The sequence below is a fragment of the Diuraphis noxia genome, unplaced genomic scaffold (genome assembly GCF_037042655.1).
Source record: "Diuraphis noxia isolate RWA-SAM2 unplaced genomic scaffold, SU_Dnox_SAM2 contig0003, whole genome shotgun sequence".
Classification (NCBI taxonomy): Eukaryota; Metazoa; Arthropoda; class Insecta; order Hemiptera; family Aphididae; genus Diuraphis; species Diuraphis noxia.
The window spans coordinates 64,347,976-64,456,225 of record NW_028301713.1 but is presented as its reverse complement, the minus strand read 5'-3'; the positions used below and the strand labels follow the sequence as shown (position 1 = coordinate 64,456,225).

General features: G+C 28.5%; 6 protein-coding genes across 10 annotated transcripts; 1 reads left to right on the top strand and 5 right to left on the bottom strand.

Annotated features, from left to right (window-relative positions):
• Positions 1 to 17,696: 17,696 nt before the first annotated feature.
• On the top strand, positions 17,697 to 88,948 carry MESK2 (misexpression suppressor of KSR 2). 3 transcript variants are annotated; one of them, XM_089223785.1, is made up of 11 exons: positions 17,697 to 18,173; positions 31,097 to 31,319; positions 35,330 to 35,374; positions 36,110 to 36,309; positions 37,153 to 37,273; positions 64,820 to 64,961; positions 65,125 to 65,271; positions 66,658 to 66,948; positions 78,186 to 78,270; positions 83,209 to 83,256; positions 87,986 to 88,948. In XM_089223785.1, the coding sequence occupies exons 2-11, from the start codon at positions 31,120 to 31,122 to the stop codon at positions 88,078 to 88,080; spliced, it is 1,374 nt and encodes a 457-aa protein (XP_089079911.1). In that variant the 5' UTR covers positions 17,697 to 18,173; positions 31,097 to 31,119; the 3' UTR covers positions 88,081 to 88,948. The 3 variants fall into 3 exon arrangements, with proteins under 3 accessions (XP_089079911.1, XP_089079912.1, XP_089079913.1); XM_089223786.1 differs by lacking the exon at positions 83,209 to 83,256 and having other exon boundaries at positions 17,699 to 18,173; XM_089223787.1 differs by lacking the exon at positions 31,097 to 31,319 and having other exon boundaries at positions 17,712 to 18,173.
• LOC149057667 (uncharacterized) lies at positions 38,778 to 41,906 on the bottom strand. The gene has a single exon (XM_089223783.1). The coding sequence runs from the start codon at positions 41,752 to 41,754 to the stop codon at positions 39,748 to 39,750; it is 2,007 nt and encodes a 668-aa protein (XP_089079909.1). The 5' UTR covers positions 41,755 to 41,906; the 3' UTR covers positions 38,778 to 39,747.
• LOC107163059 (uncharacterized) lies at positions 50,252 to 52,502 on the bottom strand. Its single transcript, XM_089223788.1, has 4 exons — positions 52,346 to 52,502; positions 51,831 to 52,123; positions 51,311 to 51,751; positions 50,252 to 50,841 (listed from the first exon to the last, which is right to left on the bottom strand). Exons 1-4 carry the CDS (start codon positions 52,440 to 52,442, stop codon positions 50,392 to 50,394), a joined length of 1,281 nt encoding a protein of 426 aa, XP_089079914.1. The 5' UTR covers positions 52,443 to 52,502; the 3' UTR covers positions 50,252 to 50,391.
• Positions 59,355 to 62,254, bottom strand: LOC107163076 (uncharacterized). Its single transcript, XM_015510307.2, has 4 exons — positions 62,158 to 62,254; positions 61,688 to 61,989; positions 60,658 to 60,908; positions 59,355 to 60,089 (listed from the first exon to the last, which is right to left on the bottom strand). The coding sequence occupies exons 1-4, from the start codon at positions 62,216 to 62,218 to the stop codon at positions 59,498 to 59,500; spliced, it is 1,206 nt and encodes a 401-aa protein (XP_015365793.1). The 5' UTR covers positions 62,219 to 62,254; the 3' UTR covers positions 59,355 to 59,497.
• Positions 70,297 to 77,470, bottom strand: LOC107163075 (glucose dehydrogenase [FAD, quinone]-like). Of its 3 annotated transcripts, XM_089223784.1 has the most exons (5): positions 77,332 to 77,448; positions 74,695 to 74,733; positions 74,388 to 74,600; positions 73,143 to 73,376; positions 70,297 to 72,422 (listed from the first exon to the last, which is right to left on the bottom strand). In XM_089223784.1, exons 1-5 carry the CDS (start codon positions 77,408 to 77,410, stop codon positions 71,056 to 71,058), a joined length of 1,932 nt encoding a protein of 643 aa, XP_089079910.1. In that variant the 5' UTR covers positions 77,411 to 77,448; the 3' UTR covers positions 70,297 to 71,055. The 3 variants fall into 3 exon arrangements, with proteins under 3 accessions (XP_089079910.1, XP_015365790.1, XP_015365792.1); XM_015510304.2 differs by lacking the exon at positions 74,695 to 74,733 and having other exon boundaries at positions 77,332 to 77,470; XM_015510306.2 differs by lacking the exons at positions 74,695 to 74,733; positions 77,332 to 77,448 and adding an exon at positions 75,518 to 75,670.
• Positions 88,949 to 90,372: 1,424 nt separating the features above from the next.
• LOC107171854 (uncharacterized) lies at positions 90,373 to 92,922 on the bottom strand. The gene is made up of 3 exons (XM_015522113.2): positions 92,777 to 92,922; positions 91,516 to 92,246; positions 90,373 to 91,446 (listed from the first exon to the last, which is right to left on the bottom strand). Exons 1-3 carry the CDS (start codon positions 92,868 to 92,870, stop codon positions 90,529 to 90,531), a joined length of 1,743 nt encoding a protein of 580 aa, XP_015377599.2. The 5' UTR covers positions 92,871 to 92,922; the 3' UTR covers positions 90,373 to 90,528.
• Between the last annotated feature and the right edge of the window lie 15,328 nt (positions 92,923 to 108,250).

The following is a 108,250-nucleotide window of genomic DNA, read 5'->3' as shown; positions in this document are numbered from 1 at the left end:
CTCACTTTTTTCCTCCGATTGCTTTGTGAATTTTTTATAATTGACACTCTAAAATATACAGTCAACTCGCAATATAACGAATTTCAAGATATCGAGAAAAAAATTCGTTATATCGAAAGTTCGTTACATCGAAATTTGTTATATCAAGAGAATATACCAGTTGAATTCGTTATAACGAGATTTAAAACAAAAATTCAAAATTTAAATCAATAAAATACAAATACATATGTATGTAATATTTATTTAATAATTTTATTATTCGTATACATATGTATAAAATATTAAAATATATTATATTTTGCGTAGAGCCACTAATCGACATATTTCTTATCTTAATTGCGATACTGTACTTGAGTGTTATATCGCATGATAATCATCAGAAAAACGTCCTAATCTATTATGTGGTAATAGCAACATACTTATTTTTCTATTTTTTTTTCATATAGTTATACACTAGAGACATGTATCTTATCTTAATTAAAATTAAAAATTCGTAATAGAAAGCTCAAATTTATAAAAATTCGTTACATCGCGAGAGTTTTGATCAAAAACGCTTCGCTACATCGAGGGGACATAAATACATTACATTTGTTCTTGTACCGCGATATTTTCAAGGGACCGGTAGTTTTATTCGTTAACTATATCGAGATTTTCGTTATATCGCGAGTTGACTGTATAACAATTCCAATAATTTTCTATCAGAAATCTTCCTAATATTAAATATTTAAGGAGTTGTTTTAGCATAATATTTATAAATATTTTTTTCTTTTTACAAATTCATCCATCGTCACAATGAAAAAATGTATTTCATCTTTATCGCTCATAATCTAAGGTGTATATAATTATATATATAGTATACAATACAAATAAAGGTCCTCTAATTTACGTTTTACACATAATATCATCACATTCTGTTCGCCGACCTTATCCGAAACACCAATATTAAAACACACACACACCCACACACTCTCAAACAAAATACGTATACAGTATATACAACGTAATATATTATAGTACATAGGCTATACACAGGTGTATGGCGCCACCACAGAGTACACAACAGATACGTGTTAGGTATATTGCGGTCAAAAAGTGATGACCTCGTTAAAAGACTCGCGAGAGAGGGTGAGAAAAAAAGTAGCTCCGGTGTAAATTATAAATAAATCGAGTTTTCGTATGCCAGTCGCGGCCGTTGCTGCGTCGCTCGTATGTGTTCGGGGTCGGAGTTGGAAGGTGGATATATATATATCATGCAAAATTCATCTGAACTTTTTGCGGTATATAATCCAAAGGAATGTGCACGCGTGTGTGTGTGCCTGCCTGCGAATGAGCGCGCAAAAACTACCCAACTGCTAACGGAAGAAATACGAGTATGATGGGAATTTTTTAGCGAGCTTATAGCTAGGCCTGACCGTGTTCGTGTTTTTATTTTATTATTTTTTATTTGGATTTTCGTCTTTCGAAAATTGAACAAGACACGTTCCCTTTATACATGCGTGTACACGTGTAAAATATGTATGCACGCGTTCCGTTCATCCAAAGGTTTGCTACTGCTTCTGCTGCGTTGAGTGAATATTATTATTACGCATATCATGTGGCATGTCGTTATACAAGAACCGCGAGGAATATAAGTACCTACTGTATAATAATAATTATTATTGTTATATAGTAATGATTAAACATGATTTACACTCGTAATGCCAACTGTGGTGATATATATGCATATTGCATACGTAACATAATAATAATAATAAAAATAATTATATTTTATGAATCCGAGCGGACATGTAGGTATTGTGCGTATTCCAAGAAACGAGTGAAATTTTTTTCGTTTAGAAAATTTCGATGACGCGCCGGTACAACTGCAGTTATAATAATAACATAATATATTAACGGACGGATTGCACTTTCTCAAATGTGCTCCTCATCATGGGTGAACGTAGGTACCTGCTGCAATGTTATAAGTATATATGAACATACATTTAACGGCAAACTTCACTATAAAATATACATTATATACCTATTCAATAACGTCGCAGATCCATTAATCAGACGTCTATTGATATATAATTCGATTGTGATTTGTACGGTTTAAAATTATAAACAACGAGTGAAAGTCAATACAACTTTCTTGTAAGTGTAATTCGAATGTGCATGTTCCTATACGATTCGACTCGTACCTACACTGTATTTTATTAGTTTTTACATAACCTATTATTATCGTGTATATACGTTTTTTGTTTGGACAGGAAGTATATACGTTATAATACGTACGTTTACGTTTTTTGAATTCAAACAGTCTATAATCATATAATATTTATATATTTATAATATGATATTATGATGCCTATCTGTTTTGAAACACGTTTCATTCACACATCTGCACTTATATACAAACATATAACTTAAAGCAATTCTTTTTAGTGCTATAACACCGCTATCCTCATTGTATTGTTTTCGTTTCACAAAATATACTATAATATGTACACCACATAGAGGTTGTCAGTAAACTCTTAAGTATTTGCAAAACATTCACAATAATTGTTTAGTATTTAATTATACGACACAAACAGTATTTAACATTTAAATTCAGCTTTTTCCGGCATTCAAATATTTTGTTAAACGAACACGTTTTGATGAATATTTTTTTATCCAAAACTATATTTTTAAAATATCGAATGGGAAAAAAATCATAATTATAGACAACACGTGATATTATTATACACTGTGTTATTTGCAGGTTTAACGTGGACCTAAATACTTATAAAGTTATAAGTACATTTATAGTTTATAAAACACCTGCAGTCTTCATCATGACATTTATAGGTCATTTTTACGACTCGAAATAGAATAAATATGTATGTTTTGATTTAACTTTAACTACCTAGATCAGATCAGTGGCCGGAAACTGGCGGCCCGCTCGTCTATCAGGTACGGCTCGTTTTAAATTCTATAACGACGAAATTCAATGGAATATCATCATATTAAAATAATCATATTGTTGCGTTTATATTTCAACACTTCAACAGGAAATTAATAATCGATTTTAAACGACATTCACAATATTTTTAATTATTCGCCAATCCGTTTAATAATATTGATGTTGAAGATATCCCAGTTAAGCTTCAAATGAAAATAATAGATTTGCGCCCACAAAATATCCTAAAAGACTCGTTAAAAGCTTTTACATTATTTTTTTCGTTGAAATTTCTGCATCATTTTCAAAAATTAAAAATATAGTTGCAAAATGCTTTAATATGTTTGGATCCACTTACGTGTGTGAAAAGGCCTTTTCTCATAAAAAAAATAAAAACATATTATGCTGATCACATTTAACTAATGACCATCTCCATCATAATCCATGGACTTAGAGTGGGCATAGGTAATTTTAATGTGAGATTAAAAAAATAACAAACAATATCTTATGATGAAAATCACATTAAGCATTTTACTAATCAGTTGTAATTTTCAAATTTTTTTATTATAATTATATCTAAAACCGTAATTTATACATTTTAGTATTTTAAATTTATAAACAGTTATTTTTTTCACTATAAATAATTTAGAGTATACATTTTTAATTTTTGTTTGACCCGTGAACTTTTTGAATTTGTGAATATGACCCGGGAGTCCAAAACAATTACGGTCACCAACCTAGATCAATAATATGTTTTTTACGACCATTTTAATTATTTCCAGTTCTGATATTGGAATATTAATGACTAATGAGAACAATTATTTAGCTTTGAAATTAGAACGTAGGTATTTCATGATTCATTTAAAAAATATTGTAAATTATGCAAGAGAATCGCATTGGGGGGGGGGGGGGTTGAAGGTGTCATATTATGCATTTTTTTGTCTATTGATTACACTCGTCAACGCAAAAAAACTGAACATTTTTTGTCAAAATACAAATTCATGTTTTCAATATTTTTTGTACTTGATTTTAATATTTAAATTAAATTAAATTTATTGATAACCAAAATAAATATTATAATTTATACAAAGAAAAACAAAATACTACAAACAAAGTTTCCTTAGAATTTCTATATAATACACAACAAAATATAGTTTAAAGCAATCAATAAGATATAGGTTTCTGTTTTGTTAACAATACGCTTAGTAAAATAATGATCATGCCTAATTTTGTATTATTTATAATATTTAAAAACATATATATTGATATTTTGTTGGTATTTTAAATTATTAGATCAATTATATATATTTAATTGAATAAACTTTACTATTAATTTAAAAAAAAAGCTAAAAATTAAAATATAAGATATAGAAAGAAACTTGTACCAATAAATTGATCGAAATGTTTTATACTTTTATGTGGATACTGACTGTCGGCCGACGGGACTCCAATAAATTGCCAAAGCAACATTTTTGAGTCGATGTTATTATAATAATGGGTTGTTTAAATTACCTATAATCATTAAAATATGTATGCAGTGATGGGTGTGTCGATTTGAAATTTGAATATAATTTTAACGTAATACATTGTATCTAGTAAATCATATTTTTGAGGCACTTCAATTATCGCATACATTTTTTCGACAACATTTAATTATTATTTCTCGCTTCATTATTCCTCGTCGAATGTTAGAAAAAGTTTTAGATTCTATGTGGCATGGAGGGCGTGCTGCAATGATATCAGTTTATAAATTGAGTGAATTTTTTTTAAAGTATAATTTCTAGGTAATGTGTAGGTACTCAAAAGAGCTCTGAAGGTTTCGTATGACAACTTTGTAGATTGGAAATTTGATACATACGGTATTTTCTAAATTAAATTAAAATTATAAAAATATGTGATGTGTAAGTGTCGCGTATGTGAATAGTAGGCATGTATAATAGGTAATAAATTATACAAAATATTGTAACATGTTTATGTCAGAGAAGTTGAAATTAAATATCTTCAGAGCAATGCATATAACAATATTGTAATACACACACTACATACGTCACATGTGCTAAACAATACACCTAACACGTTAATTAGTATAGCACGTAACCTTACAATAAGACAACATAATATATATATTGTGTGTGTGTTACATAATATTGCATGTTTAAAATAATAAAACAGTAAATTAATTTATTATTATATACTAAAATTTATAAACTATACGTACGCCGAAGTTTTTTATCTAAACTGTGAAAAACGGTGAGTAAATACTAAATAACGATTACATGTACTCATGTAAATTAAATATTTATTACTGTATGTAATATTAAATTAAATTTGTCCCTCTGTGGTATTTCCGGTATAGTAGAATATTTTTCTCCTAACATTTTTTTTTTTAAATCAGATACCCAACCCCCACAATATTTAATAAAGTTAATTTTAATATGCAAATTGTTTTATGTCGAACGTCTAATTTTTTTTTAAGACACTTATATAATTTCAAAATATTATCTATTTTTTCTTCAATCAAAAAATCATCAATTATATTTTGCTTTGAAAATCTTTTCGTTTTAACAAAATTAAAAATTAGACAAAAAAAATGTATATACAAATGTATTCTTAACAAATAGAGAGGGATATATGAATTTAATAATATATCACTATAACTATCATAATCTACTGGGAAATTCCAAAAGTTCAACTGAGTTCAACTTATGGACACGACACAACGCAGACAACGGCAACGTAGTTTTGAACCCGCAGGCTTAAAGTTAATTATTTATCGTTTGATCGTATATAGTACCGTCAATTCAAATATAACGCATCTAAAGTTAAATTATACAAAATTATATTCGATATTCAATATACGACCGACATTTACCGATTCACCAACTCTTACCACAACAACGATGGTGTATGTAAAATAATATTTTTAGTACCTTTGGTATGATTAACGTTTGTAATAGTATGGCTGTGTATGAGGCATCTATAAATAAGTGGATTGAAAATTATTTCTTTTGATCAAAGAACAAAGGTTTAACTTGTCTGAGCTATTGGATTCGCAACCCTCCCTGAAAATAACGTATTGGCACGTCGCTGTTTTGTGTGTACACTACATATGGATATTTTGTTGTAATCAAATTTAATTATATGCAGAAATTTTGACTGATACTTATTTAAAGGGATTGACATCCAAGTAAATAATAATTATTTCATTGCGAAAATTGTTTTATACCGTAAATCGTAATACTGGAAATAATTTATTCATTTTAACGAAAAAACCATAAATTATTATTTTTAATAGAAAAAAATACACTTTATTATTATTCAGAATATGTTGAAAATTAGTTGTAGGTTCTTGAGACACAGAGATGAACAAAAATCTATAAATTACAATAAACTATAATTTTTTTTTTTTTTAATATTACTAGAAGCATAGAATAATTAAAAATGTGTAGTATGCATTGAATAAAAAGCGTTGAACCATTACAGTTTTATCGGTTTGGGTTTAAGTTTCGATCATTTATCAATAATACTAGCTTTTTATTAATATTTAAGAATTAATTACCATATGAAAAACTGCCATTGTATTAAAAACCTTTATTCAATTACAGCTAGTGTTTTAATTAACTGCTTTTTAGAATTTTATTTATAATAAAATATCATAAAACTTTAAAAATAAACTTTTATTTTCATGTGAATATTTATAGAAATTTAAATGTACCATTGAATTAAAACATTGTTAGAAATTCAAAAAATAAGACTAGCATATTATATTGTTTATTATTTACTATTTACATTAGTGCAGGATTGTTAAAAACTATATTGTTTTAAAAAAGAGGTGAGCAGCCTGGTGAATGACTCTGTATATAAATATATTGTGGTTTGAACGATGTACGTACCTGTGTATTTTAATGTTTAAAAAGACTAATATCGACGACAATCGACGCATTTCAAAGTACACTTTCTATTTCAATTAAACTATATTATAATATAAAATGTTGTAGTTATCTACCTACCTATTTTTATAACGCGTTTCATATTCCTCCCAATGGCGTGATAAATACTTTAATCCGATAATAAAACAAATTGTTTATTTTACGATCATGTGGCATACCTACATAACGTATACGAAAAAATAAAATATTCGAAAGCAGTTTGATTTGATCATTTTGTGGTTCTATCGAGCGAAAATATAACTGTTATACGTGTAATGCACACTGGGTATAATACTAATTAATAATGTAGTCCTGACGTTACCGCACTGGAATGTTGAGGATTATATATTATTTTTATGGTAAGATTATTTGAATGTTCTGTATATTTTACTTTATACGCTTAAATGTATAATACTTTCTTCCATTGTTTATTGTATAACATATCGTAATAAGTATTGTCGTAAAAGTAAAATATGCACTTGACCTGCAAAAACATAAGGCTAGCTTATGGATCACGACGGTAAAAAAAATTGTTATACATTTTGCCATTATGGTTTGTTGGATTATATATTATTTACTTTTTTTTTTATGAATTTATAAGATACTTACCAGTTAACATCTATATTCATCCTTACGTCATGTCTATTCATCAAATGATTTGAATTCACCGCTGTTAACTTTGTTATTGCTGTCTATATATTGTAAAAGAAAATAATAAAAATACATTAATAAATTCTAAAATTCTAAAATTCGGAAAATAAAATAATTAGCATAATTATAATTTATGTTTAGGATATAAAATGGTTTTATCATTTTATCATTATAGTATACTTCGGTACAAACATTTATGATATGAATACACTGAGAGTTATTAATATTTAATGATTTAGTCTCATTAATATTTAAATATCATAGGGATAGGTAGAATATAATTATAAATCTTGTAACGAGGCCATTACAAAGTAAAACCGAACATTTCATCGCTACAACACTATAATGGCTATGGGTATTCAAAAAACTGAATTTAAAATTTAATGTGATGTATAATATACATAATATTTACTTTGGTAAACACATAGCACCTATTATGCTTTTAATTATAATCATAACCTAATTGGATTATTTGATGTATATTAATAATCTAAATAATAATATTATATGAATTCAATTAACTCCGGTTCCCCTTCGATACAAAAATGTGAATTTAGTTTATATCATGGCATACTCGTATTTTGGTAAACATTCCTGTATCTACTTCTATACAAATACTGTCAATAATGTAACTATTAGGTACTATGTGTACAGATAGGTACGTTGAGATACTTATAGTTCATTACGTATTATAAAATTATAATGTTACAAGTAAATTATGTATAATAATTATACTTTTAAAAATGCATAAGTAATAGTCATCAGTTACATTATACTGTTTTACTACTATACTGTATGTTGCAGATGTTAAATACTAATATAGTAATATACTATAGTATTATAATATTTATGAAATACTATAGTAAGTTGACCTCAGTGGACGATATAGAAACTAGGATTAAAATCTTGGGATTGCTACGATCGTTATAATTATGAATCAAACACATTGACATGAAAAGATTTTCCGCTTTAGTGTCTTACCCAGCAATATTGCATATAATCAATTTTTAGATCATACTATTATTAATATTAACAATATCATTCTTAGAAAAAATCCAACACAAATTTTATTTTTTATTATATTTAAAAATATTTAGTGTTAGATATACTATCAATATTAGCAAATGTGTTCAATTTTTTGTTTGGAATAATGTCATAAATTAAGTTTAGTAATGATCTCCAAATGGAAATTTACTTGAGTTCATTTTTTTTTTTAACTTAAAAAATTTTATTTTTAAATAGTTTGCCTTAAATATCGTTGTCGTAATCGTAGTATGGACATAGGAGCTAATTAAACTGCATGGTGGAATCCTGCTTGGAAAACGTCTAATGATAAGTACGAATTTTTTTCACATCATTTTACTATTTTTAACCGTAATTTGGAAAATACTAATTTCTGTTATTCAAATTCATACCTACTAGCGTTGAGTTGTTTTACATTTAAAATTCAAGTGTTTAATTCTCGTACAACCATTCAGAATAAACATAAAAATAAAAATAAGTAAATTCAATTTTATTTACAGTAGATACAAGATTTCAAATTATAACGTAATATTGTAGATATGAGTACATTTCAAAAAGAAAATATGAATATAATAACTTATTGATAAAACTATTAATTTCCAATGGACGATGACTAGTCCAAAAATCATAAACAAAACAATACAGTGAGATATAATATTATATACTCACATTTAAATTGTATGTTAATATTATCTGACATTATTTCATCTTAATAGCCTTCTATTAACACATTTGACAGGTAGGTGCGTGATTTAGAAATTAAAAAAATGTAAGCGTGGCAATTTACGATTTCACTCAATTTAAGTAATTTAAAATTGACAAAATAATTATTTCTAATAGAGAAAAACAAATAAAATACATTGGAAAGTTGATTTGGGAATCGAAAACGATAATTCTAGGTGTTTTATACATAAAAAATATTATATTTTTTAAAACAAACTATTCCTAAATAAAAAACAAAGATGGTTCTATTATAGGTGTAAAATAAATAAATAAAATTAATTTGCTACAAAATGAATAGTATGTTAAATACGATGTTTATTGTCTTTTGGTTTGTTGTCTATTCGAAAACTATTTTGTTAAAAAAATTTGAGCTTTTTGTCAATAAAACAAATATGTTATACATTTTTTAATATTTACGAATTTTGAATAATATACAAAAATAAATTTAAAAATATCCATAATTACTAAACTAAAAAAGATCCGGTATATATTAAAGTTAATGTCTCCTATTTCTTTTTAAACAAATAATAATTCAAAATTTTAAATTTTAAATAATGGTTTTAATATAATTAAGTATTTTATTCTATAAGTTATAAGTTATAAATATTTTATTTAATCTTCATTATATTTCTATAGTATGCAATTGATTATGTACATTTTACTATATTTTTCATGTAGAAAATAAAATAGGTATCTACTTTCGTTTCATCAGATTATAATTTGTATTCGCAGTACAAAAGTATCATGCCAGTAACGGTTGCCAATTCGATGTCTGTTTGCTATTTTGAATTAAAAACTCAACGGACTACTTTAATATTTTTGAATAATATTATGTATGATTAGTTATACATTTAAACATGTTTATACACAGAGTGAATCGCCAGATTTACTAACCTTATTTATTCTTTAATAATTAATGCATTCAAATAATTATTTCTGGAATTTTAAATTTAAAGTTTAAAATTTTAAAATTGTAATACTTACATATTTTAATTATATTTATAAATATTCAATGATGATTTATTTTTTTTGTTTTATGAGAACCATTTTTTTTTAATCGTAAATTGTTAAATAGAAGATCAAATTCATTAATTATATTATGAAACGAAAATCGAACGAGTAATTTTCAAATTGTTTAACATCATGTGGGGGGCAACGATAATTTGATAATTTTAGTAATTAATATTAATAGTTTATAAACATTTTCGGATACTAAATAATAAAAATATTTTATATTTGATCTTTTAAATAATGAAATAGATTACTCTAAATATTTAGGGTAAATAGCAATTAATATGCACAAAGTTTTCCGTCAGCTCTGCTACCTTATTGTTCTATATACCGACACACCACTGTAATTATGAGTTTAAATCACTACTATATCGTTATTATATTATTAACCTCTTACGAAGAGATATAAATTTTTCGATTTCTATTATGAATATGAAACAAAGTTAAAGTCAATATTCTCATGTAAGTATTAAAATAATATTCTATTAACTCATTACAATTTTTTTTTTGTTATTTTTTTTCTTATATTGTACTATACGTTTTGATGTTATTCTGAAATGAACTACTAAAAACCATTATTTTTTTGTACATAAAGTGAAATAAGCTAGTAAAATAATAACTAATAACAAAGATATTAGTTAGAATTTCGATTTAGATGCATCAATATTTAAAAAAATGATTTGTTTAATTTACAATCAAAAGGTGCAAGTTCTAGTTTAAAAACAAGTTTTAATCACCATGACGTCGTAAGATACTCTTTTAGTGGTATAAAACATCTGACTAATTAAAAAATATGGAAAACATAATTTGAATAAATACTTTATCAAATGATAAAAGAGGGATGGATATTTATCATGCTTAGTGAATCTTTCTGTATATTATGTTTGTTATAATGTGTACTTATTAATTATTATATCTAATTAGATATATTTATATTTATAATTAGATCGTGATATTATGTAGATAGAATATTGGTTTGACTTGGAATTCAAAAGCTTCAAACAATATAGGTACTTATACGTAATTATTTATCTGTCATTATTGGTATTTACAAATTGTGATTACATTATAGTTTTATTTTTTATTTTTTTTTAACAGAATTCTATATTATGCTATCGATATTATAGTTGATATTAAATTTTTATCCCTTGAATATTTTTCAATTTAAGTACTCTAAGTAATATTATTTTTAATTAAAACTTCACAAAATATCGAATACATACAAATATGCACAATGCAGATACATCACTTTATTACATTGATTTATTAATATAAACTATAAAGTGTAAAAAATAATTAAAAAATTCCTAACTATTCATCTAAAATTGTATTAACCCGTTTAAATTACATATTTTGTTCAAATATATACTATTTATTCATTTGTTTCAATAAATCAGTGAAAACTGTAAGTACCTATCATGAAAACAAATTTAAAAAATATTCCATTAAATCAAATTGTTTATGATATTATAATAAATTAAATATTGCAATACTGCAACACATATTTCAGAATTTTAATTGAAATTTTAAACTATGGAGTTAAGAATATTTCAAAAACGAAATATAAAAAACAATATCGTCGAGAGAATATAATTTTACATTATATCAAGATGCTAATCAGATGACAAGAATAATAATTCATCTTGCTCACACATTTATGGATATTTTTATAATTATTCAGCTCTTTATATTCATGGCCATCAAATTTAATATCCATATAGTTATAATATTTATAGAAGTAAAACGCTACTAAGACTTTCTTCTGCATCAAGACTTTACTAAAATCAGTAAAAGTACTTATAAACCATAAATTAGTATTTGCATTTTTTTTAATTTAAAATAAATTTTCTTATTAATTTAAAACAACTAAATGTATACCTACTCGTTTTATTATTTATCATTATGAAGAAATTAAAGAAACATTTATTGTTAACTATTTTTACATATAATAAATTATGTTATAATTATATGTTTTGGAAAAAAGGTTTCTATTTTATACATCCGAGAGTGATCAAAAGCAGATAACAGGGACCAGATGACGGTTAATCGATAATTTACTTCATACTATTACTGTTTAATATACAATCAAAGTTGACTCATACTATATCGTGGTATTTTTGATTATTTTCTCGTATAAAATATGTTGCAAAATTGTATGTTAGCTGCAGGATTCGATATAATAGAAATTCGTTGTAATTTACAATCTTTTTCAGGGTATGTGTAATAGCCATTATAGGTAATCAGTTAATATATTTTATACAATTTTCGATAATAAGCTATGTTTAATCTTTAAAAACTAAGGCTTAATGCAATAAACAGTTCGATTAATAACATAAGTTATATTTATTACAATGTGTTGGTGACAAAAATTATAATTATATTTATTTCTATTAAAAAAAAAACTGTTTCACTTGACTAATAAGTGTAATAAAATTAGATAATATTTGTTATTAGTATTATTTACTTATCACAGTGTCGTTATCTTCGTTCAAAAAATACAATTTACACAACATGCTATCAAAGAACCACTTATAACTATTTTTTAGGTATTATGAATTTATATGGATTATGCCGAATATAATACTTACACAAGCTTATCGGAGAGAATGTACTTCACATGACTGACCGTATGATTCAAACAAATAATACTAACCATTAATATTTTACGTATATCATTTATCAGCATTCGTATAAATTCAATTGTGTTTTTACTTTGCAAGGATTACTTTAAAAATTTTAATTTAATTCAAAATTAGCTTAAAATTTACTTTAAACAACTCTCATTAATCACAGTTTTACTGCTTAGTGCTTACAAGCTATTTTAATATATTATTCATATTATTGTTTTAAATGATCTTTAATGATCTTATGGAACTGTAGGTTGGTTTTACACGTGGGTGAGAGTTTTTGGCAGAATTTCTATTGGGGCACCTGTAGGTTTCTGCCATGCCCCGGAGTGGGGGATGGCGGCACTTGTTCTCCGGACACCGTGACTTGCCCGGAGAAAAATGCCGCCCGGTGGTCGAGGATCGAACCCTGTCCGGCTGAGCCACAGCCGACGCGGCAGACCACTCGGCCACCTCGACCCCCTCTAGATTTTTATAGACCCAATTACTGTTATAGAAACAGCTAAACCATTGATATTATAATGTTATTTGTTTGTAATACATTTTAAAATCTGAAGTTGTACTTATCTAACAAAATATATATATAATGACTAAATGAACAAAATTTAAAAATATATTGGATTTTTATGACTGCAAACTGCATAACTCATATTGTAGAATACACAAAGTAGGTTGTACATAATATACCTACTTATTATACCTTTTGATGTCGTTAATTTTTAGAGCGAACCCAAAAATAGTCTCACAGAAATAAATATTGCACAATATCACTTAAAAATAAAAATTAAATAAAATGTCTTTGAATTTAAACCTTAAAGACGTATTTTATAATATATATGAATATATTATATTAGACAAAAACTAAATGACAACTTTTGTTCAAAATAGCTAGGTAATAATTTTAGTATTTAAATAATGTTAAAAAACATTTAAAAATGATTATATTCATTATGAAATTGATTAATAATCTATTAATTAATAGATATTACTAATCTGTTTGTGAATTGTGTAATAAATAATAATACTAATATCCAATTAAAAATACAAATTAATACAAAATGATGAAAAATTGTAAATTTATTCAGCAATATTAGCAATATAATTCAGCTAAGTGATTTTAAAACTTCAGTTAGTATTCATTATTAGAACAAGTAAAAAATAAAATAAATGTAAAAAATACTACCGTATAACTGGCCCAAACCCCACACATTCAATCGCTAAGTCGAAGTTGTTATTAACAGAATACGTATTGGTCACTCAAATATGTCCCATGGACATCTTATGCACAGAGAAGAACCTGCAATGTGCCAACTTGCGGAGAACCTCTCACAAGTGAGCAAGTACCTCCATGCCCAATATCGTAACCATGTAGATACCAGAAAAAGACTAGAAATGCCGGATAAACTCTTTGAAGCCCTTAGCCCAACCCACAACAATACTAAATAAATAATTTTTTTTTCTTAAACAAATTGATATTTATAACCTAATTAATGAGCTATTGTATATTTTTATGTAACAAAAAATAATTTATATGTAAAATTAATTTAAGAAACTATTTAATCATTTATATGTAATTAAATACCTTCATTTTTGTTGCTAGCTAATAACCTTAGCAGTTGAAGCTGTACCACGAATAAAAATGATTGATATATTTTAGTGTCATTATTACTAGAATATCATAGATCAGCTGTGTACTTATCGTGCAGCGGTGATAATAATATTGTATGGACGTGGTGTAGCAAAATAGCCTATCCAAGACGCCGTGTTACCATAATTTTATATAATATCACTAATGATTAATGAATTATGACTAATGATTTAGGTAACAAGATCTTGAAAAAAATTATCCAATTGTGATACTTTAACACTGGACCGAAAAAAGAGAAATTTAGTTTCTCGAGAGCGTACACAGAGTATGTTAGTTATCTTGGTGGATTTACAGAATATAAAAATAAACATTTCGTGATGATTAAATGTTTGTTAATATTTTCTATAAATATTGAACGCATAAAATATTTTAATTTTACAAAAGTAAAAGAAATCAATAATAATAATAACATCATAACATTTGATTCAAATATAATCAAGATTTTCTAATAGCTTAATATAAATAAAACATGTATTTTATTTGCATCTTAAAAAGTATACATATTTTGTTCTTAATAATATCGAACAAAATATTTTATTATTGATATATTTATTGTTTTTTTAAAATTATTTATTGATATTTATTTGAATCACATACGATACATACATAAAGTATATACATATAATATTATATAATCTACATTCGTAATTACATGTCTCAATTAACAATTAATACACCAAATCAGATTATTATTATGCAGAAACCAAGATCTGAATGTTAATTTTAAAATGCGATTGATAAATAATCACTAACTAGGAACTCAATGTGTGTAGTGTGTACCATGTAAATGCAATTTCGATGATGAACATAATTTTCCAATTTTAGTTTGAAAGTCATTAAAACAAATATATTATTCAGGTACGATTTAGTAAAACTTTGATAATTAATAGCATTCAAAACATCTAGCTTAGCTTATACTAAATCGACCCTCTAAAAGTCTCACGTTTCCTTCCTCATTTGTACCTGAGAAGTTATATTAAATCTAATTAGTTACATTTTTACCATGTTAAACAGTGCCGTAGAAACCGCGGTGCGGGCGGTTTATTGCACTGGGGCCCCAAGTTGCAATTTCTGATATGAGGCCCATACTTCAATAAAATAATATAAGAATTAAGAATCTATGCTGATAAAAATGTTTTTCATAAGATCATAATATAATGATAATGCCGTTAGCACTTTGTTATTTGTTATTTTAGTATAATATAGCACAGCCAGGCTTCAAATTAGCACCCCCAGTTTCCATGTAATAACATGTAATAATATAATTATTTTTAAATGTTTTGAATACATAATATATTATTATGTACAACGTATAGTTGCTTAATAGCTTAAATAAATCAAGAGTAGCGATTACATAACATTTATACAATTTCAACTTTATTATTAGTTATTATTAGTAGAAATTAATTTGTCTATACAAAGTATTGAAGAAAAATTAATTAAAATATTAATTAATTATATTTGTATTTTTATTAAAAATTAAGAATATAAATGAGTAAAAATTTAAAATGTTTGCAATGCAGTTTATTATATTATTAGTAGGGGTTGTGGATTGTGGGGGGGGCTATAAGCCTCCCACGAATCTGTGTACCATCAATTATATCAGCACCCCTACATTCACACTCAATGTGCGCCTTAAAAGGGGCCACAAATTTAATTTGCACTGGGGCCCATCTATTTCTAGCTACGGCACTAATGTTAAAAACAAAAATACTATATAAATATATATTAGTTGAAATATCTTCAACATCATTTTTTATTTTACAATTTGAAATACACAATCTATACAACATAGCACAATAAGTATATATGATATTATAATAGTAACATGAACATCTTTAATTAAGAAATCACCCATTGGTGACACTTGGCTGGGAATCAACGCTTCAACATCATTAAATTCTAAATACATTCTATGGATAAGGAGCTCGATTGAATAAATCATTTTTTAAGATACTATTGATATCACATTTGTTGATTAATCGAATAATCAAAATAGATGTAAACTGTCTGCATCATGTACTAAAACTATATATGTTCGGCATATAGAAAAGATAACCATGCATGTGTTCTCAACCACAAATCATAATATGTTTATTTTATAATTAGATTTTTTGTTCTTATTATAGTATTTTATTATCATTCGTAATTCACAATAATTTAAAATCCAAATAGAACTATTATCTTTATCTTCAGTGATATATCATCGTATGATGTATCAAAAAAAAAAAAAAATATATACATATACTGTGTGAGTAATATTGAAAAAAAACATGAAAAGTAAGAAATGTCACTATAACTATTTACCAGTGTTGATACATCGCACACTTTTATAATGTAATACAATATTTTAATTGAAAAAAATATATAAATATTTACCTGTTGTTTATAATAGTATGTTTATAGTAATCTGTAATAACTCTAATAATTATCAGTTTATTTTCAATAAAAAATGATACAATAAAGTCAAGTGTCGAGTTAGAAGCAAAAACGTGGTGTGGGATGTATGCATTTTTTTTACCGCATCGTCTCTTTACAGCTGTCGTCCCGTATCGATAACACAAGCTATATTAAGTACTAAGCAATACCTAAAAATTAGAGTTTAAGTACATAATATTGGATTATGTCATGAAAATTCGTAATGACATATTATCATAATATGATATTTAACTGGCCATTATCGTCGGTTTGTATTCTTGCTCTGTTACGAAACTGGTGGTGACATCTTTGGACGACACGTCCGTACCGCGCAAACCTCCGCGCTCGATGCCTAGATGTCGTCGCGGCCACCGACTCTTCCGCCGCCGTCATCGGCCAGCCCCCTATCGACGTAATCCGTTCGCTCCCGGTTGGACCTTATTCCAGCAGCAGCTGTTGGATCGATGCGACGGCCTGACCCAACAAAAATAAACACACTCACACACACAAACGCAGACGCACACATAGACATGCGCGCACGCGCATACAGCTCACGAAAACGAACAGTTTTTTGGTTTGGTCCTTTTTTTCTCCTTATTTTTACGTTATTTATACAGACTGCCGACGCCGCCGTCGCCGAGTATACAGCGTGCGCATGTTGCGCGCGCGAACCGTATCGCCCCCGCTCGCTTTTGGCCGTACTGTGTCGGTGCGCGTGCAAATCGTTTCCAGCGCTCCGTATTCTACGTCGTTTTGCCCCGCGTGCGTGCCGGTAGTATAATCGTTTGCGCGCGCGCCCGCTCGTGTTATGTGTGTGTGTGTGTGTGTGTGGGCGCGCGCGAGTGAGTGAGTGAGTGTGTACTGTGTATGTGTGTGTGTGTGTTCGTATGTGTGAGTGTGTGTGCGCGCTGTGTGTGATAACGACCGGCCGACCGACAGACACACTTTGTTCTATTCGTGTTCGACGCGCGCGATGCGTCCGATCTCGTTCGTCGCCACCGCCGTCGTCTGAATTCGATCGCGTTTTTTCCTAATTTTTTTTATACATTTTTTTTTTACATTTTTTTCCACGTGTCTCGCGCACGCACGCCCCCGTACTCGAGCGACGGACGTCTGTCTTTCGAATATTATACATCGGTTTTTTCGAAAAAAAAAAAACCAACAACAACAACAACAACAACAATAATAATAATAATAAAACCGATATAGTCGTTAAGTCCATACAGGTAAGCCGTAGTTGATGTCTCCGGTCATGTTCAAACGTGATATTATTAGGTATATCAATGTTGTTTTAGTATTCTCGTTTTGCCTCAAAATCGCTGCTGCACCGCCGCCGCCGCCGCTGCTGAATGATGTAGGCGCCTCTTTATTGTCTTCATGGCATCGCGATAACGCGCGCCGGTTCATGTGAGGAGGAATGGATGGTGCGAGGGAACTGTGGCCGGAACTTTCGTGGGATGGGGGGAGGGGGGCGAGCACGGCGACGACAATAATGGGTGGCCGCTACCGGCTATCGCCGCATCGGAGATTTTGCAACTTTTCGGTGGATGGATTATTGACGTGTACCTACTTTGTTTTCGCGCGATCCTTCGCCAAGTCGGAACGCCGCCTGTTTACCATATTATTATTCCAAATTCGGGACGACTTAGACATGTATAGGGCTATTTGGGCTAAATGCGCGGACCATATATATATATTATACGGCCTACATTAATATGTATAAACGTATTTTTAAACCTCCCACGCGTAGTGTCTGTGTGTTTATGTAACGACGAGGATATGTTGACGGTGCGGCGAGGACGACGACGGTCTACGATGATAATAATATTCGCAGCTTGGACAATCTTTGAGGGCAGGAGAGTAGATGTAGCGGTGATGAATATATAATATATAACATTATATAACTACGATGTATTCATCGATCGTCGTGGTGTAGTGTACTTTACTGCACGTCACGACGACTGATTTTCGTTCGACTATTTATTGCGCTGTATCGTATAATATATAATATCAATATCCATCTATAACGCGTTACCTATATTAAGTATGTACGTCGTACAATCGTTTTATTCACAGCGTATAATATACCTACTGTTACATTGTTACACGTAGATTTAGATGTAATATTATATTTTGTATTGCATGGACATTGCGTTATTATATTATTTATGTCGTGTGTATTATTAAACGCATATTATACATTATTAGAATGGTTGACCGCGATCTGTAATAGAGACTATTTGATGTGTACATCTATATGACGTTATAATATAATCTTACCTATCGACACGAGTTTATTATTATTACTATTCAGTTGTTTTATGTTTCTTAAGTCCTTAAGTTCTTTGTGTAGTGGCATGCACCTTATATGCATTTTGTACGTTTATTATACCTCCGTCGTAGTATATTGTGTTTGTTTTTCGTATCACATGATGTAGGTACATCTCATTTACTTATTATCGTGTTGCGATATTATTTTACAAGTTTCGTTTCGATCGTCGCTAACCCGTCTGCATATCACGTGACCCCTACGTTGTTAAGGTGCACCTGCAGCGACTAACTCGGGCGAACCACCACCATCATCAACGTCGTAATATTAACACCTGCAACCGGGGGCCTGCACTATTGTATAGGTATGCGGTGATGCTCGTTGTACCTTTTTATACCCTTGTTACCGGGACCGGCCTGGTAACAAAAATTCCGTCTATTCTCACGTATTTATCATATTAGTGTTCTCTGATAGTTCGCTCTCTCTACATGCACACACACACACACACATAAGCACACATACACGCACGCACGCACGCAACCGCTGCACTTGCGTGTTTACGTGACTCTTTAATATTATTTTTTGTACTGCTGCGTGTTTTTGTTCACCCCGTGTCCGGGTTCTTGAGTATACCTATATATACTCGTATATATATATATATATAAGCCCAAGGAGTGAGAGAAGAAATCAAAATCCTTGTAGATATTTCGAACACGAGTCGTCGAAACGTCGAATACCTATGTAAATTCACATGTTTTAACTCGATGTATAGGTGTACCTAATTCAAAAGGTACATACAGCGTGCACCTCATGTTTTCGTCCAAGTTGACTTTTATAATAATAATTACAACACATATCTACGATATTTTCAGACGATATAGTTATCGCAACAAATAAATCATAAAATTAGTCACGTTTGTTATTGATATGTGTTATTGCAAACCAACAGTCCAATGGGGTTAACACGAAATAATAAAATATTTATACATCATCCCTCTTCTACTCTAATAAACGCGTCTCCGGGACTATTTAATAATAGTGGTGGCTATATTAAGCATTGGCTAAATGTCGAGTGGCCGACGTATCCACCCTATAGATATTATATACTATATATTGTCGCCAGTCGGGTAGGTCGTGAGAAGATTCTATAAGTTAGGTTTTGCGTTGTCCGATATATAGATATAAAGGTACAAATAAATAGTACGTCGTTCATTTATTGCTCTACGGGTCGATAAAAAACACATATACCCCGTATATATATAAAATATAGTATGCTATATATAGATATAGAATTATATAAACTTTAATTATATAATAATAATAATTCCTATGCACGCGAGCGAATCGACTCAACGACCATATTTTTTCACCCTTCGAGTTCACTAAAAACAGAAAAAAGGTGTATATATAGCATATAAATGATTTTATTAAAATTCATTTATATACCTTTAGATTGATCGAGAAATTTTCTAATTTTGACAACTTAACGGGTGCCGCGGAATTCGAAAAACTTTTTTTTTTTAAATAAAACCTAACTCTAATAGTCTTATTTATACGTGCCGTCGCCAAGGTTTGGATTGAGTTTATTATATTCATGTATATAATAACTATATAATATGTATCGTGCAGCAGTGTAAACTTTTAGCATCAAACCGACGAGGATAAACTTCGAAGGTCAAACAATCGGTGAACGATTGACGATACGTTTCGCGTATACGATTCAATTATATTGATAAAACGCCCGTTTTTTGTCTGAAAATCGATATAATATGGCGCTTTATTTATTTTTTCATCATTTTTAAAACTAAATCTGAGAATTAGCACACTTTGAATGTTTTTTATGTGTATGTATATATAAAAAATTTAAATATTTATACGGTATACAAATTAACAAATTACATATACACTCACACACACATACACATACACTTTCTACGCTCGTATCTATAAAATCGATATTATATTATATATATTATACATACTGTAGTAGTTCTGTCTGGTATTTCACCGTAGCAGTAATATGAGGTGAACTCGTACGTTATATTATGTATTATTACGTAAAGTGTACTAATTCTATTTACATAAATATAATACATGTTGTTGGTGGTTTAATTCTTTCCGTGTGGTATTATTGGATTTTTTTTGTAAACTTCACAAATTGCAGTCGTTATCACCCTTATATATACGTAAAATAAAATAATAATGATAATAACGACGGACGGGACGATGTAATGACTGTATACAGAGTGTAACAGATAGAACTGACTTTTAGAATAACTTTTGTTCTAATTAATATTTTTAAAATTTTTTTTTGTTTATTATTAAGAGACCCTTGCGCTACACAATAGTGTACATTTTAATAGTACAAATAAAAAAAATTTAAATTTGACTAAATTTTTGTTGGAAAAATTCAAAATAGCTGCCAATTTGTAAATTTAATTAAAAGAAATATTTTGATGGTAAAAATATTTATCTAAATCAATTAGTTTATTTTTTAGAATTTTTTAAAATATCAATATTTTTTTGCATAAATTACTTTGGAGCGTTATAACACTTATAACTTCTTTCAAATAATATTTTCAATATTATTTCTGAAATGAGTACATTCCTTAAATTAGTTATTAATTATATAATTTTTACAATTTTTGTTGTACGTTTAATTAGCATAATTTTTTTTTTTTTTAGTCAGTTCTATCTGATACACCCTATATTATAATACATTATCAAACGTTGATGCTGATTTTTTTTCACACAATTAAAGGATTTTTCGATTACGACGTATATCAACAGACTTGGATAATTCAATTAATAATATGTATAATATCTACTCGTATTTGACATGAACAATATTATTATTGCTTATAAGCATGTATAGGTACTCATAAATTAGCGCGTGTCGTTATCACTTAATATTTCTAGTTAATAATATTAACTAAATCATTCATATTGTATCGGTTATTAAATTTTTGTAATACAACTTCGACCGAAAATGACCAAGTTAAGAAGTGTAGGCACAATATACAAATAATATTACCTATAATGTTTTCAATTTCGTATTACTGTGTGTTCACACGGTCAAACTACTTATAATAGACTTGATTTTTTTCACGCAATAACTGTCTGATATAATACTAATTGTTGTTATTATTTTTTTCTACGCAAAATTAAAGATGTTTAGAGTAGAGATTTTTAATTTCAAAGACTTAAAAAACTAGATTTTTATTAACTGAGTTGTATTTTCCTATGGCTTTTTATTGAATTTCAATTTAAGCATACACTTCAACGTATAATAAATTCATCTATATAATATACGATATACCAACTATAATAACTATAATAATGTAATATAACTGTTATATAGACTCACGATTAATTTAAATCATGAAACAACACAGTTGCAACCCGTGCTATGTTTTGCGCATTTTCATTTCTATCTCTCGCTTAATCTATTCATGTACGATTTATTCGTTATAAACTTACTCGAATAATATACGATACAATGATATTATGTGCAGTTGCAGATACACAATATTGCGATCGAGGGATTTACATGTGTGACGTTTACAAGACTATAATCTAATAATAGCTAATTAAAGTTAATACGCTGTTGACGTTGACTTGAGTACAGCGTGGTTTGCGTATTGCGTGTAATAACATGTACTGCAGCAAACCTACGCCACTGAATATTTCTAAAACCAATTAAGTCGATTACAAGCACCTCGTTCAGGCATTAAGAACAACGGCCGAAATTTGTATCGATTGTCATATTATAACTATACCTACAATTCTAATAAAGCATATAACATTATCTTTTTTATTTATTTTTACCATCAACTACTAAGGTTATAGCATACGCAAATATCACATTTTTACATTATATTATAACACTTGAATTTTTTTAAGATAAGAAATTACGTTGAATAGGTTTCGAAAGGGTTGCTTCATATAAATTATCCGGAATGTTAAATTAATTTCTGGCTCCATCGAAGTCTATGCAGTAGATGATGATATGCTTGATAATAGAGTGTTGCCTGTTGGTCATAAGGGCGAAACTGTCTTTGTCATTAGGTTCCATGTATCAATTTATATTGTGATGTCCAGGGTTCCATATAAATCTTATATTTTCATTTTATTTTGAAAGAAGGTTAGTCGTTACTAATTTTTAGAGCTAACATCCACTAGTAATATCGACTGCAAACTAGATAAGGTACCAAGTGAGTTTCAAAAATCGGAGTATATATTTATTATAGTATCATTGATTTCTATAGAGAGCTAATCGGGTTTCTTTGAATAGTGTTAGATTTTAGTGAGATTATTAAGTTGGATATATTCTATAATTATAGTATTAAATATTATGTATACATGGATGTAGGTATCTTGTATATTATTATTAAACATTAATACATTAGCGCATGCGATTAATCTGTTACGTAGCTTATTATTGATAAATTTTGAATTTGTATATCGGCGTAGAGGACTTCACACCAGAATATTATGTTGTATTTGTCTTACATACGTACAACATGGAACATTTTAAGTTAATACATCGCAATCAACCATATTTTATTTTATTTATTTTTTATTTTTATTGATCTAGAGTCCGGCGTCTATGGCCATTAGCTATTTTAGAGGTTACGTTTGGTACAATCGGAACGGTTGATACGGTTGGTTCAAACACGTATATTTGTGACAAGGATTTGCCACTAAGAACCCGCGTGGTCACCCATCTCGGAATTAGAGTATGTGGCACCACTCAGTACTGGCTGTCAGAACACATTAGTTATCTGAAGCTGACGCCTAGCCACACTAATCTTGCATATGTTATTCATTAAATTTAATAATATAAAATTATATTATATATATTAATTTTGCTCTGTTATATTTAAAACTATAGTGTGAAATCAACTTATTATAAAACATTAAAATGTGAAAGTAAGATTATTGTCTAGGGCGTTAAGGAGGATTTTATTAATGTTTTAATTCCAAAGCATGTTAAAAGTAAAATGTTTGTACATTTTAAAATAATCATGGTTCAAATTAAAATAACAATAAAATCCTCCAAGATGCCATAGATAATATACTTAATATATTTTATAATTGGTTAATTCACTCTAATTTTAAAAGCAGAAGAGTAAAAATAGTTTTTTTGAACGTATAATTTGCTATTATGCTGAACGTTTGTATAACAAAGACAACACATGCGATTGTGGAGTACTCATAATAGTATAAATAGTATAGTAAAAGGTTTGAGAAATCGTCTAATAAAATAAATGTACACTGCAGTAAACTCGACATGGTACAGCGTACCTTTGTATAATGTTTTGAGAATATTATCGAATAAAGTTTTACGGGCTATGATAACGATAATGATGGAACGTATATGAAAAAGAAAAAAGAAAAATATTATGTAGGACACAATATGACGGCGCAGTCGGTAAACAATTTTTTGACGGAAACTTCATTAATAATAAAAACATGAAAATTTTAAACGACGTGTGAGGATCGATAGAGGCAAGGCCGTGCTCTCATTTACCCTCATTCATAATAATGAACTATATAATATTATATAATATAGCCACCTATATATATAGGTAGGTATCGGTAATAATCGATTATGGTCTGCGGGTATAGGTGCACTACACTACACATATACACGCACAATGACGCATCGTAGGACATAATGTTATATTATTCTTGTCGGGTCGAGTGTATACTCATAACAAAATATCTATTCGGAATGGTACGGGTAGGAGGGTGTCTTTTTGAGTCATCTGACTTTAAAATCCACTATAATGGAAATTTCGATGACTCCCTCGAATCCATTATCGTCGCTGAGTGTTTTTGGCGCCGACTGGAAATAAGCAACGTTTTTGGTTTTCCGCTTGACGTGTGTCGGTTATTTTTCGTAGATACCTTTAATATAACAGCACTACATATATTTATGGATACTAAATAACACGCCGTATGAGTGAGTATAGACCGTAAAGAATACATTTTGTCAATAAATTAGACTGTCGACTAGAACTGACAGTTATCGTATTTCGTATATGGTTGAATTCGTTTTAAAAATATATTTTTTAACAATATTCATCATTAAATACAAACTTCGTTGATTAAGGTATAATGGATAAATAATATTGAATTTTTCACTAGCACTACTTTGTATTGCATCTTGCATACGCAGTTTAGGCTAAATAAGAATATTTTTTCATGCAGGGCCGGTCTTAGGGGTGGGCGAGCTGGGCGACCACCCAGGGCACCAATATGTCATTGGCGCCTTCTGAGCTCAGATATTAATTTTTTAATAATATTTTTTTATAAATTCAAATTATTTTTAATAATTCGAGTAAATACAATAATGCATAGCAAAAATTAAAAGATACCTTGAGAAAAACCATAGCTGTCATAGACTAACGAAAATAGATAGTCGAATCAATTATGCGAGTACTCCACCTTCACTGTTACAGTTGCATCTGGAGAACGTAGTTTTTCGAAACTTTAACCAATTAAGATATAATATGTAAGAGCAACTATGGGTGATGAAAGATTGTCATCACTTGCAATATTATCTATTGAAAATGATATTGCTGAAAATCTCGATTGGACAACATTGGTAAATGAATTTGCAGAAACTAAAGCACGAAAAGTTCCACTAAATATATGAAGATTATTTGAATATAAACATACCTACCTACCTATTAAATAATATATACTTATTAATATTATTCTTATAAAAATGACTTTACTTTAAATTTATTTCAGTAATAAAAATTAATTAAAACAGTTTACTTTTTATTCTGACTTCTGAGTAAAAAATACTTAACCTGAACCTGAGGGCGCATTAATTTTCCTTGCCCAGGACGCATAGTTCCCTAAGACCGGCCCTGTTTTCATGATCTTAAAATGATATCACGTGTTTTTTAATAAAACGGGAGGGTTCTATATAAATGTGCTAAATTCGAATAAGGTAATTTAATTTTAACATTCGCTAACAATAGGCTTTTTCCGTTTAACGACATATGCAATTTATATCTAGTTTTGTTATCTAATTACTACATGACAGTGTATACGCTGTTGAACTTCTGCAACAAAACTAATTACATCGTATAATAAATCCCGCTGTATACATTGATGGTCATGCGTTAATGGTGGTTGTGTCATTGTTTAGATACCTATTAGAAAAATAGAACAATCGTTAAATTTATGTGATTATATACAATTTAATTTATCTTATAAGTACCTATATCTATATTTTCAAATGACAACATTATAAAATATAAATCTATAAATCTTTTTTTATTGATTAAATATTAAAATATATTTTAATTGTAGGTATTTCACTCATTTATTTTGGCTGTTGTTTATCTACAAAAATTATTAGATTAAACTTAACTTCTGATCAGAAAATTAGACGAGTTGAAAGTGTGTGATAATAATATTGGGAGGGGGGGGGGTTTGAACTCATATCAACACAATAGATCACACCAATATAGTTCAAAAACAATTAAAACTTTAAATAATAATTTATTTTATACAAATAGTCAACTTTTCATTTTAAAATTTGAGACGTAGCTGCAGTCTTGTATTATAGTAGGTAAGCATAGTTAAAAATGTATGAATTAAAAAGAAATAATGTACTAGAGTCAAGTAATTGTAGCGTTAAAATGTTAAATGATATTTTGTCTTAAATTAAATAGCTTATCAAAAAATAAAACGTTTATCGTTTTAAAAAATTGATTGGATGGGGGGGGGGGACGGTGTGAGATTTTTAAAATCTAAAAGGGGCGTTGAGTAAAAAAAGGTTGGGAAACACTGTACTAGACCTATGTATAATAATATCATGTATTGATGTATTCACTTATTTCACTTATACTTTATACTTAACCCCATGCTATAGTTAATAAATACTATGTATTATAAATTGTAAGTCACAAATTAATTCTTAAAAATGAAAAGCATATTTAAAAAAAAATGGCAATTGGATTTACAACGTACGTTAAAACTCTAGATAATAGTTAATAAGTTCAATTTTATCAAACTTTTATAATTTTTTTCATAGATAATATATTATGATTGTTTGCGAAAAAACAATTCTACTATACACTACGATTAAACACTTTAAATTATAGTAATCTAAATATTTATTTTTTGGTGCTTTTTCGGAGTAATTGAATATACAGATGTAAACACGTCGTCCATTGTAATATGATATTTTGCCAAATATTTATTTACTTGAACAAAAATGTTTGTCATGCGACAACTATTCAAAAATTCGATAAATTAATTAGTAACTCTTCTCGTTCAAACAACTTGTATACGAAAAAACAATTATAACAATGTACTAAATTGTTAATCGATATAGTTAGGTAAATGATTGCTATGCGTGTTTTAAATTTCAGCTATTAATGTTTCACTCAAATTAAGATTGTTGTTGATAACAAATATTGATGTAGTAATAGGAGTCAAAAAACATTTCAGAAAATATGCGTGTGAAAAACAAAAAAACAATTGGATATTTTCCAAGTAAACCCATGATATAGTAAATATATTTTTAAGGCTGTTCTGACTGTAATATGATGGTACAAAACGACGAACATCATAACATTGCATACGAATTAATAAAAAAAAAAAATAATATTATATACAATATGTTTATGTGATCAATAAAAATGTTTACGTTCGCATATACAATGTCGATGTTTATGTGACGTTCATATAGATAATTCAAACAAATGTTTATATATAGATAATGGGTACACTCTTTGTGAATTTTTTATTTTTGCGTGTTTGATGGGGCGTGCGTCCTTGACCGAGTGACTAATTTTTTTCAGATCCTTCTTGGGTTTTTAGATTATTTATTTAATATTTTAACTCTACCGTTGGAAATTTTTCAATGCATGAAGCCATGAATAATATAGCGCGAAGAGAATAAGTTTTTTAAATTAAAACGAGCATTTATTTTAGTGTTTTCTTTATTAACATTATTCTCGATCGTGCATATTGTGTAAACTTCAACTTATTTGACTAGAACTAAATATACGAATTTAACGTATTACTGTGCTCATCATCGCGACGCAACGATTATATAAATACGATAATTATTATGATAATACATAATATTATCAACGGTGCAGGCTGTGCAGTAGATAATATTTATATACATACGCATGTTATGTGACGCGCGTTTTCTAACGTACGATTCTAGCAAGATGGTTTAAAGAGAGTGAACGGATTTCTTCGCGGTCTCAGAGTTTTTGTCTGGGGATTTTGGACTATAGTCACATCGTTTCTAACAGGACGCGTTATGGATGACACTTCATCGTTGAAGTCAAGCTATATAACTAACGTATATAATATATATATATATATATATATATATATATATATATATATATATATATATATATATATGACGGTGTGGTAATCATCCCCTCGGGTTAATATCACAATCGTTATTAAATTTAGAGCTATCGGTTCGAATTATTTCGAATATTATTGTAGAAGATATTATTTACGATTTTATGATGGCAATAGTTCAAAATAATACGTGATCTTTTCCTTGTAAAAATATAGTGCTCTTTTTAAATGCATTGTTTTAAAAATGTTGAGCATTTACCGAAGCAATACTACATAGATTCATACTTTAATTTTTGCAAGAAAAAAATTTAAGTTTTAGGATACTTTTATTAGTTATTCACATTTTAAATAGAAAAATCGCATTATTATCGATTAATAATTTCTAATTGGTAAGCAGAATAGTATTTTTCAAAAAATATAGATTCGTTTGTTATTTTAAATTGTACGCTAATTAGTTGTTTACACAACTTACTTATGACCTCTGCTCATCAGTCACATTTGATTTTGAAATCGTAAAAGCAAGCCATTTATTATTAAATGTTAGTATATATTACTATAAATGATGTGCACCAACAATAATTGTAGAAAAACATTCTGCTATTCTATTAAATATTTATAAAAAAAAGTGCATTTGATAAAAAGTATAGGTTTTACCGAAGGAAATAAATAAGTACGCTATAATAAGCGCAAGTGTTACAACGTGTACATAGAAATAGTCAAAGTAAACCGAATGTCAAAAAAAAAAAATTCGTCAGCCGTAAACGTTATTATTTATACCGTAATCACGAAAATGTCATCTCGTGGTGATCAACGCCAGCGTGGAGAATTTATGCGTCCCGAGAAAAATACACGTAGACTAGGTGCGCACTAGCTATTGTGCAGTGGGCGTGGGACGGAAGCGTTTCCGGTCCCGTCCTATCCCGTCCTGTATCGCGCTACAATCGACTACACACGTGCTTTCCGATAAACGTGCGCATACCTATTTAATAATATATATTCCATGCATCGCATCCGTTTTATGAGGTATCGTACTATGTGACGTATACAAACGAGTATAAAGATATTATCATCGTCGTCGTCGTCGTCATCGTGTACCTACTACCTAATATAGTAAGTTGTAGATGTTATAACATTATCATGTCTAAGTAAAGCACATACGATTTATCGGGCATACACACACATACAAAATAAATGTTTAAATCGTATACGGGCACGGAATTAAAAATAATAAACTCAATTTGACGTTATGAGCGCATGCTCTTCACTATATTGTACACACAAGATACAAGAAACATATTATCATCATTAATAGGATTAAATATAAGCATGAGCATATTGAACATTACATCATGCGCGACGCTGCACACCCGTCCGGATAGCGTTTGATATTATTATTATTATTATTATTATCATCATCATTATTATTATATCCCTCCGGCAGTTAACGCGTCTATTAGTAGGTACTTAGGACTTGGCAGCCATAATGGCGTGGAATATACATTAAATTATTATTGTTTTCCACAATTACACCGTATTGTAAATCTTGGTTTTTTCACATTTTTTTTTTATTACTAATATTATCATATCGCTGTATTAATTTAAATGTATTTAATACGCATGATGTATATGAATAATATATATATATATATATATTTTATAATATAATATATAAAATATATATGAGGTGATTTTTCGTAACTTTAGTCAGTTTGTTATTCATTAGAAAAATGTTTACGGCGTCATTTGAAGAACTTATAGAAACAAAATTTTTATACAAAAATTTAATATTTTACTAATGTTGAAACATTATAATATACTGTTATTCAATTTATAGACACTTATTACTTAGTTTTGTATTATGAAGCAGAATAATATATTTCTGAAAACGTTGCAAACCATTATAGTCTAATCGATTTCTACTACATTATATTGTTTTTTTATTGTATTGGTACATCTTTTCGCTATCCCGGATTAACCCGAAATATGTATATAATGATTAACTACACTGATGTACATTATGCATAGATTTTATTGATACCAATATTTTTAGTCAAATATTCGGATGTTTTCAGAATATAATATAAAAATTTGTACCTAGTTTAAAACAGTGTAAAATTTATAAAATTGTTAAGGCTCTAATTTTTTCGTTAATCGTTTGATTTTTATAGAAAATGTACAAAATATATAATACCGCGTCAAACTAAACAACAATCATCACCTTGATGTATATATATATATATATATATATATATTATTATATTATTTACTATAATATTATACATATACTTATAAATTACAATATTATAATATGCAGTGTATAATGTTATACAGGTATATAATATTATAATATGCGATGTATTATTCTTACTATTATCATAATCATCATACTATTATTTTACCATTCATATTGTGTTATTATTATTATTATAATTAAATATTTGATATTTGATATTTTACATATTATTATTATTATACGTTGACGGCTTTTGCACGTACTCGCACGTACATACATTTTGTTTGCAGCTTTTGGCCCCGCATGCCGCAACATGTCCTACCGCTCGCTGGCTGCCGACCGCGTGTACAAAGCGACCACGGACGACCTGCAGCCGGAGCGGAAGAACTCGGTCGGTACTGTTTTTAAAAAGGCTTTCGGCACGCTAAGCTCCAGTCCCCGGCGCAGGCTGTCCGAGCCGCTTATGTCCGGCGTGCCCGTAATCGGCACCGGAAACATCAACACGCCGCTCAGGTATATTACAACACGCGCGTATAAAAAAAAATTATATTATATTATACGTATAATAGGTACACCTATGTATTATTATCATCATCGTGTGCACGCGCCGAGGTCGAAGATAATCCGACACCACAGTGTGTATAATTTTTAACACCAACAATACCACGATACCCGTATTATAGTTACACGGCTATAATACAGCGCTGATACTTTACATGGATTTTTCCTCCCCATTTTTTATATGTTCTTAATGATACCGTAATATTGTGCTTATTAGAATTATGTAGGTATAACAATATTACGCTTTTATAAATAGGTACCTATACTATAGTAATATTATTATTATATGTGTTTTAAAACATTTAGTGTTTTACGGCATTTAAGGACTGTTTATACGGGGTGATTCGTTTAATGTAAAACACTAATTTTTTTTCATAAAATACAAAAAGTTTTTGAAATAATGAATGTCTACGACGTTAATTGGAACACTGGCACATTATACTGTGGTTGAAATCAATAAAACAGAATTTAAAAATAAAAACTCAATTGATTTTTATTGATCATTGAATACTGTTATAATCACCATAGGATAAATTATAAATGTCTTAAATTACGTAAGAATAGAGTTACTCGAATACGAGAAATAAACTAACCCATACTTAAGAATTTAAAACTAAGTTTTGTGTAGATTCATGACTTCAGTGTAAACATTTAGCGAGTACAATCAATTAAAAATCAAACGTCATTACCGCACAAATGTACAAAAAATAAATAGTATAAAATCGCACAAAGATTTTAAAATACTTGATATATCATTAGTGATTATCGAAAATTAAGTCGTACTATATTTATCATATACTAAAAAAAAAGCCATAACTCGGAATTATTTGAACACCCTAAGAAATTCATGTTGGACAATTTTTATGATAAAGAAATCATTTTTCAGTTTCACATATAACTGTAAAACGTATTCGATAGTAGAAGTTATTAGCGTGAGACATGCGGTTTTAACGTAGCCCAATAATAATTTCTGGTATTCAGTCTAGCCAACTTAAACATTTGATTTTTGATTTTCATTAGTTTTTGGTCTACCCTCTGAAATTAGGACATTTTAGTGTACAACAGAGGACAACTACTGGGAAGAGGTAAGAATAACGGTACGTGTATGATCATCCTATTCTGTATATCTACTATATAGATTATAAATGTTATTAGTAATTATTCTGATGTAGCACAGACATTTTTGATTTTAGATTTTTAAATTTAAATTTTTATTGGTTTCAATAAATCTGCGAAGTATTATACTATTTTTTATGTACCGAATTTATCTACATATTTTTATAAATCTGAGTGGTATCATACTACTTTTATTTTTATACGGTATTGGGTCATGTTTGTGCGGTAATGGAAAGCAACGTAAAAATCACCATGTCAATTTTACATTGTATGCAATATTTATTAAATACATTATGTATGCGTAATATATGATATGTTACTAACCATGATGATACCAACACACATATATATCTAGTAGCATAGTTCGTCAACACTGTAGTAGCAGTACATAATAAATATACCTACTACATGAAATATTAATTTATCATCGATATGTGTCATCGTATTCAAGGATTCAGTACAAACTTTGAAAATGATTTCCAGCTAGTGCAATGATGAGTGCGGACTCACTAGGATGTGCTCATTCTCAGGGACGGTATGGAAAATGATAAGATAGTCTTTTATATTATACCCGTACCTTCCCCTACATTATACATTTATACCGACACACGAATATAGGACGAATAACCTTGATTTCTCGTTGCCAGTGTCAACAGTACACACTATTATACAAACAACTGGAAAACACTTAGGCGTTATACATAATATTATGACAGACGATAGTATGGGTACCTACATTACGATTCTTATAAAATATTGTTTAATATTATGATGGATATACAGGGTGATTCATTTATCATGGACCATTCATTATTTTAAAAAGTATCAATGTTTTTGAAAATATTTTTTTACAAAGTTTCATGTTGTTAAAAAAAAATATATTTATATCCTTATAATTGTTTAAGTGTTTAACTTTTTTGAATGACAACCTAGAGTTTTAATTTCATATTCCCAAGCAGAATATTTTTCTAAGTATTTTGATACATAAAAAAGGTAGGTAAGTCGTGGATGTCGCTCTGCTGTACAGTAGGTTACAAATAGGTTATTGTAATGTATGGAATTAAATTTGAATCCAATGATATTATATCATTGTTTACGAATCACTAAAAGTGAAAATCCAATGTTGGAAAAATTTAAATTTCAAATGCTCATAAAAATTTAATTTGAATTTCCGGTGGACTTTTTATTTGTGATAAGGATTGAAAAACTTTTAAGGAATCTTGTATTACATTTTCAAATCTTAGATTTAAAAATAAATTTTTTTATGAATTTCTAGCTTAAAATAATTTGTGAATTTTCGTGATTTTTACGTATTTTGTCAAAATTCAAACTTTGAATGCTTATAAAAAAAAATTGTGACTATGAATTTCTTTTATTTTTCAACTGCTATTGTAACAATATGTTAATAGCCTTGTATTAAATTTTCAAGCTTTTCTGCCTAACAAATAATTTTTATCGATATTAATTTAAAAAAAACTAATAATGATCGAAAATTTCAAATGCCTATGAATAGTTCAGCTTAAGTCGAATTTTTTTGAAAATTACATGGTGGATAGAATATACTTATATAAATATTCGGTGAAAATTTCATGTATCTATGGTCATCTGTTTTAAAGTTACATCAAAAACCAAAATCGATTTTGTCGAAAAATGAGTGTGCGTAAAATTTCCCGTTTTTCCCTTAATTTTTAGTTTGTTTTTCTCGATTATTTAAAAAAGTATTAAGAATTTTTTACTTTTGAGTTTTGACCCCCCAAAGTACCAACTAGATTCACTTTCTGATCGAACGAGGTACTGAAGTCAAAATTGAATTTTGGACGAGTAGCTTATGAGTTATAAGAATTTAATGTTTAGAGAAGTGGTGTAGTAGACAAACATTTTGCGGGGTAACCCCGTACCACTTCACTCTGCCAATCTAAGCTTTAAATACTCATAACTCATAAACTACTCGCCCTAAATTAGATTTTTATAAATTAAAATACTTAGAAAAATACTCTGCTTTGGAATATGAAATTAAAACTCTAGGTTGTCATTCAAAAAAGTAAAACTCTTAAAAAATTATAAGGATAAAAAATATTAAAAAACATAATTTTTTAACAACATGAAAATTTGTAAAAAAATATTTTAAAAAACATTGATATATTTTGAAATAATGTGTGGTTCATGATAAAAGAATCACCCTGTTTAATGTATGGCACGATCGACTTGATCGACTGTAACTAGCAGAAAGATGATAGAGAAATGAAAAAATTATCTGATAAAGTTTTCTCTGCTATATTTGCAGATTTTTTTGAACAGACCTCCGAAAAATTTGTTATTATTATTATTTTTGTTTTATTGAAATAAATCCACAATCTATATCTTTGTACAATGAGTACTGAGTAGGTTTGATAAGTGACGAGTAACGTGAATCGTGTGATTAGGGAGGATACCCAGTGGTTACACCCTATAAAAATTAGTTATGTAAATCTATTTTGCGCTATATAATATAAAAAGGTAAGATACTAATATATATTGAAATAAATCGATGTATTTTTTAAATAAAAATGTTTCACTAATTATTATATAATTATGTAATAGTTTATTTTTTAAAGATTTTAAATCTCAAAAAAATCGATTTTATTTAAAAATTTATTTTCATCGTGTTGTTATGCGGATGACAAAAAAAAAGTTTACTAGGCTTGTAATAGGTACCTATACAAATATTTGGTATATGCCTATAATATAACATATAGGCATACATAAACACACGTTAGTCATGACAGTGTGGGGTACATAATAATATAATAATATATTGTGTGTTACAGTATGTGTATTTTTTGATTCTGATGATTTTTATTTTACAGAAAAATGCCCACGTCTGCCATATCCGAAGAAGCGTCGTTGCTCAGGTGAGTGTTATGCTCGCGAAAGTAGCTTAATTTATTTTCATATAGTTGTGTATTTGTGCAATCTAGGCTGTCTTTTGATGTGTCACGGCGATGCATATTACCAAGTTTGAGCCTTTTGATTGATAGTTATTTATTTTCTGTGCGAAGTTTAGGTCCTCCTATAACCAAAATATTAACATTTATAATTTTCACGGTATCGTTGACACCGTTTTTACGCACATCGTGCATACCATGTCCATATTATAGCAACTCAAAAGAGGTCACTCGTATCGCCCACTTGGCCCTAACTCGGCGCCACTGTGGCTGCATTGAATATAATAACATGTTACATCCCGTTAATGAAATTACTCAGTCCGCGAAATGGACATTTTTTTTTACTGTTTCATTACTCTTGAGTAGGTGAGCCTTGAACAGTTCGTGTGTACTTTGGGTGATCCTGCGATAATAACGAATGATATTTTATAATTTATAAACTTATAATAATTACAAATTTTTTAATATGATATAATTTTTATTACTTACTATATTTCATGTATCATGTATTTTATAAAATTTTACAATAAATTAGAGTTTTTTTTTCAACTAATATACTTATACATACACACACGCATCAAACAATTTTGAAAATATTTATAGTTTACCGTTTTGTGAATTGGGTGTAACATTGAAATACTGCATGTATTAAAATTTTATATCATAACAATAACCATAGTATGCTTTCTATGTGTGATGTAGTGGCATGCGATCAGAGACCTTGGAGGAAGTGGAACTTACCGGCGTCCGTCCGTCGCTACCTGCTGTTCGGACGTTTACCAGGGGCAACACCGGTGTGGAAGAGGTGTACGTGGACACCGACAATGGGCCGGTGTGCGTGGCCGTACAGGGCGATCGGTCCAGGCCACCCATACTCACTTACCACGACTTAGGACTGAATTGTAAGCAAACCTTATGTTTTGAGTTAAACTTTCTCGGTTAGGTGTAACCTAACTACCTACTTGGGTGGTTCCTTTTGTTACGCTGAAACATTGAAAACGACAATCTTTTCACTTCAATTATTTCTAGTATACCTATGCAATTTATAATTAACGAAAATTTAAACGATTTCATTTATCATAAATATGTGTAACACACTGACATGTAAACTGAGTATTGCAGAGTACTAGCTAGGTAGGTATTGTATACATAATAAGCGTGCGCAGGTATTCTTGGCAGGGGAGGCAATACCTAAGCTAAGGAGGTCCAGACTCCAATCCTCCTACCCGATTTTCCCCAATTGGTAGGTATAATATTATATTTTGGTAGCCACCTCCCCTGCCTCCCCCGTGCGCACGTTTATGATTGATATTATACTTGATTTAAGAGGATATTATATATGGTATAGTTACAATTACCTTTTAATTGCATATAATTATGTGTTGTTTTTCTAAGTCTTTAAAAATTATATCAAACCTTGATTTTTATTTTAACTAACAAAAAATTGTGTATTGTCATCGAAAATCTAATACATATAATAATTCTGCTACTAGCTAAATGTGCCGCTTGGTATGTTGTAGTCATTCAACGAAATTTTAAGACATTCTCACGAATTGTTGTGTGGTCACAATAGTTTATATAACGTTACGCTATGTTTTTCATTCGACGAGTAAAACCCTTTTATCGTCATTTAGTTGGCGGAGTGGACAAGGGAGGGGTTAATTTTGACATTACGCTTAATTTTTCTGACTATAAAGAGCAAAATTTTTCGTTTGGACGTTTTCTAATGCTTATTCGTTTTATAGATGTCACGAGCTTTCAGACATTCTTCAATTACAGTGAAATGCGCACTCTCATGTCAAATTTTTGCGTGTACCACGTGAACGCACCCGGACAGGAAGAAGGAGCAGCACCGTTATCGGATGAGTAAGTTTCATATGTATAGAGCATACGAAATGTTATAAAATGCATGTGTGTGAGGATACAAGAAGTTTCTTATGAGTTTGAAATGCGATATTCGAATTGTTTTATTTCTGAATAAGAAAATAAAACACATCTATTACGATAAGTGATCATAAAAGGCAATTATACGATATAAGTATTATAAGTAATATATATATATATATATATATATGTGTGTGTGTACCGGGAGGATATATTAATCATAGAGAGACTTGACGCCCAGATAAAATCAGTTTTTTGCCGTTTTATTTATAAACTAAATGAAATGTTGAAAAGTCAAAATTGTCAGCAAAATAAACTCTATAAAACAGGTATCTTTATTATTCTAAAAGTTAAAAATTAATTTTTTTAAATTTTATTGTTTACCAAAAAATTTAATAAAATACATGAAGCTCTTGTTTAAGTGAGTTTAATATAAAAAAAAAGATTATATGATATATTTATTATCTCAGGAGATATCGCAATGGGTAAATCCTCGCAGGACACCCTGTTTATATATATATATAGTTTTTACAACTAACTAATAATATGAAGACTGAGATGAATGTTTTTATAGTTACAAATATCTTTATATGAAATTATTCCATATCATTATATTTAATACAGTTTAATTAAATTGTAATGATTTTTTTACGTTATCTACATAGTATATGCTAAAAAAGATCTCGGTAGGAAATAATTTTAAAACGTTATAGAATATTTATAGTTTTCTCCAGAAAATGTTAAATAATTAATGACGATGTATAATGCAAATAGATTATAATGATATGATGCAGTTTAAATTTATTTCATTTAGATTTAATATTTGTTGAAAATTATTCCTCACCTCCACTCACAATAATTTAACGTTAAATCTTGTTTACTTTGTGTGTGAGTACCAAATGCCACTGATATACAATATTATGATTATTAATAATAAATTATACATTATTAATATTTAAATAGTCAAGTGACTTAATCACTCTTCAATTTCACATTCACAAATTTAAAGAGTCATAATATTATAATATATGATTTTAAATTAATTCTAGTATATCTATATGTTTTAACTCTACTTTTTGTAATGAATCAAAAATAAGCTAGCGCGTTGCTATTGATGAGACGTTACCTTATAATAATATATTAACTAAGTTGGTATAGTTAGCTATTTAAAATGACTAATAATTAAAGGGATTTAGAATAGCGACTTCTTTTATCCTATCTTTTATTATCAAATTAAAGCATATAATTATTATGATAGATTGGGATCGTGAGTATACAGATTTATAAAGATTATTTAAATTAATTAGAATGCCTGAGTCTGCATGTCATGAATATATTTATTTATAACAACCTGATATTTTATTATTTATCAGATGTATAATATAAACTCTCACCTTAACAGTATAGAAGTTGGTTGGTTGATGGTAGGTTACAAATGTCTTTTGAAATCAAGAGGTATTGAATAAAATTAATTTATAACACTTAATGTTTTTAATTTGTAAGAAAACAGTAACAATTTCCGTCAGCCAAGCAGCAATGGTCCGTGAATGGAGAGTATGTCGATTGACTTAATAAATCAGTGTAGAAGGTATATGACAGGCTAGAATGATGTTAGCAGACTGGTTGTATCATGTAAAGGGGGCTCTATTTATAGTATTGACCCTTGGTACTTGTTGACAGATTTGTTATGTTATTGTCGTTTATTATCAAGGTACATGGTAAAAGATGCGTGTTTTTATTAACGCATTTTTGTAATATGACTTATGGTATACATATGTATAGGTATAAAATAGATAGTAATTTTATATAATATTGAAGTTCATGAGTACAGATATTTTGTTATAAAAGTCGTAATATTAGTGTATTAGATATAGTAATGACATTTGATTAAAAGTAAGTATAAATGTTACTACTGTTAATAAGTATAATTTTGATTATTATAATGGGGTACAAAGATGTGTTATGGTAAGTTATATATTTTGATATTATGAATATTTTTTGATACCTATTGTATTAAGTACAGCGTTTAGATATTAATAATAGGTGTTTTATGATTAACATAGTTGAAATGATGATATTCGTAATATTATGAATATCATTACATCCACCCTAGTTTTTTTTATATTATGTCCTCATAATATAGTATATATATATATAAAAATTATAAGAATTTGTTATTGTTATAAAGATATTTATATAAATTGAGAGTGGATAAATAGTTTGATTAAAATACTTATATAATTGTAATAAATTAGTTAAATAGTTTGATTAAAATAGTTATATAATAAAATTGGTTAGATAGTTTTGTTTTAGAATAGTTATATAATATAAATAAAATTGGTTAAATAGTTTTGTTTAAAATAGTTATATAATATAAATAAAATTGGTTAAATAGTTTTGTTTAAAATAGTTATATAATATAAATAAAATTGGTTAAATAGTTTTGTTTAAAATAGTTATATAGATATTTTCCTAATATTGGAAGCTGGAGACCATAGAATTTTACATTCAGTTGTTTCCTTGGGTATGTTATCCTTGGTTTTTATCCAGACATCTTGGTTCTGTTGGTGTTGTGGTTGCAAGTCATTTTTTTGTTCTATGGTATTTTTTTTGTTTTCTTTGAAATTGTTCTCATGTTGTTTGTGCATGAAGAACTGAGTGAGGTTGGAGAAGAGGCCAGCCATCATTTTTAGGCTCCAGCCAAAAGTTTGGTAGAGAAGTGAGATGTTAAGTCCTGTATTTAGTATGCTGAGTATTATTTTGATAATAAAAAATATTCCCAGCAATCCGGAGATAATATTACCAAGTGAGGTAAACCATCCCCACATTTTGTATAATTTATTTTCTACCATTAGTCCTATGGAGTTTTCATCGATGAGGCTTTGTAATCTTAGGCCTTGATCAGTATAGTCATATCCCAATGATTGTCTAGCGATATTTTTTTGTGCCGCTATAATCTCTTGGGGAAATAATAAATGTTTTTGTAGGGCATTCATTATTTCATGACTGTATATTCCAGCAACCATTAGATTTTCAGGGCTTTTATATGTCCATGTCCATGTAGTGGCTGGTTTTAGGATAATAGGAGTTTTTATTTCTCTGATTGTAGGAGCAATCCCAAACCATTCTCCTTCAAGAAGGAAAGCTGGTGGTAGTATGGTATTGCAATCTACTTCGGTACCGTATTTTTGTAGAGTATGAGTTTTTGGTGCCATATAATATGTTTGATTGTTATATTTTATTGGCAGTTCATCGAAACAAGTTGTTAATGTGTTAATTTCTACATTGACGGGTTTGCATTTTAGGAGATATATTATTTCACCTGTTTTAATCGCGGTGTATCCTGGACCTTCTCCCATCGCATAGGCAAATTCTGATAGGCTATATGTTGCCAAAGATAACTTTTGTATTAGCATTTTTCTTTCGAGTTCACATTGTTTTATGAGCAGATCAGCGTATAGTGCTGTCATTGTTGTTTTTAAAAAATTTTCAATGTAAACAAACTTTGTATTAACATAAGCCATAAGGTCCGTGTTGTGAGGTAATATTTGTTTGGCTTGGAAATGGTTCATAAATTGTGGATCAATTAGAATGAACAATTGAGGGTGTTCGGTTTGAATGACAGGTATGTCGCAAGCAAATGTTTTTTTTATTTTCTTTAGAGCAAAAACTATATTTTCGGTTTCCACCATATATGTTTGTATTTCATTGAATAAATAATTTGTTTTTTTGTCAGTTGTAATTAAAGAGGCTGGTCCTTCATATAGTACATCAAAGTCGGTTTTGTCACAACTTTGTAGTATTTGGTCGTTTGACCATATGACTTCGCCTTTATATGTATCTAATCCATATAGTTCTGATAGCTTTAGTCTAGTGCCTGTTGGCATTATTAGTATATTATCTTTGGTTTGGGTGTTGGCTATTCCTTCGCCAAGGTATATCTTGTAGTTGCTTTGCACTACCACGTTTGTCCAACTGCCTCTGTCTGATGAAAATGAAGCTCCCTCGCAATTTCCTTGTTTATCTAACATTCCGATTAATGTGTGAGTGGCAGTTATTGTTTGGTTTATTTTTAAGCCTGCTACTATTCCTCCAGTTGGGAATAAGTATATTTGCTTTTGGTGTAGCTCTGCGCATCTTGCACTTCCTAAAATTAGTATTTCCGAGAAGAACCCGCCTTCTACGACTTGTGAGTCGTCGAATGTTGAGCATCTAGTAATAAGATAGTCTACTGATATGAGACAAGATCTGTAAAATATTGTTCTTATCTCAGCCCTTTGTAATAATTTTATTCTTGGTATTTGTTTGGAATGTGGTAGAGGTGGTTGTTCGCAGTAGTCTATTTGTAGACTGTTAAAAGATGTGATATTTAGTTTTGGGCCTGAGCAATCATATGCTATGAATGCTTTTGTATATGATAATGTTGTGATGGTGATCCAGATAATTGATTTGAATATGTTCATGTTGTTGTACTATATTAAAATCTTAGTTTAATACAAGGAGAAGAGAAAGAAAAAAAAAATATTGAATTTGTATATATATATATATATTTTTTTTTTTATAGTTCTTATAACATAGATGTTATATTTAAGAACTTACTTTCTTTGCTCTTTTTTATTTTTTTTTTATTGTATTTTTGTAATTATCTTTTTGTAAGAACAAATATTGTATATATGAAAAATGAATGTAATGTGAATTTTGTTGGTTTTTGCTAGGGTATATTACCATATGAGTGGATTTGTATTTAAACTATATGTTAATAGATTAACGTAGGATTCATCTATTTTTTTTTTGTTTTTTAGAATGAGATTATTTATAAAAAATCTGTTGTCTATAAATTCATCAGTTATTTTATTTTTTATTAGTTTGTTTTGGATAATAGCGGACCTTGTGGTTTTTAATTCATTAATAAATATAGGATCATTTTTTTGGTGAAATTTATTAATGTGTAATGTTTTTGATTGTTTTTTTATTTTCTTTAATCCTTTGCTCATTATTTTTTGATAGTAATTAAATTCCTTTTGTAATTTCTCTTGATGGTTAATATTGAATGAATAATCTCGTAAATAATATAGGCCTTGTAGATCCATGGTTTCTATAAATGATGAAGGGAAAATTATTTTTAATAAATGGTAATTGGTAATAAAAGATTGTTTATATTATATTATCTGTGATAATATGGTTTGATACGTCTAACATGAATAATGTCTTCAGTTGTTTTATTATTCAATGTTAATTCTACTTTGTAATTTAATTCTGTAATTTTTTTTATTATTTTAAAAGGTCCTCTATATTTTTGTGCTAGTTTAGGCGATTTTCCTACTTGTAAAAATGGAAATTTAACTAGGACTTTATCTCCTGGATTAAAATTTATTATCCTGTGACTTTTGTCGTGATATACTTTTTGTTTTTGTTGAGCTTTTTCTACTATTTGTGGTATTTTATTTCTTATATCATTTAATTCTTTTAATGACTTAAATATATCATAGGGCATATTTTCGGGTATTATTTTATTATCAATCGGAAAGTATGGTTCAAAGCCATGCATGAGAAAGAAAGGGCTGTAATTTGTAGATGTTTGAGGAGTTGCATTATATGCTAATGTTATGTATGGTAAGAAATAAGACCATCGATGCTGATTATCGTCATTTATATAATTTTTTAATGAACTGCATAACACTCCATTAACCCTTTCTACGAATCCCTGGGTTTCCGGGGAATAGGCAGTAGATAATATTTGTTTAATACCTAGGTTTTTTGTAACTTCTTCGACTAATTTATTTTTAAAATGTGTACCCCTATCGGATGAGAATTGTTTAAATGATCCCCAGTGTGATACTATTTGTATTAAAAATTTGACTGTAGATTCAGCAGTTGCCGAATGAACAGCTTTAGTGAATATGTATTTAGTATTGCTACAAGCAGCTACTAATACGTATTTCTTTTTATTACTAGAAATTAATGGACCTAGATAGTCAAAGACTAATCTGTCCATAGGTTTATTTGTTACTGGAATTGGTTGAAGTTGACCTATTGGTTTTCCGGGTAATTTTTTATTTATTTGACATTTATGACAGGTTTTTATGAATTGAGTTGTATCTTTTGATAATGTCGTCCAATAATATTTGTTTTGTAGTTTATGAATTGTACGTGAAATTCCGGTATGACCGCCGATAGGTGATTCATGATAAGATTTAAGTACTTCATTAATTAATATTTTTGGTACAACTAGTAAATTAGTTATTTTGTTAGGAGGTGTGAAATGTTTATGAAATAATATATCGTTAATTGTTACAAATTGCCGTGATTTTCTTTTAATGTTTTTATTTATATTGTTGTCTTTATCGTCTTTATCATTAATGGCTTTTATAATGTCAGTGCAAAATTGGTCCTTGGACTGCAATGTTTTTATATCATATTTATCTAGATTATCACTTTTCGTTTCATTGTCGTTTATAATTAAATTAATGGCATTTCTTGATAGGGCATCTGCTACTTTATTCTCTTTGCCCTTTTTATATAATATTTCGAAAGTGAAATCTAATAATTTTAGAGTTAATCTAGCTATTCTAGCTGATGGTATTTTTAAAGTTTTGTAATATTGGAGACTAATATTATCGCAAAATACAATAAATTGTCGTCCCCATAAATATTCTCGAAAATATGTAATTCCAAAGACTAGCCCCAATAATTCTAAGGTAGTTGAAGAATATGTCTTTTCGTTATTTAATAATTTTCTGGATGCGTATCCTATTGGGTGTAAAATATTGTTATTGTTTGGCTGTTCTAGGCAGGCTCCTAGGCCTGTAATTGAGGCGTCTATAGTTAGAAATACCTCTTTGTTATCATCAAAGTGTTTTAATAGTGGTTCAGAAGTTAAAAGTTCCTTTAATAGGCTAAATGATTGTTCTTGTTCTTTTTCCCATTTAATTAGTTTTATATCACCCTTTATTAATTCGGTAAGTGGGTGTGATATTTTTGCAAAATCTTTAATGTGTTTTCTATAATATGAACACATTCCTATAAATGATCGAATGTCTTTTTGTGTTTTTGGTGGTTTAAATTCTGTGATAGCTTTAATGTTTCTGTTTAGCGGGGTTATCCCGTTTATTGAAATATTATGTCCTAGTAGTTCGATTTTATCATTAAAGAAAAAACATTTGTTTGTTTTTAGGGAAAAGTTCATTTTGTCCATAATTATAAATGCATTTTTTAAATTTTCTAAAGATTGCTTAAAATTATTTCCAAATGAGGCTAAGTCATCTATATATATGATTAATGATTTATATAATAAAGGTGAAAATGATTCATTTAATATTCTTTGAAATATAGCACTACTGTTTTTAAATCCCTGTGGAAGCCTAGTAAAAGTCATTAGTCCATGTATGGAGGTAAAAGCTAATTTATATTGGTCATCAAATTTAATCGGTAACTGAAAAAAACCACTGTTAAGGTCTAGAGAAGTGAAGTATTGTGACCCTTCTAATGCCCTGAGTAGATCTGTAGTCCTCGGTATAGGGTACTGATCTGTTTCAACCCTTTCATTTAGTTCTTTATATGAAACTACTAGTCTATATGAGCCTTTTTCTTTCTTTTTAACTAGAAAAGCTGGGGCTGCAAATTTAGAAATTATAGGGCGAATAATTTTGGCTTCTAATAATTTATCTAATTGTGACTTTAGCTCGTCTCTTTGTTGGGGAGATACTCGATGGGGTGCATTAAATTTCGGATCTTTGTAATTAGGTTTCATTTTAATTTGGCATGGCTCTATGTTGGCTGGCCTAACTTTGGAAGTATCTGTTGTAAATAAGTGTAAATATTCTTTTATTAATTCAATGACTTGTTTATATTCCACTAAGTTTAAATTGGCTGATATGTTTATTAATGTCCCTTCTTTATCATAAATAATTTCTTTATTAATAGGTATGTTATTGGTATGAATGTTATTAATTTCTTTATCGCCTGTTTTTATATTGTTATTGAAGGCATTAATTTTATTATGCACTACTTCATACTTAATGGTATTACTAATGGAATTTTTGTGCTTATTAATATTGTCATTTTCATTGATTACTTGGTTTACGTTTTCTTGTTTATTTGGTACTGATTCTAATCGTGGTGATAAATTTATTAATATGCCTTCTTTGACTTGTATTATTTTTTTATCAGTTATATTATTTATATTGCTTGTGTTTTTTGTTTTATCATGTATGGTAGCTTTATTATTTTTGTATTTATTTATTTTTTGTATTAAGTCATATATGGTAATTGTATTCATTGTGTATGAATATTTAATGGGTGTTTTTGTCGATGGTCTTATAGACTTTGTGCCTGGAATCCAGTGCGTGTTTTTGTTAACATTATATAATACTATCGGGGGTCTGTTATCGTTTTCTTTGGCATAAACCATTCCGTTTTTGGTAGTATCATCATAGATGTATGTATCGAACCCATAATGATTAGCAATAGAAGCTAATTCATCATCTGCTAGCCAGTAATTTGGAAGTTTATTTAAAGTTAAAAGTTCCAAAATATCAGAAATTGTAGTTATTTGATTGTTTCCGTCATTTAGTGCGTTGCATATTGCATATATGCCGCAGTTATCGTCTCCGATGACATTTTCGCCTGGTTTATAATTGTTAAATATTTTGAATGCTTTATCATTGTTATGTTTTAACGTATTTGTTGGTTTTATATTATTTTCTTTTCTGACAACCTGTGTTAATTTTTTGTGTTCATTGGTTTTCCAATTATTTGTTATTTCAGAGTCATTTATATGACAAATTATTATTTCAATGTCAGTATCTTGAAATTCTGAATAAATGAGTTGTTTTATTATTGACCAGTTACAATTATCTAAACCCGAGGCTAATTTAGGAATTGATAAGTTAAAATTGTTATTTAATATCATACATGTTTTTAAGTTTGCCAATGCTATTTTTATTGTATTAATTGTTGGCTTTTGATAGAATTTTTCTTTAGTTATTAAATGATAAATAAGTTTATTATTAATTCTTGTTTGTAAAACTTGTCCTACTTGTGGGTTTAGTTTAGAAAGAATATTTGTGGTATCTCCATATGTATTTTTTATATCAAGGGCTATCCCTTTGCTCATTTTTAAGTCTGCTGATATGCAGTGAGCTATGGAGTAGTCATTACTTAGTTCAAATATATTTAATTGTATTTCTTTAATTAAATTAATTTTAGAATCAGTAATGTTAGTATAGGCTTTTATTATGAGATTGTTATTTAGAGTAATTGTTTTACCTTTGAAATCTATAATGGCATGGTTTTTGGATAGGAAATTGTTTCCTATTATAAATGCACAAGATAAGTCTTGTATAATGTGCGTAGATATTTTGAATTTTATAGAGTTTATTTCTATTTTTATTTCCGTGGACCCAATTAAGATTAAAGGTTTGTTGTTGGGTCCCGTTAATTTCATGTTAATTACTTTGTTTATGATTTGATCTTTGGGTACAAGAGTATGTCTGATGCAACATATATTTGCGCCTGTGTCGATTGTTATTGGAATATCATTATTGTTAAACTTTGCTTTTATGTATAATGCATTTGGAATATTATTTATTATGTGTGTAATAGTTGGATTTATTTTTGACATATAAGGGGAACAATTTTTGTCATAATTGTTTAACCTTTTTATTGGTTTTTTGATTGTGGAAAATATATCCAACAGTTTTTGGCTAGGTGTCCTACTTTGTCGCATAATTGACATTTATTAGGATTTTTATTGAAGCGACAGTCTTTTGTTAAATGATTGTTGTAATTGCAATTGTCGCATTTTTGGTTGTTTTTAAAATTTTGTGAAGGATATTGTTCGATTGGTTGAGGCATTTGGTTATTACTGGTATTTTGAGTATTATAAAATGGTTTATTTATTTGAAATTTATTATTGAGTTTTTGTTGAAATGGCTGTTTAGGATAATTGGTATTTTTGAATTGTTTATTTTTATTTTTTTCGATTTCATCGTTTAGTTTTTTGAATGTTTCTTGGGATTGTAAGTTATTGTTATTCATTAATTTTATATTTTCTTCCAATTGTATAGTTATGTTGTTTAACTGATCTTTAAATATAGAAGTTTTTATTTCTGATGGGGCTTTGGTTTGTTCACCAGTAATCATAAATTCTATCATTTCAAATTTTCGAATATTTGCTTTTAAATCTGTGATATTATTGTTTTCTAAAATACCTATATATCTGGCCACAGTTGGTTTAAGACCTTTTATTATGTTTCGAACCATTTCTGGTTGTGGCATAAGTGGATCTACGCGTTTACATAAAGATTCGGCGTCATTTATATATGAAGTAGTTTGTTCATCGTCTAATTGTTTCCGTTTTCCTAATAGGATTCGAAGCATATCTGTTTGGGCTATAGGTTCAAATTCAGTTCTTAGTTTATGTTCTAAGTCCTCCCATTTTGTTTTAACTAATGCATTGTCCTCGGAATTTTCGAAAAAAGTTAAGGCTGATCCTTCTAGACATGCGGCAATATATTGGGATTTATCATCACTGGTCCACCCGTTTATGGAAGCTGCCCTATTGTATTTTTTTAGGAAAGAATCAATATTTTCGGATATGGAACCTGAGAATCTTCCTGGGTCAAAATATGGTTTTTTACTATCCATTCTATTTAATTTGCCGCCGTTAATAATTGGATCAAAATTATGTTCTTCAAATGCGGAAAAATCTGTTGGTAGAGATTCTCCGTTAAGATATTTTAATAATCTATTTTTTAATTCGGGAACAAGACCTGTGTCTATTAGGCCTCTTTTATTTAATTCGGAAATTAACTGTGGTTTGTTTAATTTATTAACTCCGGTTGCTAATAAAATACAAACTGTGTTGTCTGGAGTGTTTAATTCCTCATTTTCTGAACTATTGTTATTCATTTACTAATTTTTTATGAGAATGTAGTGGTTGTATATTTGTAATTGTATTTAATTGTTATTTACTAATTTAATTTATTTTTAAGATGTTTCACTTGTTTTTTAGCAATGTATTATATTTTTTTTTGGATTATGTATTTTATTTGAATATTAACACCTTTGTGTTTTAAATTATATTAATCTTCTTTGGATATTATATTTAGTTTAAAAAATTATATTAATCTTCACTGGATTATATATTTTATTTTAATATTAATACTTTTGTGTTTTAAATTATATTAATCTTCTTTGGATATTATATTTAATTTAAAAAAATTATATTAATCTTCTCTGGATTATATATTTAATTAAAAATTTATATTAATCTTCTCCGGATTATATATTTTATTTGAATATTAACACTTTTGTGTTTTAAATTATATTAATCTTCTTTGGATTATGTATTTAATTAAAAATTTTATATTAATCTTCTCTGGATTATATATTTAATTAAAAATTTATATTAATCTTCTCCGGATTATATATTTTATTTGAATATTAACACTTTTGTGTTTTAAATTATATTAATCTTCTTTGGATTATGTATTTAATTAAAAATTTTATATTAATCTTCTCTGGATTATATATTTAATTAAAAATGTATATTAATCTTCTCCGGATTATATATTTTATTTGAATATTAACACTTTTGTGTTTTAAATTATATTAATCTTCTTTGGATTATGTATTTAATTAAAAAATTTATTTTTTTGTTGAGAATAATTTGATCAGAATTGTTTTTAATGATAGTCCTAAGTTTATTTAAATCTTTTTTATAAATGAGAGTCACTGTTGTTGGGCGCCACTTTGTAATGAATCAAAAATAAGCTAGCGCGTTGCTATTGATGAGACGTTACCTTATAATAATATATTAACTAAGTTGGTATAGTTAGCTATTTAAAATGACTAATAATTAAAGGGATTTAGAATAGCGACTTCTTTTATCCTATCTTTTATTATCAAATTAAAGCATATAATTATTATGATAGATTGGGATCGTGAGTATACAGATTTATAAAGATTATTTAAATTAATTAGAATGCCTGAGTCTGCATGTCATGAATATATTTATTTATAACAACCTGATATTTTATTATTTATCAGATGTATAATATAAACTCTCACCTTAACAGTATAGAAGTTGGTTGGTTGATGGTAGGTTACAAATGTCTTTTGAAATCAAGAGGTATTGAATAAAATTAATTTATAACACTTAATGTTTTTAATTTGTAAGAAAACAGTAACAATTTCCGTCAGCCAAGCAGCAATGGTCCGTGAATGGAGAGTATGTCGATTGACTTAATAAATCAGTGTAGAAGGTATATGACAGGCTAGAATGATGTTAGCAGACTGGTTGTATCATGTAAAGGGGGCTCTATTTATAGTATTGACCCTTGGTACTTGTTGACAGATTTGTTATGTTATTGTCGTTTATTATCAAGGTACATGGTAAAAGATGCGTGTTTTTATTAACGCATTTTTGTAATATGACTTATGGTATACATATGTATAGGTATAAAATAGATAGTAATTTTATATAATATTGAAGTTCATGAGTACAGATATTTTGTTATAAAAGTCGTAATATTAGTGTATTAGATATAGTAATGACATTTGATTAAAAGTAAGTATAAATGTTACTACTGTTAATAAGTATAATTTTGATTATTATAATGGGGTACAAAGATGTGTTATGGTAAGTTATATATTTTGATATTATGAATATTTTTTGATACCTATTGTATTAAGTACAGCGTTTAGATATTAATAATAGGTGTTTTATGATTAACATAGTTGAAATGATGATATTCGTAATATTATGAATATCATTACATTTTAGTTAACAAAGAATGATCATTTTATAGGAAATAATCAAATAAGTATTATATACTATAACATTATTATCTATTGAAAGTTGAATGGTTTAAAATTAATGTAAATATTTTTTATAGTAAATGTTGAAGCTACTTAATATAACTTAATAACACTCTAAAGCAAGTTTTGAAAAAAATACTTTAGGTACACACCTATAATATTATTTAAAAATAATTTCAATTTTGTATAATTTTTAAAATTTGATTTTTATTGTTTGACTTTCATTTATTATTTTGTTTACAATATAATATATTATTATGAATTAAGATAACATTTATTCAATTTTTATATTTCAAGCCAATAAGGGCGAATTGGTTACCCAATACCATCTCGGCTTGCTCTTTGATGAATGTCTGTAAGCTATTTTCCAAGACTTTCGGGATACGCTGATGGGCGAAATCTCTGATCGTTTCGCAGTTGTTATCATTATGCAACAAAACTGTGAGCCCATTGACGGTGGTCTTTGAGAATTTCTTCGTAATCTCTCCTTGTCCGTTAGGTTTAGTGACTACGATCATGGTTTGCATGTTTTCTATGGCGAATGAAGCTTTTCCATTGTACACGTTTCCGGTGTTGTATTCCAGAGCCCATTCATTGTTGCCTCTCAGGTCGAAAGATGTAAAACAGAAGATCATTTCAGTTTGATCATTGTTGACGGTATAGTTGACCATCTTTTGAATATTGTTGGTGCCGCTCAAGTCGTTAAACACTGTGTTGTAAATCTTGGCCTGCAATGATAATATTAGATTTTACTCCAGACTTCCAGAGATAGCGAACATTACTCTTATAACAAACAAAAGAAGTGCAAGGAAGCTGGAGTTACGTGGTAGGAGTGGTGATAATAAGAGACCAGGAGATTTAGGCGTTAATTTGTAGTAATCTATATACTCCTATATGTTCCTCAACCTTAATCAATAATGAGATTCTCAAATAAAATATTATTTTTAAATTAAGTGCAAGGTATATGATAATATTTCAATAGATATAATATTTTATTAACATTAAATTGCTTTGATTTAAATCACGTAACAATAGCTGTTTAACAAATTAATTTGTTGAGTATGTAGAACGACAAAATCTGCCTATGAGTTGCGATTTTATTAACCCCGATGTGCAGATAGTTTTAATGACGGATATCGTATACTTATGTTTTATTAATTTATTACTCTTATATATTAGTGATAAGTGTTTTCTTACTTGTACTCCGGGAGCAATATAAGCGTTGGTTTTCGGGACAGCCATGGATTTGGTCGGGAATAAGACAGTCGATTTCAGCTCTTGTGCGAGACGCATTGCAATTAGGGGTGCGAAACTGACAGCCATTTCTTCGACGAGACGACCTTTGATCATTTTGTTGAGGTAGTTGTAGTAGTATACGTACGGTTTTTTGAATTGGTCGTTTTCGCTCAACTCGTTTAACACTTCCATGTTGGTGAATGTCGACTCGTGGTGACCGAACTTCAATGATTTGGAGTCGATTTCTGGTCGAGTTTCCATGAATTCGTTTAAAAGGAACCTCATATTGAATTCGATATCTCTAAGTGTGATGTTGAACTGTCCAGACTCAGTCTTTTTAGAATTTGCAGCACTGTAATCGCCAACGACATCGGCTTTCTTCAAGACAGCAGTGACCGAAAACTAGAAAATACACATTGCAATGTTTAACTAACTCTTTCACTTACAAATATTTAAGTACCTAATTGTTTATATATTTTACCTTGTTCTCGCTGATCTTTTCCACGTTTATTTCATTTAAAATTGCATTTTCCAAACCTTGAATTTTGGCGTTTCTGTATTCAATTTCGCCGTTGTTCAAGAACTCAGTAGCATCAATCAAGTTCATCGGGTCTGAGAATTTAAGGTTTCTTTTGGCTTGTTCGACGTATAATTGATACTTTTGACTCGCTTTCAGAATAATTCTAATTTGTTTGGCAACATCTTTGTACTCGTCGTTATTTGAATCTCCTTGATGAAAATTTTCCAAAGTTTTCAGATCTTCGTATTTGATTTCTATAATTTAATAATATGTAATGAACTCGTATAATTAAGACTATGTGCACATGATTTTCTTGAATAAAGCAAAAGCAAAAAATAATAATGCAATAATATTTTGTTTTCAAATTAAATTGTCAAGTTAAAAAAAATTTAAATTTAAAAACTAAAATTAATAAATAACAGATTTGTTAAATTTATTATTAAAGTTAAAAACTTTAATAAAACTGTATAAAATACCTTGGTAATTGCCAGTGTGATTACTGCAGTGCAAGCAAATAGCGTTGATTGCTGCTACTGAAACAGCGAACACGAACAGAGAAACGAAGAACTTCATTTTGCTACCGTAATCGCCACTGAACTGCCTGTAAAGTCAACATCCCGATGTATTTAACCGTATTAAAATGTTGATTAAGTGATTTGGAGCAATATTAGATTTTTGTCGATATGACGGTTGGTTGTATATTTTAATATAGAATTGTATTTTATGACCTTTAAACATTGTTTACACCATGAAATACGTACAACTTACATCACTACTTTTCTTAAGATTTAATTAATACAAATGCATTTATGCATATTACAATCATGAAAAAGCGTTTCAGAAAAAAAATATTGCTTGATAAGTTTTCGATTTCTTTTCACTATAGATTATTGTTGTAAAAGGATAAAATAGTGCTGAATTAATTCACTAGAAAATCTATATGTAAAAATAGTTAAACTTGAAATGTGCATTTTATAGATTATGAATTATACAGATTTACAATTTTAATCGATAAAGTTGAAGGTAACTAATAAATTAACAAATGTGAATTAGCTATATTATTAGTTTGAAAATTATGTAATGTTCGAAGAATAATCTAACTATCAACGACAAGTTCAAACTTATAATAAATATTTTATGAACAATAATCAAAAAACTATATCCGATTTCGCTATAAAAACGTGTATACCGTAAACGTAGTGGTTTTTTCTCGATTTGCATAGGACAATTATAAAATTTAATTATACATCTCTTTATAATAGCAATTAGATACAGAGGTAAGCGTCTCTTTAAAGTTTTCATATAAAGCAAAATTAATAGTTTTATTACTTTTTAAAAAATAATAGTAATACATTGTGGTTTTAAATTAAAATATAGTTTAATAATTTCAGTGTAAATCGTATAATTTGTTGCATAAAATATCAATGACATTAATTTTATTTTAATACTATTTATGATCGTTCGGAATATGTTATGAGTATGAAGCTTTGACATTTTGTCATGTAGTGACATTTTAGAAAATTAATTGTTTCTGAAATTTGTATACTATAAATTTGTATATATTTAATATATAATTATTTGTAATTTATATAGCACGAATTTCCCTATTACATCTTAATATAGCTCATAGTCATTGCTTTAATGTTCTACACGCTGCTAAATGTTAATGATATAGTAACGTCAGTTAGTAATTAGTATATTACTCTTTTAATGTAGGTATATAATATAGTTTATCCAATGTATGTAACTACATCTAAAATTGCGTCCACACTATTCTACGTAAACTATGACCACTAAACACTGACAGTTTTATTACATTAATACATTATTGTTATGGCTATCGATTTATTTGTTTATATCCAATAAAAATTAATCTCGTTTGTTGATAATTGTTTAATTATTTCTTGTAGGAAAATATAAGATATGTCACATTCAAGGTACTTCATTCATAATATAATAATTAATTTTTTTTATGAAAATAAAATATTTTATATGAAACATAACATTAACTATCATCGATATTATTTTGTGTCGAGTCGATATAAATATATTTATTGCTAATTACCACACGCCCGTGTGGTATATTATTAATAGACATCATTAGGTCAAAGTTGTTATTAAATTGTATCATATTTTATTTTATGTAAAACACGCGCCACGGTGTAGGTAATTATGTAGGAACGTACTGACGAAATACTTGTTATAATTTTAGAATTATCTAGATTTTCTAGGCTCATTTTAATTGACTTTACGTTTGGGACGTATTTATTATTGGAAAAAAACAAAATCTATTTAAATGATTCAATAGGTACTTACAAACATGCATTTTTCAAATAACGTTAGTTTATGAAATGAAAAAGATAAGAATTGTAAAAAAAGTGTTTTAAAGTATAATAATTGGTAGGTACTAATTACAATAATATTATAAGTATGTTATTATCAGACAATTTTCTCATTGATTGTACCGATATTTAAAACATTTTTTAAAAATCTTAAATCGATTTGCTGTTAATTAATTTTCTTAATTACCATTTATTCTACGATTTAGAATTATTAATTAGTAACAACAAGAAATGAAAATTTATACAGCACAGGTAACCGTTTAATTCCAATTGTAAAGCAGGAAACCGATAGAACTCGTATTGGTACACCATACACCTGTATTTATTTTTTAAACTAACACATTAGCCTTTATGATAAATATCAATGACTATTATACTCAATAAACTGAATAAATATGAATACTGTATACTGTATAGGTAGGTATTATAATTTTGAAATAGATTTAAACAACAAAATTAAAACAATTAACGCAAGGCAATAAAATGTAATACAAAAATAAACGTATCTGTTTTATGGTTTGTTCCTTTGTGAGTCGCTATTACCATTTATTTTTAGGGTAGATATTTTCCTTAGATTTTTCCTTACTGAATTGGTTTTTTTTTATTTTAATACAAACTAGTTTATATAGAAAATATTTAAATTAAATGTATTATATTTTCTAAATTAAAATACGGCCAGTGTATAAGTGAGGGTGGTTTGGAAATTAATCAATGCAATTAAAAACTCGAAATAAATCCAATTATTAATTTAAATTGTGTTTTATGTAGGTACAAACAATATAATTTATGATAAATAAATAATATCTTTCATCGCTCATCAAAAATAATTAACATTTCATATTAATTTAAAAAAAATCAATTATTATAGTCAATACATTGTTATTAAACTTATTTTATACAAACTTGAAATAACTAGTGAGTCTTAAGTTTTATAAAAAGTTAAATTATTAATATTCGTTGTATATCGTTAGTAAAATATAACTATAATATGGTACAGGAGACTATATTTAATTAATAATTGGTTTGTTTATAAACTATAAAACATTTGAAATATCTATACATATTATTCAATAGTTTAATTATTGTTGGTAAATATTTTTATGATCTCATTAATAAGTTTTAAAGTTAAATGTATTGACCAGTGTTAGCTTAAATAATGAATAAATAATTTTGCTGACTTCCAAATTAACAAACGATTAAGTACTTATAGCACTATGCGTGACATAACGTGTTAATTTTTATTTATTTTTATTGGAAAATTGCGCTGAATATTCTTTATAATGTATTTTATGATTTTTGGGATGTAACTGACAAATACTAAATACTTAATATAGTTTCTGATCACTAATAAAATGTATTATTTAAGTACCAATTTTAAATGTTTTGATAATATGTATGTATAAATACATAATAGGTATAACATTTTAATAGTAATACGGTTTAACGATCACCATTAGATGTTTATATGCGAGGAGGGCATCGTAATAAATAGTATCTATATAGTGAATAGCTTTTTAATTTAACATTCGCGGAAGTAATTCGTGGAATGTATACGATTAATGTTTTTTTTTTTGTTTTTTGATTAAATAGTGAATACAATTCTCAATGTAGTAAAATATACGAGAAAAAAATAAGAAGAATGACCTTTTTGTTGATAAAACTGCAAGCTGTGTTAACTCTATTTTAACGGGGGAAAAAAGGGAGCGACGCACGTAGTCAACGCATCCACTTCAGTCCATCACAATGAGTCTTTTGTTAACGATTTAAGGCATTGAAGAGTAATACAAAAGTAGCTTTCGACGATATAATATGAAAGTATGAAGCCTACATTTCGGATTCGAATATTATTACGTTAAAAAGTAAAATTACAATGGGCTTAAATCTGCATTGGTAAAATGTAAAACAAAAAAATTATAACATTATTAAACGTATCTACTTAATTTTACTTTTATGATATGTAGGTAACTTAAATACAACAATGATTGGTAATTTAAAAATATGAAATTTATATATGCATGCAATCACAAATTAATTTATATTTCAATATTTAAGCATATTTTAGTATCTTGCCGGTTTTTGGTTATAAAATGATGATTAAATCTATTTTTATTTTTTCCAAACATGTTTCAATCAAAGAATTCCCGTTTTCACGCTTAAAATCATTTCTCACAATATGATATCATACTATCATAATTTATTTGCAGACCATAGAAACAATTCAATAATATATAATATATAGATCTATTATTTAAATATATTACATTTATACTAGCTGAACACGTGCACTTCATAGCCCATTAAAAGTTCTACCTCTGACAATCCAGACATTTATTTTTATAGATAGCCATATCTATAAAAATGGATGTCTGGGTTTATGCATAAAGGCATTCCAATTTCAATTGGTGAACCGACGAAATTTGGTATAATTATAATTACAGTATTCATCCAAGAAAAATAGATAAATAGAGCATATATTGTAGAGCATTCAAATTCAAGAATGTGGTTTCAGTTATGCTCTGTGATGGCGGAAAAGTAAAATTGCCAGCATTACATACCATTCCAAGTGCTGGACTGATTGCGACAAAATTTGGTACAGATATATATTAGACCTATGTACAGAAGACATAGGCTTAGTTAAAAAGTGATATGTCTAAATATCGTTAAATTGAATAGGTCAGACAATCTTGGTAAATAGAATTACATAATGATAACCTAAATTGAATATCGTAGTAAGATTATTACTTAATATATTTTAATCGTCATGTATCTATATGCCTAAAAATATACTGCAGCCAGCATAAACACAGGTAACAAATTTAACACACAGTTTCAAGTTTGAGACATATGAGAGGTAGGATTTTTAATAGGCTACGAAGTGCACGGGTTCGGCTAGTATTTATATAATATATTATACCATGGTAATATGGAGATACGACGACTTCTAATTATCGATTTCGTGGAAGATAAAATTGTATAATTGTAATCATGACTTTATCATGTCATAAGTTTTTTTTCTTCGTTTTTATCACGAATAATCCCAAAATCGAAAAAAATGGAGTTACGACTTGTACGATTTAATATATTATACCGACGATGATATTGTATACAATTACATCATCATACTTCGTGGCCAATACGTACTTTTGATGTCATGATACAGAGTAAAAATACACAGTACCAGACCTAAGGTCTTTGTTTTTTGATAGTCTATGGTGTTGTGAACGGGGTTAGTAAATTGAGTCCCGAATGACCCTAACTCGGTAAATTGAGTTCCGGGGAAAAATAGGTAGTAGGTAAGTTGAGTCCCAGATACAATAAGGTAGTAGGTAATTTGGGCTGCAATACGATTGCGCGCGGTCCTTATCAACGGTACCTTTTTAGGTGTACGATTGCGCTAAATTATTTTTGCTTCTAAGCAACGTTGCCAAATATACAGATTATAGGTGCATGGTAAATATCCGAACTTTTTAGGTAGACTAAGTATGAATATAAAGTATCTGTTATTTTTTGTAACTATTTGTACTATTTGTAACTTTTTGTGCTATTTTTTACTGATTCATTGACACGTGATGCCACGTTTATAATGTTATTATAAATAAATACAATAACAACAAATACGGCAAATAACAATTTTTTTTATAACTTTTTTTATTAATAATAATTATTTTAAATTTTAATAATAAATTGGCAATGTCGCATCCAATTCCACGCGCATTTGTACGCTTTTGAATAGTCAATGTCATTTTGTCTTTGTTATTCCGGCACCGCGCGCAATCGTATGCCCAAAAAGGTAAAACGCGCGCAATCGTACTCCACCGGAAATTTGAGTCCCAGGGAAAAACGATTTATATGCATTTAAATTTTAAAAATATGCACTATAAAATTTTTATTTGTGATTTGTAGACATTCATTGACTGCATGTATATGATTTTGAAAATAGCAACATGTACTTTTATTGTATAAAAAATAATTATATAATTAATAAAAATGCATGTTGCTATATTCAAAATCATATACATGCAGTCAATGAATGTCCACAAATCACAAATAAAAATTGTATAGTACACATTTTTAAATTTAAAATGCATATAAATCGTTTTTCCCTGGGACTCAAATTGCCTACTGCCTTATTTTTCCCGGGACTCAACTTACCTACTACCTATTTTTCCCCGAGACTCAATTTACCGCTTCCAAAATGTACTAAACTTATCTCGGACTCAATTTACCTAGCCCCGTTATGAATTATGAAAAATAGAATTAAAATTGTACCTATCTATGCTGATAAGTGAACTATTAATGCTCATGAGTTATGTTTTCATACGTCAATTATGTGTTCTGTTTTTAGAAATTTATTACCATTTCATTCTCATATACCTATTCAGATATTTGAGCAATCTGATAAATTATTTGGAACTGCAATGTATTTTAAATTTTTAATGTACCTATCGGCTTGTGATTTTATTTACAATAAATTCAACGTAAGACTTATACATATAACAATTTTTAAATTAAAAATTACATTTTATGTTGTCTAAAATATCTTAATCTATCAATATAATGGATATTCACATACGGTACCTATATGTTTTTAGAACATTCAATCCATTTGATCATTCATATTGTTTGTTTAGATGTAGTGTTCCCTGAAATAGTATTACTCGCCATTACTTGCAGATAACATTGGGGCTTTTAATTTTTACAAAAATTAAATTTTATGATAAATTTGATTTACATAAATATTTAAAATATTATACTAAAATTAATCTCAATACTATTTAAATTGGTTGTAATGTGAATTCATGTAAATTAGATATAATTCGAAATTAATTTTCTTCATATAATTAAATGAATGCAATAGGTAGCGTTAAAAATAAAAGTTAACGTTTAATTTTATAATAATTTTTTTTTTTTTAATTAATGTTTAAAATTTAAAATACGAGTATAAGAAAGAAATATTATAATGATGTGAAACTAATGAATGAAATGAAAAGTGTTATATCTTCCGGTTCGAACGACATTTTCATATTATTGTTTTTACATTTTTGCATGCATAATAATACTGTCATGTCGTTCAAACGAACGTAGTTCTGTACGTCATATACTATTTAAATTCGTTTGGTTTCATGAAATCACATAGCAATAATTTAAGAATGGAAACATTGTTTTATTATCGTATCATATACATTTTTATTTTTAATACATCAACAGTTATAACATATTGTTGGCTTATTTTCTATTGCACAAAATGTATAAGTTGGATCAATGATCTATTCGTAACTAATATTGTTACATCATGGACTGTTGAACGTTGCGGTTGATGGCATTTTCGAGGGTGCTCATGAAGTAAGCGTCGAAGTGGGGGACCAACTGTTTTTGAACGTCGGACCAGTTGACAGCGGAATCGGAGTCGGTCGACGTGAAGTGGATCTGGGGTTTTGTGACGTGAACCATGGTGTGAACACTGTTTCCGACGAAGTCCAAGTTGCAAACCACCTTGACGGCGTCGGTTGTGTACGTAGCCCTACGGTTGTTACTCTTGCCATTGGGTGACATCATGACGATTTCGAATTCTCCAGTCAATCCCAACAGGCGGAGTTCGATTTTGGCGATACATTTCTCGTTGGTCTTGATCACCTGTACGAATGGAATCTTGGCCAAGTTGTTCTTGGAGTTGTCGAAATCGATGTTTTTTAACTCGAAACGGAATCCGTCGGCTAGATTACCGATCATCGGTAACGCGGTTTCGCTGGTGATTTTGTTGCTCCTGTATACCATGTAAGGCTTGACAACCCGTCTGATTTGCAGAGCAACGTCGTTGTACATGTCGTTGACTTTAGCGGTGGCTACGTATTGGGGTATGGTGTGTTTGACAAAATAACTAAACAGAAAAAACGATAAATTATTCAGAATTAAAACATTTTTCGACTGTTGCTTAATAACATTATATGCATAGATCCGGAGATCAGGGCCTACGGGTATGTATTCTTTTCAACAAATTTAACATTTTTACTCTTGATTAGTATTTTATAACAAAATGAAACAATTTTTGATATATCATTTTAAAACAATACATCAATTTTTATTTTGGACAAAATAGTTTTAATCTTTGTCTTTATCTGTTTCATCTCGTAAATAAAATTATAGGTATTTAATTTTATTAAAGGTATCAATTTAATTTAAATAATAATTAATGTAACCACATTTTTGATTTTTTGCCATTTTTGTAAAGACGTTTCAGTCTGATTGTTTGTGACTTTTTATATGCTTAATATATTTATTATTGTTTATTCCATGATATTTAAAATATTGATATGAGAGGAGGATCCCCGGGTATGCGAATTTGATGATTATTTTAATGATAATTTATATTTTAAAAAATAAGGCTTTCTATCAATTACTAAATTTAATCTCCGTGATTTACAATTTACTTTGACCAAGTTACTCACTCAAATTGTGGTTTATCATTTTGAAACACTTCCGGCAACATGGTGTGGTTGACGATGAACTTTTCGAACTTAACGGAACCGACGGTCGACATCAATGGGTAGACGTTCGAGTTTTTTGTGAGTATAGTTTCACCCTCGTATTTAGGTTCGATAATGTCTAAATGGAATATTCCACTATGTCTGGCTACGGTGTTTGTGTAATGGAACACTCCGTTGACCGCGAGTTTTTCCCAGCTATTGGTGACGTGGACCTGTGAAAACGAAATCAAATAATATAATTTCCCCGTAAAAATAACACAAGAAAATTACGGACTCAATTAGTTTTACTGATTGTGCATTGATGTTTAAAAGTATGTCATTCAATATTTAAATTAAAAGTAAGCCCATATATTATAAACTATTCTTATACGTATTGATAAAATTATTAAATAACTTGATGCATTCTTTTACTAAATCAAAATTATTTAAATATTACATATTTTATTGTTGAGTTAATACTTTAATAGTTAGCTTTATTTGTTATAGGTACTAAAACGAAATACCATTTATTATTCATACCATAGTCAAATAAGTACTTAAATACTATTTAATATTTAATATTTATGCATCGAATTGCTTAAAATACTATTATGTTTTAGAATGTTAAATTTAAATTTTAAAAATACAATATCATAAAATATTGAGATTTAAAAAAAAAATATAAGTTAATGTTTATTAAAAGATTGATGTTAAACAAATGTTAATAGGTATCTATTTTTACAGTTTAAAAGTTGTATTATTTTTAAATTTTTTCAAAAACTTTAAATTTGGGTTTTTAAACTAGTGTAAGCAGTAAAATACATTTAAAGTTATTTACGTTATAATTGATGTGATTCGTAGATCTGAGGTGTAAAAAATATAATAATTATTTTATGCAAATAATACAGAATTAAAAATTATTTTACCAATAACTAATATCAATTGACAATCCAATTAATAAGTCGAGTACTTACCACTGCGTCTATTATCGTCAAATATCAAATATGCTTACCAAATCTTCTCCCCATTTAATGGTTATATTTTGGCTGTTCAAATTATTTAATCCCATGACGCGGACGTCGGTCAAGAACGTGTCGGCGTTGAAGCCGATGTTTACGGTGTCTGAGACAGAAATTACGTTAAATCTAGAGTTGTCGGGTTTGGCCACGTCATTTTTGTATTGCCTTATGACGTTTACGATGGCGTTGAAAGAGTTTGCGATAGAATCGCATTCTTCCTTTTCTTGGGTGTATTTGTTGTAATCGTAGTTTTCATTCGATTCGAACAATTCATTTTGGCTGTCCAATTTTTGAGCTGAAAAATTACCGTATTTATTATTACAATCGTTAAACAAAAAAAAAATAAATAAAAATACAGTATATACAATTATACATATAGTTATATTAATTATAACATCTACAACAACAAAAACCACAACAATAATAATAATAATAATAATAATGATTGTGATGATGTACGTACACGGCAGTGTGGCAGCCGTGGCCAAAGCCAAAACAGCAGTTAAAACGATTACAAACTTCATTTTTTTCACTTGAGCGGAACAACTATAATGTTGATTTCAGCTCTAACACCGGCTTTTATACAAAAAATTTTTATCACCTATATTATTTTTAAACTGTAATATTACTAATATTAGCTGCGTGCGCTGTAGATTAAATATCGGACATGTAAATTAATTTTACACAATCATGAAAATGTTTTTTTTTTTCATAATTTCTATAAATTATATTATTAATAGATAGATTATAAACAGATTTGTAAGACTTTAGTTTACAGATTTAAATATATATAATTCGTGGTATAGATCACGATAGAATATTATAGATATGTGCCTATAACATGTGCGTTAAACATATTAATTAGATTCTGATATGATGTTGATTCCAAATACGGTTTTTGGACAGCAACTAAACAACATGCGAAAAAATGTTAAGTTTTATTTCAGACAGTCTTCCCAATTATTTATATAATCAATTTCAAATTAATTACATATTATACTCTATAAATTTCACTCTACTGTAGAGTTCAGACTTTCCATATTTATTTGATTTAGTTGTTGGTAGCAGTTTATTATGTTTAAAAAAAAATTTTAAAACTACCTAAGATTGAACTTTTAGTTGGATATTTTTCTTTGGCATTCAAATTAGAAATCAATTTTTACTAGTAGCGGTCATTGATGCTTGTGACCAAAACATATCCATACCAATAATATATCTGTATGTTAGGGGAAATTAATACGTATATTGTGTGTAATGAAACTTATAATTTAATTTTAAAGCATATAATAATTTTTAAATAGAAATAGCTTGGTCGGATAACACATTACTTTATCGATATTTAAAGCTACTTAAAACTCATAAACACGAATTTAATGAAACATTTTTTATAATTTTTTTCAAGTATACATACAATGTTTAAAGATTATAATACACTAATACACTAATTATTATTGTTTCTATTTTTTAACTAATTAAGGTTTTAATTAATATAATATATCGATTAATATCTATTTAAGTATACGATAATCTTATTATTAATGTATTTCTTATTATTTTTTATTATTGATTATTGTTAGTATTTTAGTTTTATAAGACGTTCTACACAACTATAATTGTATTCATTTACTGTAATTGACTATGTATATTTATATTCAATACAATCACCTATATTTTGAAGGTACCTCATGAACTTTTTCAGATTTTTGCCAGAAAAATAAAGATTAAATGGTGTAGGTTTTACTCCTATCCTTTATTTAGTAATTGTAATTTAGGGTATTGAACTTGTAAAAAATACTGAAAATGTCTAAAAAATCGCATACAACGTAAAGGTTTCACAAAAAGTCTTTATTTCTAATAAATTTTAGAGGAAACCATGAATATTAAGAAATATAGACATAACTGCTTAAATCAACAGTTTCTATGGTAAACTATAGATCAGCTCAAATTTACTTATAATTTCATTTTTTTTCTGATTAAATTTAAATATATTTATACATCTCTGCTATGCAGCTGCCTAATTTTCTAATTTCTGTACATCATTTAACATTTTTTTTACATAGTTTTGTCATTGTTTTTATGAAATTATCAATTGTTTTATATTATAAAACCATGGAAACGATTCGTTTTTGTATAGTTATTAATTTAATATTAATTATTTGTTTTGTCCAACCAGTGAATACGAATATCCACTGCTAATGGTTAATATATTTAATATAGTTACTATTTATCGTGCTATAATATATTATAGAAAAACAAATTGTTACATAATATTAATGGTTAATCAACTAATTTATTACAATAATTTTTAATGAGTATATAATTATTTATATACTGATATAATAATTATTATTAGACATTCCAACCTTTAGTAGTTTTTAAATGGCACACGTAATAAATTAACAACTATGAGTTGTGATCTGTATAAGGTTATAGGTTATCTAATTAAATAAATTAAATGATTAATTCTTTAATTTCAAATACGTTTATGCCGTTCGATTTTATATCTCGAACGTTTAACACTATATTGTGTTTACAGGTAACAATAATACTCAATCAGACATCGTTAATGTTTTTTTTTTTTACGTATTACGTTTGATAAAACTATATTCACTGCATTTTTATTGCTATCTACATTCTAAATTATTGTTATACTATTTTGATGAATGGATGTAAATGTAGGCACAACTCGCCGTTACAATGACTAAATCATTATGCAGAATTCATGTCAAATATAAATAATATAATAAGATATTGGTATTAACAGTTAAATATATCGTCAAAGCTAAAACTATAATAAAAAATAACATAAATGGCAATGTGAAAAATAAATTGCTCGAGGATCTTAAAAAGGTATAGAAATATTCGATTTAAGTTCCAAAAAAAAGAAATGTTTCACGTTATATAGTATGTTTATCGTTAGTTTTAAACTGAAATGATTATGAGCTCATTTTCTCTTACATTTAAAATAATATATAGTTTACAAAGTATGAATGTTTTTTTTAAACTTTCATCAAAATGATTATATTAAGGTTTTAACGATTACCCTGAATGGAAAATAAATTATCAATTTGTAAAAATATTGACACATTAATTTTACGTCGAAATTAATTTGTTTTTTTTTTCAGTTACGTTTTTCCTAGTATAGACGAGTTAGCTAATCAGTTAGATCATGTTTTAAGATACTTCGGTTTGCAATCATTCGTCGGACTTGGAGTGGGAGCTGGTGGGAATATTTTGGCTCGATTCGCTTATAGACAACCAACAAAGGTAATATAAATAGGCACAGTGGTGCCGTCACCATTTTTAAACATTATAATTTTAATGTACGTATATCATACTATAAGATTATGATAAAGTATATATGTAATATGTGTGTAATTTTTAAAATGGTGCTCATTTTCTCAAATATTTTATTGGTGGCGTATTACAGGTCGAAGCGCTGTGTTTGATCAACGTGGTGTCAACGCCAGCCGGTTGGATCGAGTACGGATATCAAAAATTGAACAGTAGATATTTGAAATCCAAAGGCATGACACAAGGTGTGATGGACTATTTGATGTGGCATCATTTTGGAAAAGTTAGTAGAGCAATGCGAGTTCCTGTTGTAGCTGCAGCATTGGATTTATCGCTTTGGCACTTCCTCTTATAATTTGTTTGTAATCGTGCTTTATAACTTATAATAAATATTACATTATGTATACCACCATTTGAACAAATCTTAAACCTTTGCTGCAGCCATATACAACAGTTGTCAACGAGTAAATGCGTATCATTAATAACCTGTTTTGAATATTATTGTGAAGTGCGTGAACAAACTTGGGTTCCAAACAATATACGCACAAATACACAATCCTACAGTACTGCAGCAAACTACTGAAACGTTGCTAACAATATTAACACTATACGACTAAATTTATATTATACCCTTGAATGATTTCAACAATTTCGATTTCAACGACTTCAAACCTTTCCAAAAAATATTTGTTTATTTACTTCTGATTTTTGAATTTAAATCCTAAAATCTTGTTTTACCGTTATATCATATATCTACTATCGAAAAACATTATAAAGTATAATTTTATAATATGTATAATGTATAATAATATATGGGATGCATGGCAATATAAGTGCTTAAATCCGCAAAAGTATGCAATTAATAATACAATATAGTTGCAAAATTATAAAATATTTTAAAAACATATAAGGTCAGACCCACTGAACAAAATATGTCTGCTATACGATATCACATAATTTGCTAAAGTTTGAATAATTAGTTACAATACCCAACACCATATAATCGCATCAGCCGCCTCCATGCTTTCGGTATTATTATTATAATATAACGTACTAAAAAAGTTTTGCCATAAAATAATATAAAATATGAATAATAGGTTTACCCGACGTTCGATGTTACCATAATTATTAAATACCACGTAGGTATAAACATTATAAAACAGAAAGAACTGAGAGAATACATTAACTGGGCATGTGATGCTATAAATTTTAATGCGTATATAATATTATTAATACGTAGTATACAATTGCACAAAGAATAATATCAGAGTCAACTTCAAACTAGCTGACAACCTCTACGAAGCTCTTGGTCCTGACCCCGGAAACACTCAGAAGATATTTACCTTTTTAAAATTATCTAAATTATATAACCTAAACTAAACACACCTTCACACCCCAAGCTTGAATTGTATAAATATCCCGCCTTTTATCACCATATGTTAAATTTAACTTCAGCCAATAATCTTTGTTGTTGCGGCTTAATTTTAAATAAAAAAAAAAAAAGAATAATATCGATTATTTCAAAAGTGATATAATAATTCATTAAAATGTGCAGTACAGTTAGTCAATCAGTTCTGTCTGTTATTCGATGTATTTATCTTTTACAATGTATACAGTAATATCTTATTCCGCGGTCGTTATAAAATGTGTTGCTCGTCCGTTTTCAAAGGGAACCGAAGAGAGGAACCACGATCTGGCCAGAGTATACCGCGAGTACTTCGAGCACAGCGTCCACCCGGGAAATCTGGCCGCATTCATCGACTCGTACGTTAGACGGACAGACTTGGGCATCAGCAGGAGTACGCCCACGTCCGAGTCATGTCCCGCAGGCCGCCGGCTCAGCATGACCACCACGTTGCAGATGCCCATCATCAACGTGTGCGGAGCTCTGTCGCCGCACCAAGAGGACACGGTGACGCTCAACTCGAGACTGGATCCGACCAAGTCGTCGTGGATGAAGGTGAGACCCCCCTCCTTTTTAATCACATAGATACGGTACAAATAATAGCTAGATGTATAATATCAAGTATCAATTTGAGTTAGAGGTTCTCAAACATTTTTTTTTTACACGTACCACTCATCCGTATTGTGCATCAGTCGTTGTGTAGTAATAATTACTATAAAATTTGAATTATACAAAATATTAATACTTCTACAACAATAAGAATGTATAAAATCAATGACTCAACAGTTTTTTCTATTATTTTCAGAAAATATAAAATAACAATAAATCCTCAACAAACATTAGGTATTAAAAATATTTATTTATTCATTTTCTGTACTATCAGTTCAAAGACTTCTGCATACCACTAGTGGTACGCATACTACGGTTTAAGAACCACTGATTTAAACAATAAAGGTCCAGTTGGAATGATCGGTTGTCCATCCACGAAATTTTCGTCAACGATAATAATTTCATAACGTTTATATTGGTGTGATTTTCGTAAAATAAGAATTTCGTTATAAGATTTGTGCGCGCTACAATTTTCTAGTTCATAAGTATTGCTTATATTATATGCATGAAAAATAGACATTCGACAATATAGCCGAGTAAGTGACTTAATACAGAGACAATTTTTTTTGGAATTTCGATCAGCTTATAGAAAGCCGAAAAGAGTTATCGAATGGGGTAACACATAAAAATATAATCGGTTTTCGAGGTAAATCTTCTATAAAAGTTTTTTTAAAATCTTTTATGTTTGATTTGAAAAAGTAATATAAATTACCTATATTTTCAGTCTTGGCTATTGGCAAAAATTGTAATAGTTGACTTTGAAAATCTCTATATAAGCGTTGAAACTATAATACACAATGTTTAATTATATGTATAGGAATAAGGAGGAAATATTCGAGCTGAAAGTCTGACACCTGATCTATATAATCATTTGTAACATCTTGTATGTACTTTATTGGGCTGAATTTACTGTTATTGAGCGTATCTTATGCAGCTGTCGAAAATACAACAATGTCGCATAAATGTACCTATATTGCCTATACAATGAGCCGTGCTATAAATTATGTTAAGATAAAAATCATACTGCTGTCCGACACAAAAATAGACTGAGAACTAATGCTACTCAATGGTGTGACCAGAGGGGGTTGTTGGGGTGGGGGCCGTGGGGGGTTATAACTCCTCTTCAAAATTTTACTTTTCTGTTTTTTTTCGGCTGCCAGCATATTAAATCTTATTTTTATGTGTATAATGTAAATATTTTATATAATTGAACGAACTAGACCTCCACGAAAATATTTTTTAATTGCACCATTAGTGCTACTTGCATCACTTCAAACGCACTTAAAACAATGAAAATTATGATATAAATTTCACCAAATCAATAAAACAATTTTCTTTAAAATCAACTGGAGTGTTGCAGTGTTGTACGTACCTATATTTAAATATTTATACATAAAAACCAAAGTTTATTTTATCGAATTCACGTTGTTCATTCCACATCAATCTTAATAAAACCCACGCAACATTACATGAAGTTAACTAAATGAAGGGAATTTACAAAGAAAATGTCCTTAAGGTGGAATGGTATTTCTGGGTATTCATACAATTCCATATTATAGTTTTAATTAATTGGAAAGTCGGTAACTGCTAATATATATATGCATGTAAATTATATATTACATTTAAATAAAGGTAAAATGGAGGTATTGTTCATTATATATATTTTATTTTTTTTTTGTAGCGGGAACCCGCGGCCGCGGCAACATAGACCATTGGGTGTGGGGTGGTACGGTAGGGGTTATTTTTGTATATTTGTTTGTAGGTTTATAAGTGGGTAGGGTTGTAACACGTGTTTGTGTATGTGTGGCAAGGATATATTGCTGAAAATTACTGGTGATCACCTATCCGGTACGTTCGCTCAGTGCGTTTCCGCAGATTGAGCGTACGATCGCGCCTCACCAAGCCACTCATTATAATTTGTAAATGTTTAAAATTGTATTAAAACATTTGCTATACATCATGAATTATGGTTACAAACTTTCTAAATTAACATCCAGTATAATATGTCCGGATATCATTACTAATTTTTCAGAAACTAATGCGATCAATATTAATTTTGACATAGATCAATAATGTGTTCTCGGTGTCCGAACATTTTTGTATGGGGAATCTTTACTTCTGTTTATTTTTAAGTTATTCATTCTACGCAATACACCTATATATTTTTCATTCACTTTTGAGCCTAGTTTAAAAATATCGTTCCTTAACTGGTGTTAAAATGTATAATTTAATATAATTTAAAACTGTCTATGTTTTTAAACGATGACTCCTCGCGGTCAGATAAAAATTAAGAATTATTTGGAAAACCAAGATTATAAAGAATAATCGATAAATTAGCTAAGACATAACATAATACATTGATTCTAACAACCAAAATCTTTAAAAAAAAAAAAATTAAATAACTTTAATTGGGTACCTAACAATTATTTTTAATAATGCATTCGGTACATTAAATTAGGTGGTTTTGAGAAGCAGTTGAGAATCTAGTATTACTGTGTTTGTTTAGTATAGGTATTTCAATTTCACTTGAATCTTTTTTTTCAAGTGCATAACAAGGTTAGTTATATTGTTAATATTATTATGACACATGGTTACAGCAGTATATTTTTTTTATACATGATTAGCTAAGTTGTCTATAATATTTAACACAAAACAAATATTACAGATGACGATAATAATTGGTATTTTACATCTTCAGCTGTAGTTAATTTTTGTTTTAAATTTTATTCTTAGAGAAAAAAGTACTTCATCGTTCGTATTATAACAACAGATGATGTGACCACTACACGATTTCTAAGCTTGAGATCGACTCTGTATCAGTGGTATCTTGTCGTCATTATTTGACACACATTTAAATCTGTTAATTATTTATAAAAATAACACTCGTTTGCCAATTCATTAATTTGAAATCTAAACTTTCCTCCTGTTGTTTTCGTTGGTTTTCCACTCAGGGTATAGGTACCCGCTATTATTGTTTTGACGTTATTCAATCGTCATGGAAAAAAAATAAACTGTAGGCACATACTATAAGTACTGGTATATCGATGTTGTAATTCGAGTTCTTATAGTGACGAGAAGTTTGTTTTCTTCTCTTTGGGATTACAAAGATACCTATTTTAAAACTATCAAATTTCATTCTCAGTAATGACTGCAGAAATATTTCATTTGAGGCCAAAAATATGTTAAAATACACTCTGCTTTGTAGTTTGCGATAGTATAGGGCACTGTGGTTCGTCATTTGTGAATGGTAAATAAGGCACTAACTATCATAATGTAAAACAAAAACACTTCAACTATTTATTGTTATTTTTATAATTTCGGCACCGTCATCTTAAAAGCATTCTACAGATAAAAATGTAAAAAAAAATAACTCTATGTAATTGAATGCGTACAAATATATTTTTATAAGTTTCTCTGCACAAAAATTTGAATTATATGAGATATGACTGTATGAGAAATAAATATTACACGTAACTTTAAAAATATTGGTAATGACTATTATGAATGATGTATTTCGGTGATTAGTCGAGAAACCAATGACATGGTTCACATAATGAAAACTGTGTTATTAAAGATATCATCCTAGGTATAATAATTATTGAGTAAAATATTATTTTAAATAGTGTAATAAACTTGAATAATATAATAATATAATATAGAGTTTAAAAAGGGCGTTTATTTTATTTCTATTTAATAATACCAATTTAAACTCGTACAAAATCGAAATATTTATACAGTTATAATTGTGATATCATAATAAATAATAATATACATAATGTTACATAAATAAATAAATATAATTTTATATAACTAAAATGGAATACTGAGTTAAAAGGTGGGTACATCAATAACGATCTTTGCAGTAGGTATACAAGTTGTTGGGAGACGAATTGAAATATTATTTTTTTGATGTTCGAATTTACAATATATTTGCCGATGTCGTCATATGGCGGACGTCACCAAGATACCGTCGACTGCATCACGAATCGTACCGGTATGCCGCCGTCGCGCGTCGAGTACGTGAATCGCGGACATGTTCGGTACGGCCTAGCGTCAGCGCCACGTGTTCTTAATGAAATTCGCTGCCTTCTCGGCGACCATGACGGCGGGCGCGATTGGGTTGCAGTTGGGCTGTGTCGGAAACACGGACGAGTCGACTACGCGCAAGCCGCGGACGCGGTGCACTCGCAACTCGGAATCGACGACGGCTGACGGGTCCGAGGCTGGGCCCATCTTGCACGTGCCCGCATGGTGGTTCTCGCCTTGCGTGTGGTAACGGACCAGACACCGCCAGTACGGGTCGGTGGCGAACGTGAACCCTTTGCAGTATTTGACGGGTGACCGGTCAACGGTGGCCCCCAGCTGCTGCAGAGCCTTGGTGTGCACCAGTTCGTATGCCTTCCGCAGGCCCCACACCAGTACTTCGACGTCCGTCTCAGCGGCCAGGTAATTGGGATCGATTCGTGGCCGGACGAACGGGTTGGCGCTCATCAGCCGAATGGTGCCCCGGCTCCGCGGCATTACGTTCGCCGGCCGTATGTTCATGCGCACCGGGGTCGAGGCCGCCGTGCACCCGCCGTACACCGGTTGGGCGTAAGCGCAGTTCGGCGAGTATCCGTCGAAGAAAAACTGTAAATCGGCCGGGTCCGTAGGCCCCGCCTGATCGGACCGCAAGAACGCGGACGTCTGCAGAGCGCCGGTGGTGGACAGCGGACCCGACCTGTTCTTCAGGTACTGGCCGATCGTCTCGTACGTCAACAGCCGATCGTGCATCACGTTCAGCTGGAAGCTGAGCTTGCTGGCCACGTGGTGCTGCAGGTTGTGTCCCACCCGCAAATCCTGCACCACCGGCACGCCAAGCGGTCGCAGGTCTTCTGCCGGTCCGATGCCGGACAGCATGAGTAAGTGCGGAGACCCTATGACGCCTGCGCTCAGGATCACCTCCTTTCTAGCCATCATACGTCTGGTGCGGTTCGCGCTGTCCACGTACTCGACGCCTTGTACCGACCGTCGGTCCGCTGCGAACAACAGTCGTGTCACGTGGCAGTTGGTCTTGACGCGCAGGTTGCTACGGATGTTCAGGTGCGGTCGCAGGTACGCCGTGGGCGTCGTCACTCGGGTCTTGGCTTTGTTGATCATGAGCTGCGCGATCGAGAAACCCATCGGGTCCGGGTCACTCATGTCTATCTCCGAGTACCCCAATTCCCGGCCAGCCTCAATCAGCGTCCGCGATATCGACAAAATTTCCGTGGGCTTTTGCACCGGAATCGGGCCCCGAGTTCCGTGGATTTCCGTTTTGTAGTCCTTGTTGTTCTCAGACATCTTGAAAAACGGCAACACGTCGTCGTATCCCCAACCGACGTTGCCGTCCCTCAACCACCCGTCGTAAATGTTCCGGTGCCCTCTCGAGTACATCGAACCTTAAAAAAGGTCGAATATTATACGATTAGATCGGTATTTGGTATTTGTTTTTGTAGGTACAAGTTTTCAATTTCAAATTCACGTGACCTAATCTTTTTTTAATTTCAGTAAACTTAATATAATGATATGTTTAGTGAAAGTGTCATTTTATTAAAAAAAAAAATACGATTCACTTTAGTTATAACTATATATTCAATAGTTATCAGATTTATATTTTGTTGTAAAAATTTCAAAATGTCCTTGCTAGGTACAAGTATGCAAATTACCCTCTCAAACACACAATGAAGTTTTATTATTTGAATATTTATTAATTACGTATATATGTTTATCATATGTTGCACATTTGAATTTCAAATCATACCGATGATTGTAGGTTGTAGTGATGTCAAATTTTATAAATGAAAATATAATAATAATAATTACCCTAAAATATATCAATAGAATAGCATACACCGCTATATTGTATTATTGTGGTATGACATAAATAGTATTAAAATACATTTATATGTTAGATTAAAAAAATAGTTAATGTTATTTTGAAGATTTCCAGCTTATACACCGATATCACACATCCGTTAGAATTGTGTCTCGTTTATCCACGTAGGTCAATACATTGTACATTAGCCGTAAATCTATATCACACACTCAACCCTTGGTCATGTTTTGTTTTTAAAATGATCATATCAACATCTTTGTAGCAAATTTTGTATTATATTTACCCGACAGAGAAGCAGTTCCGCCCAATAATCTTCCTCGGGGCCAGCCGCATATTCCCCCATATGCCAAACAAGCGTGTTTTTGCGGCGTTGTAGAATACTGCCAATCGTACTTCGTAGCGATTGCCGAACTCAGCAAGGCAGGTATGTCGATGGCTGCTGGTTGCTCTGGACCGGATTCAAAGAGGATCACCGTCCAGGAAGAATTTTCCGATAGTCTCCCAGCCACTACGGGACCTGGAGATTTACAATACATTATAGGCGTTAGTGGTCTTAAATATTATCGCAATAATAGGTCGATCGGTAAGATGGACAAAAATCACATACAAATGAACAAATTGAATTGTTTACTGTTCTTTTGTGAAACGCCGAAGCGGTGACATGTACACACGATGCAATTTGAAATTTACCTAATTCAAACTCCTTAAGGTTTCTGTTTTAAATTCCGAATAATTAATGTTTGAAAATTAATAATTATTTAAGGGAGGGGGATTTAAGCAGGGAAAATTAGACAAACCAATCTCGAGTAGTCGTCATTGCGAATTCAAATCAGTTTTAAAAAGTAATATCACATTACTTTGTCAATCAGAATTTTGATGGACAAAAGATTAGTATGCTTTGGCTAAAATAACTGTCCACTATCGATTTCCATAACAAACGTGCTATTCTGGGTTTTTCATAATTTATTATTCTTTTCGTGCTGCGGTTTTTATTTATTAAAATGGTATCAATTTTCAAATGGTAGCCTTTAACATTAATATTAAATTACCAAGTATAATATTTCACTGAAAAAATTTAAGTGCATTAATCCAAAAACTAATGACACATTAGTTTTACAATAATTTAAAGTTTAGGTTAGATCAGAATGATTGTCTTAAAATGCATGAAATATTTACCCTTCACCAGCTATTATAATTAATAATAATATTTGTTTATAATATATCAAAAGTCAGATTTATTACTCGAAAAATGTCAAAATGTTTACAAAAAATATCTCAACGAGAATTAAAAATAAAAACTTTAAGTTGTTATTTGAAAATCCTAAGTAGATTATTGTGTTATAGTCTTAATGAATAAAAGAAAAGGATTAAATGTTTATTATCATGTAAAAATATAACAACACTTTGTAACTATAAATTATAAACGAAACAGATTGTTCGGGTATTCACCATAATAAAGCTGCTATTGTTTCAATAAAAAAATAACACCTCGTTTAAATATTTACACTGAGCTTAAATGATCTTTTACCTGAGACTCCTCCACCAACCACTATGAAGTCTACTTCGTCGATATCATCGTGAGGTTGCTCGATCACTCTTCTACACGAATCGATCAAAGCACAATCGGATCTTATCAAGATGTCGGCGGCTATCATAAACTCTTCCAAATCTGGATTTGATTTACACAATTCCTTGACGAATGAAGTTTCTACGTGTTCGTCGTTTTGTATGCAATTCCCAGCTAATGATTATAATAATAAATTATAATAATTTCAATCAAAATGCATGCGTGTGAATTTTAAACAGCAATAGGTACATAACAACATAATGGTTACCTCTGTTGTAAGATTTTGTGGACGTCAACACGTTTACCACTTGGCATAACAGATGAAAATAAAATAACACTTTCATTTTTTACGATAAAATATGAAGTGTAAAGGAATAAATAATGATGATTTGGAATAGGGTTTTGAAAAAATGCATGTGGCTGTTCTGTCGTCAAGCAGTGAAAAATATAGCATGAAGTTATATGCTGACCGAAAGTACAATAAATATAAATAACGAATAAAGCGACTAAGCACCCACATATACGAAATGTTGAACATTATATCAATGGTTTTGGTTAATTAATCACCATTAGTCGATTAGAAATCACAAAATCACTGAGTGTGACGAGACGTATGTTAAACGGGGAACGGATTCCAGTTATGTATAATCGGTCGTGTACAATTTCAACGAGGACTTATTATTTTAGTTGGGTGCATGCAAATCGGAAAGATAACAATGCGGGTCACTAAAATAATGTAAGCTATACCCTTTAATTGTTTTGCGTCGTATTTATATTTAATCAAATGTAGGCTAGTGTACAATATGGCTATAACCGTACCGTTTATCGTGCACTTCTGATGTAGTGATTCGACGACTTTATTACATTCATTATAATTCGTATAAAATATAAAAACGACGAAAAATAGTATTATATCACGTCATGGCGTACTTATAACGATTCTTTGACTTGTTGTTATGAAGACGGTTGGTTTTTGTTTCAAAATGATTTTATGTAAAATGGCTTTTAACTAATTTTGATCAACTTATAGTAGGTAACTATATTACATTATTATAATCAAAAGTTATAAACTTCGTCGTTGTTACACTTACCTACTTAAGCAATTTAATTATACTTCCACGATACAGACAGTAAAGTGGGCACTTGAACAACAAACGCATGAATTTATAGATGATTTAATAAAAATACCAAATATAAATTACGTGATCTTCAAGTTAATGGATTGATTTTTGACTGGATCGAATCTGATAAGTACATCAATTAAATACGGTAACAATCATAATGGCCGAACAAACATTATAGTATAAATTATAAATAGGTATTAACTATTCTTAATCCAATTTTTTGAGTCAAGGTAATCAATTTACCTTATCACCACGATACAACGACCCACTAACAATACATTTTTGTGACTGTATAAAAATCAGGCATAGCCCGTTTTTGTAATAAAAAAAGGTTCCCTGATTTACGCATATAGCCTTTTCCGCCCAAAATAAAAAAAAGCATCATTCCCGTTTCCACCAAAATGTATTATTGCAGAAAGATGTTTCAGCCAATTATTATTTAGGAACCCATGTACAAAATATGTAACAATAATGATTAATGTATGTACCTATACTAAAATAAGAAAATATTATTATTATTTTATAGTTGCATAATATCACATATCCATTTAATTTCAATATTTCAAATTATAATTCATGTAATAATTATACTGTTTTAAAAATATAAATTATAATTTTTCAAAATTTTTTAGCAGATATAGGAATCGTACCTTTTTCGTTTTTGGCGGAAAAAGGCTATGATAGAAACGGCCAATATTATTTTGGTGGAAACACGGAATTCCTTAATAGGGGCGTCACCGTTTTCCGCCAAAATCAACCTTTCGGTTTAGCGCCAAGTCCGTTTACCGCCAGCACAAAAATATATATTTCCTTTTATCGCCACCACAAATGTCAGTTTTTATATTTTGGTAACCCCTTGGTAATTATTTTTAAAATAACAGAAAAAATTAGGTTATCAATTTTTAATTAAATATATGATTTTACAAAAAACATTCAAGTGATACTTTAAATAATTATGATTGAAAGTATTAAAATATTATATTATATACCTACGTACACGTAGATAATAATATGTTCAAAATCATGTTTTTCCCTTATTAATAAGATTATGTTCGAAATTCATGCGACGACTGACACTAAAGATAACGCTTGTCTGGTTTGATCTTTTATAGATTTTACGATACCTATAACATTAATCAATTGCGTATAATTATAATAAATAAATAAATGTTTGACTGTGATATTGTATTTTACGTCGTAATATTGACTTTTTATAATATATTATACAATATTTTATATAATTTTAATTTTAAGTATCACTTGAATGTGTTTTCGTAAAATCATATATTTAATCAAAAATTGATTACCTAATTATTTTTGTTATTTTAAAAATCATTACCAAGGGGTTACCAAAATATAGAAACTGTAATTTGTGGTGGCGATAAACGGAAAGTTCGATTTTGGTGGAAAAGTAGATCACCCCCTTAATAGTCTACGTTTTTATATTTTTGCACCCTTACTATGAAACCTATTTAAAAAATGTATTTTCATATATTATAAATATATGTACAAAAATCACGAAGTAAACTTTGAACACTCTTAAGGCTCTAATGGTTGTTAATGATATTACTGCATACTGAATCAAATTTTTCTATAAAACTATTTTAATATCATAAATTATATTCATACAAGTCCAGAAAACTATGTAATACAATACATAGCAACTTTTATATATAATATATAGTATACCAATATATATTTATATATCAATACGATTACTTATTGTTTAACGTCTTAGACTGGGAGTATGTAAAATAATTATGAAATTCAAATGTATTTACCTTTATTTTTTATGAGCTTTGAAGTAACTAGTACGTTTAACACTTGCGAAAATATTTGTAAGTAAAACACCACACGCATATTTATAAAGGTAAAAAAAATGTGTAGTTAAATTAAACAGAAATTGTGTAAAATCGAATTTATAAAAAAAGATACTAACCTAGGTATATGATTACGGTCGAACTGTCACAAAAACATGCAAAACCAACACTACATAGAAATACAATAGTGACAAAAACATTCTCGTTTTATGTATGTATATATATATATTTGTATGTGTGACGTATGAATTTAGGCTTACTTGCAGCGTAATTGTCCAATCTCTAATACGTGCAATATCTACGACTAATGGAAATTTTTTTTTGTTTAATTTCGGATATGATCGAATAAAATAACGCGCGCGGAACTGCGCAGACGTTGTATAACATTATGTATAATCCCGGATAATTATTATGTGGCCAATCGTTATTAAATATCATAAGTACTAAGTAGATATTTGCTGTTTCTGTATGACTGCGTTTGAAAACCCTATTCGTCCGAAGTACCGCGATATTATTAATAAAGTACGAGGCGTCTATTATCGATCTGCGACCGTTTTAAAATTTTTTTTCGTATTTTTTAAGCGTGATTTCGGACCTCAATGTACATGCACCGATCATAAAATGCGCCAAACATGCTTACTGGAAATCGTGATTTAGTCTTGAAATCAAAATCCGTTCGACGAAACGATTAAAAACGGTCTCAAGTCTCGGATTAGAAAATAGACGTCTCGACACGTTGACTATGTTGCCACTACTGTTACCAGCTACTTGTTAAATTTTGTATTAATGTCATCGTTGTTTTTTTTCTCATATAGATATCTGACTGTAGCATGGTGCTGGAAGAGGTACCACAAAAAATGTGTGAAGCGCTGCGGCTTTTCTTGCAAGGACTCGGTTACGGTAAGCCAAACCAGTCTTCGTGCACAGTAAAATAAGCGGAAGTTTTCCTTTTTGTCTAATGCTTCGACGTTTATATACGGAAAAATGCAAAAAAAAATTCAATTAATAATAATAACAAAAACAATACACCTACGTATAATCATAATATCGGAGGTTATTAACTACCTACATATATAACAAATTTGTAGTCATATGATATTAAATTCACACATTTGTACGTATTTATCATTATTTAGTCACAATGTGTCGTTATTGTTTTTTTTTTTTTTTTACCATTATTAATACATACATTAACAATATATATATAAATATATATATAAATAAATAAATATATATATATATATATATATATATATGATGGCAATTTGTTAATGGTGTCTATATATAGGCGTATATAAGTTTTTCGGGCCCCCGCCTCATTCAATTTTGTCAAAAAAACAAAAAAGTTAGTGCGTTCGCGGATTTGTATTGAAATTAATAAAAATCTTGTTAGATTATTTTCTTGTTGTTGTATACTGTGCGTTTTTTATGCTTCCGTTCTACTATATAATATCAAATAGGTCGTCGAGTAAAATGTTTCATTCGTCCGTGTGCGATGCAAATCACAACACAATATTATTATTATATATACAGTAACGAGTCACCCATTTACACCTATATTTGCTAATGGTGTAGTCCGAAAAACGGCGGCGTACATTACAATTTTTTTTTATCGAATGACAATACTCGAAGAACGAACGACAGATGAACGCCATTTGAATAATTCGTTTTGCAGTCCGGCATTCGTCGAAAATGACAAAAAAACATATTTAAATTAAATCCGCTGAAATAATAAGTCATCCCGCGTGTGCGCCGCTGTCTGTAGAACGAAATGTGATAAAAATTACATCATCATCTTTGTCACATAATAATAATATCACCATCATAATATTCGGTACATATTGCAAATGTTTACAACACGCATAGTTGTTTATTAATATATTATATTATATTTTTTGCGTTTAATTTGTGTGCACTATATTATACGTATAATATATACAGTGTGTATAAACGACGATAATTATTACGAGCGGTTCGGAGTTATCAATCGAAACAGTCGCAAAATATAGACGATCGGTAAAATTGTTTAAAAACGTATAGGTTCACCTATAAATTATAATGATTTGAATAAAAAGATTATAATCATCGTAATACTTAGGTATATACAGAGTATTCACGGCTTTTGTGTATCACGTCAAATTAGATACGTAGAGCACTCAACGTTATAAAACAATTCCATTATAGAAATCCGATTTGACTTGAACCACTCGTGATTAATGTCGCCTTTATATATTGTTTAGGTATTTACTAATATGTACGGCGTACTGTTCATTATGAATTATCATACGCATAATGCAAGTAGTAATCATTTTGCTACAGTACCTCATATTTAGTTTTGTTTATTTATTATGATTGTTATAATATTTAATACAGACATGTTTGTTTGACGAGTATGTTACGTTATTATACGCGTGTTTTACGTTTTAAAAATATTATTTTATTAATAATTTAACTATACGAACAAATCAAAAATAATTATTTCTTCTTTCATTTGATTAGATGGTATGAAAAATACCTTTGAAAAAACCTGTTTACTAAAGATAAATTTCAATCTCTGTTACGATCAACGGATCAAATTCTAAAGATATATAATATGTATCTTGGTATAAGGGATAGATCCATGATATTATGTTGTGTTTTAAATAATTGTCATAAAACAATGGACATTACAACATATTATACATACAGTTGATTAAGTATAAATGATATTTAAAAGAAAAATTAAAAATTATACATAATAATATAAATGTACATTAAGTAAATAAACCAAAATATAGTGAAATTATTAAGTTTTATTGTGTTGATATTGTTGTGTGACTGGTCCATATTGATTGATAACACATAATGACTCCCTTGATAGAGAAATTAATAACTATTTAAATTTTACGATTTGTATTGTATCACATTGCTCGGTAGTCGGTTTATGTGATTTTATAAATATTATATGAAATTATATCGACTGGATTTTATTTAATACCAGCAGATGGAAAATGTCAGAGCTCTCAAACTAACTCCATATTATGTTAACATATATTATCTATGATGAATAGTTAAAAATAACCACTTGAAATGTGTCAAATTCCAAAGAAATATGATTGTTTATTTGTTTAGCTTAAGCATTATATAATATTATCAAACAAAAACAAGATTTGTAAATTTTAGAATCTAAATAATAATTGTTGCGACAATTAGAATTGTTAATCGTTACTGCATTAATACATTTTATTCGTACGCCGGCAACCCGTCTGGAAGAAAATTATCATACTTTAAAGCTCGAAATGAATTTATTATTGAGCAACTTTTAAATATAAGGTAGATAAAGCTTTTTAATATTTTTCGTTTTGTATTATAATATTTATTCTTTGTATTAATATCAATAGACAATTGATCATCTGCCAACGCGAATGGCTAATTTTAGAGTGTTGTCCGTTTGAGACGTATTGCACATATTAGTTTGTATGGTGTCACGAGCATGAATACAATATGTTGAACTGCGTATTCTATTTTTATTTTACAATAATTGCATTTAGTCTACACAAATGTATCAGGTTGATTAGACACATTACACACATTATTATATTCATGTGCGTCATGTTTTCGCTTGTCACGGCTCAGGTTGTAGTACATATACATATACACACCCTTTTTTTGCTTAACTCGAAAAATTCAATTTACAGATAGGAACTAATAGAGAAAAACAGACTAAATGTTTTCGTCCTAATAAGCTAAGATGTGAATTAACATTCAATTTTTTTGCTATTCACGTTCCCTTTTTTTTTTTACTAAACAGCAGAAAAATTATCAGTATTAAAAACTATTGCCATTAAACGCAATCTTTTTAATCGCACAATGTAATATATATTATTTCTGATCTAGGCGGAAGAAGAAACGCGGTTTTTTCATAGAAATCAATAACTGCTCACATAGATAAAATATTATTTTCACCTACCTATAACTATAATTTCATGGGAATTACACGTGTGTCCGCATTTGAAATATGGCTTTTAGACGTCGTTTTTTGTTCGCGATTTCAATGATCGACAGCGACGATAATAATACATGACCTTTTAACCCGTTCGTGGTTCACAAGACGAAATTGTGTCGAATCGTACCTAAAATTCTGTCCGCCCCAAGTTCTAAAGTTCAGCTAGATGTGTTTATAAATATCAATGATCGTTTGCTGTTGCAGTGGCGCCGCACGTGCCTTTCGTTTTGCACTTATTTTGCGATGCAATTCTTGGGTACATAATATTATATTTATATACATACGTCGACACGTGTTTTATGCTCGTACACCATAATTTCTTTTAAATAGGTACAAATAGGTATAACGCATTAATCTATCGACCTATCTATTAATTTTATGCACACGTGAACAAGAAAAATCGATTAAACGTAAAGTCATATCTATTTTTCGTGAATAAAAATAATAGCACTTTTTGAAGTGAATATCTTGGACGGGCGCGATTGCGAATATATTAATATTAAAATAATACACATACGTGTGCGTTCACAATGTTCACATTTATACGATATTATAATATTATATACCTATATTGATTTAATGTTGTCGTGTCGAAATGTTTAATTAATCGTTATCGCGTAACCATGTATTATACTGCAGACGTTTGTCCGTCAAACGACGACTACCCAATAATTTTATACCTACCCGTCGAGTATGCAATAATCTAAAACACATGCGTCGTATGCTTGGACAATTATTATTGTTATCATAATTAAACATTTGCAATGTTAACCTGTAAACATAATATATTGTAAGTGTTGTGTGGATGACAATATAGAGTGTACAGCAGTCAGTCGTAATTTATTGCACGATTATAATATTATAATTATATTATATGTTAATAATAACGCTGTTTTTTTTATATATATAAATATTATTAAATAATATGATTGTGTATCTATTTTTTTTTTTTTTGTATGTTTGTGTTTTTTCTAGTTTTAATGACTTATATAATATATTCAGATAATTATTGAACATATCAATACTAATATAGTATACAATTAATATTTACACGGTGCTTCTTATAAACGTTTTTATATTTTAGAATAGAAAATCACATTATACAGTTGCCCCATTTATTTCCACACTTGTATTTGATGGCAAAACCAAAGTAAAATGATCGTATTTTTATTTTTAAACGATGAACTATATTTTTGATTTCATAATTTGAGCAAAATAATTTTCTAAATAGCAAACCCTTAAATGTTAATAATAATAAAAAAAACTAAAAATTAATTCAATTTCCTGATGTCACTTACATAGCATATTTTAAGAACATTTTTCTATTCGGAATCATGAAATTGGCAATTTGCATTTGCATAATATATACTAAGGTACATATTATATAGGTAATATATTTGATTCGACTCCAGTGGATTAGCTGACATGCCCGAAGAACGTTCGAACCGCATATACGCATTTTATATTTTCCAAAAATAAAATGTCAAAAATTTACTTGAAGAAGTGATCAACATTATATGCATAATGCATTGTCTGCATTAAAAGAATCGCCGCGTGTGTGTGTATAATATAAAATGCATATATTTCAGTGTGCAGGAGTATATAATAATATATAATAATAATAATATGGTTATAATGCCATAAATCTATAATATTATAGAAATAAGCGATGTATATTAGCATACGAATATTGCAAAAAATATTAAATAGGACAATAATTATAAGTTATAACTGTACCTACGTAATGTATACATATTATTTATTTTCATGTTTTTTTTTGTTTTTTTGTTTTTTTTTTTGTCCCGTACATGTTGTGTGCAATGGGTGGTGGCGTCAACGGATGGTGGCCACAGCTGTGAGACTCGGCCGGCCACCGTTGACCGTATCCAGATCGGCTGAAGGTAAAAATGTACTACCAGCTAATGAATTTAGCGCACGGATGCACGAATAGTTAGCGCACGCACACACACACACACACACACACACACACACACACACACACACACACACACACACACACACACACACACACACACACACACACACACACACACACACACACACAACCACACACACACAACCACACACACACAACCACACACACATGTAACACACGTTACACGCACACACACACATACACACACATACAAACCAAATACACCCTCCTACCTACTGGGCAAATTGATCGACTAAAAGTATATCAGCTTCGAAAAACAAAATTTGTAACACGTAAGTGTCATCATATAAAATGCTTGTCGGAAGAAAACGGTTTTTCAACGTTTCCATAATATTATTATATTATATTTTATAATGATGTCTTGCTTATAGTAATCTTCGCCTTAAATACTATCTTACAAAATATACATATAATGTACTCTATTATCTTCTCTCTCTCTCTCTTTCTACCTACAAAATTCACTCACTTTCTCACTGTTTTAAAAACATGTATCAGCGTTATAATCGTGAGGCTGGGCGTTATAGAGTTTAAATGTTTAAAATGAGACGGAAGTTTTTCACTTAGAGTTGCCATAATTAATGTTTTGCATTTCAAATAAAAATTACAGTTATATGTATGTGTCTATTATTTACATGTATAATTTTATTGAATATATTGATTTATTGGTTATTGTATATTATAAAGTTTCGAGTATAAAACTTATATATTTATTTTCGATTATATTTTATGGTATAATATAATGGTAGGTATACCTATATTTAAATATTTTTTTGTTTGGAGCGGTTCAACTGTAATATTTTTATGATAAAAAAAAATAAAGAGTAGAAGAATAAAAGAATAGACTTTCAACCGATATCGTTCGTTTTAAAAAATGTTTCTTTTATAAAAAATTAATAAAAATATTAAAAAGTTATTCGAACCTTATAAAAACATTAATGTTGACAACATTAACTATTCAAATACATTTTTAAAAAGTTACTTGATTCGCATATTTTTCTTCCAATCAAACGTCTTATATAGTATCACGAAATTATTATTGGAAAAAAATAAAATTAATTTATCGTCCAGCCTTGCCCATATTATATACTCGTATTCTATTCACACGCCTACCTATGTATAAATACAACGCTGTTTGTTTTTGAACACAAGTAATTATATAACAAATACACTATTATTTTTATAAATATAGAATATCATCACATGCTTATGAAGATTTAATTTATGTATGCGTGAAGAAGTTATAGATCATCAAAATTTTTAAATAATTTGTATTGATGCTGACGTAATTAAATAAACATTTTAAGGTTTTTTGAAGAGGAAGGGGCTTTAGCCGATAGGTTATTATATAATATAAAGTAACTTTTTTTTTTGGTAGGGATTTATTCGTTTCTTGGAATTCGCTATCATTTCACCCCTCTTGCAACGCCTCGATGAATAATAATTATTTACGATAACCAATGCAACTCAAATACTGAAAACTTGTACATAAGTTTATCTATTTAAAAAAAATTGCCATGAGTGCTTTTATAATATATAATACGTTTAAACTTTAAAGTTATTAATAGCGTGGATTCCAAAATCATTTAAGAGCGTTCAACGCATAACTAATACACCAAAGGAATCTATATTGAAATTAACCGTTTTATATTTTTAGCCATGTAAAAATGGCACTGTGTATATTAAAATGTATGATTTGCAATTTATAATTTTTCAATATAGCAATATGATGATTTCGTTTGAGTTTATTTCGCAAATTATAACAGTTTGGTAGGTATACTGACACCTTAGTTGTTAAATCGCTAAAAACGTTCAAAAGTTTATTAACTAGACCTATTTAGTACTTGGCCATTTTAAGCATATGTTCAAGATTATATCTTAAATTAAATTTAAAATATAAATTAATATAATTTTATAAAACAGAAACATAGGTAGGTACTACCATATCTAACGAACATATTGTTTTAAGTTTTAAATGAGGTGTTGAATAATAATTTTAAAAATAAATCAATCAGAAATATATATAATCAGTTTTTCTTATAACATATTGATGAAAAAAAATATATATCTATCTAAGGTACCCATGTATTAATATTTTATTATATAATACACATTTTTTAGTAGTGTAGTTTTGTATTACAATTTAATACAATTTTTTTGAGACTCGGCATTATTTGTAATCATACTTATAAAAATGTGATAAATACTTTGATATAATATTAAAAATATTTATAATTTAAGCTAATTATGTGTTTGAATAATATCTATAAATTTACTATATGAAATATTTATTAAACTGTTAGGTATAAATGTATAATACGTACATAATTACAATATAATTTATTCTGCCGTAAATCGCTTTATGGAAACTTCTTTGATTATAATATGCACCAATAATCATGTTAAAATCATCATTATTACTGTATTATCATCATTCAGCTACAAAAACAACAAATTTAAAAATCTATAGATTTTAAATACGATAAGTCGTCTTCATTCGAGAGTATAATTAATAATTATTAAATTATAATTAAGTGGATTTAGTCCAAATTTAGTTTAACTATCCATTGAACACTGATGCATAATGAACTAAGTACCAAAATTAACTTTTACAAATATTACTTGAATAGATAATTTAGCTTAATTACTTGTTATTTTTTAAACAAAACTATTTACTATCAATAATTTATCAATAAAAATAAATTTTTCCTTTACTTTGAACCGATTATTAAACACACATTTAGTGGAACATATTTTATACGTTCACATTGTTTTATTAATTTTTTTATTCTCATAAACATATTATTAACTATTAGGGCATTAAAATTTATGTAAAAATTGTATTAAATACATTTATAAAATGTTATTATGAACTTAGGTGTTAATGGTAATTTGGATAAGAAATAATGATATCGACATTCTGTATAACCGTGTAGGTTCGCCTAAAATGATTCGAGTTCGTAATAAATTTTGAATTCCATTAAACATTTTCCGAAGATATATCAAAATTAATGAAAACAAATTTATTCAAGCATATACTTCGAAATAATGGGTAAATTATACACAAAAATTAAGTACTTATGGTATATTTGCATCCCGGTTAATAACTATTTACTATTTACTATTTACCATAATAGTTTAGGTATGACATTTTGCATGGATAATGTTTGATGATTTTAAATGTGCTTATATTTATATTATATACAGATATAATACAAGACATAGCCGACATAGGTAGAGTTTTTTAGTATTTAAATGTCGAAAGTTGAACTTTAATCTTTTTCTTTTGTTTTAGTATTTTTTATTAGGTATAATAATATAGTAACTTTTAGAGTATAAATATTTTTACAATTTAAAATATATTAAATGTTATCTTAATTTTATCATTTGAATAAAATAAAGTATTTAGCTGTGTACACTGTGCATATAGGTACTGTGGATTAGTATTCTAAAATATTGAAATAAAAAATCAAATAAATTGCATTTGTTCAATAAATATTGTTGAAATGATATCAATAATTAGGTCTTTAAAACACGTATTTTTCAAATTATTTAATATTACTAAAAATCAATTTTACATAGTATGATATAAAAATATCTAACGTAGGCATATGCATACTTGAGAATCAATTCAATATAATTTATTTAGAATTTTTAAACTGAATATATTTATATTTTAATTTTAAGATTTTCAAATAAAATTTAAAAAATCAAACTGAATGCCAGCCAATTTAGAGCGATGAAAAAATTACACATTACATACTAAACCTACCGTAGATAATATAGATATCTCCTATTGGTAATTTTATTCCTTACAACAATATTATACCCATCAACAAATAAACACCCATCGTTGGCCTTTGCGCACCCCAAGGCATTTGTTGAATAACATTTTTCTCATTAATAGTAGATGCAAGTAGAAGTGTGCTTTATGATTTTGATTTAATTAGTTTTATGTAGACAGTAAAACAATACTATTATCATAATTATTGTTATTACTATTTCGTTATATTATATTATGCTGTGCAATGTGCATGCAGTTCGAAGAGATTGATTTCAAAAGTCTATTTCTCTTCCATTCGCACACGTAGCTTTTTTGTCATCGTATCTATATAATACGTATAATATGTCAGTGGCGTATATAGGGTTTCCGAACCGGAGAGAGAGTGAGAGAGAGTGGGTGGTCATGAAGCGTATATATAAGTCTAGATCAATCCTGCTCAAAGCCATAATTCTATATGAAACACGACGACGAGTTGCTAAAATAATCACCCTGTACATGCTTACGATTTGATGACCGAAATCAATCACCCGTGTAAATACGCCACCGATGTATAATATAATTATTGCGCGTCAATACGATTTTTATTATTACAATAATCGCATGCATTACAATAATGATTATCATTATTATTATATTATTATAATACGAGTGTTTTTAATTAATTAATTATTATTATTATTTTGTCGTCACTGTCGGCTACTCATCGCGGCTGCAGTGTACGCATAAATTTCATAAAATTTGTTTTTCAAAACAATTTAGTTTCGGTCATCGCACCGCCGCCGCCGTGTTGTTCATCGGCGGGGGATGGTCGGCGGGCTGCATATCTGGCCAACCCGCCGACTGCGCGCGTAGGTAGGTAGTCTATAATGACGGCCGTGGCATTTTTTTGCAGTGATATCGAAATCCATCAGACAGTCCATGTCCAAAGACAGCGTGCGCAGCTCGCCGTGGCCATTCAGAATCACCGAGAACCCACTGACGGTATGATGACATAAAACGTGCAATGCGTTTATGTCATTAGCGGGCGCAGGTTGTTTGGCGGCGAGGTGGGAGATTGGTGCTATAGCAACAGTTCTACAATAATAATAATTATAGGTATACACACATAGGTATATAACTTAAATGGACTCGTGTGCAATTCTGAAGTCTGGGAGAGCATCGGTAAACCGTGGAAAAAACGTGAAAAAAAAAATTAAATAATACCGAATCGTTTACAGATTAGTTGAAAAAGGACAAATACATACTATTGTTTCAATATGGTTTATATATAATATTAAATAAATGGTCTGGCTATATCATGTTTTTTTGTAGATAATTATATATATATATATATATTATGTATGTATACCTATACATTATATTGTAATAATAAACAGTTATATATTGTAATGATGTTAGGGATATTGAGACTCATATCATCAAAAAAAGCTTCAGATGTAGTTTTTGCTAAACGGAGAATAAACTCCGGATATGTTGTTATGTTTAGGTACGCCTAAAAATTAAATTAAAATTAAATTAATATATTATTATGATATAATCGTTAATGAATAATAAAAACGATGAGATAAACGAGTTAGTTTAATAGACTGCACAAACATCTGCGCTTTTTTATTGTTTTTTTTTTTTTAATTTATATTTTACGTTGTTGATTATTGATGTTAATAATAGTTTGTTAAGTATGTTGCTGTTATTTAATCAGATAAATTGTATACATCGCGGATGTCATATACCGTTCTGTATGATATAAAGATGGATTGTGATAAGTAACAATATAACAATGAAATTTATAATTATACATATTTGTAATTTTAATTGTTGCATATTATGTCTTTAAATAATTATTACATTGATAAAATGCTCGCTGTTTATTCATTATTACATATTAGTTATTTATACCTGAAATCAAGCGTTGGCGTTAAGTACAGTACGTCTTATACCTCGATATTATATTATGTAATGTGTCTATTATTATTATTATTATTATTATTGTTGTTGTTGTTTTCAAAGTATTTTATACTTATTCCATAAAATAATGATGTTATAAATATTAATAATTTAATATGTCTCGTTCAAACGATATTTCATGATATTCTTGCACTTCAAAATGTTAGTGAAAGAACACGTAAGTAGCAGAGAGCAGACATTGACAGGTACTATTATAGAACTATAGGTACTATAAATAAATTACAATAGAACATCGCCCATTTATTTGCCATAAAAATGTAGTCAAATATAAAAAAACTTCAACGAGGTTAACCAAGCCGCGAGTAAAAATAAGGTTTTGAAAATTACGTAAAAGAAACCATTGAAATGATCAATAATTAATGAACGATGATTAATTTGAAAAAAAAACGAAAAATTATAAACGTGACCAACAAAAAATTGAATGTGGTAAAAAATATTATATATATATTACATATACCACCAACATATTACCAATATATTCAACTATTTAAGGTAAGTGTTGAAAAAATGTATTCAAAATTAAGTTAGAAAAAGTATTTAGTAGATTTTTACTTAAAAATTATAATATGGTAGTTATTATTTTTTAAAGCATAAGATATAAATTTTCTATTCTACTGTTTGAGCAGATCGAAATAATTTATAAATGTATATTTGCTATTTTTACAATATTATTGTAATTTTTTGAAGAAGGGATTTCAGTATTTTGTTTTAAATATAAAATGCTCAGTATATTAGGTATACAATTTACTTAATTTGGTCAACTATTGAAAAATAATTAAAAACAATCCAATCCACTAAAATAGTATAAAGATTTATTTTTGTAGAAAATATACAAAGTGTTAAGATTTTTTATCAAATCATGAAAGATACACGAGAAGAGTATATTATAGGTTAGGTTATTGCCTAGTTGTTATTTACGTTGAAAAATCATCTCATGTGTATATTTAAAGTTTTTGACAGTATAATTTTAATGTTGTATATTGTATATAATCTACTTTCCAGTAATACAACAAATATTTTTTTTTTTTTTTATTATTGAATAAATAGATAATTTTTAGCAATTAATTAATAATTACCTAATAAGTACTTTTTATCGTTATTTTCAACCATAATAATATTTTTACTATATCGTATAATGCATAAAATATTATGTTAAATTAATCAAATCTGTCGACCAAAAACTTATTATATACATATTGTTTAAAGGTTGACGAGATTTATCAAGATTAAATTTGATAATTAATTAAATTAAATACAAATGTATGATAAAATTGGGAACAAAAACCAATTTTTACATTTGAAAATAAAACAATATTGTTTTAAAACAAAAGAAGGTTCATATTTATTGTAATTAATTTATAATATTTTCTATTTCTAAATTTTATTCCTATATGGCGTATTATAAAATCACGTTTTATTATTTATCACATACTTATCATAACAATATTATGTGATTAATAAATTTGTTGTTTACTGTTGATTGAATTGGTTTCGGCCGCAACTATTGCAGTCCATTGGGCGTTGTTTGCAGATTTGTTGTTGTTGGTACAACTGTTGTCGCAGAGCAGCGCTCATACCGTTCTCCATGATTTTCTGTAGATCTTGTCCAATCTCCCTTGCTAATTTTTCGTTAGTGTTTTTTGGTAGATCGAATTTTCCGATATCGTATCTGAGGCCTTCCAATTTGATGTTGGCTTCCTCGACATTGAATTTGTAAGCGCCGTTTTCCAGTTGAACACGTTTCATGACGGCACTAGCAACAATGTTTTGAGCGGTGAATTTTACATTGCTGATGTTGATCTTTTGATTTAATTTTTGAGCAAAAATATCGGACTCCCACGTGGGTTGTTTAGCCAAAACAATCTTGACTTTCAATTTGTAACCGTTTCCAGATTGGTTTTGACGGAAAGCGACATACTGGACTGTCTTTTGTTTGTTGAATTGATTGCTGGATTGCTCATTGTTGAATGAACGTGGTGTTACAAAAGAGACTGAGAGTTGAGTTTTTTTATTTTCAATGTCTAAATCGAGTTTTTTGTTTGATGGAATTTCAAAGGTAGTTTCGATTTCAGATCTTAAACATCCAACCAAACCGTTGTAAGAGGTACGAATCATTTCACTTTCAATTTCTGAGTTTAATAATTGAACGTAATTTGTTTTAATTGTTTCCTTGATTGATTGGCTATCCGTAGAGTCTTCGTTGTTTTTGAACACAAGTTGGGAATTTCCGTTGCGGGAATGGGCGTAGTTGCGGTTTCGGTTTTCTAATTCGGTAGACACGTTCATGTCGGTGTTGAGCATGTTCAAATTGAAAGATTTTTTAATTCCTTCGTTAGAATTGAATTTAGCCTTCACCAACAAGCTTTGAAAGAAGTATTCCAAATCAACCTAACCCAATATATAAAGTATTATTATTAATATAGTTAAAATGCATTTTAAAAATGATTTTATACTTACGCAATTCCTCTCTGTGTTTAAATACATAGACTTGATGACACCGTTGTTGAGACCATAGACATTGCTCTCGTTGATTTCAAGGTACTGTTGATGATCCATTGACATAGCGTGTTGTCTTAAAGCGAAGGGTTCATGAGCTAGGTTAGTTTGTATGGTTCCATTACGGGCAGTATATTTATCCATGATGGAAAAGAATCTAACCATTTTCTGTGCAACTTGAAGTCCAATTTCGTTGGACAAATCATTATTGCGATGGTCCTTGACGTAATCTTCTTGGGAGTTTGATTCGGAAGAGACTGAATATCCGTAATTTTGACTTTCGCGGTTTTTGTTGTTTAATTTTTGTTGGGTAAGGTCCTCTTGACTTTTTTGCTCAAAGTTTCTGGAAGTTTGTGATTTACTCCACTGGTTTTGGCTTTCGAATACCTCCTGGCTGTTGTGTTTAATCGGTTGGTTTTTACTATTCATGTTCATCGAATGACTAGGGGTTTGAATATTCCAGTTAGACTCGCTGAACTCATTTAAGTCTCGGTTGTTTTGTTGGTTGTGATTGTTTAAAAATCTCTCGTTAGAGCTTTCCTGGTTAATGTTGCGCTGTTGATTCAATTCTTCGCTGCGTTGTTGGTATTGATTTGCACCATATTTGTTATTGTACTGATTGTAACGATCATTTGAATATCCTTGAATATGTTCGACCTCAGTTTGTGTATCATAGTGATGATGATTAGAATCTAGAACCGAACAAATAGAAACAGTTTATGAAAAAATATTTTTGAAAATCTATAGCGTCATGAATATTTTAATGTCTCACAATTGGTTAGTGTAAAAAAATATTTATGAACTCAGATTACAAAAAATATATAACAATATAAACTACTACACTGATATAAAAATAATTCAAGGCTGAGCATAAAGAATTAAAAAGCTCATAATTAGAATGTTTATTAACTTAAATTTAAATTTGACTTCTATTGATATTAACTTAAGAAATAACGAGCTACTATCAATAAAATTCTAGTTAAATTTATTTATAATTAATTAAATGAAAAGTATATATATATATATATATAAAAAAAAATTATTGATGATACATTGATATGAAATTAAATTAAATTCTTGAAATTACTTATTGTTGTTGCCCTTAACCAAAATAGTATGATAAAAAATATTTAATTTTGATTACACGTGAAATTTGATCAGTGTAAGTCAACTATTATCAAAAATAATTTAAATAATTAATTAAATATATGCCAATACTTACGGGCTTCTGAGCCAGCTAAGGCTACAAATCCAATCACGGCAACGGCTAACAGCTTCATGGTAAAATAATTATTTGGTAGCTGTTCAATTTGCATCAAACAACTGATGAATGATAATCTTTGAATAGTGTAGCCCCGTTATATACCTACTAGATTTCAAAAAAAATGTGTTGAATAGTTATCAATAGTATTTGCATTCATACAATTTTAGGTGGATGTTTATAAAAATATGCATACTGTTATCTACAGAAAAAAAACGCACAATTCACAAAATAACGATTCTATTTATTTTCATCTACGCTTTAGCTGATTTGCACTTTTTAATAGTAAAAAAATAATACGTTTAGAAAAAATATTAATTTTATGCATGAGTGTAAATGTGTTGTAATTATTACGTTACTTGACTTATCAACATATATATAACCAGTGGCGGCGCTAGGCGTGTGCGGTGTGGGCCATTGCCCACGGCCTCACACCTCAAAGGGCCTCGCGTTCTATAGGGTTTTATAATTAACCATAGAGAAATATGACAGAAGTTAAAAAATTTTTTAAAAGGGCCTCTTTAAGTCTACTTCGCCCACGTGTAACTTTTACCTCGCCACGCCACTGTATATAACCCATATAATATATACATGTTATTCAAGTTTTGAGATATATTAGACATAATTCTTGTCATAAAATATGTTAAGGAAATATAATTCAAGTCTGAAAACTACTTTCAATCATATATTCATATCACAAAGATGGAGTGATTACCCGTCGAGTTGGTAACTGCAATGAGTGCATTAAATTAAAATACAAATAATACAATGATATACATATAAACTTAAACTTGAAAGTCGATACATAATTTTATACTTTTTATATTTTTGAGTATCAGTAAAAACTACTCATGAGAAATCATTATTAAATTTTCAAGTTTTAGATATGAAATTGTAATATTAAATGCATTTATAACTATAAAATAGCTAGTAAATTTTCGTAGTTTTGACAAGATTCGAAACTCAAAAAAATAGGCAAAAAAAATTGTGCCAATATGTACCTATATTTAATATTTTTATATAGCTACAAGAACAAAATAAACACCATTTTTCCGCCATAATTTGTGTACACAGATACACATACAAAAACATACATCATCATGAAATCAATACCTATGCTCATCACTTCTCTCTGCAGAATTTAAAAATAAGCAACCTTATAAGTAAGTGTGAAATCCATAATCTATTAAAAATATCGTTAGTTTTTAATTTATTATACATCAATAACATACAATTTACAAAGCCAATGACAAAACAAATAATGATATTGTAGTTTGATAATACAGGGTGATTTTTTTATCGAAGAACACTCATTATTAAAAAAAGTATGAGTGTATGAGTATGAGTGTTCTTCGATAAAAAAATCACCCTGTATATGTATGAATATTTACTATATAATGTTATTTATAATGAAAGTTTAGAAATATAAAATTTATTGAATTCACAGTTCACTAAAATATAATACATGTAATATGCATGTCAATATAAATTTATTTATATTTGACCGAAAACAATCTGTGTAATTTATTGTTTTAAATATTTATTTTATAATTAAAGGAATGGCTTTATAATTCTATTTGAGATAAAATAAAATATAAAGATTTGTTGAAATCTTAAGCTTTTCTTGAAACTTTTATGCTATTACTTTTATTTAATACTTATTTTCACGTACCTATTCAATAACAATTTTATCCACTTTATTTTTAATATATTATAATTAGTCAGCACGTAGCTCACCATAAGGCAATTATAATAATTGTATTATAATAAAAAAGTTTATCAATACCAAACATGAATACGAACATGTAATCATATAGATAGAACAAATTGTTCTATGGTAATAATTCATTATTTTATCACATAAATAATAAAAGTTAAAAATCATAAAAATTAATTAATTAATAGGTAATTATTAATTTCTCATAAATTACGAATATGATAATATGTAACAAAAGCGTAGATAAACATTAAACTTAAATGCGGACAGTGTATCAATGTATTTATCAATCGTCAATTACATTTTTTTACAGTTAGTATAATTGAAAATTAATTATCCGTATTATAAATTAAATTACTATTAAGTTTTTCTAAGCTCAAATTCATTTACTCAAATACTTTTGTTTACTTTATATAAACATTGAAAATAGCAATTTCTTTATTAAAAAATGTATTAATTTTGATTTAAATATTCAAACTGTAGTTATAAAAGTTGTACGATTTAACATATAGACGATAGTTTGACTATTTTGAATATTTCATATATGTAATAACTAATATTTGCCACAAATGGAATTAAATGAATTAACATAGATGAACAAGACGCATCTACTTGACGATTTGGGTGATCGTAAATTTTATTTTTTATACCTTTTTAGAATTTTAAGTCTACCGATACGATTGTTTAACCTGAAAATGATCACTAATTCGTGCAGATAGAAAATTCGTATTGCTATATGTAATTTACATGTTATAAACCTGAAAAGAAAATTAACTATCAGCTTAAAAATCTGTGGACCTAATTATTTAAACATTATAATGAATATTTCTATTAAGTATAAATACCTTTTTTGTATACATATTAAATGTGTAAACCCAAAACACTATTTTCGAGTAAGAATTTCAGTTTTTCCTAAATTTTGTCCCCCCCCCCCCGAAACTGTATAGAAAAATAAAAATAATTTTCAATTTAGCCTCCCAAATGCATCAATTAAAGTCACTTTCCTACTGGAAAAGTAACTGAAGTTAAAAATCAAAGCATTATTTCGAATGAAAAACGAACGAAAAAAATATTTTAAAAAAACACACACACATTATTAAATCGCCTCGCTCAGAATTTGAAATTTATTGTAATAAACATTATCACAAAAACAATTTTTTCGGTAGTATTAGAAAAAAATCAAAAAAATCAAACTTATTACATTTGTTATTGCACTTAAGCAAAATGCATATATTTTTGCCACCATAACAAATGTCGAGTTTTTTTTCCTTAAATATTTTATGCGAATAATATTTTATTAAACATTTTATGTAATGTATTTACTTTAACAGATAGTGATTGTTTTAACGAAGAATATTAAAACATAAACCTATTTAAAAATCTATTGACGCTTTTGAGAAATATTTTGTTTACATAATTTTAAGTCATTGAGATTAATTTTTTTAAAGCATTTTATATTTTGATAACCAAAGTATTTAAAAAAAATTCATACGGTGTAGTGGGATTATAACTGATGATAATTAGCCCTTGGAAATCATTTACAATTTTTTTTTTTTTTGGATATTTAGTACTATTTGTTTGTTTAAAATTCAATAGATATTTTATCTAGCAGATAGTTTTACGCCGGATGTTTTATTTTGTGTATTTTATATTTTTACTATTTTACCCCAATGGGAAATGTTCGTATAGTGGCCAGTAGTGAAGTGTAATGTATACACTGAATTGTTCAGTACCGTCGTTGTGTAATATAATATGTATCAAGGTACAAATGTACTTGATACTTATAGTATTTGCTATTTGACATAATTTTTAATATGTTTAAGTACCTAATGTATTATAATGGAGTAAGAACAAAATTCTGACTTTGTAATAAATATCACCTGTTAATATTATAAAATATATTGGATTTGGTAAAGTTTATTAGTATCTATAGCTAAGTGGGACCTACTAATTATTTTAAATATTATTTAAATTTCGTGTGGATGGCGAAGAAGTCTTTCAATACTCGTTTAAATTTAAGAAGTCAATTAAAACTGTAAACGTAAACCATAATGCTAAAATGCTTACAAATAGTCTCCACCAATCGCGATATTATTGTATAAATAATTTACATTAGTGTGTGTAGTATACTGTAAGTATATATATATTGTGTATATAGGTATGGATAAATTTAAATCATCAGAATAAATAAGTTGAAAAAATGAATTGTATGACATGTTATCGATTTATATATTTCTACATAATTTATAACACGCTTAATTTAAATATGTAGATTAGCATGAATTTGTTTGCGGCAAAAGGTCAATTACCGTAACGCGTGTGATCCATGATTTAATCAACAGTAGGTACGATATTCAATCATAGGCTTATATTGCAAATTAAAATAAACAGAAAAATTACAGTTTCCTATTTTTTGATAGCCAGTGTACTAGGTCATACATCAAACACCAAAAGATAAAAAAAAAAAAACATTTGTAAGGATTAATTTCCTTTTTAAATTGTCCAGTATAAATAAATCGTAACTCAGAATTATTGTAATTTTTATTGAAAAAATATTATGTATTAACGTTGGTAATAAAATGAAAATAGTTTCTACCGAAAACATATTTACAACATTCAATTCCATAAAAACATAATTACCATCTCAAACTAGTAATTTATAATATAATATAGTTTATCAACATTATATTGCATTATAATATCTAATTAAAAGTTGAATTAATACCATTGTAAGTACCTACTAGGAATATAACAAGAACTAAAATATATTTTGAAATCGAGTTCATTAAATTTTGGTAAGTATAGCAAATTAAATTATAATATCATTTTTTTTTTTTTTTATCAACCTTACAAAATATAAGTTCTAAACACATATTGTTTTTTTTTTTTTTTTGCGCCGAGTCATTGATTTTTTTAACATCGTCTATTCGTCTACAACATACATTGTTTTATTTGTCCTACTAACCTATGGTTCAGACTATAGACTACAATTACTATAGAAATAGTTGCGGAAAACAATTGGAATAAACCAAAGTATAATTTTGTTCATCAAAATGTAATTTTGGTCATAAATCATAATAATTATAAGCATTATTACTAGTCAAAATTATGGTGTGTAACCGTTTGGACTAGAGACAACTCGGTGAATTGTATATTACTATTTGGTTAAAAAACTATAGATAATATTTTTTATTTGAATTTATTTATTCTTATATTTGAAGTAAAAGATATTTTAGCTTAAAAATTGGCTTTAAATTTGAATCTTGACCAAATTAATAATTAATAAATGTTTAAAAAATGTATTTAAATAGATTGTTATGGATGTGTTATGGCTTAGTATCATATGCTATATAATAGCATGACATGTCATATAATATGTAAATTAGTGTAAATCTTAAAGTAACATCGCTATAAAATTAAAAGTTTGCTTTAATATATTAATATCAGCAATATTTGATTGCCTATAATTATATCATGACTATAATTCTAATCTAATTAAATACGATTAAAGGTTAGGGTAAACTTGCAGGAATGTAGTTGTATAAAACGTAAAAACTAAAAATTTAATTAATTTAATTTGTTTATATTGCATATACCTTATGATTAGGATTGGGAATGTAACGGCATTAAACAAAACCCCTAAAATGCCCTAAAATTTAGAATAATGCACCTTTGAATTCACTCATAATTTTATTTTAGGCAAATGTTGAACCAAAAAATATGTTTTAATTTAATTTAAAAAAAAAAATTATACAATTCTGCACAGTTTCTAATATTCAAATTTTCAAATTATTCTTATTTAAAGTTACATCGTAATCTTGTAATCTTGATTTTCAAATCGTATGGATCTATTCGAAAAAAATTACGATTAATAATATTAATAATATTAATACGTTATGTTACTTTTTAAACAAAAATCTTCAAATAAAATAAAAAATAAAAATATATTTCTGTGTACCAAGTATATATGTACTAAAAACCTTAAAATGCAATAAATGCAAGATAAAAACTTTAAAGATTAAAATTTAAAAATACGTATAATTTGCAGTAGGTATACTATTTATGAAATATATCGTGGCACTATAAACTTATTTTCTAGATCAAATATTTTTACTTTTTATTTTTTATAATGTGTTGAACAGATGTTTTTTTTAAATGTTACCGAAACTAAATTTAAATTTAATCGAGTAAGTATTTCGTTTTTGAGTTATTCAACTTTGTTATTTACTATTTACTCATTAAAGCAGATCTATGATTTATATTTAGTTTAAGAAATACGGAGTTTTGGTTGTTTGAAAATAATAATAATTTAATTTCTAATAATTTATAAAAACTATTCAATATAAAAAAATATTACATAATATGTACGTAATAATATAATATTTTTTTAATAACCGTTCACCAGCTCCAAGACACCATCATATTCACTGACTCCCTCAGCGCCATCAACAATATTAACAATACCAATAACCCAACAGACATCGGTCTTCATATTCAAAACAAAATATATACTCTACAGAAAAACAATAACTTCAAAATCAAACTTTGCTGGATCCCCGGTCACTCCAACATCATTGAAAATGAGCGCGCCGACCTTGCCGCTAAAACTGCAATAACCTCTACATTATCGTCTCCCATCAATATCATCGCATACAGGGACATACAAGCACTGATAACTAACAAATGTCATCTAAGATGGCACCAGCAATGGTTATCTTACTCCACCAAACTTAATCAAATAAAACACAACACAGACAATTGGACATTTCCCATCGAAACACCCAGAAAATTCGAAGTCATCATAACGAGACTGAGAATCGGCCACTCTCAAATTTCGCACAGTTTTTTAATGGCTAAAGAAGATCCTCCAACATGCGCATCATGCGGCGTCCAAATTACCATTAAACACTTACTCACCGAATGCCGCACATACCACAACATCCGATCAAGCCTCAACCTTTCCGAATCACTCTCCGAAATACTTCAAAATCATCCCAAGGCCATAACAGACATTATCCAATTCATCACAACAGCAAACCTTCAATCCAAAATCTAGAATTAAGTTCTCTCTTGTACGTTTCTTACTGTAAATATTTAATTAAGTTATTCATATTTTGTAAGCCCAATGGCCTATGCTGCCGAGGGCTCTTTCCTAATAAAAAAAAAAAAAAATATAATATTTTATATTTCTGTAAAACCATTTTTAAGGACTATATCATAGTCTATACTAAATACAATTAAAACTACTTATGTGAATTTCAAATTACATCGACATGAAAAAAAAAAAAAACATTAGATTAATAATTTACATAGAAAAATGTATTGGTTTTTATCTGAAAAAAAGAAGTTTGTATTTTTTCCAGGATACTACTTAAATGGTATAACATTTAGTTCTGAAGTATAGGTAATTACTAATTTTTTTTTCTAATTTGCTTTTTATTATAAAAATTACTAATAAAAAATTACTTATTTTTGAATTTGTATAAACTCATTAATAAATAGGCAATTGCAGGTGAACATACTTTGTGAATCATCCTGTATAATATAAATCATTTATATTTATTATAAAATAGTTGATAATGATATTGTTGTATAAAATTGCATTGTATATTATTATATGTGTGGCACGTGTAATAAGTCAGGTATTAATAACTACGTATTATTAATTTTTTTGCCAATTTACTAAAATGGTATCGTTCAATCTAAATCGGTGTTGTAAGACTCAAATTAATGAATACTATCTAAAGGTGAAATTTTATATTTTTGTATTTGTTGTACCGCTGTAAAAATGTAGTTTTTAAATTTTAAATTAATAACAAAATACTATAATAAGTTTTATATGAAAAATGTGGGCTTATAAAAATCCCAGTCGAATTAAAAAAATATTGTACATTATTTGTAATCATGTAATCAAGTAACATTTTTATTTTTTTTTGTTCATACTTCTAAACGTATACTTAAGTTTCAGCCGTTGGCATACATCATACTGCATGAAATATTAATAAGTTGCTTAAACATTAGCTTATAAAATTAAAACGACCTTTTATCGTTGTCTTAAAAAATTACTGGATAAAATCCGTATATTATTTTTACATTTTACAACATCTGGAATTAAACGTAAAAAAAAAATTATGACGTATTCATCAAATATTAAAATCGAAAGCCGTTGTTTTTCAGTTTTAATTTTCTACATAGGTAGGTACTGTTTACCTATATTATATACAACACAGTGAAAACAAACAATAAACATATTTTGAAATCGAGTTCATCAAACTATATTATACTTAGCTGATGCAATTATAATGTCATATTTTTTTTATACATCACATAAAAATTTGTATATGATGGTTCAAAGTCATTGTTTTTTGCTTAGGTATCGGTTGAGGGTGACATTGATGTCATAGGACATATATTTAAAATACTAAGCATACAGCCTTACCTACAAAATATTAATATTTTTTTTATTACATATCAAATTTTTTTTTTTTATTGATCTTTAGAATACAGGTTGGCAGCACAGGCCGTTAGCAATAGTTACAAATTATTCATATTGTCATACATAAATTACATATTTACAATTATACTAGCTTTATTAAATTAGTTGTTTGAAGAAATTTGATGGCTATCTTGTTCTGGTCCGGGTTGGGTCCAAGTATTCTGTCCAGGGTTTGGGTTATTTTGAGGTTGTGGCAAACTTGGTCATATAGTAGGCATTCCGTCATTATGAATTTTATTTTTGTTTTACTATGCTTATTAGTTATTCCGTAAATGTAGCTTCAAAAGTATATTATAATTATTATTGCCATTTTCTGGTTACTTATATAGTTTGTTTTAAGTTCTACGGTTACCATCAATAATATTTCTGACGCTACAAAGAGTTCAGTTTACCTCTGTATCGTTAGCTGCCTTTTATTTTAAAGATATTCTGAACAATTATTCCATGGTTCTACGCGTAAATATGGTTGAAGCTAAGTGAAAATTCGCTTACCTTGAATTTCTACCACATGTTAAATACCCTTCACATAGAAATAATATTTTTCGAGTTTACCTACAAAAAGCATATGTTATAGGTCTTTATCTTTAAGACCAATAACATAAATCATAGCCCAATTTGAATCAAAATTTTAAAATCATGTAATTTTATTTTTCATAATATCGAGAGTAAAAAACAAAAATACATCTTTAGGTGTGTAATATTATATTATATGAAATAGAAACTGCACTGTGTGCACATTGCACAATCAAAAACATTTAAAAAATATAATTGTTTGTTATGTGTCGACATTCACAGTTGAGTTTAGGTGAATGTAAGAATTTTCATAATTATAAATGCTATGACCAATTACGACTGTATTTATATTCACCCCTAACATGACAAAATTCAATAAAACCTATCTCTTGAAATGTTCAAATTTTTTTGTTGTGATACTTAGGTACAGTTTATCAAACCGTGTAGTATTAAAACATCAATAGTTTTTATATGACGAATTATTAATACATAATTGACAGACAATTGATATTTAATCGGTATTTAAATGTAATATTATTTTTAATGGGTGTTCTGTTAAAATATTCACTTCTTCTTAAGTAAAATTATTGTATTAGTTATAATTCAATCACTCTTTTAGCACAGTTATATTATCTGTATTAATTGAAAGGACTCGATCTAAGATGTCAGTATTGCATAAGTTTCCACACCACCTTTGCTTATTAAACGACATAATATTTTCACATCGCCCATGTTATTTAAAAACATGACTTAATATGTCACTGTCTTAATATTATTACTATAGAATATATAACTTACTATAATATATAGGTATATATTATTATTATTATGATTATGATTATCATATATTATATTTTTTTTATATAATTTGGATACCACAAAATTCCTATTTCTAAGTGTGTGTGTGTGTGTGTGTGTGTGTGTGTGTGTGTGTGTGTGTGTGTGTGTGTGTGTGTGTGTGTGTGTGTGTGTGTGTGTGTGTGTGTGTGTGTGTGTGTGTGTGTGTGTGTGTGTGTGTGTGTGTGTGTGTGTGTGTGTGTGTGTGTGTGTGTGTGTGTGTGTGTGTGTGTGTGTGTGTGTGTGTGTGTGTGTGTGTGTGTGTGTGTGTGTGTGTGTGTGTGTGTGTGTGTGTGTGTGTGTGTGTGTGTGTGTGTGTGTGTGTGTGTGTGTGTGTGTGTGTGTGTGTGTGTGTGTGTAAGAGAGAGAAAGACGCAGGCCGATGATTATTGGTAATGTGTTTGACATGGAGATGAAATGGTGATGGTACGACAATATTACATAAAATAATAATTATATGGGATACAAATAATGAATTTAATAAAGACAATTTTGATAAATTTAATAATTTTTATTATTAATTACTAGTTAACACAACCAGCCCGACGCACAATGTAACCAAGCACATGACAGCTCTGCAAATAGTATGTTTGTTTAATGTTTGAGTAATTGATTATCATTGTGTCCATACAATTATCTATGAAGCAATAACTCATTGTACTGAGATTACCTGCAGGACTTTGTTATAAAAATATAATTTTAAATATTTTAATTTGAATATGTGATAAAAATATTATAATATTATAAGAACTTTTAAAGGATATTCTTATATTTATGTAATGTTTTATTTAATTATTAAATATAAAATACTAAAATGACGATTCTCAAATATTTTATGCAATATTCCTTAAGTGTTTATTATTATTTCAAAATAAAACTTTGGTTAAATCGTTTGATTTTGGCAAGATTTACAAATAAATAGAAATAGGTGGTAATGAATAAAAATATAATTATTATTTTTAAGCATATAGTATTATAATATATTTTATTGTAAATAATGTGCATTGTGCATACATAATATTTTCCGAGAAAATTCAAAAGCGTACCTATCTACCTTAAGTTTAATAAATTATATAATATTTTAATCTACCGTGTTGGTCAGTGTTACTGATGCTTAAAATATTATAATACCGTTTAAACTACATAAAATGCAAGAAAGCCAAGAGATAAAATACAATTTGACCTTGCCACTTTATACATTAATACATTATATTATTATATGTTTTTAATGTAATATAATTTCATTATTAGAGTCTAATTATAGCTGCGAGTCCATTATATAATTCTATGGATTAACTATTGTGAAGATTAAATAAAATATGATTTATATAATATGTATTTGCAGCATTATTTGTTCGATTTAAACCTATGTTTTCTAAAAAAAATTACCAAGCATACTCAACCCTTATATTCTTTGATATGCATTTTTTTTTAAATATTGAACGGTCATGTTCTCGAATACTAATAGATTATTACCTAGCTACCTATATATCTACCAATTAATTTCGTGTAGTTACAATCTTCCTTATTTCCAACGAGAACCAACCATTTTACCTTCAATTTTTATGCACATTATGATAAAAGTATAATAATATGAGAACATTAAAATATAATGATAAAAAAAAATAATGATAATTAAAAAATTATAGTATCTAAATAATAAATAATAATAATGTGACTATATTGTATGTTTTTTTTATTTTATATTATAATAAAAATAAATATTCAATTTTTATAATAATAATGATGATGATAATAGTTATCGTTTTTATAACATAAAATATATCATTTAACGACTTGGAAACTACCAATTCAAATTTATATTTTGATGTAACATTATTTAAAAGCAAAACATTATGAGGTGTTGAATAAAAAAAAAAAAATTACTAGTTTTCATTTCAATAAAATAAATTTGTTCCACTAAAAGGCAGCCTTTAAATAGTATGAACTATAAAATATCGAAAAAAACCGAAAGTAATATGAACTCTATAACAATATAAATATAAAAAATCAGAATTTGAAAAATGTATTTTCAAAAAATACCTAGAATATTTATGGAAAGATCAAAAAAGAATTTTTAATTTGTAATAAGTATTATAATTTTATTTTAACGAATGTTAGACGTTAGTGCTTTTTAATATACAATATAATATGTAAATCTTACTCATCATAGCCCTACCTAACCTAACCTAACATATACACATAATGTGTCAATGTAAAAAATGATATCAGTGGCCAGTTGTTATACAACAGCGAAATTAAACACATTATGGAAAACCGTGACGATAGTAAACTAATAATTAAATTATCCATAACTAAATCTGTGGCTACATAGATATATAAAAATTAAAACAAAACAATTCTAGTGTTTTGTATTTTTAAACACAGTTTAAATACCTAGTCCCTTTCTGTGACGGCATGAAGTTGATTTTTCGTTTTTTTTTTGTTTACTATTTTACTGTGTAAGGACCCGATATAATGTACCAACAATCTAACAATAACTAAAAAATCAAAATCACCTAAATTACTTTTAGTTTTATGAAATTTAAATAGTTTCACACAAATCGAAACCATCAAATATTAAATGTGTGTTTAATTAAACATTTTTAGAGTAGAAATTGTAACAGTAAAATTCTGCACATCTATGCATTTCAGGTGATTGGAGATAATAATATTAAAAAAAGAGAGAATAATTTTTGTATCTATGTTATGAGAAACGAATAAATAATATAATACAAAACAGTTGTGTAATTTAACTAGTGCACTTTTTTTTATTCTTAATTATTATATACACAATCTGTACCTCATCTTGGGTACAATAAGAGTATTAGCTGAGATAATATAATACATGAAATGGCTTGATAAAAGCAGCCACCCAGTGATGACACTTAAATATTGAGATTATACATTAAGTTATATATATATGAATTTGTTTATTTACTGTTTTTATATAATTAAGTTAGCATATCTCTACACCAGTTGCGTTTTAAACGCCTTGGAGGATTTCCCGGAATAATATTTGCTTATAGAGCATTAATTAAAGAATTGGGATGAGATGCAAGCCGGTTATGGAATCTTTTATAGTAAGTGACTGCTTCTTCTTTTACAGATTTGATTTTCAGGTCCGCGTGAAGAGTATAATTATAAACATAAGAGGGGGAGTTCGTTAATTTTCTTAGTGCAATATTTTGAAAAGCCTGAATACGATTTGTATTTGATTATTTTGCATTTCCCCAGATTTGGAGACCATAGGTCCAAATGGGTTTGATGAGGGATTTATACAGACTAGTGCACTTAGATTTATACTTTGAATAGCATGAAAAAGTTGTATTATAATATCTCTAAAATCATGCGCGTTTATTTATTGTTATTTGTTATATACCAGTGCTAGCAGAAAAAATTTGGTTAACGTTTCATGTAACCCGTGGTCTATCGATTGGAAATCGGATACAAATGACATACAACAGTACACAAGAACGGTACATTTGGCGACCCCAGCAGATTTCAATGTAGAATATTATGCAAATCTATTGAAATATAAAAAATCCATAAAATCTACAGCATGAGTGAGTTTCTTATATAAATAAACAAAATATTTTTATATCATCAATGTATGTTGCTTAGCTGTGTAGCCTTAGATTTGTTATGTAAAATTGTATTTCCATTTTTTGAGATATTTCACTACCTTTGGAAGAATAAACTACATTTTTCTTGGTTTAATTTTTTAGGAACGATTTTTCGATAAACGATTTTTAGTATTTAATTCTAATCACATTCTAAAAATAATAATAACAGTAATAATCGCATACTTCATACAACTTTGACCGTACAGAATAATTATTTTTAATGAGTTTTGAATTTCAAAGAATTTAGTACAGTCATAGTGATATTTTTTTCAAATATTGAAATGGTATTATTTTAATTCGATTTATGGATTAAATATTGAAATATAATATAATACTATTTTAATTGCAGATTGTTAATATAGTTGACTTTCAAAATCTTTAATCAAATTTATTTTTCTAGATTAAGCAGTTTAGAAAATTATCAGGTATATAGGCTATTGTTAAATACTCGATTATGGTACGTTCTTTCTCAGAATGCAAGAATTTATGAAAATGAAATATTATAATTTATTGTACCTATCGAAGTATCGAGCCTTGGTGATTGAATTAAGATGAGTGATCAAAAAAATATTGTATTTGAACTCTGTATTATTTTTAAAATACAATCATTAGCTATAATAAACTAACATAAAATTACTCAGAAATATTAATGATCTTGAAATAATGTATTATTTTATTTTGTAGTTTTGTCGAAAAAAATTTATTTTTTAATTATATAAGCGATTAGAGTAAATATTAATGATGATAATACTGTAGTATTAAAAACTGCACTACATTCATATAATAATTGGTCGTCGAAATGAGTCTTGTGCGTTTTGTAATAGGTAGCCAAACAATTACACATGTTAAACAATTTCTCCACAAGAAAAAAAAAATTTAAACAACATTTTTAATGCGTTGGTAATTTTTTTTTTATTTGTTTGTGACATTTTTTTCGAAAGTGATAATATCCGGTTTACAAACACAACAAATAAATAAAAATAATGATATATGGTTTTTTTTTGTGCTTTAAAACGACGTGTAATATTATGCATCCTCAACGGATTAAACGCTCGTGGATTTCAAGCGTTTAATTTCATATAACTAAAATATAATATCTACATGATATAAATATCTACACACATATGTATATATTGCATTGTAAATTTAATATAGTTCCAATGCATTATCGACTCCATGGATATATTAAAGCCCCGTTTAAGAATTTTTAATTCACGGACAGAGTTTATATAGGTCTTTTGAAAAATGTATATATAGTATATACCTATGATATGATTTACTAATATGGTATGGAATATTTTATAATGGCATAAATGAAATAAACATGGTGACATTAATCAAAAATTACAAAATTATCAATTATATAATATATATATATATATATTTAATATAATGAGCAAATTGGAAGTTACATATAAATGTGAAATATTCTCTATTACACGATAATATGAATTTTCTGTAACATGACAGCCTAAACTGTATAAAAAAAAAAAATAATTATAAACTACAGAAAAATATACAATATTGTTTATAAAAATGGCCAAATATGTACAAAAATATAAAATATTTTCATAAATTATATATTATACAGACATCTGATTTAGTGCTCAGACATAATACTCCGGAGTTTATAGTGGTTGCGTGTATTGTGTTATAAGACATGTTTTGATAAATCATTGCAAATGATTGGGCTCAGGGTGAATCTAGATTTTATGACGTGAAGTAAAATATGTACTTTTGACTTATGTAGCACATTTTTTAAGTGTATCTGTTACGGGTAAAATACTTAAGATGGATCATATATACATTATCCATGCATTGTACCAGGCGAACACTGCCTATACAGCTATACCTATTGAATAAATTAAAAATATTATTTATAACACTTTATTTACCCGTAAATAAACAGGTAAAATACCCGAATAATTTATACATTATTTACGGCAGAGTAATTGAGCTGTAAATCACACACTTTGATGAAACAAGGATTAATAATTTAATAATTTAATAATACTCTAATAAATACATTTTATATTAGCTATCTATTTAATTTTTTTTTTTTTTTAAATACGATTTAATTTTTGTTACTAGAATTGAATAGTGTTTGGCATGTTGACTATTTTATGTTTACGGTACCTATGCATTATATTTACATACATAAAATTACTTTAAATTTGATAATTAGCTTGAGTATAATATAATATATAAAGTAATATAATACTTAATACAGTACATCGACTAATGTG

Coding starts and splice junctions, on each gene's coding strand:
- MESK2 (XM_089223785.1), top strand. CDS start 31,120: ATGTCCTACCGCTCGCTGGCTGCCGACCGCGTGTACAAAGCGACCACG. Junction 36,310..37,152: donor CCACGACTTAGGACTGAATT/GTAAGCAAACCT, acceptor TTCGTTTTATAG/ATGTCACGAGCTTTCAGACA. Junction 65,272..66,657: donor TGTGGCATCATTTTGGAAAA/GTTAGTAGAGCA, acceptor CCGTTTTCAAAG/GGAACCGAAGAGAGGAACCA.
- LOC149057667 (XM_089223783.1), bottom strand. CDS start 41,754: ATGAACATATTCAAATCAATTATCTGGATCACCATCACAACATTATCA.
- LOC107163059 (XM_089223788.1), bottom strand. CDS start 52,442: ATGAAGTTCTTCGTTTCTCTGTTCGTGTTCGCTGTTTCAGTAGCAGCA. Junction 51,752..51,830: donor AAAAGATCAGCGAGAACAAG/GTAAAATATATA, acceptor TGTATTTTCTAG/TTTTCGGTCACTGCTGTCTT. Junction 50,842..51,310: donor ATATTGCTCCCGGAGTACAA/GTAAGAAAACAC, acceptor TTATCATTGCAG/GCCAAGATTTACAACACAGT.
- LOC107163076 (XM_015510307.2), bottom strand. CDS start 62,218: ATGAAGTTTGTAATCGTTTTAACTGCTGTTTTGGCTTTGGCCACGGCT. Junction 61,990..62,157: donor CACGGCTGCCACACTGCCGT/GTACGTACATCA, acceptor GTAATTTTTCAG/CTCAAAAATTGGACAGCCAA. Junction 60,090..60,657: donor AATGATAAACCACAATTTGA/GTGAGTAACTTG, acceptor TTTTCTGTTTAG/TTATTTTGTCAAACACACCA.
- LOC107163075 (XM_089223784.1), bottom strand. CDS start 77,410: ATGCGTGTGGTGTTTTACTTACAAATATTTTCGCAAGTGTTAAACGTA. Junction 74,601..74,694: donor CACAAAATCTTACAACAGAG/GTAACCATTATG, acceptor TATAATCATTAG/CTGGGAATTGCATACAAAAC. Junction 73,377..74,387: donor GGTTGGTGGAGGAGTCTCAG/GTAAAAGATCAT, acceptor GTAAATCTCCAG/GTCCCGTAGTGGCTGGGAGA.
- LOC107171854 (XM_015522113.2), bottom strand. CDS start 92,870: ATGCAAATTGAACAGCTACCAAATAATTATTTTACCATGAAGCTGTTA. Junction 92,247..92,776: donor CTTAGCTGGCTCAGAAGCCC/GTAAGTATTGGC, acceptor GTTCGGTTCTAG/ATTCTAATCATCATCACTAT. Junction 91,447..91,515: donor TAAACACAGAGAGGAATTGC/GTAAGTATAAAA, acceptor ATATTGGGTTAG/GTTGATTTGGAATACTTCTT.